Source organism: Macaca nemestrina, chromosome 2 (genome assembly GCF_043159975.1).
Source record: "Macaca nemestrina isolate mMacNem1 chromosome 2, mMacNem.hap1, whole genome shotgun sequence".
In the NCBI taxonomy this organism is placed as follows: domain Eukaryota; kingdom Metazoa; phylum Chordata; class Mammalia; order Primates; family Cercopithecidae; genus Macaca; species Macaca nemestrina.
In genome coordinates, this window is record NC_092126.1 from 112,179,170 (window position 1) to 112,307,679 (window position 128,510).

The window sequence follows — 128,510 nt, forward strand, 5'->3', positions numbered from 1 at the left end:
AGGCTGAGGCGGGTGGATCACAAGGTCAGGAGATTGAGACCATCCTGGCTAACACAGTGAAATCCCGTCTCTACTAAAAATACAAAAAATTAGCTGGGTGTGGTGGCAGGTGCCTGTAGTCCCAGCTACTTGGGAGGCTGAGGCAGGATAATGGTGTGAACCCGGGAGGTGGAGCTTGCAGTGAGCTGAGATCACGCCACTGCACTCCAGCCTGGGCAACACAGCAAGACTCTGTCTCAGAAAAAAAAGGGATTGAGATATGAGCAATATAGTCAGGGATATTTATTGCTATATCAAATGTAGTGGAGGGAAAAGCCTGCAAAGTGATGGCCCATCCACAAGGGCATGGTTGGAGACATTTTGGGATCTCTATATTGTTATGGTTACTACATTGTGTAACAAATTACCTCAAATTTAGTGGCTTATAACAACTTATTTTGCTCACAAATCTGCCATTTGAGCAAGATTCTATGGAGACAACTTTTCTCTGATGCATTAGCTGGGGAAGCTTGCAGGCTGGGGTTGGAATCATCTGAAGGCTCCTTACTTGAAGTCTGCCATTTGAGGCTGGCTGTAATCTGAGAATTTAGCCAGGGCTGAAAACCTGCATGTGGCCTCTCCTGGACTTCCTCACAACATGGTGGACAGATTCCAAAGATGATTATGATAAGTGAGAGCAAGTAAAGTGGAACTTCTGATACAGGGCAGGCGAGCCCCAAAGTGGAGCTTAGCTCATGAGGGTTCTTGGCTTTGCCCAGGAAAGAATTCAAGGGCAAGCCAGAGGTAGAAGAAAACAGCTTTGTTGAAGAGGTGGTGTTATGGCTCCATGACTGCTCCTGCAGAGTAGGGCTATCCCTTGGGCAGAGAGTAGCAGCTCCAGGCAGTTTTGCAGTCCTATTTATATCCACTTTTAATTGCATGCAGATTAAGGGGCTAAGCAGAAATCTCTAGGGAAGAGGTAGTAACTTTTGGGTCATTGGATCATTGCCACCGAAAGAAGCAGTAACTCCTGGGTGTTGCCATGGCAATGGTAAATTGACAGCACGTTGGTGGGCATGTCTGAGTGAAAGCCTCTTCCTCCCCAGACCCTGTTTTAGCTAGTCCTCAATCTAGTGCAGTGTCCGAGCCCCACCTCTGGAGTCAAGTCCCACCTCCTACCTAAGTTATTTTTTTTAAAAATAGAGACCTGGTCTATATGTTGCCCAGGTTGGTCTTGAACTCCCGGGCTCAAGTGATCCTCCCACCTCAGCCTCCCAAAGTACTGGGATTACAGGCATGAGTCACTGTGTCTGGCTCCTGTTTTAGTTCTATCAACTTTTCTAACCTAGACTCAGATATCACACGGTATCATTTCTGCCCCATTCTATTCAATAGAAGCAGTCACTGAAGCTGGCCCATATTAAAGGAGAGGGAACTTAGACTCCACTTTTTGTGGGAAGAGTATAAAAATATTTGTGGACAGGATTTTTTTGTTTGTTTGTTTTTGAGATGGAGTTTTGTGCTCTTGTTGCCTAGGCTGGAGTGCAATGGCGCGATTTCGGCTCACCGCAACCTCTGCCTCCCAGGTTCAAGCAATTCTCCTGCCTCAGCCTCCCGAGTAGCTGGGATTACAGGCATGTATCACCATGCCCAGCTAATTTTGTATTTTTAGTAGAGACGGTGTTTCTCAATGTTAAGGCTGGTCTCGAACTCCTGACCTCAGGTGATCCGCCCACCTCAGCCTCCTAAAGTGTTCGGATTACAGGCTTGAGCCACCGTGCCTGGCTATGTGGACAGGTTTTATATTATCATCAAAAAGAAGGAACTGGGATAATGCCACTTGATTTGGAGGGCCTGCCACAAAGTTGGAATGAGTAAGAAAAGTGAGATGCAGAAAACTATGTACAAAGTGACCTAAATGTGTACAACAAAGACAAACCACTTTGTGTGAATGTGTATATGCTTTTTTTGTTTTGAAACAGAGTCTCATGATGTCTCCCTGGCTGGAGTGCAATGGTGCGATCTCTCTTCAGTCACTGCAACCTCCGCCTCCCGGTTTCAAGCAATTCTGGTGCCTCAGCCTCCCGAGTAACTGCAACTACAGGCATGCACCACCACATCCAGCTAATTTTTTGTATTTTAAAAAAATTATTTATTTTTAGATGGAGTTTTGCTCTTGTCGCCCAGGCTGGAGTGCAGTGGTGCAATCTCGGCTCACTGCAACCTCCGCCTCCTGGGTTCAAGCGATTCTCCTGCTTCAGCCTCCCGAATAGCTGCGATTACAGGCACCTGCCACCACACCCAGATAATTTTTTGTATTTTTAGTACAGATGGGGTTTCGCCATGTTTGGCAGGCTGGTCTCGAACTCCTGAACTCAGGTGATCCGCCTGCCTCAGCTTCCCGAAGTGCTGGGATTACAGGTGTGAGCCACCATACCTGGCCATGTGTATGCTTTTATAATTATATAAGCCAGCGGAAAAATAGGGAACATACAGTTTGTAAACATGGGTTGCAGAAAATGGTGATAGAAGGGAGGGAAGGGAAAAAAGTAAAAGATAAAAGATTTAAACAACAGCCGTTATGATGGGTTCTCTCTTATGCAATTAATTACAGGTATATATTTAGCTGGATGAAGGAAGAAATTCTTTTTTTTTTTTTTTGAGACGGAGTCTCCCTCTGTCGCCCAGGCTGGAGTGCAGTGGCCGGATCTCAGCTCACTGAAAGCTCCGCCTCCCGGGTTTAGGCCATTCTCCTGCCTCAGCCTCCCGAGTAGCTGGGACTACAGGAGCCCGCCACCTCGCCCGGCTAGTTTTTTGTATTTTTTTAGTAGAGACGGGGTTTCACCGTGTTAGCCAGGATGGTGTCGATCTCCTGACCTCGTGATCCGCCCGTCTCGGCCTCCCAAAGTGTTGGGATTACAGGCTTGAGCCACCGCGCCTGGCCAGGAAGAAATTCTTTAGAGAGGCATCCTTAGGTGACAAAAAGATTAAGAAAATCAAGGAAGTGATGATCTCCTTATCTTAAAACTCAGGATGGGGCAGGGAGGGGTGACCGGTGGGTCACAATGGGGAGCTGCAGGGCACTGGGAATGTTTTTCGTGTGTGTTAGGTTTCTGAGTGTTTGGTCTGTGAAAAATAATGGAGCAGAACATCTTTGTTTTATATACTTTTATGTATTTGTTATATCCTACACTTTAAAAATTAAATTAAAAAAACAAAACCTGCCAGGCACAGTGGCTCACGCCTGTAGTCCCAGCACTTTGGGAGGCTGAGGCAGGCGGTTCACTAGGTCAGGAGTTCAAGAACAGCCTGGCCAAAATGGTGAAACCCCGTCTCTACTAAAAATACAAAATACAAAAAATTAGCTGGGTGTGGTGGCACACACCTGTAGTCCCAGCTACTCGAGAGGCTGAGGCAGGAGAATCGCTTAAATCCGGGAGATGGAGGTTGCAATGAGCTGAGACTGTACCATTGCCTTTGTGACAAAGCAAGACTCCATCTCAAAAAACAAACAAATAAAACCAAAAGCAAAGCAAAATTTGCATAAGGTTCCCAGTGGTTGCAGTGAAGGGACAGTAAGAGGCCTTGGCCTGGACCACTTACGCCTGTGCAAGGCTGGTAGGAAGTTACATGAGGACTCAGCCAAGGGCTGATGTGGCAAAAGTTGCTTTTCAAAAATAAGACACTGGCTGTGGATCCTAGAGGGTAATTAAGACTGCAACTAGGGCCAAGTATTAAGTCCAAGGAGAGGAAAGCAGTGGAGGGATTTTAAAGAAGAGTTGGGATCTGAGAGTGGACAGATTGGAGGTGCTGGCAGTTGGAGACTTCTTCAGGACAGAAGGGTGGTACAACTGGAGAGGCAGTACTGATGAAAAATAAGAGGATGGGCCAGGTGCGGTGGCTCATGCCTGCAATCCCAGCATTTTGGGAGGCCAAGGCGGGCGGATCACATGAGGTCAGGAGTTTGAGACCAGACTGGCCAACGTGGTGAAATCTTGTCTCTACTAAAAATACAAAATTAACAGGATGTGGTGGCATGCACCTGTAATCCCAGCTACTCAGAAGGCTGAGGCGGGAGAATCCATTGAACTCGGGAGGTGGAGGTTGCAGTGAGCTAAGCTCGTGCCACTGCACTCCAGTCTGAGCAACAGAGCGAGATTCTACTTCAAGAAAGAAAAAAAAAAAAAAAAAGACAATATTTGGGACAGCTGTTTCATAGCCTAGTGGAGATGTCAAGCAGACAGTGGGACAATTAGTTCAGTGTGAAGTGTCCCAGCTGGAAGTATAAATTCAGAGGGAGCAGCATGGTGATAACACTCAAAGCCACACTGTTCTGACAAAATTCCCCAAGGAGGGAGGGAGGGAGAAGAGCCCAGAGGGCAGTCTTGGGTCACTCCAACATTTAACTATGTGTAGTTAAAGCTGGCAACAGAGATGAGGATGATCATAAGAGACGGAAGGAAAACCAGGAGGGCTGAATGATTCCTGAGAATGTGGTCCTTGAAGCAGGAGGGAGAAGTCAATCCCGGTGAATTTTGTGGGGATTCCAGAGAGCTAGTATGTGCACTGGTTTTGTCAGCGGAAGTCACTGGGGACTGCGCCATGGGCTGTGGCAAGAATGGGAGGTGAGGAAGGGTGATAGCAACCACAGGCAAGTTTCAAAATGGGGCAGGAGCTAGAGGAGGATGGTGGGGAGCAAAGAGGGAGCCTGGAGTTTCTGACCCATGGCAAGTCATTGCTGAGGGAGGCAGAGGTGCGAGAGGTCGGAGGACAGGGCTCTAGGGCAAGGTGGCAAGCACTGCAATGGTTTTGGAGATGAAGGGTACAGGTGAGATGCTGAGAAGAGACTTCACCTCCAGGATCTAGGTCTTCAGGCCCCTGGCAGAGATGGGCCTCTGATCCCCAAAGAGGACCTCCAAAGTGGAGGGGGCAAGAGTCTGATGAGGAGGTAGAGGGGTGCTTCTGCACTCCAGGTTCCTTTTCCTGCCCATTCCTTAAACCCGCTGGCTGTTCTTGCTCATCCCCACTCCCTCCTGCCTGGAGTTAGCCCAGGGCCTCCAGCGCTGAAGAACTGGATAGGCAGCTCAGCTCGGAGCTGGGAACACAATGTTCCCACTCGGGCAGGGGTGGAACTAAGGTCTCTGACGACCCTCAGTTGCACCCACAGTCCTGGGACGTGGGCCATGTAGGGAGGAGTTGGTGGCAAACAATTCCCAGATTTTTTTTTTTCCAGAACAAAGGACACAAAAATTACCAAGAAAAGGATCCCACAAGGCCAGGGTTGGGACGGTTCCTAGCACATCCTGGACACACACACCCTGTCCCCAGCACATCCAGGCAGGGCAAAGCTGGAGGGGCCAGCTGAGGTATTCCCATTGTGCTAGAAGCCCACCCAGTCTCAGTGGGCCCCACCCCCACACTCTTAATATGCCCTTGCGTGCACCTGGCCCTTGAACTAGTTCCCCAGTGCCAAGTGAGGGCCTTCCTGGTTTTTGGTTGTGAGGCCAGCTCTGTGTTGGGGGTGGGGGCTGCTTTTGCTGTAAGCCAGATACAAACCTTGAGGTGAGCACAAAGGCAGAGACCACAGCAGCGAGTGGACCCCAGCTACTTGACTGTAGTTGGGTCTTGGCCCAGCCCAGGTAGGCAAGGGACTCAGGAAATGCCAGGGTCAGTGGGAGTAGACATCCTCCCATAAGCCTGCCATCTTCGTACACAGCTGCAAGCGGAGGCCCAGGATGAGGGTCCCAACCTGTTTTTGTCTGGCCAGACTGAGACAGGAGCTGTCAGCCAGGTCCATCTTGAGTGCCGAGGGAGGTGCAGCGCTCCAAGCACAGGGTCTGAGGGTCACATGCTCTTCCACCCAGCTATGCTGTGCTTGGAAAAGAGCTCAGGAACCCAGCGCCACCAAGGCTGGAGCTTCCTGGAGAACAACCCCTCGTGCGGGGTCTAGGCCGAGACTTGGAAGGTCACCGGGGGCCCTGAGCCAGCGCGCAGCCTCATTTGTCACCCTGGGCTTGGGGCCGGCTGCGCAGTTCTTGGGTAGGATGCTGGGAGCTCCAGGACAGCCCGGCCCCTGCTGGCCAAAGCAGCAAAATGCAGCACCACCATTGACGCATGCATCCAGCATGTCCCGCGTCTGAGGCTTACCTGTTTCAAAGGTATTCTCCCTACCTGGCCACAGGCCAAGACTCAGCTCATAGTAGACATGGGAGTGTGTACTGCAGCTGTCCACTCATGCCCACGCCAGCAGTTTCAGAAGGAAAGTGAACAGTTTGACCATCACTGGATGTTATACTCTAAAGTGCTGGTTTGCTTATCTGGTGGGTCTAGACTTTAGCTCCTTTTTATCTGTTTACTAGACAAAAAACAATTGCACACACCTCCCCTCCTTCTGGGGGTTGGAGGACCTAGCCAGAATGGGGATTGCTGGATCCTGGCTTACAGCACAGTACACAGTGACCTTTGTCCCCTGGCTCAGTGCAGTTCTGCAGAGGGAGGAAGGGGTAGGCCCACAGCCAAGAATGCTACAGTATTCTTGTATTCTTGGCTGGTATCTTCTGTTTCAATGGCCTTCCCCAAGAACTGCATGTCAAATGTGCATTCGTCTGCCTATCAGCATAGACTGATTGGTGAAGAGTCCTGCTGGTTTTCCTAGTGGCATGGGTACTGCCAATCCTCTGGTCTCACACTCTAGCCTGGCTAGCCTCCTGACCTGTGGTGTACAAATGGGCTGGGCATGCCTAACTTTGCGTACTGAAAGACATGCCAGATAAATGGTTTTACAGAACAGAAAGAAATGCCCACAAGAGCAAGGATTCTGGTTGGGAAGAAGTGAGAGGGAGGGTTAGAAATATCATACATGGCTGGGCACAGTGGCTCACACCTATAATCCCAGCACTTTGGGAGGCCAAGGTGGGTGGATCACTTGACGTCAGGGATTCGAGACCATTCTGGCCAACATGGTGAAACTCTCTCTCTACTAAAAATACAAAAATTAGCCAGGGGTGGTGGCGCATGCCTGTAATCCCAGCTACTTGGGAGGTGGAGGCAGGAGAATTGCTTGAACCCGGGAGGTGGAGGAGGTTGCAGTGAGCCAAGATCACGCCATTGCACAGTCCAGCCTAGGCAATAGAGTGAGACTGTCTTAAAAAAAAAAAAAGTCAGGCCGGGCGCGGTGGCTCAAGCCTGTAATCCCAGCACTTTGGGAGGCCGAGACGGGCGGATCACGAGGTCAGGAGATCGAGACCATCCTGGCTAATATGGTGAAACCCCGTCTCTACTAAAAATACAAAAAACTAGCTGGGCGAGGTGGCGGGCGCCTGTAGTCCCAGCTACTCGGGAGGCTGAGGCAGGAGAATGGCGTGAACCTGGGAGGCGGAGCTTGCAGTGAGCTGAGATCCGGCCACTGCACTCCAGCCTGGGCGACAAAGTGAGACTCCGTCTCAAAAAAAAAAAAAAAAAAAAAAAAGTCACACATAAGAGACATCTTCAGCCGGGCGCGGTGGCTCACGCCTGTAATCCCACCATTTTGGGAGGCTGAAGCGGAAGGATCACCTCAGGTTGGGAGTTTGAGACTAGCCTGACCAACATGGAGAAACCCTGTCTTTACCAAAAATATAAAATTAGCTGGGCGTGGTGGCGCATGCCTGTAATTCCAGCTATACTAGGAGGCTGAGGCAGAAGAATCGCTTGAACCTGGGAGGCAGAGGTTGCAGTGAGCCAAGATTGTGCCATTGCACTCCAGCCTGGGCAATAAGAGCGAGATTATCGCAAAAAAAAAAAAAAAAAAAAAAAAAAAGAGACACCTTCAGAAACATTTGATTCCTAGCACCTGACCTCACAGAAAGCAATTGAGGCCAGAAATGCATTGCTGGCCAAACTTCCTCATGATATTTAGAATAACTAGCATAAAGATCACAATTTCTGGCTGGGCGTGTTGGCTCACACCTGTAATCCTAGCACTTTGGGAGGCTGAGGCAGGCGAATCATTTGAGGTCAGGAGTTCCAGACCAGTCTGGCCTACATGGTGAAACCTGGTCTCTGCTAAAAATACAAAAATAAGCTGGGCATGGTGGTGGGTGCCTGTAATCCCAGCTTCTTGGGAGGCTGAAGCAGGACAATCACTTGAACTCAGGAGGCAGAGAGGTTGCAGTGAGCCGAGATTGTGCCACTGCACTCTGGCCTGGGCAACAAGAGTGAAACTCTGTCTCAAAAAAAAAAAAAAAAAAGTTTCTGAGGAGTCCCTACCTGGGGGGAGTCCTTCAAATCTTAACTCTAGTTGTTCTTGGCCAGGCGTGGTGGCTCACGCCTATAATTCCAGTACTTTGGGAGGACAAGGCGGGCGGATCATGAGGTCAGGAGTTTGAGACCAGCCTGGCCAACATAGGGAAACCCCGTCTCTACTAAAAATACAAAACTTAGCTAGACATGGTGGCACATGCCTGTAGTCCCAGCTACTCAGGAGGCTGAGGCAGGAGAATCACTTGAACATGGAAGGTGGAAGTTGCAGTGAGCTGAGATCACGCCACTGCACTCCAGCCTAGGTAACAGAGTGAGACTCTGTCTCAAAAAACAAAACAAAACAAAAAACTAGCTGTTCTCCTTTCACTGCTCCCCCAGAATGCTTCTATAAACAGAATTGTATGATGCAAGGTAGAGCAGCAAGGGACATCATATGCTTGCGTGTCTAGGTCACTCATTTTATGAAGACACAACAGCAGCCCAGAGAGAAAAGAGTAGCATAAGGACAACAGACACTAGGAGCATAATCATCCTTGAGATGGGAGAGGGGCTGCTATCTGCATGAGTCCAGAAATGTGGAGGAACAGGCCTGGAGCGGCAGCTCATGCCTGTAATCCCAGCACTTTGGGAGGCTGAGGCCAGCGGATCACCTGAAGTCAGGGGTTTGAGACAAGCCTGGCCAACATGGTGAAACCCTGTTTTGATAAAAATACAAAAATTAGCCAGGTATAGTAGCACACGCCTGTAATCCCAGCTACTCAGGAGGTTGCAGCGAGCCGAGATTGCGCCACTGCACTCCAGCCTGGGCGACAGAGTGAAACTCCTTCTCAAAAAAAAAAAAAAGAAAAAGAAAAAAAAAGAAACATGAAGGATAAACTCCATGGGCACTGGATGAAAGCTCCAGGAATCACCTGATGGATCTCAGTACCATTATTGTTGCTAATTCTTGGGGTTTAAACACAGAGTTAGAAACATCCACAGCTGGTCATCAGGATTTATTCAGTGAACAAATGAGCTTAGGAAGACCTAACTTCTGACATTCCAAGTTAGAACTTGGTAATACCTGTCTGAATTCCCAACTGATTAGTTAGGTTCCTGGTCAACACTCGGCATTTTTTTTTTTGAGACAGAGTCTTGCTCTGTCGCCAAGCTGGAGTGCCGTGGCAGGATCTCAGCTCACTGAAAACTCCGCCTCCCGGGTTCAAGCGATTCTTCTTCTTTTTTTTTTTTTTTTTTTTGAGACGGAGTCTCGCTCTGTTGCCCAGGTTGGAGTGCAGTGGCCGGATCTCAGCTCACTGCAAGCTCCACCTCCCAGGTTTACGCCATTCTCCTGCCTCAGCCTCCTGAGTAGCTGGGACTACAAGCGCCCGCCACCTCGCCCGGCTAGTTTTTTGTATTTTTAGTAGAGACGGGATTTCACCGTGTTAGCCAGGATGGTCTCGATCTCCTGACCTCGTGATCCGCCTGTCTCGGCCTCCCAAAGTGCTGGGATTACAGGCTTGAGCCACCGCACCCGGCCTCAAGCGATTCTTCTGCCTCAACCTCCCAAGTAGCTGGGACTACAGGTGCATGCCACCACGCCCAGTTAATTTTTGTATCTTTATTTTTTTTTTTCTTTGAGATGGGAGTCTCACTCTGTTGCCCAGGCTGGAGTGCAGTAGTGCGATCTTGGCTCACTGCAACCTCCACCTCCCAGTTTCAAATGACTCTCCTGTCTCAGCCTCCTGAGTAGCTGGGATTACAGGTGCACACCACCACGCCTGGCTAATTTGTATATTTTCAGTAGAGACAGGTTTTCACCATGTTGGTCAGGCTGGTCTTGAACTCCTGGCCTCGTGATCTGCCCACCTCGGCTTTCCAATATGTTGGGATTACAGGTGTGAGCCACCGTGCCCTGCCTAATTTTTGTATATTTAGTACTATGTTGGCCAGGATGGTCTTGATCTCTTACCTCATGATCCATCTGCCTTGGCCCCCAAGGTGCTGGGACTACAGGCGTGAGCCACAGCACCTGGCCAACACTCCGCATTTTATTTACATATCAGAAAACAATCAGGTAACAGTATGTATCACTTGCCATGATTTGTCTCTAGAGAGAATGGGTAAAGGAAGCAAAATTTATACTTAATATGATGCTTTGTTAAGTGACCCCAATTTTCTCCCACTTTACAATACCATTTTAATTGTTGTTATAAAATTAAGTGATTCCCTATCACTATATACTCAGGTAATATATTCAGGTAACTTTGATGGGACAAATTTCTAGCTTCCTGTTAAGACACACTAACATAGTCCTCATGTAATGTTCCCTCTTCAAGGCTGAGACTGTGGATGATATGATCTTGACATTGTCCTAGAACGTCTTACGTCATAGCAGTATTACCACGAAAACCAAACTACAATTTTTTTTTTCCTTTTGGTGAAGAACGGGTTCTCGTTATGTTGCCCAGGCAGGTCGAACTCCTGGACTCAAGCTATCCTCCCGCCTCTGCCTCCTTAAGAGCTGGGATTACAGGCGTTGAGCCACTATGCCCGTCCACATTTTTTTTTTTTTTTTTTTTTTTTTTTGAGACGGAGTCTCGCTCTGTCGCCCAGGCTGGAGTGCAGTGGCGCGATCTCGGCTCACTGCAAGCTCCGCCTCCCGGGTTCACGCCATTCTCCTGCCTCAGCCTCCCGAGTAGCTGGGACTACAGGCGCCCACAACCGCGCCCGGCTAATTTTTTGTATTTTTAGTAGAGACGGGGTTTCACCGTGGTCTCGATCTCCTGACCTTGTGATCCGCCCACCTCGGCCTCCCAAAGTGCTGGGATTACAGGCGTGAGCCACCGCGCCCGGCCCACATTTTTTTTTTTTTTTTTGAGACGGAGTCTCGCTCTGTCGCCCGGGCTGGAGTGCAGTGGCCGGATCTCAGCTCACTGCAAGCTCCGCCTCCCGGGTTTACGCCATTCTCCTGCCTCAGCCTCCCGAGTAGCTGGGACTACAGGCGCCCGCCACCTCGCCCGGCTAGTTTTTTTGTAGTTTTTAGTAGAGACGGGGTTTCACTGTGTTAGCCAGGATGGTCTCGATCTCCTGACCTCGTGATCCGCCCGTCTCGGCCTCCCAAAGTGCTGGGATTACAGGCTTGAGCCACCGCGCCTGGCCCCACATTTTTTTTTAATTAAAAACATTTTTTTAGAGATGCGGTTTCACAATCGAGACCATCCTGGCTAATGCCGTGAAACCCTGTCTCTACTAAAAATACGAAACAAAAAAAAAAAAATTAGACAGGCATGGTGGGCGCCTGTAGTTCCAGCTACTCGGGAGGCTGAGGCAAGAAGAATGGCATGAACCCAGGAGGCGGAGCTTGCAGTGAGCCGATATCACGCCACTGCAATCCAGCCTGCGCTACAGGGCGAGACTCTTAAAAAAAAAAAAAAAAAAAGACAGATGTGGTTTCACTATGGTGCCCAGGCTGGTCTCAAACTCCTGGGCTCAAGCGATCCTCCCACTTCAGCCTCCCAAACGGCTGAGATTACAGGTGTGAGCCACCACACCTGGCTGACATTTAATTTTTAAAGCTTTGAAACAGACATTTTGGTTTTTAGAGGGTTCAGCTACCAGTTTATTGGGCCCTAGTGGGTCCCAAGATTTCCATCTACCAGTTTCTTGGGTCCTAGATTTCATATGTTCCCACGGCTTGGCCCTTTGATACAGGCAGGTGTCTCTGTCCAAATGTGGGCAAGATCAAACTGGAACAAGGCTTTACAATAGCATGAGCTTCCTTTGGTCACCTGAAAAGAAACTGTAGGTACAGTGGGCTGTCACAGCATCCTTGCTAGTTCTGGTTATAGCCATGTTACAGAGAAGGAAATTATGTAAATAATACTGAGTGACAGATGTTTTCTACCTTTTTTTTTTTTTTTTTTTTGAGATGGAGTCTCGCTCTGTCGCCCAGGCTGGAGCGCAGTGGCTGGATCTCAGCTCACTGCAAGTTCCACCTCTGGGGTTTACGCCATTCTCCTGCCTCAGCCTCCCGAGTATCTGGGACTACAGGCGCCCGCCACCTTGCCCGGCTAGTTTTTTGTATTTTTTTTTTAAGTAGAGACGGGGTTTCACCGTGTTAGCCAGGATGGTCTCGATCTCCTGACCTCGTGATCCGCCCGTCTCGGCCTCCCAAAGTGCTGGGATTACAGGCTTGAGCCACTGCACCCGGCCTCTACTTTTTTTTAGATGGAATCTCACTCTGTTTCCCAGGCTGCAGTGCAGTGGCACAATCTTGGTTCACTGCAACCTCTACCTCCTGGGTTCAAGCAGTTCTCCTGCCTCAGCCTCCCGAGTAGTTGGGATTACAGGCGTCTGCCACCACACCTGGATAATATTTGTAGTTTTAGTAGAGATGGGGTTTCACCATGTTGGCCAGGCTTGTCTTAAACTCCTGACCTCAAACGATCCACCTGCCTCAGCCTCCCAAAGTACTGGGATTACAGGCATGAGCAACCATGCCCGGCCTTTTTCTTTTTTTTTTTTCAGACACTGTACCTGGCTATTTTTTATTTTTTGTAGAGACAAGGTCTTACTATGTTGCCCAGGCTGGTTTCAAACTTCAATGATCCTCCTGCCTTAGCCTCCCAAAGCACTTGGATTACAGATGTGAGCCACCATACCCAGCTCTCCTGGGTTTCATTGGTGAGTTTGTCTTCCTGGCAAGGGATACACAGGATACCCTTGCACATCATCCACAACAACTGAAATACCATGCTGTGATCACTAATTTTATGTGTTAACTTGACTGGGCCATAGTGTGCCCGGATATTTGATCTAACATTATTCCAGATGTTTCTGTGAGGGTGTTTTTGGATAAGGTTTTTTTTTTTTTTTTTTTGAGACCGAGTTTCACTCTTGTCGCCCATGCTGGAGTGAGTACAATGATGCAATCTCAGCTCACTGCAACCTCCACCTCATGGGTTCTAGTGACTCTCCTACTTCAGCCTCCCAAGTAGCTGGGATTATAGGCATGTGCCACCATGCCCGGCTAATATTTGTGCTTTTAGTAGAGACTGGGTTTCACCATGTTGGCCAGGCTGGTCTCAAACTCCTGACCTCAGGTGATCTGCCTGCCTCCACCTCCCAAAGTGCTGAGATTACAGGCCTGAACCATCGTGCCCAGCCTGGATAAGACTAACATTTAATTTGGTATAGAAGTAAAGCAGATGACCTTCCCTCATGTGTGTGGGCCTCATCCAATCAGCCGAAGGCGTGAATAGAACAAAAAGGCCAACTCTTCCCCAAGTAAGAAAGAATTCTTTTTCCTGCCCACTTTTGAACTGGGACATTGTCTTTTTTCCTGCCTTTGGACTCTTAACTGAAGCACTGGTTCTTCCTGGGTCTTGAGCCTGCTGGGTTTTGGACAAGAGCAACAACATTGGCTCTGCTGAATCTCAGGCCTTCAGAGGGGAACTGGAACCAAACCATTGGCTCTCGCTAGCCAATTCACCTTGCACATCTTGGGACGTGCCCACCTCCATAACTGTGTGAGCAAATTCCTTATAATAAATCTTTAGGCTGGGTGCAGTGGCTCACACCTGTAATTCCAGCACTTTGGGAAGCTGAGACTGGAGGACTGCTTGAGCCCAGGAGTTCGAAACCAGCCTGGACAACATAGTGAGATCCTGTCACCGGAAAAAAAAAAAAAAATCTTTATACACACACACATACACACCCCCTACTCACTGCTTCTCTGGAGAACCCTGACTAGTACAAGGGGTCCCTATTTCAAGGGCTCATACCCCAATCCCAGATCTGCCAGAAGAGTGAATCTGCCAAAGGAGTGCTATGATGGCCTGGAGCCCTGAAACAAAATGGCAAACACATAACATAAGACTGCACCAGAAAGTCAGACATGATTTGTCAGCCTTTATTAATCAAGAGTAAAGCCAAGCCCTAGGGTTTCCTTAACAACAACAAAAAGAACATCAACCTTGTTTATGGCAAACAGTGACTTAATTCTTAATGACTGTTCATTATATGTTTAACACCACAGAGCAAGAATTGATCACGTTTCAATCACTTATTCTTCTGAGATTAAAATACAAGTTTAAAACAGATTAAAATAAAATTCACTCCAATGATTTAAAAAATAATTCCAATTGAAAGACATTTCAAACACTGTATGCAGAACTCAGGACCAAAAGAAGACCTTAAAACATTTTTTACCTTTGAGGTAGCACAATAATGCTGAATTAGATTTATTTTATTACAATGAGCTTAAAAAAACAACACAGAATCTACCCTTTGCTCAAGGTGGGCTAAATGGTTTTACGAAAACCCCCCATGAGGTTAGTGACAGTTCTTGTCCTTTTTTTTTTTTAAAGTATAAAGATAGCCCTGCAGTGTGTAAAAGGAAACCTATAGGAAGGCTGCTTCCCATAAAATAGACAATAGAATCATTGAGGAAACGTCAGCAGTCAAGACAGGAGGAACAAGAGGTCATCGTAGTGAAAAACCAAAACAACTTGTATCTTGGCAAGATTGGTTTACAAGTTCATGACAAGAACAAAAATTCCAACATCAGCCAACTGAAAATAAAAGATAAAAAATGACATTCATGGATCTTTTTACTTTTTCTCTGTGCAAAATGCTCTTCTTTCTAAATGAGAGAGGGTAGCTTGTACACTGTGACATGACATGAAATGCTGTGTGCCCAGGGCGCTGCTGGGTGCCAACAGCACCTCTCACTGAATACGATATTATTGTGTGCAGAGAAAATGGGCAATCGGAGGATAAACATAACCTCTCCTGGCTGGAGAACCATTTCTTGCCACTTTGCTGCTGAATTCACTCATTAAACTGCTCAAAGGAAAAGCTCTACCCCGATTTCTGAGAGTCTATAGCAATATATGTAACACAATTATATGTGAAGACTATTGACTAACAGGACAATAGCACATGAACTTTTCCTTCAGAGAATTCAACCAAGAGAAGAGAGTGGGTGGGATAAGCTAGGGGTCAAAAGGAAGGCTCCCAGGAATATTCTCTACCATCCAAAATCAACAGCAAAGCCATAAAAGGGGCATGAGCTCTAACTCATTGAAGAGAACAACACAAAACAGTAACAAAGGGATCTCTTCCCAACACATGCTCCTCTCCATGAGGCTCAACCATCAGTGCAGGGCTTGCCTGATGTGGACAATGTGGATACCTCAGCCCTGAGTTGAAACTGGTCTGCCACCTTTGATTCCCCATGCTGCAAAAAGAATTGGAACGCTCTCAGGTCCTGGCACTGTGGTAACAGCTATACCCTATTTCACTCACAGACGTCCTTTTAGTCTCCCTTTCTCAAGCTATTAAATAGAACCCCCTAGGGATCCTGTATGCAGTGAGGGTCTGAACTGATGATCCACATGTCAATCAGTAGTTACAGAAGGATGACTTTTTTTTTTTTTTTTTTTTTTTTGAGACGGAGTCTCGCTCTGCCGCCCAGGCTGGAGTGCAGTGGCCGGATCTCAGCTCACTGCAAGCTCCGCCTCCCGGGTTTACGCCATTCTCCTGCCTCAGCCTCCCCAGTAGCTGGGACTACAGGCGCCCGCCACCTCGCCCGGCTAGTTTTTTGTATGTTTTAGTAGAGACGGGGTTTCACCATGTTAGCCAGGATGGTCTCGATCTCCCGACCTCGTGATCCGCCCGTCTCGGCCTCCGAAAGTGCTGGGATTACAGGCTTGAGCCACCGCGCCCGGCCTTTTTTTTTTTTTTGAGATAGGGTCCCACTTTGTCCCCCAGGCTGGAGTGCAGCGGCACGATCATGGCTCACTGCAGCTTCAATCTCCCGGGTTAAAGGAATCCTTTCACCTCAGCCTTCTGAGTGTGCACCACCAGGTCCAGCTAACTGTTTTTTTTAACTTTTTTTTTTTTTTTCTTGGTACAGGCAGGGTCTCCTTCTGTTGCCCAGGATGATTTGGAACTCCTGGGCTCAAGCAGTCTTCCTACTTTGGCTTCCCAAAGTGCTAGGATTGCAGGCATGAGCCACCATGCCCAACCTGAGCAGGATGACTTAAACCTGATCAATTCTACTCCAAAACAGCAACCATCATTAAGTCAGGGGTGTCAAGGAGGACTCTGACGGGAAAGACTAGACTGGGATGTGTGCCAGAGCGGGATGAGAAGGCCCATCCCTAGCAGACTGCAGGAGAAACTCTGGCATAGAATTCACCACCAGCCCTATCTAGTGTGATGGATGACAGGGAGGAGGCATCTGCTCAGTATTCAAACAAAATCCTCACAAGTTCTGGGGCTGGACCTCTATGTCACTCCTGAATCCCAATGTATCCATTACCTTTGCAAGAAACTGGTGTGATTCTTGTCTGTTAAGGGCAAGACCTGCTTTCTCAATTTACTTGATAATAAAGTAACACCATGGAAAAGAAGAACCTCAGAAAAATGTGGGGTCACCACATGGGCTTTCCCAGTGCTAGCTGCCTGTTTTGGAGTATTAATTACAACCCTTCACAATTCTGAAGGCTGCAACGTAGGCTACAGAGGGCAGTCTGAAAAGAGTCCTTCTGCTTTTGCTTCATGGAGCTTAAGAAGAAAAGAGGAGGCCGGGCGCGGTGGCTCAAGCCTGTAATCCCAGCACTTTGGGAGGCTGAGACGGGCGGATCATGAGGTCAGCAGATCAAGACCATCCTGGCTAACACGGTGAAACCCCGTCTCTACTAAAAAATACAAAAAACTAGCCGGGAGAGGTGGCGGGCACCTGTAGTCCCAGCTACTCGGGAGGCTGAGGCAGGAGAATGGCATAAACCCGGGAGGCGGAGCTTGTAGTGAGCTGAGATCTGGCCACTGCACTCCAGCCTGGGCGACACAGCAAGACTCCGTCTCAAAAAAAAAATAAAAATAAAAATAAAAAAAGAAGAAAAGAGGAATTACCAAGGTTGTGGTGGGTTATTTACTCTGGAAATATCTTGGTTACATTGTCCGTGGCAAAAGCGGAAAGCCTAGCTTATGTGGACAGTCGAAAGTGAATGTGTGGGCCATCATTATCTATGACAGATATGACTCAAGCCCTAGCATGTAATCTCTTAGGGACTTAAGAAGTTAAAAAGAAACAAAAAATCATATTGGAAATGGCCTCTTGATTTAATATAAACTTGGTTACAACATTCAAATTTATCTTTACTGAAATTTCACACTGCTCCTAGGAGCCCTAGGAGCATCTGATTCTAAGTTATTCTGAAGGAAAAAAAATTTATTCTGAAATATACCTTATTAGGATGATCACTGGACTTCTACCTGATATAATTAAAAGGCTAAATGGGTTTTAAATAAATACAAGCTAAATTACCTTCTTCTGGGGTTAACAATTAGAATCCCAAATACCTCAACATCTCATCTAGAAAGGCCTTCCCGGCCGGGCGCGGTGGCTCAAGCCTGTAATCCCAGCACTTTGGGAGGCCGAGACGGGTGGATCACGAGGTCAGAAAATCGAGACCATCCTGGCTAACCCGGTGAAACCCGTCTCTACTAAAAAATACAAAAAAATAGCCGGGCGAGATGGCGGGCGCCTGTAGTCCCAGCTACTCGGGAGGCTGAGGCAGGAGAATGGCGTGGACCCGGGAGGCGGAGCTTGCAGTGAGCTGAGATCCGGCCACTGCACTCCAGCCTGGGAGACAGCGAGACTCCGTCTCAAAAAAAAAAAAAAAACAACAAAGAAAGGCCTTCCCAGTAATTCTATGAAATTGTAAATGATACCAATTTTTTTTTTTTTGTTTTTGTTTTGTGAGATGGAGTCTTGCACTGTCACCCGGGATGGAGTGCAATGGTGCGATCTCGGCTCACTGCAACCTCCGCTTCCTGCGTTCAAGCAATTCTCCTGCCTCAGCCTCTCAAGTAGCTGGGATTACGGGCACCCACCACAACGCCCGGCTAATTTTTTGTATTTTTAGTAGAGACGGGGTTTCACTGTGTTGGCCAGGCTGGTCTTGAACTCCTGACCTTGTGATCCGCCCGCCTTGGCCTCCCAAAGTGCTGGGATTACAGGAGTGGGTCACCGTGCCCGGCCGATGCCAATTTTTGAAAACAGATTTGATCCTTAGGATAAATGCCTGAGTTAGCTGACAAACTTCCATATATATGAATATGTTCAAGTGAAATTACCTAAAGAGTAATTTTTTCTTTTCTTTTTAAGAGACAGGGTCTCACTGTGTTGCCTAGACTGGAGTGCAGTGGCATGATCACAGCTCACTATAGCCTCGACCTCCTGGGTTCAAGTGATCCTCCCACTTCAGCCTCCTAAGTAGCTGGGACTACATGCACAAACCACCACACCTGACAAATTAAAAAAAAATTTTTTTTTTTTTTTTTGCCAGGCGCAGTGGCTCACGCCTATAATCCCAACACTTTGAGAGGCTGAGGTGGGCAGATGACCTGATGTTGGGAGTTCGAGACCAACCTGACCAACATGGAGAAACTCCATCTCTATTAAAAATACAAAATTAGCCCAGCATGGTGGCACATGCCTGTAATTCCAGTTATTCAGGAGGCTGAGGCAGGAGAATTGCTTGAACCTGGGAGGCTGAGGTTGCGATAAGCCAAGACTGCGCCATTGCACTCCGGCCTGGGCAACAAGAGCGAAACTCCATCTCAACCAAAAAAAAAAAAAAAAAAAAATTTTTTTTTTTCCTAGAGACAGGGTCTCACTTTGTTGCCTAGGCTGGTCTTGAGCGATCCTCCCAGCTCAGCCTCCCAAAGCACTATGATTATAGGCTTGAGCCATTGAGCCTGGCCTGAGAATTTTCTTTAATTTCAAAAAAATAGCTGCTGCTTCTTTAAAGAGTTTAAAAATTGATGGGTTCAATGGCAAAGCTACACAACAACTCTGGAGTAGAAGGAAAGAGCTCTCTTTAGAGTACAACCTCTTTCCAGCATACTGCCATTGGCCAGTAGGGGCAACTGCAAACAAATGGTAGGAGTTGCCCAGGAAGGTATTTGGTTTGGACAAAGTGATAGCAACCCTCCAGACCCTGACTCCTTATAAATGGGTAACAATTCATTCATGCAGACTGCACAGAGGTTAAACAAAAAGATATAAAAAACCCACAAAATCCCCAACCCAGAAAACCTTTCCTGGCCCTCTACTAACAGTAAAATGTGCTAAGCCCAAATTTTCTGCTTTAACATGGGTCCCACTGACCTATCAGTCTGCTCTGGGGTGCTGACCTGCTGGGTCCTGAGCAGGGTCTTTCCCTAAGCATCACTGTGGGTTTGGAGACAGCTGTAATGTGTGCAGCTGTCAGCAGAAAGTACAATGCCACTGGGCTACATATGTCCACACCATCCACCACCATTTCCCACTGTAAAACCGCAGGCTGTGACTGTGAACAAATGTGGACTTTCTCAAGGGACAAATAAGGAGACTGAAGGCTACATTTCCTCCTTTGAGAACGATTAGAGAGTGTCTACAGTTACACAACAGGTTTTTGCAGACCCTGTGGTAACTTCCATAAGTAAGAGTAGCAGCAAGAGAGGAAAGGAGCATGTTTATACTTTGGACTTTGTATCAGGCACTTAAATTGTTGGAGAGACATGCTGTTTTGAACCAAAGATGTAAAAACTGGGTTGGAGTAATCTTTACAAGTGGTCTAATAATGGGCTTTCAGAAGCAAAGTGGAGGTGTGGGTTGAACCTCTGCCCATCCTTTAGTGCTGACTTTCAAGTTTTCTAAATGCCCATAACCACAGCAGTGGCAGCAGTGGTGGCAACAGCAGGAACAGTTCTGTCATGTTTGTTTTCTGTATGTGTTCTGTGGCTGACCGGAAGGTTTTGGTGTCACACTAAGAAGGCTCTGGGGTATGGCACACCTACTGCCCGAGGTTGCCCAGATCCATGCTGGAGCCAAACATCTTCACCAGCTGTTCCTCATAGTGTGAGATGTTCCTCTTCATGATGTCCATGCAGGGCCCCAGAAGCCTCTCGAATGCTTGTACATCCATAACTGCATTGTTAAAAAGAGGTGAGGGAGAGAATGAATTCAAGCCATTTCCCTCATGCAAACCTTTTCCTAAACATACCCATTCATGTTATAGGAGATTACACCTTGGGACACTGGCTACTTGCAAAAAGGGATGTTTCTACATGAATTCAGAAAGACTGTGTCATCCAAGTTAGAGACTTTACAGAGTCCAGCAGCACCTGTTCTCCCCATTCTCCCACAGCCCTGGACATCAGTTCTTTTCATACGGCTAAAGGGCCTGCATGCCTGTCTTGCTCACAGGCTGTCATCAACGCTCAGAAATGTTTGCTGAAAGTATCCATTCATCCATCTCTGGTGGTCATATAAACTGCCTAGGCCTAGACAGTAGTAAAAGATGGCAGAATATGTCAAGGCTTGCTGATGGGAAAAAAATATTACACGTTAGAAAGAGTATTAATGCATAAAGAACTTTTCTTACCTAAGCATTTGACATCTCCAACTGCATAAGCTGAGGCAGCTCTGGGTTTGTTGGTGACCAGGGCAAGCTCTCCAAAGTACTGCCCCTTATGGCAGCGGGCAATCTCGACCTCCTGGTTCCCACCATCCTTGTTTGATTTAGTCTACAGCAGGCAAAGAACATGACCTAGGCTGACTCCAGGATCACAGCTGGGCATGTCCAGTTGCACACACATGCACTGTTCTCAGCACACTCCACACAATTATTGAGGCACTCACTTTGCAGAAAATTCACTAACTGTACCATGTAAACTCCACAGATTAATTTCAGTGGTCTGGTTTGATCAGAGGAGTTTGTTTTTCACCTAGGGCTCCATCTGAGTCCTAACATTTTTAAGGTAATCTACAGCCATACCACTCTGAACATGCCCAATCTTGTCTAAATAAGGACAATGCTTCTCTTAATGAGCCACAAACTTGGGCTATTTCTCTGAGTTGAGACTACGCCTTGAACAACATTTTATAGTGACAAAATTCCCCAAGCTCTCCACCTTCTTTTTTTTTTTTTTTTCTTTTTTTTTTTTAAGAGACAGGGTCTCACTCTGTCACCAAGGCTGGAGTTCAGAGGAATGATCACAGCTCATGCAGCCTTGAACTGCTGGCCTCAAGCAATCCTCCTGTCTTGGCCTCCCAAAGTGCTCGGATTATAGGAGTGATTCACTGCTTCTGGCCAACAAATTTCTTTTTAAGTACTATCTGTATCTTAAGTTAGTGGTCTCTCCTCCCTTTTTTTTTTGAGACGGAGTCTTACTCTGTTGCCCAGGCTAGAGTGCAGTGGCATGATCTCTGCTCGCTGCAAGCTCCGCCTCCCGGGTTCATGCCATTCTCCTGCCTCAGCCTCCCGAGTAGCTGAGACTACAGGCACCCGCTACCACGCCCGGCTAATTTTTTTTGTATTTTTAATAGAGACAGGGTTTCACCATGTTCGCCAGGATGGTCTTGAGCTCCTGACCTCGTGATCCACCCACCTCGGCCTCCCAAAGTGCTGGGATTACAGGCGTGAGCCACTGCACCTGGCCTCCCTCCTCCCATTTTTTAAAGTAAGAGTTAAGTAACTAAATTTAAGATAATACACTACAGTGTATTAATATCTAGAGTTTTTTTTTTTAACAAATCCAACTGCTAACCAAAGTGATAATTTAAGTAAAAAATTGTTTAGAATTTTTTTTTTTTTTTTTTTTTGAGACGGAGTCTCGCTCTGTCGCCCAGGCTGGAGTGCAGTGGCGCAATCTCGGCTCACTGCAAGCTCCGCCTCCCGGGTTCACGCCATTCTCCTGCCTCAGCCTCCCGAGTAGCTGGGACTACAGGCGTCCACAACCGCGCCCGGCTAATTTTTTGTATTATTAATAGAGACGGGGTTTCACCGTGGTCTCGATCTCCTGACCTTGTGATCCGCCCGCCTCGGCCTCCCAAAGTGCTGGGATTACAGGCGTGAGCCACCGCACCCGGCTAGAATTTTTTAGTAAGAATTAGTCTCAATCTCTAAGAACAACTTTATGTTGTAGGCAGAAAGATAATTTCCTTTTTGGTTAATTTTTAAAGCAAACAAAACTGCTACGCTGGCTTACATGGTTTGACCCTTCTTCCTTCTACACTTCCGCCCTGTTGCTCTGAAGTTGGTCTGTTCCATTTGAGCCAACTTTCTCTTTCCAATTTCAGTAGCATTCTCTGGAGTTGCAGCCATAATTTGTGCCCACTTAGTCCCTTCTCTAGAACAGGAGGGACTTATCACACCATCACATACGCACCAGCTCCAGTATTATGCAGGTTTTCTCGCAATGCACATTCTGAATCAGTAGATCTGGGGAAAAGCCCAGGACTCTACACTTCTGACAAACCTCCCACCCTGCAATATCCCAGTGCCATGCTGCTGCTGATCTTATGCACCTAACACTATGCTGTGATCATAGCAGGTGTCAATGAATATCTGAGAAATCTACAAACATCACTAATCCAAAAACTGTAAATAAAATGACACAGACATTTCAAACTATTGTTTTTTTTTTTTTCTTTTTAAGAGGTCTCACTCTGTCGCCCAGGCTGGAGTGCAGTGGCGCGATCTCGGCTCACTGCAAGCTCCGCCTCCCGGGTTCACGCCATTCTCCTGCCTCAGCTCCCCAAGTAGCTGGGACTACAGGCGCTCGCCACCGCGCCCAGCTAATTTTTTGTATTTTTAGTAGAGACGGGGTTTCACTGTGTTAGATAGGATGGTCTTGATCTCCTGACCTTGTGATCCACCTGCCTCAGCCTCCCAAAGTGCTGGGATTACAGGCGTGTGCAACTGTGCCCAGCTACTTATTAACTGTTACTCAATATATTTTGCAAAAGTTTTCATATTAGTTCGACTTAGTGTTATATATAACTGTTTTAACAAACTCTATATTCTCAAAAAAAAAAAAAAAACTGAAAAATCTGGTGATGATAGATTTACCGGTAACAGTCATTCCTTCTACTCATAGCTCCTCAGTTTTCTAGGTCACATCATCCATTAAATGACCACAGTTATCCTAGAGACCTCTTCTAGTAGTGCTCTAAAAAGGAAGCTTTCTTCATATTCATCCCTTCCAATCTCTTTTTATTATATAATTTCCCTATTTTCTTTCCTTTTTCTTTTTTTTTTTCAAAGACAGGGTTTTGCTCTGTCACCCAGGCTGGAGTGCAGTGGCACAATCATGGTTCACTGCAGCCTCAATCTCTTGGCTCAAGAGATCCTCTTGCCTAGGCCTCAAAAGTGCTAGGATTACAGGTGTGAGACACTGCACCCAGCCCCATTTTCTTTTTTCTTTTTTTTGACGGAGTCTTGCTTTGTCACCCAGGCTGCAGTGCAGTGGTGCAATCTTGGCTCACTGCAAGCTCTGCCTCCCGGATTCATGCCATTCTCCTGCCTCAGCCTCCTGAGTAGCTGGGACTACAGGCGCCTGCCACTATGCTGGCTAATTTTTTTTTTTTTTTTTTTTTTTTTTTTTTGATACGGAGTCTTGCTCTGTCACCCAGGCTGGAGTGCAGTGGCTGGATCTCAGCTCACTGCAAGCTCCGCCTCCCTGGTTCACGCCATTCTCCTGCCTCAGCCTCCCGAGTAGCTGGGACTACAGGCGCCTGCCACCTCGCCCGGCTAAGTTTTTGTATTTTTTTTAGTAGAGACGGGGTTTCACTGTGTTAGCCAGGATGGTCTCGATCTCCTGACCTCGTGATCCGCCCGTCTCGGCCTCCCAAAGTGCTGGGATTACAGGCTTGAGCCACCGTGCCCGGCCACTAATTTTTTTTGTATTTTTAGTAGAGATGGGGTTTCACTGTGTTAGCCAGGATGGTGTCAATCTCCTGACCTCATGATCCGCCGCCTCAGCCTCCCAAAGTGCTGGGATACAGGCGTGAGCCACCGTGCCCGGCCCCAGCCCCCATTTTCTATTAGGGTTTTTATCTTTTTCTTATTGATTTGTAGGCCGATATTCCCTAAATCATTAATTACATGGCAGATGCAAAGGCAGTAAAAATAAGAATATACTAAATCTATATTTAATCTAATCTAAATATACTAAATCTATACTAAATGGGCTTAAACATGGGTCTCTGCCAGTCATACATCTCACATAACAATGATGGTTTGCTGCATTCAACACACTTCACATTATTTAAAGCAAACCGTTACTTTTTGTGTGTACACCATCACCTATAAACTGATAAACTCACCTTGCTTCTAATCAAGATGCTCACTTCACCAGACTCTATGATGTAAAAGCTATCAGCCTTTTCACCCTGAAAGAAAAAGGAGGTCAGGTCAGAGCCACACCTAGTATTGAAGGGGAATAAAGAAATAGTTTGCTTTTTCACTGCTTAAGCTCTGATTTGTATTTATTTTTTTAACTCTACAAATGAATCAATAGTAAACAAATTCAGAGTAGGCCGGGCACGGTGGCTCACACCTATAATCCCAGCACTTTGGGAGGCTGAGGCAGGCAGATCACAAGGTCAGGAGATTGAGGCCATCCTGGCCAACATGGTGAAACCCGTCTCTACTAAAAATACAAAAATTAGCCAGACGTGGTGGCGCGTGCCTATAATCCCAGCTACTGGGGAGGCTGAGGCAGGAGAATCGCTTGAACCAGAGAGTCGGAGGTTGCAGTGAGCTGAGGTCGCGCCACTGTACTCCAGCCTGGCGACACAGCGAGACTCCACCTCAAAAAAACAAAAAACAAAACAAAACAAAAAACAAATTCAGAACAAAATGAAGAAGATTCTGATCACTGGGATATCAACCTAACTACAACTGACACATCTCCCACTTCTTAGCATGAACCACTCACATTGATCTCAATGAATGTGCCCAGGTTGCCAAGTGCATAAAGCATCACTGCTCTCATTGCTCATGTTGGTCTGCTATTGAAATCTATGACAGGGACCAGTAGTCAAGGCTGCTGCAGACAATTTTAAGGTGATTCCTGGCTACATCTGAAGTATGGGGTCCAGGGATAATCTTGAACCATTAAATATAACTCTCAACAGGACAGCATGGATCTGGAAGGTTCTGTCTTGGTGAGAGAGGTACTTTGATGTTACCCTTATGAACCTTAGGCTTTTCGTTTGCTTGTTTTATTTTGTATTTTTAATTATTTATTTTTCTGGAAACAGGGCCTTGCTCTGTTGCCCAGGTTGGAGTGCAGTAGTGTGATCATGGCTCACTGCAGCCTCAACCTCCCAGGCTCAAGTGATATGCCTGCCTCAGCCTCCCAAGTAGCTGAGACTACATGTGCACATCACCATGGTCAGCTAATTTTTGTATATTTTGCAGAGACAGAGTTTTGCCATATTGCCCAGGCTGATCTCAAACTCCTGGGCTCAACTGATCCACCCACCTCTGCCTCCCAAAGTGCTGGGATTACAGGCATAAGCCTACTTGTTTTGATTTTAAACCACATGGTTGAACCAGTCATTTACTTAATTCAACAAGTAATTTATTTACCAAGTTATTTACTATGTGCAAGGCACTGTTTTAGGCATGTGAAATACACCCAGTGGACAAAATGAATACCCCTTGGCCTTGTAGAACTTACAGTCTGACAGGGTAAACAAACTTTAAACAGTCAACATAATAAATCAGTAAATTATATTGTTCTGTTGCAAGGCGATAAGTGCTACACAAAAAGAGTAAAACAGGGAATGTGAGATCTGGAGTGCTGGGGAAGGAGTGGGTATCCTATATATGAGAGCTTTACTGAGGCTGGGTGTCATTCCTGTAATCCCAGCACTTAGGGAGACCAAGGCTGGAGGATTGCTTGAGGCCGGGAGTTCAATACTAACCTGGACAATACAGTGAGACTCTGTCTCAACAAATAAAAAATTTAGAAAATTAGCTGGGCACAGTGACATATGCCTGCAGCCCCAGCTACTAGGGAGGCTAAGGCGGGAGGATCATGTGAGCCCAGGAGGTGAAAACTGCAGTGAGCCATGATCCTGCCACTGCACTCCAGCCTGAGCAACAATGAGATCCTGCCTCTTAGGAAAAGGAAAAAAAAAAAAAAAGGAGCTTGAGAAGGTGAGATTTGAGCAAAGACCGGGAGGACGTCTGAGTTAGGCATGCAGATATACGTGAAGCAGCTTTCAGGCACACTTCATTCAGTTTCTGACCCCTCACTATTAACTTCTGGAACAAATACCATCTACATCAGATAATGCAATATTACTCATGCACTCTCACTCTGTGTGGGTCTTAGGTCTTCAGTGAGAATCTACTTCTTAGGCTTTCACAAACTTTATGTCCTTTGACCATCACATAGAGCCCCACGTGGGCACCATACACAGCTAGGATGACGTTTTTGAGTCAATCTAATCCCAGGACATATCACTGCCCCATGTAAGTAAATGCCACAGCTTTACAAAGGGGTGCCTGTGGGTTTCTGCCCTGCTATGTTGGGTAGGTATCCTACAACCAGCAGAGCCAAATAACCATGAAGTTCTAGCATTACACAAACAGCTGCATGATAGGAGCTGACAAAGGATGAAGAGCCATGAAAGAAACTTAGTAGGAGCCAGAAGCAGAGTCACAAAGAGGGAGAGGTTATTTCACCAAGAAGAGGGTGATGAAAAGGAAAGATCTGTGTGGTAGGAAAGATCTGCAAGTGATAGGTGGTGAAGGATAGTGCTTGAGCCCTTTTTGTTTAGATAGGTGTATAACATCCACCATTTAAAGTGCTCACATTTCAAGGCTATATAGATTGATGACTTTTTGCAAATGTATAAACCTGTATAACCACCTCCTTGATCAAAATAGAAAATATATCCATACTCCAAAAGGCTCCCTCTGGAGTTCAGTCAAAAATACCACATTCCCACCCATGAAGTAACCATATCTAATTTCTGTCCTTGTAGGTTTTGGCCATTCCTTAATATAAATGGAGTCATACATTTTTCGTATCTGGCTTCTTTTAGTCCATATTGTCAGATCATACTTTGAAAGTCTCTGGCTATGCAAGAAATTAGGCTGGTGGCCAGAATAGAAACAAAGTGAGGGAAGGAGTGTACGAGTGTTTTGAAGACAGCAAAGGCCAGGCACGGTGGCTCACACCTGTAATCCCAGCACCTTGGGAGGCTGAGGGGGCGGACTGCTTCAGGCCAGGAGTTCGACACCAGCCTGGGCAACATGGTGAAACCCCGTCTCTACTAAATACAAAAAAGGCCACGTGTGGTGGCTCACGCCTGTAATCCCAGCACTTTGGGAGGCTGAGGTGGGCAGATCACCTGAGGTCAGGAGTTTGGGACCAGCCTGACCAAGATGGTGAAACCTCATCTCTACTAAAAGTACAAAAATTAGCCAGGCGTGATGGCGTCATTGTTATCCTGTACACATACCCTAGTCTCTGCTGTCTTCATTTTTTTTTCCTTTTCTTTTTTTTTTTCTTGAGACAGTCTCACTGTGTCACCCAGGCTGGAGCACAGGGGCACGATCTCGGCTTAGTGCAACCTCCACCTCCTGGGTTCAAGCAATTCTGTTGCCTTAGCCTCCTGAGTAGCTGGGATTACGGGCGCACACCACCATGCCTGGCTAATTTTTTGTATTTTAGGTAGAGATGGGGTTTCACCTCCATGTTGCCCAAGCTGGTTTCAACTCCTGAGCTCAGGCAGTCCACCCGCCTCGGCCTCCCAAAGTGCTAGGATTACAGGCATGAGCCACCGCACCAGGCCTTTTTTTTTTTTTTTAGACGGAGTCTCTTTTGCCCAGGCTGGAGTACAGTGGTGCAACCTCCACTTCCCAGGTTCAAGTGATTCTTGTGCCTCAGCCTCCCAAGTAGCTGGGATTATAGGTGTGCACCAGCACTCCTGGCTAATTTTTGTGTATGTATGTATGTATGTATTTTATTTATTTTTGAGACAGAGTTTCGTTCTTGTCGCCCAGGCTGGAGTTCAATGGTGTGATCTCGGCTCACCACAACCTCGGCCTCCCGGGGTTCAAGTGATTCTCTTGCCTCAGCCTCCTGAGTAGCTGGGATTAGCTGGTCTCGAACTCCCAACCTCAGGTGATACACCTGCCCCGGACTCCCAAAGTGCTGGGATTACAGGCGTGAGTCACCATGCCCCGCCAAGTATCCTGCTTTTCAAGTTCACTACTAGGCTCTGTGTACCCATCTCACAGAAAGAACATTCCATTCTACATTCAAGAGTAAAGAAGCCAGACTGTACTGCATTTTAGGTCTTTGTGAACATGTCATCAGGTTTTTATATGTCTCTTTTTCACAACAGATAATATAAGATCCACATTCCACTATAAGAATGACTGAAGCCCTAATTTTCAGGATATGGGAATCTTTTGGGTTTAATGCAATGGTACTTTAATAGTGAAAACATAAAACATGATTTTGTAAAATTAAAGCTACCTTCTGTCTACATTATTCTGAGAATAAGCTAAATATTCTATCGATTATGAAAATTACTTGTGAAAATTATGCAAGTCATTAAAAAACAAAAATGTAGGCCAGGCGCTGTGGCTTACAACATCCCAGCACTTTGGGAGGCCAAGGTGGGCGGATCACCTGAGGTCAGAAGTTTGAGACCAGCCTGGCCAACAGGGCGAAACCCTGTTCTCTACTAAAAATAAAAAAATTAGCCGGGCATGGTGATGCATGCCTGTAGTTCCAACTACTCAGGAGTCTGAGGCAGAAGAATCACCTGAACTGGGGAGGTGAAGGTTGTAGTCAGCCGAGATTGTGCCATTGCACTCCAGCCTGGACAACAAGAGCGAAACTCCATCTCAAAAAACAAAAAACAAACAAAATAAAACAAAACAAAACACAAAAATGTAGTCAGGTGTGGTGGCACAAGCCTGTAATCTCAGCTACTTGGGAGGTGAGGTGGGAGGATCACTTGAGGCCAGGAGTTCAAGACTAGCATGGGCAACATAAAGAGACCCTGTCTACAAAAAATTTAAAAATTAGCTGGGTGTAGCCTGGGCACGGTGGCTCACACCTGTAATCCCAGCACTTTGGGAGGCTGAGGTGGGTGGATCACCTGAGGTCGGGAGTTCACAGACCAGCCTGACCAACATGGAGAAACCCTGTCTCTACTAAAAATAAAATAAAATAAAATAAAATAAAGTAGTTGGGCGTGGTGGTGCATGCCTGTAATCCCAGCTACTTGGGAGGCTGAGGCAGGAGAATCTCTTGATCCTCTGCCAGCAGGCGGAGGTTGTGGTGAGCTGAGATAGTGGCATTGCACTCTGGCCTGGGCAACAAGAGCAAAACTCCTTCTCCAAAAAAAAAAAAAAAAAAGAATTAGCTGGGTGTGGTGGCACTGCTTGGAAGGCTAAGGGAAGAGTATTGCTTAAGCCCAGAAGCTCAAGGCTGCAGTGAGCTACGATCGCACACTGTACTGAAGCCTGAAAGACAGAGCGAGACCTTGCTTCCGCAGTGGCTCATGCCTGTAATCCCAGCACTTTGGGAGGCAAACGTAGGAGGATCACGAAGTCAGGAGATCAAGACCATGCTGGCTAACACCGTGAAACCCCATCTCTACTAAAAATACAAAAAATTAGCCGGGCATGGTGGCAGGCGCCTGTAGTCCCAGATACTTGGGAGGCTGAGGTAGGAGAATGGTGTGAACGTGGGAGGCAGAGCTTGCAGTGAGCCGAAATCGCGCCACTGCACTCCAGCCTGGGCGACAGAGCGAGACTCCATCTCAAAAAAACAAAACAAAAACAATAAAAATAATTCAAAATGGATCACAGACCTAAGGTAAGAGCTAAAATTGTGAATGTCTACAGCTGTACTGCTTAATACATTAGCCACTAGTCAAATGTGGCTCAGCACTTAAAATGTTGCTAGTATAAACTTAGATGTACTAAAGATGTAAAACATACATTAGATTTTGAAGACTTAGTATTAAAAATGTAAAATATCTCATTAATAAAGTTTTATATCACTTAGATGTAACAATATTTTAGATATACTGGTTAAATAAAATATATTAAAATTAAGTTGACTATTTCAAGTATCTACTGAAAGTTTTTATTTCTTCAATTTTTTTGAGACCAAGTCTTGCTCTGTCCTCCAGGCTAGAATGCAGTGGCATGACCTTGGCTCACTGCAACCTCTGCCTCCCAAGTTCAAACGATTCTCATTCTTAGACCTCCCAAGTAGCTGAGATTACAGTTGTGCACCAGCAAACCTAGCTAATTTTTGTATTACTTTTTAGTAGAGATGAAGTTTCGTCATGTTGGCCAGGCTGGTCTCAAACTCCTGGCCTCAAGTTATCTGCCTCAAGCTATTCAGCCTCCCCAAGTGCTGGGATTACAGGCATGAGCCACCCTGCCTGACCAAAGATTTTAAAAATTACATATGTGGCTCACATGTTATTTCTATTGAACAGTGCTGGTCTTGGAAGTAAACTTGGGAGAAAGTATTATTGATTTTGCAAAGATTTCCTAAAATACAGCAGCAAAAGTACAAACTACAAAGAAGAAAAGATGATAAACTAGACTTAGCAAAATTAAAACTGTTTTCTCTTCAAAAGATACCATTAAGAAAATGAAGGCTAGGCATGGAGGGGCATACCTATAATCCCAGCACTTGGGAGGCCAAGGCAGGCAGATGGCTTGAGTTCAGAAGTTCAAGACCAGGCTGGGCAATATAGCAAGACCCTGACTGTATTTTTTTTTTTTTAAGGCTGTAAATACTATTTACTGTTGAGAATGCAGAGCAACTGAATTTTCATGCATGGCTGGTAGGAATACAAAACAGTATAGCCATTTTAAGACAGTTTGGCTGTTTGTTATGAAGTTAACATATAATTTAGCAATTGCACTCTTAAGTATTTACTAAAAAGGCCAGCCTGGCCAACATGGTGAAATCCCATTTCTACTAAAAACAAAAACAAACAAACAAAATTAGCCAGGCATAGTGGCACATGCCTTTGGTTCCAGCTACTCGGGAGGCTGAGGCACAAGACTTGCTTGAACTCGGGAGGCAGAGGTTACAGTGAGCTGAGATCATGCCACTGCACTCCATCCTGGGTGACAGAGCGAGACTCTGTCTCAAAAAAAAAAAAACAGTCTTTACTGAAGAGTAGTAAAACATATGTCTACACAAAGGATGGGCATGGTGGCTCACGCCTGTAATCCTAGCACTTTGGGAGGCTGAGCTGGGCGGATCATTTGAGGTCAGATATTCAAAACCAGCCTGGCAAACACGGTGAAACCCTGTCTCTACTAAAAATACAAAAATTAGCCAGGCAGGCCGGGCGCGGTGGCTCAAGCCTGTAATCCCAGCACTTTGGGAGGCCGAGACAGGCGGATCACGAGGTCAGGAGATCGAGACCATCCTGGCTAACACGGTGAAACCCCGTCTCTACTAAAAAATACAAAAAAAAACTAGCCGGGCGATGTGGCGGACGCCTGTAGTCCCAGCTACCCGGGAGGCTGAGGCAGGAGAATGGCATGAACCTGGGAGGCGGAGCTTGCAGTGAGCTGAGATCCAGCCACTGCACTCCAGCCTGGGCGACACAGCGAGACTCCGTCTCAAAAAAAAAAAAAAAAAAAAAAAAAATTAGCCAGGCATGGTGGCGTGAACCTTTAGTCCCAACTATTCAGCAGGCTGAGGCACGAGAATCGCTTGAACCCGGGAGGCAGAGGTTGCAGTGAGCTGAGATTATGTCACTGTACTCCAGCCTGGGTGACAGAGCAAGACTGTGTCTCATTAAAAAGAAAAAATAATGGGAGGCTGAGGCAGGAGAATTGCTTGAACGTGGGAGGTGGAGGTTATGGTGAGCTGAGATCGCACCATTGCACTCCAGCCTGGGCAACAAGAGCAAAACTCCGTTTCAAAAAGAAAACAGAAAAATGAAAAAAAAAAAATTACATTTGTACAATGAAATATTATTCAGCAAAAGGAATGATCTACTGATACATACAACACGGATAAATCTCAAAAATATTATGCTAAGAGAAAGAAACCAGACACAAAAACTATACATTGCATGATTTCATTTATATTAAATTGTAGAACGGAATTTCTACAGTGATAGAAAACATCAATGGTTTCCAGGAATGTGAGTGTGGGGGAGGGTAGTGACTGCAAATGCAAATACAAAACAAGGAACTGTATGGGTGATGGAAATACCACACTGGGGATGGTTACAAAACTCTTCCAATTTGTACACTTAAACTTAGTAATTTTATTGTATGTAAAACACACTGTAACAAAGCTGACCAAAAAAAATGAAACAACATAAAATGTAGTTTCTGATTCAGCAGGTCTAGTGGGGAGCCCAAGAACTTGCATTCCTAACAATTCTAACATTCTCAGATGATGCTGATTGCTGGTGGTCCTGGGATCTCACTTGGAGAAGCCTTGGTCCAATGAGAGACATTGACAAAAGGGGCCTATAATAAGTCCCTTTTAATATCATCTTAATTAATGTCCATTCTGTACCACTACCTGTCTACCTTGAAGATAGATAGTACTCTATCTTCAAGAGCACAGACAATCAAGAAAACACTATGACTTTTCACATCTCCTGACATACTTCGTGAAAACCCAGCATGAGACAGGCCTAGAACCTTCAGGATGAATTGGAGGTCCTTTGAATGTTACTTAAAGCACCTTAAATTCAGAAGCAAATGTGGCCAGTTAACATCTCCCATTTCTGAAACTCAGTCCTACATTCTTACCATACCAGGATACCTGCTCTGAAACACAGCTCACACCACTGGCCTTTGCTAATATTGTTTTTTTGCTCTGAAGGACCTTTCCCTGATTTCAAACATTGTAATTGCACTTGTTTTTTAAGCCCATCTCAAATGGCATTTCCTTGATGAAACCGTATGTATTACTTCCATTTCTATGTTCTCACTGTCGTTCACACACTCCTTCATTATAGTGCTTATCATATCTGGTCCTACCTATCTTAATAAATGTTTATAGAATATATCAATTTCTAATTAAAAGAATTATTAATAGTAAGGGCTCCTAGAAAACAAATACATTCAGAGATGTGACTCAGAGTAGACATCATATTTTTGTTAGTCCTTTATCTCTTCCAGGGGAGCTTTCTTTTCCCCTTTTACGGTAAGTCTGATTAGTCCTTGTGGTTCTAGTGGGGCCAACTCCACCCACAGGACCCACGCCTGACCAATCTGAGCCTTTCCTCCTCGTGGTCTCAGTACTGGGTTCAAGGATAAGCATATCACCCAAACTAGGCCAACCATGTATCTTCTCAGTGCTCTTGAGCCAGAACCATAGGCAGAGAAGCTGATACCTGGAAAAGTCCAATACTATTTATGTTTTATTAAAAATACAAACACAGTGGATAAAGAAAATTATTAGACAGTACTCATTACAATGATCTAGCCCACTGTTTAGTAATCCTTACTGTATCCCAAAATAACATGAGAAAAATGCACAAAGGAAATACCAGACATCTTACAAATTTGGTTAATCACTGAAGACTGTGGACTCTGATTTGTGTTAGATTAGCCAAAAGGATGCCTTTGTGTCAAATATAGAAAGTTAGAGGGCAGAACTCTTTAACCTTCCCCAGGTTCTAATAGCAATGGATGAAACTTACTCAAGGTCAAAAGAAAATGACATCCAAAGAACAAACACTAGAAGCCAAGGAAAGGTGAGCGGAAGCAAGTGATCTGCATGTGTCAGTAAGACGGACATCAATAAGCTTCAGGGGACTATATAATTGTCCTCTGAAGTGTGATCTATTACCTGGTAATAAGAGCTCCCAACAGTGGGAGAACATAGAAGTTTTTTTTTTTTTTTTTAATTTGAAATGGAGTCTCACTCTGTTGCCCAGGCTGGGGGCAGTGGCGCAATCTCGACTCACTGCAACCTCCGCCTCCTGGGTTCAAGCAATTCTCCTGCCTCAGCCTCCCGAGTGGCTGGGATTATAGGCGTGGGCCACCACACCCAGCTAATTTTAGTATTTTTAGTAGAGACGGAGTTTCACCATGTTGGCCAGGCTGGTCTCGAACTCCTGGTCTCAAGCGATCCACCTCCCTCAGCCTCCCGAAGTGTTGGGATTACAGGCGTCAGCCACTATGTCTGGCAAGATTTTTGAGATAAATGATGTACTAGTTATTCAGGGGTGACTTCCAGGAAAGGAGCTGTGTAAAGCCCTCACTCACCTGAGTGATTATGCGTTCTCCATCCTTATAGATCTTCTCTCCTATTACATCCACTATCTTCATTCGTTCTGACACCTGAAACAACAGACAAATTCAGAAATAAAAGGAAAAGACCTTAACTGAAAGTCACAATAGCTATACAACACAGAAATGGGATTAGAATAGTATGATTTGAACACCTAACAACAGAATAGTTTTAAAAGCTTTTCCTGATCCCCATGAACAGATTCTCATTCAAGCCACTTTACCTCTAGCGATTTAAGGAGGGGCACAGACTCAATAAATGATTCAAACATCTTCCTCTTTTTTGCATTATTTTTCACTATGATTCTTCTAAAAGTCACCCGGTCCTACAAGAAAGAATATGAAAATTCTAATAAATGCCTATATACAGGAACATCTATGGTTTAAGAAACTGGCCAAAGCAAATATTAGAGGAATATGTAAGTTACTGTGTTAATTAAGTGTTAATTGATACTTTAATCTTGAGTCATCAATGGAAGAAAAGAACCTGTAGCCTGAGCCAGCCAGTTGCCCACATGCTGTTGTTTGCTATCTAACACTCAATAGGTGCCACCTATGGGTCATAAATAGAACACAAAACAGAAAACGCCTAAACATTTGTGAGCTCACTGTCACTGTTCAATGTCATAAAAGATACCTCTAGTGAGCTGAGATTATGTCACTGCATTCCAGTCTGGGTCACAGAGTGAGACCCTCATTTCAAAAAAAAAAAAAAAGACATCTCACCAAAAGAGAGAATAAAACAATCATTTAATCCTTAGAATCCAGAATTTTAAAAAATTTTTTAAATCCAAAACAATTAGATTGTTCTTGCCCTAAAAAAGTTTATAATCTTAATGGGAAGATAATACAAAATATCAAAATATGAAGCTTGGCTGAATGCAGTAGCTCACTGCCTGTACTCCTAGCATTTTGGGAGGCTAAGGTGGGCAAATGGCTTGAGCCTAGGAGTTCGAGACAAGCCTAGGCAACATGGTGAAACACCCGCTCTTCGAAAAAATACACGAAAAAAGTTAGCTGGGCATGGTGGCACATGTCTGTGCTTGGGTGGTTGAGGTGAAAGGCTCACCAGAGCCTGAGAGGTCAAAGCTACAGTGAGTTATTATTGTACCACTGCACTCCAGCCTGGGCAGCAGAGCAAGACTATGTCCCAAAAACAACAATATTAACAACAACAACAACAAAATACATAGGAATAAAAAGTCTACATTTCAAGAATGGGTGCAGTGGCTCACACCTGTAATCCCAGCATTCTGGGAGGCCATAAATGGATCACTTGAGCTCAGGAGTTCAAGACCAGGCTGGGCAACATGGTGAAACCCCATTTCTACAAAAAATACAAAAATCAGCTGGGCACGGTGGTGTGTGCCTATAGTCCCAGCTAGTTGGGAGGCTGAGGCTTGGAGAATCACTTGAGCCCAGGGGGCTAAGGTTGCGGTGAGCCGAGATTGCACCACTGCACTACAGCCTGGGTGACACAAGTTGAAACCCTGTCTCAAAAAAAAAAAAAAAAAAAAGTCTATAGTTCAAGACAGGCATATGAGCACATGAAATGTGCTTGGTGAAACTACAGAAGACAAGTGCTACATAAATTTCAAGGTAAGAAGGGGAGATCACGGTAGGCAGGAGTGATCAAAGATTATTTTGCCGCAAAAATGTCTGGGACCTGAAAGAGAGGTAGGATTAAAGTTAATGAAGAGACATGGGAGGAATATGCAAGATGGAAGGCAGGCATATGAAAGATACCTTGACTCTTAACAAGTCATGGATTCCTTTTGTTTTATTTTTCAGATGGGGTCCCCCATTGTTGTCCAGGCTGGCTTTGAACTCCTGGGCTCAAGTGATCTCCCTACCTCAGCCTCCCAAGTAGCTGGGACTACAGGTGCACAACACTGTGCCTGGCTTAGTAAGTAATGGATTCTGATCAGGAGACAATTAACCAAAGCCAGGCACTTCTCAGATATTTGTACACATGTGCAGGGAGACACCCATGAGAATGTTAATTGCTTAGTCTTAGATTCCTAAATGGGCAAGCAGTTATTTGTATCTAAGTTAACTACCTTTCTTCTACCTCAGGCTGTCAGGAATAAATATATATATACACACACACACACACACACACACATATATATATATATATTTTTTTTTTGCTAGAAAGTATAACAATGGGCTGGGCACAGCGGCTCATGCCTGTAATCTCAGAACTTTGGGAGGCCAAAGCGGATGGATCACTTGAGGTCAGGAGTTCAAGACCAGCCTGGCCAATATGGTGAAACCCCATGTCTACTAAAAATACAAAAATTAGCCAGGCGTGGTGATGGGCGCCTGTAATCCCAGCTACTCGGGACACTGAGACAGGAGAATCATTTGAACCCGGGAGGCAGAGGCTGCAGTGAGCCAAGATCATGCCACTGCACTCCAGCCTGGGTAACAGGGCGAGACTCTGCCTCGAAAAAAAAATAAAAACAAAACAATATTTTAGGCTGTGTGTGGTGGCTCATGCCTGTAATTTCTGCACTTTGGGAGGCCAAGGCAGGAGGATCGCTTGAGGCTAGGAATTCAAGACCAGCCTGGGCAACACAGGGAAACCTAGTTAAAACACAAAAACAGGCCGGGCACGGTGGCTCATACCTGTAATTCCAGCTCTTTGGGAGGCTGAGGCGGGTGGATCACGAGGTCAGGAGATTGAGACCATCCTGGCTAACATGATGAAACCCTGCTTCTGCTTAAAATACGAAAAATTAGCTGGGCATGGCGGCAGGCACCTGTAGTCCCAGCTACTAGGGAGGCTGAGGCAGGAGAATCGCTTGAACCTGCGAGGCGGAGCTTGTAGTGAGCCAAGATCACAGCACTGCACTCTAGTCTGGGAGACAGAGCGAGACTCGGACTAAAAAAACAAACAAACAAAACCCCACAAAAACAGAAAACCCCAATATTTTATTTATTTATTAAAACAAACAAACAAAAACATACAGGCTGGGAACAGTGGCTCACGACTATATTCCCAGCACTTTGGGAGGCCGAGGTGGCTGGATTGTTTGAGCCCAGAAGTTTGAGAACAGCCTGGGCAACATGGCGAAACCTGTCTGCACAAAAAATACAAAAATTAGACAGGCATGGTGGCGTGCACTTGTGGTCCCAGTTACTGGGAGGCAGAGGTGGGAGGATCACTTGAGCCCTGGGAGGCGAAGTTGTAGTGAGGTGTGAGGGCACCACTGCACTCCAGCCTGACCAACAGAGTGAGACTGTCTCAAAAGATAGACAGACAGATAGATAGATAGACACACACACACACCCACACCCACACACACAGATAAAACAAAAGGCCTGGCGCAGTGGCTCACACCTATAATCCCAGCATTTTGGGAGGCCAAAGTGGGTGGATCACTTGAGGTCAGGAGTTCGAGACCAGCCTGGCCAACATGGTGAAACCTCGTGTCTATTAAAAATACAAATATTAGCCGGGCATGGTGGTGCACACCTATAGTCCCAGCTACTCGGGAGGCTGAGGCACGAGAATTACTTGAACCCTGGAGGCAGAGGATACAGTGAGCTGAGATCACACCACTGTATTCCAGCCTGGGTGACAGAGACTCTGTCTCAAAATAAATAAATAAATAAAAATTAAAAAATAAACACACAGAGGGCAGCAAAGTTAACTCCCCATATTTTATAAATCTACCTATATGTGTTACAAAGATTAGTATAACTGCAATAGCAAACAATATTTCGGCCAGGCACGGTGGCTCACGCCTGTAATCCCAGCACTTTGGGAGGCTGAGGTGGGTGGATCACTTGAAGTCAGGAGTTCGAAACCACCCTGGCCAACACAGTGAATTCCCATCTCTACCAAAAATATAAAAAATTAGCCAGTATTGTTGGCACATGCCTATAATCCCAGCTATGCGGGAGGCTGAGGCAGGAGAATCGCTTGAACCCGGGAGGCGGAGGTTGCAGTGAGCCGAGATCATGCCACTGTAGACTCCAGCCTGGGCGACAGAGCAAGAGTCCATCTCAAAAACAACAACAACAACAACAACAACAAAGTTCTAACTAAAGAGAAAACAACAAATATCTCTTAAAGCGACTTTTTTTTTTTTTTTTTGAGATAGAGTTTCGTTCTTGTTGCCCAGGTTGGAGTGCAATGGTGCAATCTTGGCTCACGGCAACCTCCGCCTCCCAGGTTCAAGAGATTCTCCTGCCTCGGCCTCTGGAGTAGCTGGGATTACAGGCATCGCCACCATGCCCAGCTACTTTTGTATTTTTTAATAGAGACAGGGTTTCTCCATGTTTGTCAGGCTGGTCTCGAACTCCCGACCTCAGGTGATCCACCCGCCTTGGCCTTCAAAGTGCTGGGATTACAGGCATGAGCCATTACACCCGGCAAGTGACTTTTTTTTTTGAGACAGAGTCTCACACTGTCACTCCGCAGGCTGGAGTGCAGTGGCATGATCACAGCTCACTGTAGCCTTGACCTCTTGGGCTCAGGTGATCCTCCCACCTCAACGTCCCAAATAGCTGGGACTACAGGCATGTGCCGCCACATCAGCTAATTTCCTATTTTTCGTAGAGACAGGGTTTCACCATGTTGCCCACGCTGGTCTTGAATTCCTAGGCTCATGTGATTTGCCCACCGTGGCCTCCCAAATTACTGAGATTACAGGCATGAGTCACCACACTCAGCTGGTTCTAACTCTTTTTATGCATGCTTTAACACTTCCCAAAACTCTCTTTTCATGTGGTGCAAATTCAGTTCCTATGGCTGTGGAGAATATAAAAAAGCACCAGACATCAACATAGCCTTTGAGAAGCATCCAATCGAGCACTGAAGAGGAAATTCCCACAGGCAGCAAGTGCTCAGAGGCAAGCAAACAGCCCTGAAGTTCAAAAGAGAAAAGGAGTGCTACTCTCTCCAGTGACTGCAGGAATTTCCCAGGAAACCTTCTACTGACTTTCAATAAAGCAAGAGAAAGCAGAAGAGACTAAGTACAGGGGCCATGATGGCAGCTGCCCACTATAAAAGCAGGAATGTAGGATCCAACTTGGAAAACTCAGTGACGACACCAGATCCTCCCTACTTCCACCTCAGAAGGCATTTCCAAGGCCTTGTGAGGTTGAAAGAAGTCAGGCTGGAGAGGACCTTCTGTGAGTTACTTTCCTAGAGGTGGTATTGAAGCTTTGAAAAAGTCTAGGCTTGCAAAGCAAGTGAATGAACAGGAGAAAAGTAGAGTCCAAAAGAACATCTTGATAGGTCACTGACCTATCAAGAAAGCAAGGAGAGGAGGAATGACTGCCAAAGGCAAGGAAATAGAAAGAACAGGAGTCTTAGGAAAGGAAGTCTCAGGAAAAGAGGGGTGGTGAGTGGCACCATGGCCATAGGGAGCTTGTGCCATCATTCTGTGAATACCCACCTTGTACCAGGCACTAAGGGAGTCGCTTCTCTTATGCCCATGTATTTAATCCTCATACCCCAGTCACAATGCAGGTGGTTTTACAGCTCAATATACAGTTTTCAATTTTCACTGAGACTTTCTCTTAGAGATTATCCAAGAATGGGTTATTTGGCTGGGGGCTGTGGCTCTTGCCTGTAATCCCAGCATTTTGGGAGGCCGAGGTGAGCAAATCACCTGAGGTCAGGAGTTCGAGACCAGTCTGGCCAACAAGGTGAAACTCCATTCCTACTAAAAATACAAAATTTGGTTTTTGGCCCAGAGCAAGATGGCCGAATAGGAGCAGCTCCAGCCTCCAGCTCCCAGCACGAGAGACACAGAGGACGGGTGATTTCTGCATTTTTTTTTTTTTTTTTTTTTTTTTTGAGACGGAGTCTCACTCTGTCGCCCAGGCTGGAGTGCAGTGGCCGGATCTCAGCTCACTGCAAGCTCCGCCTCCCGGGTTCACGCCATTCTCCTGCCTCAGCCTCCCGAGTAGCTGGGACTACAGGTGCCTGCCACCTCGCCTGGCTAGTTTTTTGTACTTTTTAGTAGAGACGGGGTTTCACCGTGTTAGCCAGGATGGTCTCGATCTCCCGACCTCGTGATCCGCCCGTCTCGGCCTCCCAAAGTGCTGGGATTACAGGCTTGAGCCACCGCGCCCGGCCGATTTCTGCATTTTCAACTGTGGTACCGGGTTCATCTCACTGGGGAGTGCTGGACAATCGGTGCTAGTCAGCTGGTGTAGCCCGACCATCGAGAGGTGAAGCAGGGTGAGCCATCGCCTCACCTGGGAAGCACAAGGGGGAAGGGAATCCCTTTTCCTAGCCAAGGGAAACTGAGACACACAACACCTGGAAAATCGGGTAACTCCCACCCTAATACTGTGCTTTACCAAGGGTCTTAGCAAACGGCACACCAGGAGATTATATCCCACACCTAGATGGGAGGGTCCCACGCCCACAGAACCTCCCCCGTTGCTAGCACAGCAGTCTGAGATCTAACCGCAAGGCAGCAGCGAGGCTGGGGGAGGGGCGCCCACCACTGCTGAGGCTAAAGTAGGTAAATAAAGCCTCCAGGAAGCTCGAACTGGGTGGAGCCCACCACAGCTCAAGGGGGCCTGCCTGCCTCTGTAGACTCCACCTCTGGGGACAGGGCATAGCTAAACAAAAAGCAGCAGAAACCTCGGCAGAGGTAAATGCCCCTGTCTGACAGCTTTGAAGAGAGCAGTGGATCTCCCAGCATGGAGGTTGAGATCTGAGAACGGACAGTCTGCCTGCTCAAGTGGGTCCCTGACCCCTGAGTAGCCTAACTGGGAGACATTCCCCACTAGGTGCAGACTGACACCTCACACCTCACATGGCAGGGTACACCCCTGAGACGAAGCTTCCAGAGCAAGAATCAGACAGCAACACTCGTTGTTCAGCAATATTCTATCTTCTGCAGCCTCTGCTGCTGATACCCAGGCAAACAGGGTCTGGAGTCGACCTCAAGCAATCTCCAACAGACCTACAGCTGAGGGTCCTGACTGTTATAAGGAAAACTAACAAACAGAAAGGACACCCACACCAAAACCCCATCAGTTCATCACAGTCATCAAAGACCAAAGGCAGATAAAACCACAAAGATGGGAAAAAAGCAGGGCAGAAAGGCTGGAAATTCAAAAAATCAGAGCGCATCTCCCCTTCCAAAGGAACGCAGCTCATCGCCAGCAACGGATCAAACTGGACGGAGAATGACTTTGATGAGTTGAGAGAAGAAGGCTTCAGTCAATCAAACTTCTCAGAGCTAAAGGAGGAACTGCGTAACCAGCGCAAAGAAACTAAAAATCTTGAAAAAAGAATGGAAGAATGGATAACTAGAATAATCAATGCAGAGAAGGCCATAAACGAACTGACAGAGATAAAAACCATGACACGAGAAATACGTGACAAATGCACAAGCTTCAGTAACCGACTCGATCAACTGGAAGAAAGAGTATCAATGATTGAAGATCAAATGAATGAAACGAAGAGAGAAGAGAAGTCTAGAGAAAAAAGAGGAAAAAGAAATGAACAAAGCCTCCAAGAAATATGGGATTATGTGAAAAAACCAAATCTACATCTGATTGGTGTGCCTGAAAGTGAGGGGGAAAATGGAACCAAGTTGGAAAATACTCTTTAGGATATCATCCAGGAGAACTTCCCCAACCTAGTAAGGCAGGCCAACATTCAAATTCAGGAAATACAGAGAACGCCACAAAGATACTCCTCGAGAAGAGCAACTACAAGACACATAATTGTCAGATACACCAAAGTTGAAATGAAGGAAAAAATGTTAAGGGCAGCCAGAGAGAAAGGTCAGGTTACCCACAAAGGGAAGCCCATCAGACTAACAGCAGATCTCTCAGCAGAAACTCTCCAAGCCAGAAGAGAGTGGGGGCCAATATTCAACATTCTTAAAGAATTTTCAGGCCGGGCGCGGTGGCTCAAGCCTATAATCCCAGCACTTTGGGAGGCCGAGACGGGTGGATCACGAGGTCAGGAGATCGAGACCATCCTGGCTAACACGGTGAAACCCCGTCTCTACTAAAAAATACAAAAAACTAGCCATTTTTCAACCATTGTGGAAAATAGTATGGTGATTCCTCAAGGATCTAGAACTAGAAATACCATATGACCCAGCCATCGCATTACTGGGTATATACCCAAAGGAGTATAAATCATGCTGCTATAAAGACACATGCACACATATGTTTACTGCGGCACTATTCACAATAGCAAAGACTTGGAATCAACCCAAATGTCCATCAGTGACAGACTGGATTAAGAAAATGTGGCACATATACACCATGGAATACTATGCAGCCATAAAAAAAGGATGAGTTCGTGTCCTTTGTAGGGACATGGGTGCAGCTGGAAACCATCATTCTCAGCAAACTTTCGCAAGAACAGAAAACCAAACACCGCATGTTCTCACTCATAGGTGGGAATTGAACAATGAGATCACTTGGACAAAGTGCTGGGGTTACAGGAGTGAGCCACCACGCCCGGCCAATCTTTTACATTTTTTTTTTTTTTTTTTTTTTTTGAGACGGAGTGTCGCTCTGTCGCCCAGGCTGGAGTGCAGTGGCCGCATCTCAGCTCACTGCAAGCTCCGCCTCCCGGGTCTACGCCATTCTCCTGCCTCAGCCTCCCAAGTAGCTGGGACTACAGGCGCCCGCCACCTCACCCGGCTAGTTTTTTTTGTATTTTTTTTAGTAGAGACGGGGTTTCACCGTATTAGCCAGGCTGGTCTCGATCTCCTGACCTTGTGATCCGCCCGTCTCGGCCTCCCAAAGTGCTGGGATTACAGGCTTGAGCCACCGCGCCCGGCCAATCTTTTACATTTTTAAAGTTTTATTTTATATTCCAAGATATGCCCTATTTGGGTGAATAGACTTGAAAAAAAATGTTCATTCTGTTGTTGCTGTGTGCAGTGTTCTATAAATTTCACATAGCTTTTGTTAATTAATGGTGTTAAGTTCTTCTATATCCTAGCTGACACCAGCTGATTCTCTGTTTGTTCTTTTTTTTTTTCATTTTGTTTTTGCTTTTGAGATGGAGTTTTGCTCGTTGAATGTACCTGTTGGCAGATCTGGATTTCAGGCTTTTCCAGCACCCCATCTGGGATATATGGGAACCCAGGAACTCACTGTCATGTCTTTCCTCAAGCCCCAATATCCCTAGATAGTCTGCCTTCTTTCCACCTTTCAGGGTCTTCCTGTGTTTGCTATATTATGTCCAGAGTGGGGGGGGGGGGGGGGGGGGGGGGGTGTGTGTGTGTGTGTGTGTGTGTGTGTGTGTGTGTGTGTGTGTGTGTGTGTGTGTGTGTGTGTGTGTGTGTGTGTGTGTGTGTGTGTTGTTTTTTGTTTTTTTTTTTTTTTTTTTTTTGAGACAGAGTCTGGCTCTGTCGCCCAGGCTGGAGTGCAGTGGCCGGATCTCAGCTCACTGCAAGCTCCGCCTCCCGGGTTCATGCCATTCTTCTGCCTCAGCCTCCCGAGTAGCTGGGACTACAGGTGCCACCACCACGCCCGGCTAATTTTTTGTATTTTTTTTTTTTAGTAGAGACGGGGTTTCACCGTGTTAGCCAGGATGGTCTTGATCTGCTGACCTCGTGATCCGCCCATCTCGGCCTCCCAAAGTGCTGGGATTACAGGCGTGAGCCACCGTACCCGGCCCGTGTGTGTTTTTAAGTGAGAACACTAGCATGCTATAGGGCTATTCCATCTTGGTCTGAACCAGTAGTTGGCACCAAGGCTTATTATTTTGTTTTATATTTTTTGAGATGGAGTCTTGCTCAGTCGCCCAGGCTAGAGTGCAGTGGCGTGATCTTGCCTCACTGCAACCTCCGCCTCCTGGGACTACAGGCACCCATCACCATGACTGCCTAATTTTCATATTTTTAGTAGAGACAGGGTTTCACCATGTTGCTCAGGCTGGTCTCGAACTCCTGACCTCAAGTGATCTTCCTGCCTTGGCTTCCCCAAGTGCTGGGATTACAGGTGTGAGTCACCACACCTGGCCCCCCATTACTTATTATTCCCCTATACAAATCTATTCTCAAGTTTTTCAATCATTGAATCCCAAGTGCGTGACCTATCCTTAAGTCACTATCTCTTTCAGGAGCACTCTTAATTTAACATCAGGATGTCACAATCAAGTGTTTTTTTTTTTTTTTTTTTTTTTTTTTTTTTGAGATGGAGTCTTGCTCTGTTGCCAGGCTGGAGTGCAGTGGTGTGATCTCGGCTCACTGCAAGCTTGGCCTCCCGGGTTCACGCCATTCTCCTGACTCAGCCTCCCGACTAGCTGGGACTACAGGCACCTGCCACCACGCCCGGCTAATTTTTTTGTATTTTTAGTAGAGATGGGGGTTTCACCATGTTAGCCAGGATATCTCCTGACCTCATGATCTGCCTACCTCAGCCTCCCAAAGTGCTGGGATTACAGGAGTGAGCCACTGCCCAGCCCTAAAGTGCTCTTTCACGTCTTTAAAATGTGATTTCATTTGAGAAAATATGTTCATAATTTTATAATAACCATGTCTTTCAGATAACTGGCTGTAAGATATAGTGTAAATCAACAGCCCGAGGACAGAGACACAGAAAGGGAATTAATACTGTGCCTTGCAAGGGGAACAATTTCTCTCACTCACCAGTCCCCAGAGGGAGCCTTCTGAGGTAGCAACAATGGTAGCAGCTCTCGGGGTGTTGTACATCAGAGCTAGTTCTCCAAAACTGCCACGGTTGTCATATTGACCAACAGAGCGGGTTTGATTATCTTTTGTTACTAAAATGTCATAAGTTCCCCTAGAAGAATGACAAAAAATAATTTCATTAGTTACTTCTGATAATAAATGCTAAGAACTGGCAGGCACATATAAAAGAAAATGTTGTTTTAAGATATTACCAAAGGAACTTTGCTAATATATAAAAAACAACATATTTTCATATTTTGACTTTGTACTGTGTCCTATAACCTTGCTAAACTCATTTATTAATTCTAGTAGCCTTTCTGTGGCATTCTTGGAATTTTCTTTTTTTTTTTTTTTTGAGACAGAGTCTTGCTCTGTCACCCAGGCTGGAGTGCAGCGGAGGGATCTTGGCTCACTGCAAGCTCCAACTCCCGGGTTCACGCCATTTTCTTTTTTTTTTTTTTTTTTTTTTTTTTTTGAGACGGAGTCTCGCTCTGTCGCCCAGGCTGGAGTGCAGTGGCGCGATCTCGGCTTACTGCAAGCTCTGCCTCCCGGGTTCACGCCCTTCTCCTGCCTCAGCCTCCCGAGTAGCTGGGACTACAGGCGCCCACAACCGCGCCCGGCTAATTTTTTGTATTTTTAGTAGAGACGGGGTTTCACCGTGGTCTCGATCTCCTGACCTTGTGATCCGCCCGCCTCGGCCTCCCAAAGTGCTGGGATTACAGGCGTGAGCCACCGCGCCCGGCCATTTTTTTTTTTTTTTTGAGACGGAGTCTCGCTCTGCCGCCCAGGCTGGAGTGCAGTGGCCGGATCTCAGCTCACTGCAAGCTCCATCTCCCGGGTTCCCGCCATTCTCCTGCCTCAGTCTCCCCAGTAGCTGGGACTACAGGCGCCCGCCACCTCGCCCGGCTAGTTTTTTGTATTTTTTTTTTTAGTAGAGACGGGGTTTCACCATGTTAGCCAGGATGGTCTCGATCTCCCGACCTCGTGATCCGCCCGTCTCGGCCTCCCAAAGTGCTGGGATTACAGGCTTGAGCCACCGCGCCCGGCCAGTGGTTCACACCATTTTCATTCTCCTGCCTCAGCCTCCCGAGTAGCTGGGACTACAGGCACCCGCCCCCACGCCTGGCTAATTTTTTTGGTATTTTTAGTAGAGACAGGATTTCACCGTGTTAGCCAGGATGGTCTCGATCTCCTGACCTCGTGATCCATCTGCCTCGGCCTCCCGCAGTGCTGGGATTAAAGGCATGAACCACTATGCCCAGCCTAATCTTTTTTGTTTTAATAATATATAATATTGCCGGGCGCGGTGGCTCAAGCCTGTAATCCCAGCACTTTGGGAGGCCGAGACGGGTGGATCATGAGGTCAGGAGATTGAGACCATCCTGGTGAACACAGTGAAACCCCGTCTCTACTAAAACTACAAAAAACTAGCTGGGCGAGGTGGCGGGCGCCAGTAGTCCCAGCTACTCGGGAGGCTGAGGCAGGAGAATGGCGTGAACCCAGGAGGCGGAGCTTGCAGTGAGCTGAGATCCGGCCACTGCACTCCAGCCTGGGCGAAAGAGCGAGACTCCGTCTCAAATAAATAAATAAATAATAATATATAATATTTTACATAATTTATGGGGTACATGTGAGTGTTTTATCCATGCATAGAATGGGTGATGATTAAGTCAGGGTAACTGGGGTATCTATCACCTTGGGATATATGTCATTTCTATGTGTTGGTATCATTTCACGTCCTCTCTTCTACTAATAGTTCCTTTGAAATATGCAAAATATTGTCACCCAAGTATAGTCACCCTATCATGCTATAAAACATTAGAACTTGCCGGGTGCAATGGCTCACACCTGTAATTTCTGCACTTTAGGAAGCTAAACTGGGAGGGCTGTTTGAGCCCAGGAGTTTGAGACAATCCTGGGCAACGTATGGAGACTTGTCTCCACAAAAAGGAAAAAAAAAAAAAAGACACATTAAAATGTATCTCTTCTATCTAACTGTGTTTGTACCCATTAGCCAACTTCTCTTCATCCACCCACCACCCTTCTCAGTTTCTGGTATATATCATTGTATTCTCTATGTCTATGGTATCAGTGTTCTTTAGCACTCTCATGTGAGCGAGAACATGTGGTATTTGTCTTCCTGTGCCTATCTAACTTAATATAGCAACCTCCATGTTGCTACAAATGACATGATTTCCTTCTTTTTTATGGTCAAATAGTATTTCATTGTGTATCTATGTCACATTTTTTCTTCCTTCCTTTTTTCCTTGCCTCCCTCCCTCCCTCTCTTCCTTTTCTTTGCCTTATTGCATTGACTATAACCTCCAATACAATATTAAGTGGAAATGGTGAAAGCAAACATTGTTGCCTTATTCTGAGTTGTAAGAAAAAAACAACTTTTCGGCCGTGGTGACTCACACCTGTAATCCCAGCACTTTGGGAGGCCAAGACGGGCAGATCACGAGGTCAGATCAAGACCATCCTGGCTAACACGGTGAAACCCCGTCTCTACTAAAAATACAAAAATTAGCCGGGTGTGGTGGCGGGCGCCTGTAGTTCCAGCTACTCAGGAGGCTGAGGCAGGAGAATGGCGTGAACCTGGGAGGCGGAGCTTGCAGTGAGCCAAGATCGCGCCACTGCACTCCAGCTTGGGCGACAGAGCAAGACTCTGTCTCAAAAAACAAAAAAACAAAAGAAAAAAAAAGAGAAACACAATTTTTCACCATTAAATATGATGTTAGCTGTAAGTTTTTAATAAATGCCTTTAGTCTAGTTAGGGAAAGTTATTTTTGTTGCTAGTTTACTGAGCATTTTCATCACAAAAAGATGTTGAGTTTTGTCAAATGCTTTGCTGTAGATATTGAAATGAGTGCATGGGTTTTCTTTCATAGTCTCTTGAAAATCAGGATACAACCAATTAAAATAAAGAAAGCAGGTTGGGCGCAGTGGCTCAAGCCTGTAATCCCAGCACTTTGGGAGGCCGAGGTGGGTGGATCACCTGAGGTCAGGAGTTCGAGACCAGCCTGGCCAACCTGGTGAAACCCCGTCTCTACTAAAAATACAAAAATTAGCTGGGTGGGTGACAGGTGCCTGTAATCCCAGCTACGCGGGAGGCTGAGGCAGGAGAATCACTTGAAACCAGGAGGTAGAGGGTTGCAGTCAGCCGAGATTACGTCATTGCACCCTAGCCTGGGCGACAGAGAGAGGCTCTGCCTCAAAAAAAAAAAAAAAAAAATGCAAACGATACAATTATTTATCTATTGATTGGCAATAATTGCTAAAAAAACAAAAAATTCAGAACTGACAAGCATTTGCAGAAATAGGCACTTTCAACATACCACTGAGGGAAACATAAACTTTTCAGTTTCTGCAAGATAATTAAAACATATAGCAAACGCCTTAAAAAGACCCTTTGATACAGCAATTCCATTTCCAGTCATTCCAAAAGAGACAATCAAAGATACTGCAAAAGGTTTAATTGCAGGGATTTCACCAGGTAATATTTATAATAGTAAAAACTATAAGTAATTTCATCTGCTAATAATAGGAGATGGGTCAAATACATGTTTCTATCTATATTACAGAGTCATTAAAAATAATGACAGAGGCCAGGTGTGGTGGCTCATGCCTGTATATAAAATAATAATGACAGAGTATGGCTGCACAGTGGCTCACCTGTAGTCCCAGCACCTTGGGAGGCTGAGGCAGACACATCACCTGAGGTCAGGAGTTTGAGACCAGCCGGGCCAACATGGTAAAACTCTGTCTCTACTAAAAATACAAAAATTAGCTGGGCATGGTGGCATGTGCCTGTAATCCCAGCTACTCAGGAGGCTGAGGCAGAAGAATCACTTGAACTTGGGAGGCAGAGGTTATAGTGAGCCGAGATCACACCATTGCACTCCAGCCTGGGCGGCAGAGTGAGACTCTATCTCAAAATAATAATAATAGTAACAGAATAATACTATAATCCCTGACATGTTTAAAACAGATTTAAAAAAATTAAATCACACAACAATGTATGATTTAATATTAAAAAAAAGTATGTAAAGATAACTCCATTAGTCGACTCCATTTTTGATGTTTGATTGTTGACAGCTTTCAAACCCTTCCTCTTCTGCCCCACATCTGGGCAAGCTGATAAGAAAGCCTGGGTGCCCCCTCCTTTGGTGCTGATGGGGAGTTCAATCAACACAAATGCCAGCCCCTGTGTAAGAGTACCCTCACCTAATCTCACCTTCTAACCACCATAAATCCCAAGACAGTCACCTCGCCTGCTATCTAAAGTCATTTTTGGATCCGTCTGGGAGCCTGCCCTGCTCTAAAATGGCTCAACATGTGAGTAATAAACCTTTTCATACCATTTTAGTGTATCATCAGTCTTGACATCTTAACCAAATTTTGGGTGAGGTATCTGATCTCAACAGTAAAGCATGGAAAAAATAATGGAATCATATACTGGTAATCAGATTATGCCTAAATTAATTTCTATCCGGTTTGTATTTTATTTATTTATTTATTTTTTTTGAGTCAGAGTCTTGCCCTGTTGCCCAGGCTGGAGTGCAGTGGCGCAATCTCAGCTCACTACAAGCTCCGCCTCCCGGGTTCACGCCATTCTACTGCCTCAGCCTCCCAAGTAGCTGGGATTACAGGCACCTGCCACCATGCCCGGCTAATTTTTTGTATTTTTAGTAGAGATAGGGTTTCACCGTGTTAGCCAGGATGGTCTCGATCTCCTGATCTTCTGATCCACCTGCCTCGGCCTTCCGAAGTGCTGGGATTACAAGTGTGAGCCACCGCACCTGGCCTTTTTATTTTTTTATATTCTAAATTTCCTACAAAGAACTTCCATCTGTCTGATAAAATCACTAAATATCACGTATTAAAAGAAAAGCAGAGGCCGGGTGCGGTGGCTCACGCCTGTAATCCCAGCACTTTGGGAGGCCGAGACGGGCGGATCACGAGGTCAGGAGATCGAGACCATCCTGGCTAGCACGGTGAAACCCCATCTCTACTAAAAAATACAAAAAACTAGCCGGGCGAGGTGGCGGGCGCCTGTAGTCCCAGCTACTCGGGAGGCTGAGGCAGGAGAATGGCATAAACCTGGGAGGCGGAGCTTGCAGTGAGCTGAGATCCGGCCACTGCACTCCAGCCTGGGCGACAGAGCGAGACTCCGTCTCAAAAAAAAAAAGAAAAGCAGAGAATGTGCCACCAACCCTGCTTTCAGGGGAGCTTACCACTCAGTAGGGAAGCTGACCTGTCCTAGGCCTTTATAGACAACGTAAAATAAGGTTATAAATACGAAACATGGAATTCAGTGTTTTTAGTGTCTCCTCCAGACACTAGCATTTAACTTTGGGAGTGACACGAACTCATTTCAGGCAGCAGCACTGCAGAGAGCCTCTCTTGACCTTTCCCATTCAGGTCCTCCTCTAAATAACGGGGCCTATGTTTTTATCATTGTTGTTACCACCACATTATGTAATAATTATCTATTGAAAGGTCTGTCTCTCCAACTTGACCATGAACTTTTTGAGGCCAGGAACTGTACCTTTTCACTTGAACGATAGTCTTTCTTTATTGTTTCGTAGAGACAGGGGTCTCACTATGTTGCCCAGGTTAGTCTTGGACTCCTGGCCTCAAGTAATCCATATCAGCCTCCAAAAGTGCTGGGATTACAGGTGTGAGCCACTGTGCTCAGCCCTTTCCTATTTGTTCATCACCACATTCTTTTTTCTTTTCTTTTTATTCTGAGACAGGGTCTCATTTTGTTCCCCAGGCTAGAGTGCAGTGTTATGATCACTGCCCACTGGAGACTCAACCTCTTGGGATCTAGTGATCCTCCCACCTCAGCCTTCCAATTAGCTGGGGACTACAGGCATGCACCACCATGCCTGGGTAATTTCTTAAAAAATGGTTTTTTATGCGATTTTGTTTTGTTTTTTTGAGACAGAGTCCCGCTCTGTCACCCAGCCTGGAGTACAGTGGCATGATCTCCGCTCACTGCAACCTCTGCCTCCCGGGTTCAAGTTATTCTCCTGCCTCAGCCTCCCGAGTAGCTGGGACTACAGGTGCATGTCACCATGCTCAGCTAATTTTTTTATTTTTAGTAGAGATGGGGTTTCACCATGTCAGCCAGGATATTCTCGACATCTTGACCTTGTGATCTGCCCACCTCAGCCTCCCAAAGTGCTGGGATTACAGGCGCCCGGCCTGCATTTTTTTTTTTTGAGATGTAATTTCACTATTGTTGCCCAGGCTGGAATGCAATGGCATGATCTCGGCTCACTGAAACCTCCATCTCCCAGGTTGAAGCAATTCTCCTGCCTCAACCTCCCAAGTAGCTGGGATTACAGGTGCCCGCCACCACATCCAGCTAATTTTTTGTATTTTTAGTAGAGACGAGGTTTCGCCATGTTGGCCAAGCTGGTCTCAAACTCCTGACCTCAAGTGCTCTGCCCACCTGGGTCTTCTAAAGTGCTGGAATTACAGGCGTGAGCCACTGTGCCCAGCCTAAAAAAATGTTTTGTAGAGATAAGGTTTCACTATCTTGCTCTGGCAATCCTGGGCTCAGGCAATCCTCCCACCTTGGCCTCCCAAAGTGCTGGGATTGCAGGTGTGAATCACTGTGCCAGGCCCTTATTCACCACTTTCACTGTACAAAGAATAATCCCTTTTGTTTACATATGAAATAAATCATTCCCTCTGTACAAAGGCATTTCAGTCTTTTTTTTTTTTTTTTTTTTTTCTGAGACGGAGTCTCGCTGTGTCTCCCAGGCTGGAGTGCAGTGGCGTGATCTTGGCTCACTGCAAGCTCTGCCTCCCGGGTTCACGCCATTCTCCTGCCTCAGCCTCCCAAGTAGCTGAGACTACAGGCGCCCGCCACCACGCCCGGCTAGTTTTTTGTATTTTTAGTAGAGACGGGGTTTCACCATGTTAGCCAGGATAGTCTCGATCTCCTGACCTCGTGATCCGCCCGCCTCGGCCTCCCAAAGTGCTGGGATTACAGGCTTGAGCCACCGCGCTCGGCGGCATTTCAGTCTTTAAGTTGTGGACATGTACAGGTGGATGCTTATTTCTCAGACCATAAGTGCCCAATGGGACCTCTGTCATGGTGGTAGAGGACATGGCAAGGCAAAGGGGAAAGGTGGCTGCTTGAGGTGGTAATACAATTTTATTATATTATAAAAATAGACCTGGCATGGGGTGGCTCACACCTGTAATCCCAGCACTTTGGGAGGCTGAGGCAGGTGGATCTCTTGAGGTCAGGAGTTCAAGACCAGCCTGGCCAACCCCGTCTCTACTAAAATACAAAAATTAGCTGGGAGTGGTGGTAGGTGCCTGTAATCCCAGCTACTCAGGAGGCTATGGCAGGAGAATCATTTGAATGTGGGAGGTGGAGGTTGTAGTTAGCCAGGACTGCACCACTACACTCCAGCCTGGGCAACAGAGCAAGACTCTATCTCAAAATAAATAAATAAATAAAATAAAATAAATACAGTTTTATATTATATTTATAATTTTATTTTAAAACTATTCTGGGCTGGGTGCAGTGGCTCATGCCCGTAATCTCAGCACTTTGGGAGGCTGAGGTGGGCAGATCACAAGGTCAGGAGATCAAGATCATCGTGGCCAACATGGTGAAACCCTGTCTCTACTAAAAATACAAAAATTAGCTGGGCGTGGTGGCGCACACCTGTAGTACCAGCTACTCAGGATGCTGAGGCAGGAGAATCACTTGAGCCTGGGAGGCGGGGGTTGCAGTGAGCCGAGACCATGCCACTGCACTCCAGCCTTGCGACAGAGTAAGACTCTGTTCCCCTAAAAAACAAAACAAAACAAGGAAACTTATTCTGTCATTACTTGTAGAATTTCTGTGTAAGAAGTATTAGTATGAAACATGAAGACAAAAGTCTGTTCTCTGAGAAGATATTATTTATGTCATCTTTACTCTAAATCAGCATTTAGAGTAAAGAAAACATTTCCTTTAAGTGTAATAATTTGTCACAGGTAGCAAGAACCCAAAGGTTACTCAAGGAGGGACAGCATTTTCTGTTCAAGAATCTAAATAAGGCCGGGCGCGGTGACTCACGCCTGTAATCCCAGCACTTTGGGAGGCCGAGGCGGGCGGATCACAAGGTCAGGAGATCGAGACCACGGTGAAACCCCGTCTCTACTAAAAATACAAAAAATTAGCTGGGCGCGGTTGTGGGCGCCTGTAGTCCCAGCTACTCGGGAGGCTGAGGCAGGAGAATGGCGTGAACCCGGGAGGCGGAGCTTGCAGTGAGCCGAGATCGCGCCACTGCACTCCAGCCTGGGCGACAGAGCGAGACTCCGTCTCAAAAAAAAAAAAAAAAAAAAAAAAAAAGAATCTAAATAAGAAAAGTCTCAAGAAGAAAGGCAACCAATGAATCTACCACAGCTATTTGATGGAGATTAAAAGAATTTTAAAAATGAGGAGAATTAGAAAAATTTGAATAAGGTGCATATACTATATGTAGTATTGTATAAATGTTAATTTGTGTTTTTTATAATTGTTCTGTACTAAAGTAAGAGAATATCCTTTTTAGGAAATGCACACTGGGGTATTCAGAGATAACAGGGCATTATATCTGCAATTTACTCTCCAACAATTTTTTTTTTGGTGGTGGTAGGGACGAAGTCTCACTCTGTCACCCAGGCTGGAGTGCAATGGCACAATCTCAGCTCAAGGCAACCTCTGCCTTGCGGGTTCAAGTGATTCTCCTGCCTCAGCCTCCCAAGTAGCTGGGATCACAGGCGTGCTCATTTTTTTTTTTTTTTTTTTTTGAGACGGAGTTTCGCTCTGTCTCCCAGGCTGGAGTGCAGTGGTGCGATCTCAGCTCACTGCAAGCTCCGCCTCCCGGGTTTACGTCATTCTCCTGCCTCAGCCTCCCGAGTAGCTGGGACTACAGGCGCCACCACCACGCCCGGCTAATTTTTTGTATTTTTAGTAGAGATGGGGTTTCACCGTGTTAGCCAGGATGGTCTCGATCTCCTGACCTCGTGATCCGCCCGTCTCGGCCTCCCAAAGTGCTGGGATTACAGGCCTGAGCCACTGTGCCCGGCCTTTTTTTTTTTTTTTTTTTTGTATTTTTAGTAGAGCTGGGGTTTCACCACGTTGGCCAGGCTGGTTTCGAACTCCTGACCTCAAGTGATCCACCCACCTCAGCCTCCCAAAATGCTGGGATTACAGGCGTGAGCCACCGCGCCCTTCCTTGTCAACAATTTAATGAAGCAAAGGGAGAACACTAACCTGGGGAACCTGTATTTATAATTTTTTTTTCTTTTTTTTTTTGAGACCGGTCTCACTCTCACCCAGGCTAGAGTGCAGTGGCACTATCTCGGCTCACTGTAACCTCCCCTTCCCAGGTTCAAGCGATTCTCCTGCCTAAGCCTCCCAAGTAGCTGTGATTACAGGCACACACCACCATGTCCAACTAATTTTTGTTTTTGTTTTTGAGACAAAGTTTCACACTGTTGCCCAGGCTGGTGTGCAGTGGGGCGATCTCAGCTTGCTGCAGCCTCTGCCTCCCAGGTTCACACGATTCTCCTGCCTCAGCTTCCTGAGTAGCTGGGACTACAGGCGTGCGCCACCATGCCCAGCTAATTTTTGTATTTTTAGTAGAGACAGGGTTTCACTATGTTGGCCAGGCTGATCTTGAACTCCTGACCTCGTGATCCACCCGCGTCGGCCTCCCAAAGTGCTGGGATTACAGGCATGAGCCACTGTGTCTGGGCAATTTTTTGTATTTTTTTTTTTAGTAGAGATGGACTTTCACCACATTGGCCAGGCTGGTCTCGAACTCCAGACCTCAAGTGATCCACCTGCCTCAGCCTCTCAAAGTGCTGGGATTACAGGCATGAGTCACTGCACCAGGCCTGTGATACATTTTTTGTACTATTTGTTTAACTTTTCTGTAACTCTGAAATTACTTCAAGATAAAAAAATTATTTTTGTTTCCTTTTTATTATCTAGCTCCAAAAACCATTTTATTTTTAAATTAATGGAAGATATCAGGTGAAGCAATATCTTATTGATGTTAAACTCTTAATGAGAGTGCTTCTTTCAGGACTAAGGGGATCAGGATACCTACCTCACTGCCACCAGCCAAAGAGGATACTAAGCTCAAGAGGTTAGGACACAGTAAGGTGAGCAGGACAAGCCCAAATATTTCATTTTTTCCTAATACTTACATCTGAGCCAGAGGGGTTAAGGTCAGGGCAGCATATTAATGAGTAAAATCAGGCTCGAATATGAAGATTCAAACAACTATAGCACCATGGCTAATTCTTCAGGGAATCAATTCACTTGACACTGGCAAATAACATGTTTATAAAGCACACCCTGCACTCTTTAACTAACTGTAAAGAAGACTTTCTTTTTTCTTTTTTTTTTTTGAGACGGAGTCTTGCTCTGTTGCCCAGCTGGAGTGCAGTGGTGGGGTCTCAGCTCACTGCAACAACCTTCGCCTCCTGGGTTCAAGCGATTCTCCAGCCTCAGCCTCCCAAGCAGCTGGGATTACAGGCATGCACCGCCACATCCGGCTAATTTTTGTATTTTTAGTAGATACGGGGTTTCACCATATTGGCCAGGCTGGTCTCGAACCCCTCACCTCAAGTAATCCACTGGCCTTGGCCTCCCAAAGTACTGGGATTACAGGCGTGAGCCACCGCACCTGGCCTAAAGGAGACTTTCCACTCTAGATGATTGCTCTTCAAATATGAGTTGTGCTGAGGACTCAGGACAGCACTGGTAGAGAGGGACAAGCTGTGGACTCTCACAAGGCTTTGGGAAGCTTTTTCACTTGGCCCTAAGCCTCTCGGGGCTGAATACAGAATAGGATAAAGCATCTGCACTGATTCATGAATCCGATTAAGTGTGGCCACACAATTCCAAAGCTCCATCTCCTACCGTTCTATGACATAAAAGTTGTCTCCATCATCTCCTTGGTCAATGACATGCTCATCAGCTTTGACTATCCTTTCAAACATGGCATCAAGAACTTGAGAAAGTTGTTCCTGCAGGGTATGCACAAGAAGGAAAAATAGCCTTACATATGCTGCAAAAAAGCAGTGACCATAATTATCTCAATTTGTGACTATATAACAGAAGTCCCCACATTCAAACAGAAACCTAAAGGTTGTCTGAAACAAATGCTTTCCTGGGACCATTCAGCTTTGCACCTCCATGTACCTCAGCAGACAGCAAATTGGCAAGTCTTCTGAGGCAGTATTGTTTTGAAAAAGCTTCCCACAATTTACGCAAAAATATTGACTATCACCTGCCTGATGGTTCCACTATGTTACGCGTAAAGCCATATGCTGCCACCTTCCTACAGGTGTTGATCTTAACAGGATCATCAGATCTAAAGGACTGCTGTGGCTTAGAGGTTATCTTTTGGAATAGCACAACTGCTTTTGACTAGCAAAACAGGTCACTTAACCTCGCTGAGCTTCAGTATCTTTTTTTTTCTTTTTTTCTAGAGACAGAGTCTCACTCTGTCGCCCAGGCTGGAGTTCAGTGGTGTGATCTCAGCTCACCGCAACCTCTACCTCCTGAGTTCAAGCAATTCTCCTGCCTCAGCTGCCTGAGTAGCTGGGACTACAGGCCTGCACCATCACGCCTAGCTAATGTTTATATTTTTAGTAGAGATGGGGTTCTGCCATGTCGGCCAGGCAGGTCTCAAACTCCTGACCTCATGTGATCCGCCCACCTTGGCTTCCCAAAGTGCTAGAATTACAGGCGTGAGCCACCACGCCCAGTGAACTTCAGTTTCAAAAAGGGTATAACAAAGATTCCAGGTCATCAATTTTTATGACCAAAGGAGAAAAACCTAGGAAGTATTTACGAAACAACAGATACTCAATAAATGAGATCTATTATAAGACAGCTAATACTGCTTCATTTGCATACAGCACATACAATTACTTACTACTATTGCCTGCCATAACCAGACATCAACTATGTCAATAAGTATAATGAAAAGAAAATAATACTATTAAATTCTATGAAACAATGGTCTCAGTCTAGGGCCAGCATCCCTGTCAGACAGGGAGATCAGTGATTATTAGGGAGTCACTAAAGAATACCAGGTTCAATTAAAAAAAGAGACTTTCTCTTTGGAGGAATGTAGACTGAAGACCTGGAAAAAGAATAATTTTATGACTGCATAATTCCAGGTGAGTTTATGTTCTATCAGAGTGACTGTACTACTACGATAATTGAGTATCACCAAAAAGTATATTTAGTTCCATGTGAGTTGAATACTGTATAAGCTGACAAATACTAAAAAGGATGGCTTGCAATTGACGTGTTACCCACATTCACTGGAATGTGAGCCCAGCGTTGCCAGAAATCTCCTATTTAAATGCTGGCAATAAATTTAAATTTTCATGTACAATACAGAACAAACACAGACATCTGTACCTAGCCTGTGGATTGCCTGCTGGAAGCCTCTTGTTCTATGTCACTTTTCTTCTTCTAGTCTGTACTCTTCAAACACATGTGTCATGAGATATAGAATAAAAGGGGTGGAAGGGGAGCATTTCTAGGTTAGAGGAGACTAAAATAACAACATGACAACCAAACAAAACACAGTAAGTCCTCACTTAAAGTGGTTGATAGGTTCTTGAAAACTGTGACTATAAGCAAAACAATGTATAGAAGGTCCTCAAATAACACAGTTATAACACTGATGAGGGAAAAAAAAAGGTTCCATTATAGGTTGTTTTGCTTAAAGTTACAGTTTCCAAGACTACCAACAATGTTGAAGTACTTACTGCATGTGATTCCGAGATGGTCATCTATGAACCAGGAAGTGGGTTCCTGGTCAGACACCAAATCTGCTGGCACCTTGAGCTTGGATTTCCCAGACTCCAGAACTGTGAGAAATTTCCACTGTTTATAAACTACCCAGGTTATGATATTTTGTTATAGCAGCCCAAATGTACTAGGACACCCATCAGGAGATAGCCCTTGTTCTTTATTTCTACCACCAAGAGAGGGAGGACAGGCCCAGGTCACGGATCCTATGCTAGGCCCTGCAGAAACACACCATTCTCAAGAAGCACTTATCACATACTGTGGTAAGCCAGTGGGTTAACTATTATCAATGAAGGGAACTACATACCAGCATCTTCAGAAAAATCAATCTCTTTGTAGGATAAATTCAGACCTCCAAACTAAACCAGGGTCATGCAAATCTGAGCATTTCCTTGAAACATGACAAAATTGCATGCTCTTCAAATTATCAGTTTTGTCTTGGAGAAAGTGCCAAAGCAGCTCAGAAAAATACAGCAGTCCTCCTCTTATCCATGGGGAATATGTTCCAAGGGGATATGTGGATGTCTGAAACCACAGATAGTGTTGAACCCCATTGCTGTCAATTGGAAAACATTTCTGTTCGTATCTTCCACTCACAAATGTAATGCCTTTTCCATCTTAACCAAATATTTAACACGCACTGTGGCTGTAACTTGGGCAGTTTGAGGTGCGACAGCAAAACTAGCAGAAATTTCTTTTTCCTTCTTCACAGTTTTACAGATAGAAGATTCATTCTTTTATATATATATATTTTTTTTGATTTTGAGATGGAGTCTTGCTCTGTCACCCAGACTGGAGTGCAATGGTGTGATCTCAGCTCACTGCAACCTCCGCCTCCTGGATTCAAGCAGTTCTCCTGCCTCAGCCTCCTGAGTAGCTGGGATTACAGGTGCACACTACCACACCTGGCTAATTTTTGTATTTTTAGTAGAGACGGAATTTCACTATGTTGGCCAGGCTGGTCTTGAACTCCACCCACCTCAGCCTCCCAGAGTGCTAGGATTACAGGCATGAGCCACCGCAATCAGCCAGAAGATTCATTCTTACCATAGATCTCTGCAACCTCGGTATACAATTTCTTTCTCCCACCCTCCCTCTCTCCCTTCCTTTCTTCCTTCCTTCCTTTTCTTTCTTTCTCTCTTCCCTTCTCTCTCTCCCTCTTTCTATCTCACCCTTTCTTTTCTTTCTTTTCTCTCTCTCTCTTTCTTCCTTTCTTTCCTTAAATTTCTCTCATCTTTTCACTTAAAGGAAGCATTTTATGGCTTCTTTTTGGCATATCCGAATTGCCAGCATTGCTTCTCTTGTGCTTTGGGGCCATTATTAAGTAAAATAAGGGTTACGTGAATATGAGTACTGCTAGATGGTGACTAAGTGACTAATGGGCAGGTGGCATATATGGCATGAATACACTGGGATAAAGTGATGATTTGTGTTCTAGGTGGTAGCAGAGCAGGACAGCATGAGATTCATCACACTACTCGGAACGGCATGCCTTTTAAAACTTAGGAATTATTTCTGGAATTCTCCATTTAGTATTTTTGGGCTGTTGTTGACTATGGGTAACTGAAACCCTGGAAAGCAAAAACCAAGGATAAGGGGGACTACTGCACTAAAAGGCATCTAAAAGATCATGTCTGGGTTAAAGTGGTCAATACAATGAAACATTTGTATGTAAGATGAATCTAAGGTTTATGCTTAATACGGCTATGGTTAGGATGCTAAAAATTAAAGTTTAAGTGACAAATAAGAGCAAAGCTAAAAGATCATTATAATAAAAATACTTTAGAAATCAATGTTACCTGATCGAGATTTTTGAAAAGGAGAATATCTTTGCAAGCTTCCTGAAGTCTGCATCTCTGTTCATCAGTTTTAGGATGAATCACCTGCCAATCCAAATAAAACCATGGAAATTGTTTTATTCCATTTTAACATAACCACTTAAAGACTGGTATATTTCTTTCTCCAAAAAGTGGGAAAAATAAAGAGCATGGTTTCTGTAATTTTAATTTTATATAATATCAAGCTGCATGCTGAAGGTGGAGGGGCAATGTAATATAGAGGTGAAAAGCACCAGCCCTGAAGCCACCTGCTGACTACGTGGCTGGCAGCAAGTGAGCTGTCCCCTGGGAGCCTCAGGATCTTCATCCATAAAGCAGAGGCTTATAAATTTGTTCATTAAACAAATATTGAGCATCTACTCAAAAAAAAAAAAAAAAGTACATCATTTAATCTGACCAGAAATAATAGATGTTAAAAGTGTTGGCCAGGCGAGGTGGCTCATGCCTGTAATCCCAACACTTTGGGAGACCGAGGCAGGCGGATCACGATGTCAGGAGATCGAGACCATCCTGGCCAACACAGTGAAACTCCGTCTCTACTAAAAATAGAAAAATTAGCTGGGCATGGTGGCGCATGCCTGTAATCCCAGCTACTCGGGAGGCTGAGGTGGGAGAATCGCTTGAACCGGGGAATCAGAGGAGGTTGCAGTGAGCCAAGACCGCACCACTGCACTCTAGCCTGGTGACAGAGCAAGATTCCATCTCAAAAAAAAAAAAAAAAAAAAAAAAAAAGGCTGGGCACGGTGGCTCGCTCCTATAATCCCAGGTAATCCCAGCACTTTGGGAGGCCGAGGCGGGCAGATCACGAGGTCAGGAGTTCGAAACCAGCCTGACCAACATGGAGAAACCCATCTCTACTAAAAATACAAAATTAGCCAGGCGTGGTGGCGCATGCCTGTAATTCCAGCTACCTGGGAGGCTAAGGCAGGAGAACTGCTTGAACCCAGGAGGCGGAGGTTGCAGTGAGCCAAGATCACACCATTGTACTCCAGCCTGGGCAACAAGAACAAAACTCTGTCTCAAAAAAAAAAAAAAAAAAAAAAAAAAAAAAAAGGCAGGGCGCGGTGGCTCAAGCCTGTAATCCCAGCACTTTGGGAGGCCGAGACGGGCGGATCACGAGGTCAGGGGATTGAGACCATCCTGGCTAACACAGTGAAACCCCGCCTCTAATAAAAAAAATACAAAAAACTAGCCGGGCGAGGTGGCGGGCGCCTGTAGTCCCAGCTACTTGGGAGGCTGAGGCAGGAGAATGGCCTAAACCCGGGAGGCGGAGCTTGCAGTGAACTGAGATCCGGCCACTGCACTCCAGCCCCGGACTGGCGCGAGACTCCGTCTCAACAACAACAACAACAAAAAAAAGTGTTAGGTATTTTAAATTTGTGATATTAAATTAGAAAAAACTGTTTTAGTCATCAGGCCGGGCGCGGTGGCTCAAGCCTGTAATCCCAGCACTTTGGGAGGCCGAGACGGGCGGATCACGAGGTCAGGAGATCGAGACCATCCTGGCGGACACGGTGAAACCCCGTCTCTACTAAAAAATACAAAAAAAACTAGCCGGGCGAGGCGGCGGGCGCCTGTAGTCCTAGCTACTCGGGAGGCTGAGGCAGGAGAATGGCGTAAACCCGGGGGGCGGAGCTTGCAGTGAGCTGAGATCCGGCCACTGCACTCTAGCCCAGGCGACAGAGCCAGACTCCGTCTCAAAAAAAAAAAAAAAAAAAAAAAGAAAAAACTGTTTTAGTCATCAATAATTTTACAATAGCTAGAACAAAAAATTTAATCTACAGGATTTTTACATTCACAAAAATGGTAGCATTTATTAGAATATTTCAGATATTTTTCATAAGTTACTCATTTTAAGGGTAACTTGATTTAAGGGTAACATAATAGATCACTAAAGCTTTTTTTTTTTTTTGAGACAGAGTCTCACTCTGTCGCCCAGGTTGTAGTGCAGTGGTGTGATTTTGGGTCACTACAACCTCCGCCTCCCAGGTTCAAGTGATTCTCCTGCCTCAGCCTCCTGAGTAGCTGGGATTACAGGTGGGCGCCACCACGCCTGGCTAATTTTTGTATTTTCAGTAGAGATGGGGTTTCACCATATTGGTCAGGCTGGTCTCAAACTCCTGACCTTGTGATCCACCTGCCTCAGCCTCCCAAAGTGCTGGGATTACAGGTATGAGCCACCGTGCCTGGCCCACTAAAGGTTTTTATAACAGCAATCTTTTTTTTTTTTTTTGAGATGGAATCTCACTCTGTCACCCAGGCTGGAGTACAGTGGTGTGATCTGATCACCACAACCTTGGCCTCCCGGGTTCAAGCAATTCTCCTGCCTCAGCCTCCTGAGTAGCTGGGATTATAGGCGCCCACCACCACACCCAACTAATTTTTGTATTTTAGTAGAGATGAGGTTTCACCAGGTTGGCCAGGATGATCTCAAACTCCTGACAGGTGATCCACCCACCTTGGCCTCCCAAAGTGCTGGGATTACAGGCCTGAGTTACCACACCCAGTCTATAATATCAATCTTTTAAAAATTATAGTTCATACATGCTCTCATAAAAGTAATTTATGTCGGGAGACTGAGGCAGGAGAATCACTTGAACCCAGGAGGTGGAAGTTGCAATGAGCCGAATTCGCGTCACTGCACTCCAGCCTAGGTGACAGTGCGAGAGTCCGTCTCAAAAAAACAAAAACAAAAAACAAAAACAAACAAAAAATAATTTACCTCAATTGTACAGAAGTTTAAAAAACTATTTTTTTTTTAAAAGCACCCAAAAATCAAACATGGTTTTGCCACAACCACTATTAACATCTGGGGTATATCCTTCCAGATAGAATTTTCTATACATACATATATACAAATAAATATATATATTTCAAATTTTTTAATTTACAAAATCTCTATATATATATTTCAAATTTTTAAATTTACAAAATGCTCTATAAAATGCACCTCATACAAACATACATCCCATGCCATTACATACAGTCCTATACCATCACTTTCAATGGCTACAGATTCTCTCCATTTGAATGTACTATAATTTAGCCCCTGGTAATCCCATATTTTGGGTCGTTTAGGTTGTTTCCACTTTTCATTGTTATAACACTACGATAAACTCCATTTGTACATCCTCAGGAAGGATCCAACTTTCATTAGGGATGAATTCTCCTTTAGGTAAATGCTAAATCAATTGGCCTGGCTCTAAGTATTTAAGGCTTGTTGTTAATTTTTTTTTTTTTTTTTTTAATGAGATGAGGTCTAACTACATTGCCCAGGCTAGTCTCAAACTCCTGGGATTCAAGTGATCTTCCCACCTCAACCTCCCAAAGCACTGGGATTACAGGTGTGAGCCACATGCCCAGCAGTTGTTTTTTTTTTTTCTTTTCAGCCTCGACCTCCTAGACTCAAGCAGCAATCCTCCTGCCTCAGGCTCCTAAGTAGCTATGAATACAGGCACATGCCACCAAACCAGCTAATTTTTTTTTTCCCCAGAGATGGGGTCTTGCTATATTGTGCAGGCTGGTCTTGAACTCCTGGCCTCAAGCAATCCTCCTGCCTCAGCCTCTTAAAGTGTTTGCATTATAGGTGTGAGCCACCACGCACAGCCTGTTTAAGGCTTCTGACAGCAACAGCTAGGCACTTCTCACCATACCCTCAACCAATGCAGCTTTCAATTTGTTAGATTGAAAATGTCACTTCATTGATATTTTAATTTGTATTTAATGATTAGTATGATGAGTTTTTGGTATGTAGAGAAGGGGAGTTAATGAGAAATACAATTCTACCTAACATCTTTGCTTGGGTCTTACCCTTGGATCTGTATCTTCCTCTTCCTCATCAGGGTTATAGGTCTCAGCACAGACTAAAATTGGAGAGAAAAAAACAAAGAATGAATTTAACAGACGTGTAGCTTTAGGAAAAATAGGAAGTAAACTCAATTATCTTTTATTCACTGTTTTCTTTCTTTTTTTTAGAGACAGAGTTTTGCTCTTGTTGCCCAGGCTAGAATACAGTGGCACAATCTCGGCTCTCTGCAACCTCCATCTCCCAGGTTCAAGCGATTCTCTTGCCTCAGCTTCCCAGGTAGCTGGGATTACAGGCGCTGTACCACCATGCCTAGTTAATTTTGTATTTTCAGTAGGGATGGAGTTTCACCATGTTGGTCAGGCTGCTCTCGAGCTCCTGACATCAGGTGATCCACCTGATGTATAACATAAATGCTCACGCTTGTAATCTCAGCATTACAAGGCGTGGAGGCTATAATGCTGGGAGGCTGAGGCGGACGGATCACAAGGTCAAGAGATCGAGACCATCCTAGCCAACATGGTGAAACCCCACCTCTACTAAAAATAAAAAAATTAGCTGGGCATGGTGGCGTGTGCCTGTAGTCCCAGCTACTCAGGAGGCTGAGACAGGAGAAGCACTTGAACTTGGGAGACAGAGGTTGCAGTGAGCCGAGATCATGCCACTGCACTCCAGCCTGGTTGACAGAATGAGACTCCGTCTCAAAAAAAATAGAGAGTAAGTTGTGTGAGACATAAAGGGAAAAAAGGCAAGGTGAAGAAGAGTATATATGGCATGCTATCTCTTGCAGAAGAAAGGACTTCCATGAGAAAGGAGAGCTAAGAATGGAGGGAAAATAAATATACTTTTACCAGTTAATTTTTCCAAAATGAAACAATTTGGGAAGAATAAACCGGAAAGTAATGAAATTACTGTCCTAGTGTATAGATAGAAACAGGAAAGAAGGGATAGGGAAAGGAATGAAACTTCTCAGAGGAAACTTTTGTTTGTTTTTGAGACGGAGTCTTGCTCTGTCACCTAGGCTGGAGTACAGTGATGTGATCTCCGCCCACTGCAAGCTCTGCCTCCCAGGTTCACGCCATTCTCCTGCCTCAGCCTCCCAAGTAGCTGGGACTACAGGTGCCTGCCACCACACCCAGCTAATTTTTTGTATTTTTAGTAGAGAAGGGGTTTCACCGTGTTAGCCTGGATGATCTCGATCTCCTAACCTCAACTGCCCGCCTCGGCCTCCCAAAGTGCTGGGATTACAGGCGTGAGGCACCGTGACTGGCCTGAGGAAACATTTGTATACAAAAAGTTTTGACATTTAAGCCATGTTAATTTTTCACATATTTTAAAAATTAAATAGATAACAAGGACCCTAAAACTAAGTACAAAGAAAAAAAACCTACCCATGTATCGGGGTGATAACACAATTAGAGAAGGAAAGAATCAGATTCTAAGTAGCTTCTGAACATAGTATTCTGACCATCCACCCTCAGTGGGATATACTGCATTCCAACAAAAAACAATTGATGTTGGTGATGGTATAGCAATTCCAAAACTCTTCTTCAGAGAGTCTTGCTCTTTCACCCAGGTTGGAGTACAGTGGCGCAATCTTGGCCCACTGCAATCTCCACCTCCCTGTTTCGAGTGATTCTCCTGCCTTAGCCTCCTTAGTAGCTAAGTCTAGAGGCACGTGCCACCACACCCAGCTAACTTTTGTAGTTTTAGTAGAGATGGGGTTTCACCATGTTGGCCAGGATGATCTCAATCTCTTGACTTTGTGATCTGCCTGCCTTGGCCTCCCAAAGTGCTGGGATTACAGGTGTGAGCCACCGCGCCCAGCCTTTAATTCCAAAACTCTTCTATGTGTATTACTGTAGTGAGTAAATAAACAAACACACAGATATTTCTTACTGGTGAGAAGGGGGATACAAATATGGACTGGAGGAAGAATTAGAAATGGAGATATCAATACAAAGCATTTTAAAATCTCACCCCTATGTGTTATTTGCAAAGAGACAATAAATTATCTACTGAATAAAGAGTTTTGTACTTACTAACAAAACTGTTGTTACCAAGAATGAACTAGTTGTGATTACTGATGTTTCTCAGAATGCAGCAAACCTACTCCCTCTTCACAATACAGGCCATTACAGCTGGGAAAAGTTTTATTCTAATAAATCATCAACGATCTGTAACAGCTGTGTGACTAGAGGTAATTTACTGCCTATCTCCACCCTTCCTCTGCATAATGGCACAAACAGCAGTGACTTCTCTCTAAAGACTGTCATAAGGATTCAAGAAGACAGGTGTCAGGCATGGTAAGGAGGCAACTTGAACTATTACCATTACTATCTTGGTTCCATTTGTTCTGGGTTTCTGGAGAATTATTGTTATGTTGGTTCTGTTCTCTATTTCAGCTCCTTTAACAACTGTCCTTTCTTCCAGGCTAACCTCCATCACATATTTCTTTCTACCCTTACAACTTTGCTCTTTTTGCTTTCTCTATGGTTTCCCCCCGACCCCTCCTAAGACAGAGCTTTATACTGTCATCCAGGCTGTAGCACAGTGGTGTGATCTTGGCTCACTGCAACCTCCACCTCCCAGGTTCAAGCGATTCTCCGGTTTCAGCCTCCCAGGTAGCTGGGATTACAAGTGCTAATTTTTGTATTTTTAGTAGAGACCTTTTTTTTTTTTTTTTTTTTTTTTGCCATGTTGGCCAGGCTGGTCTCGAACTCGTGACCTCAAGTGATCTACCCATCTCGGCCTCCCAAAGTGTTGAGATTACAGGTATGAGCCACCGCGCCAGGCCAACTCTTTTTATGTATTTAATTTTTGCTCATTCTTTTAGTTTCCTTATAATCTTATCACACCCATTTTCTGTTTCATCTCAGCCAATTTTATCTTTGGCTTTTTGCTCAGAATTCGTAAGTGCAATGATTTCTTGTACTTTACTGAGCATTTTGTAGTGGACCTTTCTAGTCTTCACTCCTCTTATATCCTTAACCAGCTGAGTTTACTCATAGGCCCTGTATTGTTTATTAGGATTTATTTATCATCTGTTTAACAGGCAACAAACAGTTCTTGACCCTACTCTCAATCTGTGTGACAGCTAAAAGACTCCATGTATCTACAACAATGGGACAGGCCGATACATACCACTCCCAATTATTTATTTTTATTTATTATTATTATTATTACTGAGACAGAGTCTCCCTGTCTTGCCTAGGCTGTAGCGCAGTTGACATGATCTCAGCTCACTGCAAACTCTGCCTCTCAGGTTCAAGTGATTCTTCTGCCTCAGCCTCCCGAGTAACTGGGGCTACAGGTGCACGCCACCACACCCAGCTAATTTTTATATTTTTCGTGGAGATGGGGTTTCACCATGTTGGCCAGGCTGGTCTTGAACTCCTGACCTCAAGTGATCCACCGCGCCCAGCCCCACTCCCAGTTATTTCCCAGTTTCTTAGAGACACTTACTCACTGCAGTCCTGGTCTAGCTACACCCCAACTTCCTTTTCCTCACTGATTCTCTAAACCAATAAAAGATCTGAGAAATGATGGTTTCCATTGTGTCCTATACCCAGGACTCTCCCATCCCTGTCTTAGCAGATAATACTCGACTTGTGTGGCCCATGCCACTCGTGCAGTAATGCCATCAATACCAAGTGCCCAACAGGGACCTTGTATCCTAAAACAGATAAGGAAAAATTAGGGCGGATAGAGTAAGAAAAGATACACCACTCTAGTCCCTGAAATAGCATTAAGCGATGCTCTGCAGAGGGCTGCCCAGTTTCTGGCTAGTGTGGGCCTTGGTTTACTGAGCCAGGAAAGTAACAGTGGGATACAGGTAATGACTCACTACCTTTCTCCAAGCATTTTTGTTTCCAGATGAGGCCAGGGTGCATTATCTCAGTTCTTCCCTAAGGATTAAGACAGACACCTATCTTAGTTCCTAGACGTTTCTTTTTTTTCTTTTTCTTTTTTTTTTTTTTGAGACACAGTTTTGCTCTTATTGCCCAGTCTGGAGTGCAACGGCATGATCTCGGCTCACTGCAACCTCCTCCTCCCAGGTTCAAGCAGTTCTCCTGCCTCAGCCTCCTGAGTAGCTGGGATTACAGGCACTGGCCACCGTGCCCAGCTAATTTTTGTATTTTTAGTAGAGATGGAGTTTCACCATATTGGCCAGGCTGGTCTCGAACTCCTGACTTCAGGTGATCCACCGGCCTCAGTCTCCCAAAGTGCTGGGATTACAGGTGTGAGCCACCATGCCCAGCCTCCTAGATATTTCTGTTGTTACTTTTTGCATCATCATAAGTATTCTGGTAGGAAACTGGGGAAACTGCATCAAGGGCATCTAACCAGACACTTTGTCAAACTTCAAGTTTCTTGGTTCTCTGTGCTCTTGATTAATGCCATTACAGACTAGTTTTCTAAACTAGAAATTTGGAATTCATCAGACTTTCTTCTCTCACCTCTTATCCAATGAATACATCAAATTCTGCTTCAGAAATATTCTCATATTTGGCCTTATTTAATTCAGTGTATTCCAATTGCTACTCCTTGGTCTAAGAGTTCAAAACAACTACTTAGAATAATACATAAAAAAAAAAAAACTTCATTTCAGGAAATAAATGGGTACATGGGTATTATACTAACTTTCTCTACTTTTGTGCATGACATCTTCCTTTTATAAATTAATTAATTTTTTTTTTTGAGACAGAGTCTCACACTCTGTTACCTATGGTGGTGTGCAGTGGCACAATCTCGGCTCACTGTAACCTCAGTCTCCTGGATTCAGGTGATTCTTGTGCCTCAGCCTCCTGAGTAGCTGGAATTACAGGCGCACACCACCACGCCCAGCTAATTTTTGCATTTTTAGTAGAGATGGGGTTTCATTATGTTGGCCAGGCTGGTCTCAAACTCCTGGCCTCAAGTGATCCGCCCACCTCGGCCTCCCAAAGTGCTGGAATTACAGGCCTGAGCCACTGCACCCAGCCCTTTTGTGTATGAAATCTTTCATACACATATTTCATTGAAAAGTTGGAAAAAAATAAGCTTTCAGTGATGAGACTGATAGAATTTTGCTGATAATGACACAGTCTTGGGCTACTTCTAGGCCTGCTTTTCCTCCAATTGTGGAAGAAAGTACTTTGGCAACTTAGCTCATTTTAATATTTTTAGGCATTTATATAACTGAGGCAGCAAATGTTAATTACAGTCGTCACATCTTCAGATGCAACACTATTATTTAAACAAAACTAGTTTCCATTAAAATTGTTAATATGTTTCTATTTGTGGAAAAACGTGCTTCAATTTTTCAAACCTGGTTTTAAGTTTTCTTCCCTTTCCTATTGTTTATTTATTTATTACGGTAAGAACACTTAACATGAGAGCTACCCTGGTAACAAGTTTTTAAGTTCACAACAGTAGAACTTCCAGATAGTTGAGTACATGAAGGTTCCTGGAGGGTGGCGTACCCAGGAAGTGCATGGAAACTCCACGTACTTCTCAAATACCTCCCAAAGTGCTGGGATTACAGGCATCAGCCACAGCACCCGGCCTGAATTTGACTATTTAATTTAACTTATTTTGTAAAGACAAGGTCCCATTACGTTGCCCAAACTGGTCTCAAACTCCTGGCCTCAAGTAATTTTCCTGCCTTAGCCTTCCAAAGTGTTGGGATTACAGGTATGAGCCACTGCACCTGACCTGAGTCTATTTTAGATACCACGATACCACATATAAGTAGAATAATGCAGTATTCGTCCTTCTATACCTGGCTTATTTCACTTAGCATAATGTCCTTTTTTCCCTTTTTTTGAGACGGAGTCTCACTCTGTCGCCCAGGCTGGAGTGCAGTGGTGCAGTGGTACAATCTTGGATCTTGGCTCACTGCAACCTCCACCTCCTGGGTTCAAGCAATTCTCCTGTCTCAGCCTCCCAAGTAGCTAGGATTACAGGCGCACACCACCACACCTGGCTAATTTTTGTATTTTCAGTAGAGACGGGCTTTTACCATATTGGCCAGGCTGGTCTCAAACTCCTGACCTTAGGTGATCCATCCACCTCAGTCTCCCAAAATGCTGGGATTACAGGCGTGAGCCCACACATCTAGGCTCCCTTTTCTTTTGAACACTGGATTTACCTCCCTTTGCCCTCTTCCTCTGTTCCCCTCAATCTCTTTACTTCTTCTTGGTCCTGGTCCTAAATTACTTGCCTTATTTTCTATGAAAAAAATCCATTTTACAGTACCTACGTGATTGTTGCTGCCCCAAGGGTTCTGCACATCTGGCTGCTTGCCTCAGTACACAAGTTACCTGGAGAAGGTCCAGAATCTGTATGATCCCCTACACAACCTCAAACATTATATCATGTGTCATGAAATACTCAAGACCTACAGGAAATGATTATTAAAATAGCAACACAGGCCAGGCGCGGTGGCTCACGCCTGTAATCCCAGCACTTTGGGAGGCCGAGATGGGCAGATCACGAGGTCAGGAGATCGAGACCATCCTGGCTAACACGGTGAAACCCCGTCTCTACTAAAAAATACAAAAAAAAAAAAAAACAACACACACACACACACACACACAAAAACTAGCCGGGCGAGGTGGCGCCTGTAGTCCCAGCTACTCGGGAGGCTGAGGCAGGAGAATGACGTAAACCTGGGAGGCGGAGCTTGCAGTGAGCTGAGATCCGGCCACTGCACTCCAGCCTGGGCGACAGAGCGAGACTCCGTCTCAAAAAAAAAAAAATAGCAACACAGTGGCCAGGCATGGCGGCTCACACCTGTAATCCCAATACTTTGGGAGGCCTGGGTGGGAGGATGACTTACAAGGACATCAGTCCTATTAGATTAGGGTACCCTATGACCTCGTTTCACCTTCATTACCTCTTTGAAGGCCCTATCTAAAGGCCGGGCGCGGTGGCTCAAGCCTGTAATCCCAGTACTTTGGGAGGCCGAGGCGGGTGGATCACGAAGTCAGGAGATCGAGACCATCCTGGCTAACATGGTGAAACCCCGTCTCTACTAAAAATACAAAAAACTAGCCGGGCGTGGTGGCGGGCGCCTGTAGTCCCAGCTACTCGGAGGCTGAGGCAGGAGAATGGCGTAAACCTGGGAGGCGGAGCTTGCAGTGAGCCGAGATCGCGCCACTGCACTCCAGCCTGGGTGACACAGCGAGACTCCGTCTCAAAAAAAAAAAAATAAAAAAAAAAATAAAGGCCCTATCTAAAAAATATAATCACATCGGGGTTAGGACTTCAATATATGAATTTGGGGAAAACCAATTAGTCCACAACACTGGATTTCTAAATTATTTTAAGCAATACGTAGTAATTTCAGCTGCAGGTAGCTATAGATGGAAAAAATACTGCATACTATGAAAGAATATAATGACAAAAATCAGTATTTTAGTATATATAGTAAGCACATAAGCCTTAAAAGGGCAGGGGTGTCTGCTGAAGAGCACCTGCAATGCAGAAATGGGTGACTGACATGGCACCAGTTTCTCAGTGGATGGTTCTGTTGCCTGTCACAGTTATCACTAGAGTCAAAATATTCCATTCCTAAATGTGGCAAGATGCCAATACACACATTTCTGATTAATATGCCTTGATGTTTCAACAGGTATTTAATAAATAAAAGTTGGGCTTAGCCAGGCGCGGTGGCTCACGCCTGTAATCCCAGCACTTCGGGAGGCCAAGGTGGGCGGATCACGAGGTCAGGAGATCGAGACCATCCTGGCTAACATGGTGAAACCCCGTCTCTACTAAAAATACAAAAAATTAGCTGCGCGTGGTGGTGCGCACCTGTAGTCCCAGCTACTCGGAGGCTGAGGCAGGAGAATGGCGTGAACCCGGGAGGCGGAGCTTGCCGTGAGCCGAGATTGCACCACTGCACTCCAGCCTGGGTGACAGAGCAAGACTCCGTCTCAAAAAAAAAAAAAAAAAAAAAAAAAAGTTGGGCTGTTTTTTGACAAAGGAGGGTTTTGTTTTGTTTTGTTTTTTGAGATGGAGTCTTACTCTGTTGCCCAGGCTGGAGTGCAATGGCACGGTCTTGGCTCACTGCAACCTCCACCTCCCAGGTTCAAGCAATTCTCCTGCCTCAGCCTCCCGAGTAGGTGGGATTACAGGCATATGCCACCATACTCAGTGAATTTTTGTATTTTTTTAGTAGAGACAGAGTTTCACTATGTTAGTGAGACTGGTCTTGAACTCCTGACCTTGTGATCTGCCCACCTCAGCCTCCCAAAGTGCTGGGATTACAGGCATGAGCCACCACATCGGCCAACAAGGCAAAACCTTGTCTCCACTAAAAACACAAAAATTAGCCAGGCATAGTGGCATACGCCTGTAATCCCAGCTACTCAGAGGCTGAGGTACAGGAATCGCTTGTACCTGGGAGGTAGAGGTAGCAGTGAGCCAAGATCACACCACTGCACTCCAGCCTGGGTGACACAGCCAGACTCTATCTCAAAATAGAAGTAAAGTAACTAGAAATAGCAAATACAAACAGCTCCTTCAGGCGGTTTTGCTTTAAAGGTATGGAGACAAAAAGGTTGGAGAGAAAACAACAGTCAAAAAAAGTTTATTTTTTAAGAAATAGAGTCAATGATATGTTTCTTTGCTGAAAGAATAACTGAGTTAAAAGATAAAAGATTATGCAGGAGAGGAGCTAACAGCTAAAAGGATGAAGGGATGGGATCTAGCACAGGTGGATACTGTAAACTCATGGGCAAGTGAAGAATAGATAGTGATGGGATTCTGGAAATTCTCTTGTTTTCCTACTTCTTTGGTTAAATAGGGAACAAGATCATCTGCTAAGGATGAGGAAGGAAGCATAGGAGGTTTTGAGAAGGGGAAGGTATGAAAGCCTTATCTAGGAGAACACAAGTGAACAAAGCATGGAGCTTGTGGCTCACACCTGTAATCCCAACACTGGGAGGCCAAGACAGGAGGATAGTTTGAAACCAGGAGTTTGAGACCAGCCTGGGCAACAAAGGGAGACCTTATCTCTACAAAAAATAAATTAGCTGGGCATGGTGGTGCACACTTGTCGTCCCAGCTACTCGGGAGGCTGAGGCAGGAGGATCCCCTAAGCCCACGATTTCAAGGCTGCAGTAAGCTATGATTGTACCAATGCACTCTAGCCCAGCCTGGGCAATAGAAGGAGACCTTGTCTCTCAAATTAATTAATTAATGAGACAGAGTCTTGCTCTTGTCACCCAGGCTGGAGTGCAATGGCGCAATCTCAGCTCACTGCAACCTCCACTTCCCAGGTTCAAGCAATTCTCCTGCCTCAGCCTCCTGAATAGCTGGGATTACAGTCACCCACTACCATGCCCAGCCAATTTTTAGTATTTTTAGTAAAGACAGAGTTTCACCATCTTGGCCAGGCTGCTCTCGAACTCCTGGGCTCAGGTGATCCATTCGCCTCGGCCTTCCAAAGTGCTTGGGATTACAGGTATGAACCACCGTGCCGGGCCTAAAATTTATTTTAAAAGGCTGGCCGCTGGCCGGGCGCGGTGGCTCAAGCCTGTAAACCCAGCACTTTGGGAGGCCGAGACGGGTGGATCACGAGGTCAGGAGATCAAGACCATCCTGGCTAACACGGTGAAACCCCGTCTCTACTAAAAAATACAAAAAACTAGCCGGGTGAGGTGGCGGGCGCCTGTAGTCCCAGCTAATGTAGTCCCAGCTACTCGGGAGGCTGAGTCAGGAGAATGGCGTAAACCCGGGAGGTGGAGCTTGCAGTGAGCTGAGATCCAGCCACTGCACTCCAGCCTGGGTGACAGAGCGAGACTCCGTCTCAAAAAAAAAAAAAAAAAAAAAAAAAGGCTGGGAGCAGTGGCTCATGCTGGGAGGCTGAGGCAGGCAGATTACCTGAGGCCAGGAGTTCAAGACCCGCCTGGCCAACATGGTGAAACCTCATTTCTACTAAAATACAAAAATTAGGCTAAAGCATGAGAATCGTTTGAACTCAAGACGTGGAGGTTGAAGTGAGCCAAGATTGTGCCACTGCACTCTAGCCTGTGCGACAAGGAAAGACTGTCTCAAAAAAATTTATTAAAAAAAAAAAGCATGGGAACATAGCATGATTGCTGGTATCAAGAGCCTACTAGAAGTTAATAATCATGAACTGAAAGTAAGATCAGTCAATAAGGCTATCTATTTTCCTCCAACCAGGTTCAGCTATTATTGGTATAGGCACAAAGTGGAGAAATGAACTTAACCAAAGTCAGTTTAGCAAAGCAAATAAAAAGGGAAAAGTAAGGCTAGGTATGGTGGCTCATACCTGTAAAACAAGCACATTGGAAGGCCAAGCTAAGCGGATTGCTTGAGCTCAGGAATTCAAGACCAACCTACGCAACATGGCCAAACCCTGTCTCTACTAAAAATACAAAAATTAGCCAGGCATGGTAGTGTGCACCTGTGGTCCCAGCTACTCAGGAGGCTGAGGCAGGAGGATCACTGGAGCCTGGGAAGTTGAGGCTGCAATGAGCCGTGATCATGCCACTGCACTCTAGCATGGGTACAGAGTGAGATCCTGTTTCAAAATAAATAAACAAACAAATAAATAAATAATAAAAACTTAAAGGGAAAAGCAAATTGAGGGTATGTGCCAGGGAGTGATTATAATCACTGACGCAGGAATTTAAAGTTAGTAAGGAAGAAGTGAGGAATAGTAAAAAGACTACAGAATCAACAAGTTATCCAGGTTTGAGTAGGACAGCAAAGGAGCTGAGAAGACAGCAGGCAGTGGTTGCAGAATGGGACCACTCACTGAAAAGATAAAGAGTTGCAATGCTTGTCATAGCAGAGTATGACCATTGGGAGTGAGTGGCTGAAGTAGGGTGGACAACTGGAGGACAAGATTCTTGGAGGAGAGGAGGTCAAAGAATGGAAGGCCAGACATTGGAAGAATCATCTATATGTGGAAATAAGTAGGAACAACCTGGGGATTGTTAGATGACTAAAACAAGGAGGAGCAGTGGCTGGTAAAATATAATAATGTTAAGTTTTAATTTTTTTTTTTTTTTTTTTTTTTTTTGAGACGGAGTCTCACACTGTTGCCCAGGCTGGAGTGCAGTGGCGCGATCTCGGCTCACTGCAAGCTCCGCCTCCCGGGTTCCCGCCATTCTCCTGCCTCAGCCTCCCGAGTAGCTGGGACTACAGGCGCCTGCCACCGCGCCCGGCTAATTTTTTGTATTTTTAGTAGAGACGGGGTTTCACTGTGGTCTCGATCTCCTGACCTTGTGATCCGCCCACCTCGGCCTCCCAAAGTGCTGGGATTACAGGCTTGAGCCACCGCGCCTGGCCAATTTTTTTTTTTTTTTTTAAGATAGAATTTCACTCTGTCATCCAGGCTGGAGTATAGTGGAACGATCATAGCTCACTGCAGCATTGACCTTCCAGGCTCAAGCAATCTTCTTAACTCAGCCTCCTGAATAGCTAGGACTACATGTGTGCACCATCGTGCCCAGCTAATTTTTTCAATTTTTTGAGAGATGGGGTCTTACTGTGTTGCCCGGCTGGTCTCAAACTTCTAGGCTCAAGCAATCCTCACACCTCAGCCTCCCAAAGTGCTGGGATTACAGGTGTGAGCCACTATGGCCAGCCATAATGCGAAGTTTTAAACTGAAGGTTTCAGGGAGAAGGGATAGAGAATGATCTGGAAGCAGCCAAGAGAATCAATAGACATTCACCCATTTCCCGTCAGTGTTACAAGAAAGGTAGAAGAGGAAAGAGCCATTGTTTGAGAAGCCTACAGGGCAAGCCAAGCTTCAGCTACAGCTGGAAAGTGAAAGCTGCACTGAGAGAACAGGGTGAGAATTTGGGGGATTTAGCTGAAGACTAACCAAGAGTTCCAGAGGGTAAAAGAAAGAATCCTTAGAGATAGCAAGGCTAAGTACTTAGGATCCATGCTACCTATGGGCATATGCTCACCTCAACTACTGCAAGTTACTAAACCTCTGCTTTGTTTCCAGTTTCCTCATCTGTAAATTGGGGATAATCATGGTATGGACCTCACTGAAAGTGTTTTTTTGAAGATTATATTCAACAATATAAGGCAGGTATTTAGAAAGTCCTTAAAACTGCACCTAGCACACAGTCTGCACTTAAAAAAAAAAAAATGTAATGTATTATGAGAGGATACTTTACGTATGATTACATGATTCCTGTATCATCCTACTGAATTATTTGAAAAATCTTTTATTTTCATTTAACATTTCAATCTTAAATCCTAAGATTACAAAATCTGAGGAGGAGGGATAATACCATGTACTTGTCTGAGTCTTCCACAAGGTTCAAGATTTGAACAATACTGGCAGAGGGCCAAGCAGCAATTCACAAACTAACACCAACTGTGACCTAGGGAGGAGGTATCACTATACTCTCCATCTCCCAGACCTATCCTACAGATGTCAAGGGATTTAACTAATCTTTCAGAGGAAAAAAAGGTGCAGGGCAGAGATGAACAAAAATGGAAGATAATAGTTTACGGGTATCAAACTAACCTTAATACCTACTCTCAGGATATTGATTCTCTTACCATAACATATTCTTCAACCTCCTTTCAACAGATTTTTGTGTAGAATGATAACAAAAGCTTTCTGAAAACATAAATGAGCCGATTTTCTCAAAGACAAAGATTAAGGGATAGAAAAGCAATTCCTAGCACAATAATAGGTCAGATGACAATTTTAAATCAAGAAACCTTCCTAAAACAAGGAAATATGAAAGAACAATGTGATACATACCACTTGCCTAGCAGTTTTGAAACACATTAACATTCCACTGTACTACCAAATAAATTCCATATTTATCAAAAAGTCAAACACTTTAAGAAAAACTTTCATAAAATATATTTACCAGTTTTATGAAAAAAAGGGGAGCCTTCTCAGAAACAATCATTTAAAAAAAAAAAAGATGTGCATATGCAATAAATATTTACTGAGTGCCTATGTGTCCAGCAGTGTTTGAGGTAACAGTCATATATTAACATCTCTAACTCAATTAAAAAAATAGCATAACCACCTGAGGAAATTTTGCATTAAAAATTTCAAAAGGTCAAAAACCTGGATAGAAAGTTTACCCAAACTTATTTTTAAATTAATATGGACTATACCAGAAAAAAGGGCAAAATATTACCAACCTAGTACCACATAAGAAAATACAAGCCGGGCACGGTGGCTCAAGCCTGTAATCCCAGCACTTTGGGAGGCTGAGACGGGCGGATCACAAGGTCAGGAGATCGAGACCATCCTGGCTAACACGGTGAAACCCCGTCTCTACTAAAAAATACAAAAAACTAGCCGGGCGAGGTGGCGGGCGCCTGTGGTCCCAGCTACTCCGGAGGCTGAGGCAGGAGAATGGCGTAAACCCGGGAGGCGGAGCTTGCAGTGAGCTGAAATCCGGCCACTGCACTCCAGCCTGGGCGACAGAGCCAGACTCAGTCTCAAAAAAAAAAAAAAAAAAAAAAAAAAAGAAAAAGAAAAAAAAAAAGAAAATACAAACAGATTTCCCATATTTGGAAAGCGTTCCTTTTTTTTTTTTTTTTTTTTTTGAGACGGAGTCTCGCTCTGTTGCCCAGGCTGGAGTGCAGTGGCACGATCCTGGCTCACTGAAACCTCCGCCTCCCGGGTTCAAGTGATTCTCCTGCCTCAGCCTCCCAAGTAGCTGGGACTACAGGGACGCACTACTGCACCTGGCTAATTCTTTTGTATTTTTAGTAGACACAGGTTTCACCATATTAGCCAGACTGGTCTCGATCTCCTGACCTCGTGATCCGCCCGCCAAGACCTCCCAAAGTGCTGGGATAACAGGTGTGAGCCACTGCGCCTGGCCAGCATTCATTTTTTTTTTAACAACCAAAAGAAATGCCATATAAAATGATGTGAAGTACTATTTTACATCTAAATTCCATGTTATTGAGATATTAGTGGAAAAGAGGCATGTACAGGGTGCCTTTCTCCCAGCAGCCTAATCTGTGAACTGTCTCTGGAAAATAAGACAGAAAAAGCCAAGGCAATGCTCAGTCTCTGACCAGAGAATGCCACTTCCAGCACCCAAACTGAGGAAATAATTCCAGTGGCTCAAAAAGGTATATGTAAGAGTTAATGGCGGCATAAGCCAGAATACCAGAAACAGGAATATGAAAAATCATTTTCTGAAGCTGTAATTATAAACATGAAAAAATAGTAATGACATAAATGCAAAGAGACAAACTGTACCAATTATAGCAATATAAAATATGTACATACATACTCAGAACTTAAAAACAGAATAAAGAAACTATAGATGATTTTACTTTTAGATAATATTCTGTGATGGGAGCTTATCTTTTTATTCAACATATCTGTTTTTTCAATATATTCCTATCTTAAAACGGCATTTTAGTAGTATGTTATGAAATAGAACACATACCTGATACTCGTCTATTAAATCTGCTAGGAATTGGAACTGCAAAATAAAGAAGCAACATTTAGTCATTATTATGTCACCAGGCCCCATTTTTATCCTCCCTTTTTGCAAGTCTTTTACAATAGACCTAAGTCCCTCAAAACCAAGCAGTGGGCGATTTCATAGTCTTCCAAACTCAATCACAAATAGTTGTTCAATGTGATCATATTAAGACAATATAGGAAATACAATATTTCTTTGAAAACAAACTCTTTATACCTTCAATATACTCAATCTGGCAATTTTATTTCTGCTCACATCTACGTTCCATCTAATTTGTATCATTCCAATTGAATAAGAAGTCTACCAAATTTATTGATAATGTTATGATATAAAATAGTGAAATTTTCTTTTTTTTTTTTTTTTTTTGAGATGGAGTCTCACTCTGTCACCTGGGCTGGAGTGCGGTGGCAAAATCTTGGCTCACTGCAAGCTCCACCTCCCAGATTGATGCCATTCTATGGCCTCAGCCTTCCGCATAGCTGGGACTACAGGTACCCGCCACCAGGCCCAGCTATTTTTTTTGTATTTTTTTAGTAGAGATGGGGTTTCACTGTGTTAGCCAGGATGGTCTCCATCTCCTGACCTCATGATCCACCCATCACGGCCTCCCAAAGTGCTGGGATTACAGGCGTGAGCCACTGCACCCGGCTCGAAATTTTCTTCTTTAATATCCTTTAGGCCAAGTGAGATGGTTCACACCTGTCATCCCAGTGCTTTGGGAGGCCAAGGTGAGCAGATCACTTAAGGTCAGGAGTTCAAGATCAGCCTGGCCAACATGGTGAAACCCCATCTCTATTAAAAATACAAAAAAACCCAGCCAGGCATGGTGGCACATGCCTGTAATCCCAGCTACTCAGAAGGCTGAGGCATGAGAATCACTTGAATCCAGGAGGTAGAGATTGCAGTGAGCTGAGATCCTGCCACCGCACTCCAGCCTTGGCGACGGAGGAAGACTCTGTCTCAATAAAAAAATAAAGTAATAAAGTAATAAATAAATAAATAAAGTAATAAAGTTCTTTAAAGAGAATCCTCAGAACTGCTAGATAATAGCATTTATACTGCATTTTAAAATAACTTAGGCCAGGCGTGGTGGCTCATGTCTATAATTCCAGCACTTTGGGAGGCCAAGGCAGGTGGAACACCCAAGGTCAGGAGTTCAAGACCAGCCTGGCCAACATGGTGAAACCCAGTCTCTACTAAAAATACAAAAATTAGCTGGTGTAATGGTGCATGCCTGTAATCCCAGCTACTTGGGAGGCTGAGTCAGGAGAATCGCTTGAACCCAGGTGACGGAGGTTGCAGTGAGCCAAGATTGCGCCACTGCACTCCAACCTGGGTGACAGAATGAGACTCCATCTAAAAAAAAATAAATAAATAAAAATAAATATAGGCCAGGCATGGTGGTTCACGCCTGTAATCCCAGCACTTTGGGAGGCTGAGGCAGAGAGATCACGAGGTCAGGAGATCGAGACCATCCTGGCTAACATGGTGAAACCTCATCTCTACTAAAAATACAAAAAATTAGATGGGCGTGGTGGCGGATGCCTGTAGTCCAGCCACTCAGGAGGCTGAGGCAGAATGGCGTGAACCCAGGAGGTGGAGATTGCAGTGAGCCAAGATCGCATCACTGCACTCCAGCCTGGGCAATAGAGCAAGACTCTATCTCAAAATAAAATAAAGTAAAATAAAATAAAAATAAAAATAAAAGTAAATTAACTACTAAGTTATACTTCCCCCTGCCAATATGGGTGAGTTTTCACCTACCCATGGACAGTACATTAATCAGGAAAACGTACCACATGTCTTTATGTCAAAAAAAAAACTCAAAAACTTTTTTTTTTTTTTACCTTTCACTTATCATTTTATTTGTTACCTAAATTCTCACTAGTAAACCATATTATCTGCATAAGGTTTTTTCCTAACCTTCAAAGCTTAATCTGATTATTATTATTATTTTTTTTTTTGAGACAGAATCTCGCTGTGTCACCCAGGCTGAGGTGCAGTGGCACAATCTTGGCTCACTGCAACCTCCATCTCCAGGTTCAAGCAATTCTCCTGTTTCAGCCTCCTGAGTAGCTGGGATTACAGGCGCCCACAACCATGCCCGGCTAATTTTAGTATTTTTAGTAAAGATGGGGTTTCTCTATTTTGGCCAGGCTGGTCTCGAACTCCTGACCTCAAGTGATTCACCCGCCTTGGGCTCCGAAAGTGCTGGGATCATGGGCATGAGCCATCACATCCGGCCAAGATTATTTTTATTTTTTAAAAAACATGTTAAGACTTCCTGCCCTTTAAGAAAGAGAAATACGAGTATTAGGTAAAAACAAACTGAAAATGGCTCAGGGAGACAAATAAAATTAATGTAAGGCCTCTGTAACAAAAATAATCCCAGGAAGGAGGCAAATGCTCATTTATCATATGACTAGAATTATCTAGAACCAGTAGCCAATAATTTCCTTTGATCATTTGAAACACATGTGCCTGGACGGGCCTTGTGCCTCACGCGTGTAATGCCAGCACTTTGGGAGGCTGAGGCAGGAGGATCGCTTGAGCCCAGGAGTTTGAGACCAGCCCGGGCAATACAACGAAATCCCATCTCTACCAAAAACAAACAAACAAACAAACAAAAAATTAGCTGGGAATTGTGCCATGGGCCTGTAGTTCCAGTTATTCAGGGGGCTAAGGTGAGAGGATCTTCTAAGCCCAGGGAGGCAGAGGCTGCAGTAAGCCATGATCACACAACCACACTCCAGCCTGTCACTCAGGTAGACAGATCATATACCACTTTAGGTCCTCAACCCAGATATTGTGAGATTTCTATAATTAAAGCCCCAGTGAACATGACTACACTACCTAAAATTATAAAACACACAATGAAACAATTTAGCATGGGTGCTCTAAGGGAATATCTCAAAGGGTTAGAGATCATGATTACAGAACTATTATAAAATAAGAACAGTATATTTAAAACAAAGACATAAAAAAGAAGCAAAAAAATTTTAAAAAATGAAAAAGGAAGCAAAAGCATAAAGAAAAATTAAGATATGATTAAAAATGACCAGGGATAGGAGGACTGCTTGAGGCCTGAAGCTCGAGGCTAACCTGGGCAGCATGAAGAAACCTTGTCTCTACAAAAAATACAAAAATAAGCCAGACACGGTGGCATAAGCCTACTGTCCCAGCTACTCGGGAGAGAGAATCACATGAGCCCAGAGAGGTCAAGGTTGCAATAAGCCGTCATCACGCCACTGCACTCCACTCCAGCTTGGGTCACACAGTGAGACTTTGTCTCAAAAAACAAACAAAAATTTAAAATAAAATTTAAAAAAACAGGGGCCGGGCACGGTGGCTCAAGCCTGTAATCCCAGCACTTTGGGAGGCCGAGACGGGTGGATCACAAGGTCAGGAGATCGAGACCATCCTGGCTAACACGGTGAAACCCCGTCTCTACTAAAAAATACGAAAAACTAGCCGAGCGAGGTGGCGGGCGCCTGTAGTCCCAGCTACTCGGGAGGCTGAGGCAGGAGAATGGCGTGAACCCGGGAGGCGGAGCTTGCAGTGAGCTGAGATCCGGCCACTGCACTCCAGCCTGGGTGACAGAGCGAGACCCCGTCTCAAAAAAAAAAAAAAAAAAAAGGCCGGGCGCGGGGGCTCAAGCCTGTAATCCCAGCACTTTGGGAGGCCGAGACGGGCGGATCACGAGGTCAGGAGATCGAAACCATCCTGGCTAACACGGTGAAACCCTGTCTCTATTAAGAAATACAAAAAACTAGCCGGGCGAGGTGGCGGGCGCCTGTAGTCCCAGCTACTCGGGAGGCTGAGGCCGGAGAATGGCGTGAACCCGGGAGGCGGAGCTTGCAGTGAGCTGAGATCCGGCCACTGCACTCCAGCCTGGGCGACAGAGCGAGACTCCGTCTCAAAAAAAAAACAAAAACAAACAAACAAAAAAAAACAGGGAGACTTGGAAAAAATTGAACTTCTATGGAAAAAAGCAGTCATTGAAATTAAAAACTCTAGTGCCGGGCACTCTCTCTCAGAACATAACATCTTTTTTTTTTTTTTTTTTTTTTTTTGAGACGGAGTCTCACGCTGTTGCCCAGGCTGGAGTGCAGTGGCGCGATCTCGGCTCACTGCAAGCTCCGCCTCCCGGGTTCCCGCCATTCTCCTGCCTCAGCCTCCTGAGTAACTGGGACTACAGGCGCCCGCCACCGTGCCCGGCTAATTTTTTGTATTTTTAGTAGAGACGGGGTTTCACTGTGGTCTCGATTTCCTGACCTTGTGATCCGCCCGCCTCGGCCTCCCAAAGTGCTGGGATTACAGGCTTGAGCCACCGCGCCCGGCCAGAACATAACATCTTAAAATGCTGGAAAAAAAATTGTAAAATATCATGACCAATAACCTATCACAACAATATTAATTTACATATACATATAAATTAAAAGAGAAATTAGAAAATACCTTGAAACAAAAACAAAAACAACATAACAAAATTTAGGGGATGCACCAAAAGCAGTGCTAAGAGTGAAATATATGGTTACAAATACCTACAATTAAAAAAAGAAGTATTTCTTCTTTTTTTGAGACAGAGTCTTGTTCTGTTGCCCAGTCTGGAGTGCAGTGGTGTGATCTCGGCTCACTGCAACCTTTGCCTCCCGGGTTTAAGCAATTCTCTTGCCTCAGCCTCCTATGTAGCTGGGATTACAGGCATGTGCCACCACGCTCGACTAATTTTTGTATTTTTAGTAGAGACGAGAGTTCACCATGTTGGCCAGGCTGGTCTCGAACTCCTGACCTGAAGTGATCTGCCCACCTCGGCCTCCCAAAGTGCAGAAATTACAGCGTGAGCCATGGTGCCCGTCCTGCAACTATTACTACTATTATTATTATTATTATTATTGTTTGAGACAGAGTTCTGTTCTTGTTTCCCAGGCTGGAGTGCAATGGCACAATCTTGGCTCACTGCAGCCTCTACTGGGTTCAAGCAATTCTGCCTCAGCCTCCCGAGTAGCTAGGATTACAGGCACCTGCCAGTAGGCCTGGCTAATTTTTTTTTGTATTTTTAGTAGAAATGGGGTTTCGACATGTTGGCTATGTCGAACTCCTGGCCTCAGATGATCCACTCACCTTGGCCTCACAAAGTGCTAGGATTACAGGCGTGAGCCACCATGCCCGGCCTGATTTTTGTATTTTTAGTAGAGACGGGACTTCACCATGTTAGCCAGACTGGTCTCAAATTACTGACCTCAAGTGATCCACCCACCTAGGCATCCTAAAGTGCTGGGATTACAGGCGTGAGCCACCGCACCTGGCCTTATATTGTTCTTCTGTATTAATTCTTTAATCTCTGAATTAAAAAAAATAAAAAATAGCTCAATATTGGTTGGTGCCTAATACACATTCATTCATTCAAAAAATAGTTACTGAGCCTTCCCATAACTGGCACTGTGCTATCCAACAAGGAAATAAAGATGATTTAATATGGTCCCTTGTCTACAAAGACCTTTTAGGATCTAGTGGAAAAATCAACAACAAAAAAATCATAATAGTGTGAAATATACTACAACAATGGCAAGTACAGAGTGCTCTGTGAGAGAGAGAGGAGATAGGTCCTGGGTCCAGAAACCATAAGGTCTAACTACAGTTGGGCTAGAAGGTAAATGAGCTTGTGATTTCAAGAAATGAAAGGAGTGTGTTATGGCATGAGTATAAGCAATGTGGGAAAAGAGTACAGATATCACGGTAAACCAATCTGGAAGCCATGCTGTGGCACAGCAATATTCAGAAGACTTAAACTGGTTGTTCCTCTGTATCCCCTGTCTCCTTCACCTGAGAGAAGGAGGCAAGAACAAATATATAAAGTACTTGATAAAGATTCTCTTGGAGGGGATTGAAAAGCCAGTAGTAGTAATCTGGAGAGTAGTGATCAAAACTTAATGGGAGAGGAAGCCATAATTGAGAAAAGGGGAAAGAAAGATCCCTCTATCCAGAACCAGGCAATGACAAGGAAGTCCTCCAGTACAGAATAGCTTTCCTCTTAATCCATTGATTCTGGTCGGGTGCGGTGGCTCACACCTGTAATTCCAGCACTTTGGGAGGCTGAGGCGGGTGGATCACCTGAGGTCAGGAGTTTGAGACCAGCCTGGCCAACATGGCAAAACGCCGTCTCTAATAAAAATACAAAAATTAGTCAGGCGTGGTGGCTGGCGCCTATAATCCCAGCTACTCCAGAGGCTGAGGCAGGAAAATCGCTTGAACCTCGGCGGGGCGGAGGGTGCAGTGAGCCGAGATCGCGCCACTTCACTCCAGCCTGGGCATAAGAGCAAAACTCCGTCTTGGGGGAAAAAAAAAAATCCATTGATTCTGCACCTGCAGGCTCCCTGCTTGCACCCATTCCCTGACACCTCCAGTCCTGAACAGCTATAAGAACGCCGGAAAGAGGGTGAGACTTGGGCACCTCAAACAAGGTGGAATTGAGCAGAATCATTTTGGTTTTGTTTTTGTGTGTGGTTTTCGTTTTATTTTTGAGACAGTCTCGGTCTGTTGCCCAGGTTGCAGTACACTGGCGTGATCTTGGCTCACTGCAACCCCCGCCTCCTGGGTTCAAGCAATTCTCGTGCCTCAGCCACCTGAGTAGCTGGGACTACAGGTGCGCACCACCACGCCTGGCTAATTTATGTATTTTTTTTATCGAAATGAGTTTCACTCTTATTGCCCAGGCTTGAGTGTAATGGCACAGTCTCAGCTCACTGCAACCTCCACCTCCCAGGTTCAAGCGAATCTCCTGCCTCAGCCTCCCAAGTAGCTGGGATTACAGGCACCTGCCACCATGCCCAGTTAAATGTTTTTTGTATTTTTTTTAGAGACGGGGTTTTTTGTTTTTTGTTTTTTTGAGATGGAGACTTGCTCTGTTGCCCAGGCTGGAGTACAGTGGTGAGATCTTGGCTCGCTGCAAGCTCCACCTCCCGGGTTCACACCATTCTCCCAGCCTCCCGAGTAGCTGGGACTATAGATGCCTGCCACCACACCCAGCTAATGTTTTGTATTTTTAGTAGAGACGGGGTTTCAGTGTGTTAGCCAGGATGGTCTCAATCTCCTGACCTCATGATCCGCCCACCTTGGCCTCCCAAAGTGCTGGGATTACAGGCGTGAGCCACCGCGCCCAGCCTGTGTTTTTTTAGAGACAGAGTTTCACCACGTTGGCCAGGCTGGTCTGGAACTCCTGACAGGTGATCCATCTGCCTCAGCCTCCCAAAGTGCTAGGATTACAGGCGTGAGCCACCGCGCCTGGCCTGTTAATTTTTGTGTTTTTTTTGTAGAGACAGGGTTTTGCCACATTGGCCAGGCTGGTCATGAACTCCTGGCCTCAAGTGATCCGCCCACCTTGGCCTCCCAAAGTGCTGGGATTACAGGTGTTAGCCACCGCGCCTAGCCAAGCAGAACCATTTTGAAATGTTCACTGTGAGTGGATCGGCAGCGGACATAGCACTTCTGTTACAATATGAAGTACCTGGAGCAAAAGGAGTCATTGCAGACTAGATTATATAAAGATCACTTTGGTTATAGTTGATAGACAAAAGTAGTGGCTTAGGTTAGATGTGTGGCTTATGAACAGAAGGAAAACAGATTCCAGAGATGAGAAAAAATCTATACAGTTTAGGCCAAGTGCAGTAGCTTACACCTGTAATCCCAGCACTCTGGGAGGCTGAGGCAGGTGGATCACTTGAGGTCAGAAGTTCAAGACTAACCTGGCAAATATGGTGAAACCCTGTCTCTACTAAAAATACAAAAAAAAAAATTAGCTGGGGGTGGTGGCGCACTCCTGTAATCCTAGCTACTCTGGAGTCTGAGGTAGAAGAATCACTTAACTTGGGAGGCAGAGGTTGCGGTGAGCCAAGATTGCGCCACTGCACTCCAGCCTCGGTGACAGAGCAAGACTCCATCTCAAAAAAAAAAAAAAAAAAAAAAAAAAAAAAAAAAAAATTCTGTATAGTTTAGTGACAGACTCAATGTGTCAGTGCTTGCTCTACAAATGCCAATCAAATGAAATTATATCTCTACAACTATAAAAGACAAAGTATTCAATATGGATCTCATTCAATCTATAAATAAGGATGTTGTCATAAATTCTAAAATCATAAAATGTCAGAGTTACAAAGTATCTATGAAGTCATCTGGTCTGGCCATGACAAGTAGGCTTTCATCTCACATAGCAACTCTAGTTGAAGTCGCAGATCCACCCGAATCATTCTAGACTCTTTCCTCTCTTTCACTACTCACATCTACTTCATTAACAATTCCATCTGTTCTCCCTCCCACTTCGTCTCTCAAATCAGTCTACTTTCCTTGATCTCCACTATCATCCTAGTCTGAGGCACATCATTTCTTGCTTGGATGACTTGCAGTAGCCTCAAAACCTTTCTTCTCATTGCCAATCAATTCTCTTCACACTTATCAGAGTGATCTTAACATTGAGAAGGACAATTTGACAGTCTCTGTTAAAATTTTAAATGTAAACTGCCTTTAACCCAGGAACAATTCCAGTTCTAGGAATATGTTCTCAACAAAACTCACATATGGAGAGAAATATATATATGTGTGTGTGTATACACATACACACACACATAGATGAATATATACATATATTTGTGTATATAATCATCCCTCAGTATCCGTGGGGAATTGGTTCCAGACCCCCATGGATACCATAATCTGAAGATACTCAGATCTGAAGATACTCAAAAATGTAGAACAGCCATAGTATTTGCATATAACCCATGCATATCTTACTGTGTACTTTATTTTATTTTATTTTTTTGAGACAGAGTCTTGCTATGTCACCCAGGCTGGAGTATAGTGGCATGATCTCGGCTCAACGCAAGCTCCCCCTACCAGGTTCACGCCATTCTGCTGCCTCAACTTCCCCAGCAGCTGGGACTACAGGCGGCCACCGCCATGCCCGGCTAATTTTTTTGTATTTTTAGTACAGACGGGGTTTCACCGTGTTAGCCAGGATGGTCTCGATCTCCTGACCTCGTGATCCGCCCGCCTTGGCCTCCCAAAGTGCTGGGATTATAGGCATGAGTACAAACCTCTACGTAGCCATTTAAATGAATGCAATGGGCCTATAAGAATTGACATGGGCCCGGGAGCAGTGGCTCATGCTTATAATCTCAGCATTTTGGGACGCCAAGGCAGGAGGATCATTTGAGCTCAGGAGTTTGAGACCAGCCCATGCAACACAGAAAGACCCCATGTCTTTACAAAAATTTTAAAAATTAGCCAGGCAAGGTGGCATGCACTTGATTCCCAGCTACTCAGGGGGCTGGGGTAGGGGATCCATTGAGCCCAGGAAGTCGAGGCTGCAGTGAGCCATGATTGTACCACTGCACTTCAACCTGGGCAAAAGAGGGAGACTATCTCTTAATTTTAATCTTAAAAATTAAAAAAAAAAATGGGGCAGGTGTAGTGGCTCAAGTCTGTAATCCCAGTCCTTTGGGAGGCCAAGATGGAATGATCACCAGCCTGGGCAATGTAATAAGACCTCATCTTTCCAAAAACAAGCAAACAAACAAAATTAATTAGTCAGGTACAGTGGCTAATGATTGTAGTCACAGCTACCTCAGACGCTGAGGTGGGAGGATGGCTTGAGCCTGGGAGGTCAAGGTTGCAGTGAACTGCGATCATGCCACTGTACTCTAGCCTGGGTGACAGAGCAAAAGACCCTGTCAGCCATAAAAGGGAATCATTACTGACATATGTGACTTGGATGAACCCCAAAAATATTTAAATAAAAGCAGCCAGACACAAAAAAAATCACATATTGTATGATTCCTTTTATATGAAATATCCAGAATAGTTAACCCATAGAGGCAAGCCAACTGATGGTTGCCAGGAGATGAAAGGAGGGGAGAATGAAAAATGATTATTTATTGGGTACAGGTTGTTCTTCTGAGGGAATGAAAAGATGTTGCAACTAGAAAGCTGCAGTGGGTGCATAACATTGTGAATGTGCTAAATGCCACAAAATTATACACTTTAAAAAGATTAATTATATGTTGTTCGAATTTCACCTCAATTTAAAAAAAAGGCATTATGCAAAGTAAAAAGTATTTCACCTCAATTTTTAAAAAAGGCATTATGCAAAGTAAAAAGTAAGCCAGGCTCAAAAAAGACCACATATTGAATGATTCCATTTATGTAAAATGCCCAGAAAAGTTAAAACTAGAAAAACACAAAGTAGATTAGCGGTAGGCTGGGGCTGCAGAGGGAATGGGGAGTGACTGCAAATAGACACAGAAGAGGGAACTTTTGGGGTAAAAAATGTTCTCAAAGTGTGGTGATAGCTGTACAAGTCTGTAAGTTTACTAAAAATAAATTGTACGCTTAAAATGGGTGAATTTTATGATATATAAATTACATCTCAATAAAGCACTTAAAAAAAAAAAAAACTATTGAAAGTCCTTCACCGTGAGTCATGTAAATCTTAAGTACTAGGAAAACAGGAAGGAAAAGAAACAAAGAGATGCGGGAATAAGCAGGAAAAAACTAGGACATTTTTCATCCATTTAGTAAATATTTACTATATGCTAGACATTGAGATTAGGGAGGGAACAAAACAAACCATCTGTCCTCATGGAGCTTATAGTCTAATTGTGACTAACAATAAACAAGCACATCCTACAACACAATGCAGCAATGACTCAGTAGGTTCCGAGGTGTAGTAACAAGAAAACAATTTACCACATCCTTTATTCATTTGGTGTTACAGGCAATTTTGAGCAGAAAAAGCTTTTTTTTTTTTTTTTTGAGACAGAGTCTCACTCTGTCGCCCAGGCTGGAGTGCAGTGGCGTGATCTCGGCTCACTGCAAGCTCCGCCTCCTGGGTTCACGCCATTCTCCTGCCTCAGTCTCCTGAGTAGCTGGGACTACAGGCGCCCGCCAAAATGCCTGGCTAATTTTTTGTATTTTTAGTAGAGATGGAGTTTCACCATGTGAGCCAGGATGGTCTCGATCTCCTGACCTCGTGATTCGCCCGCTTCGGCCTCCCAAAGTGCTGGGATTACAGGCGTGAGCCACCGCGCCCGGCCGTTTTGTTTTATTTTTAAGACAGAATTGCCCAGGTTGGAATGCAATGGTGCAATCTCTGCTCAACGCAGCCTCCACCTCCCAGGTTCAAGTGATTTTCCCGCCTCAGCCTCCCAAGTAGCTGGGAAACTACAGGCGCCCACCATCATGCCTGGCTAATTTTTGTATTTTCAGTAGAGACAGGGTTTTGCCATGTCAGCCAGGTTGGTCTTGAACTCCTGACCTGAAGTGATCTGCCCACCTCAGCCTCCCAAAGTGCTGGAATTATACACATGAGCCACTGCGCCCAGCCTTCAATTTACCAGTTCTAAAGCCCCTTGATATTCAGACGGTGCTGGCATGGTTTTGTGATGTGAGATATAAATATATACACACACTCAAACATACATACACACACACGCATATATACATACATACAAAGTATATGACATACATACATACATATTTTATATATTATATATATATGACTTAGCTCATACCTGACAAAGAGTAAGTTAGCTTTATTATGCTTTAAAAAAGAAGCTGGACGGGCAAGGTGGCTCACACTTGTAATCCCAGCACTTTGGGAGGCTGAGGCTGGCAGATCATGAGGTCAGGAGATCGAGACCATCCTAGCTAACACAGTGAAACCCCATCTCTACTAAAAATACAAAAAATTAGCCAGGCATGGTGGCAGGCGCCTATAGTTCCAGCTACTCGGGAGGCTGACGCAGAAGAATTGCTTGAACCTGGGAGGTGGAGGTTGCAGTCAGCCGAGATCGTGCCACTGCACTCCAGCCTGGGCAAACAGAGCAAGACTCTGTCTCAGAAAAAAAAAAAAAAAAAAAAGAAGAAGAAGAAGAAGAATGAAAAGAGGGTCAGGCGTGGTGGCTCACGCCTGTAATCCCAGCACTTTGGGAGGCCAAGGCAGGCGGATCACGAGGTCAGGAGTTTGAGACCAGCCTGACCAACATGGTGAAACCCCATCTCTACTAAAAATACAAAAATTGGCCGGGCGTGGTGGCTCAAGCCTGTAATCCCAGCACTTTGGGAGGCCGAGATGGGCGGATCACGAGGTCAGGAGATTGAGACCATCCTGGCTAACACGGTGAAACCCTGTCTCTACTAAAAAAAATACAAAAAACTAGCCAGGCGACGTGGCGGGCGCCTGTAGTCCCAGCTACTCGGGAGGCTGAGGCAGGAGAATGGCGTGAACCCGGGAGGCGGAGCTTGCAGTGAGCTGAGATCCGGCCACTGCACTCCAGCCTGGGTGACAGAGCCAGACTCCGTCTCAAAAAAAAAAAATACAAAAATTAGCTGGGCGTTGTGGCGCGCACATGTAATCCCAGCTACTCAGGAGGCTGAGGCAGGAGAATCGCTTGAACCCGGAAGGTGGAAGTTGCAGTGAGCCAAGATCACGTCACTGCACTCCAGAATGGGCGTCAGAGCAAGACTCCATCTCAAAAAAAAAAAAAAAAAAAAAGCTAGCTTTATTACTAATAGTTCTCCAACCTTACCTCCTGTACCTCTCCCCTGTTCCCATCTAACCATCTGAAACCCTCCTTCTACCTAGAAAAGGAACATTTTCACAGCCTGTGTGGGTATATCCACTGATATTCACCTTCTCATTCTACCAGGCAGTTCCCATAACCCTCCCCTAGAATCCTGTATATTTATAAGTGAAAACACCCTAGGCACATTGTAAGTGGTTCACTGTCTGTCTGGAGAATAGATCATGAACTCTTAGAAGACAGGCATTTTGTCAGACTCATTTCTAAATCTCCAGCACAGTGCTCAGCACATGGCCGATAAAAATTTACTAACTGGGGCCAAGGCAGGCAGATCACAAGGTCAAGAGATAGAGACCATCCCAGCCAACATGGTGAAACCCCGTCTCTACTAAACATACAAAAATTAGCTGGGCGTGGTGGCGCGCACCTGTAGTCCCAACTACTCAGGAGGCTAAGGCAGAACTGCTTGAACCTGGGAGGTGGGGGAATGCAGTGAGCCAAGATTGCGTCACTGCACTCCAGTCTTACGACAGAGCGAGACTCCGTCTCAAAAAAAAAAAATTATGGCCGGGCGCGGTGGCTCAAGCCTGTAATCCCAGCACTTTGGGAGGCCGAGACGGGCGGATCACAAGGTCAGGAGATCGAGACCAGCCTGGCTAATACGGTGAAACCCCGTCTCTACTAAAAAATACAAAAAACTAGCCGGGTGAGGTGGCGGGCGCCTGTAGTCCCAGCTACTCGGGAGGCTGAGGCAGGAGAATGGCGTAGACCCGGGAGGCGGAGCTTGCAGTGAGCTGAGATGCGGCCACTGCACTCCAGCCTGGGCGACAGAGCGAGACTCCGTCTCAAAAAAAAAAAAAAAAAAAAAAATTATTAACTGGGTGTACAAATTGTCTTATCCAAACTTCAGCCTGCAGATAGTCTCTCAACAGCAGTACAGTATGGAATCAAAGCAATGTTCACCTCACCTAAGCCCCTCTTTTTCCAGGGCAAGCACAGAGCAAATTTACCCACCCAATCAATGCAAGTTTAAAAGGAGAGCTCCAAAGTATTATGAGGTTCCTTCTTAAGTTTATAAGCTTAAACATTTAGCAATAAACCAATTAAGGAGGCTGGGTATGGTGGCTCATGCCTGTAACCCCAGCACTTTAGGAGGCCGAGGCAGGAGGATCACTTGAGCCCAGGAGTTCAAAACCAGCCTGGGCAACATAGCAAGACCCTATCACTTTAAAATAATAATAATAATAATAATAATAATAATAATAATGATAATAGGCCAGGTGCAGTGGCTCACACCTGTAATCTCAGCACTTTGGGAGGCTGAGGCAGGTGGATCACGAGGTCAAGAGATTGAGACCATCCTGGCCAAGATGGTGAAACCCCATCTCTACTAAAAATACAAAAATTAGCTGGGCATGGTGGCACGTGCCTGTAGTCCCACTGACTTGGGAGGCTGAAGCAGGAGAATTGGAGGTTGCAGTGAGCTGAGACTGTGCCACTGTACTCCAGACTGGTGACAGAGCAAGACTATGTCTCAAAAAAAAAAAAAAAAAAAAGGCTGGACATGGTGGCTCACGCCTGTAATCCCAACACTTTGGGAGGCTAAGGCAGGCGGATTACCTAAGGTCTGGAGTTCGAGACCAGCCTTGCTAACATGGTGAAACCCTGTCTCTACTAAAAATACAAAAAATTAGCCAGGCATTTTGGCTGGCGCCTGTAATTCCAGCTACTCAGGAGGCTGAGGCAGGAGAATCACTTGAATCCGGGGGGTGGAGGTTGCAGTGAGCCAAGATCGCACCGTTGCACTCCAGGCTGGGCAACAAGAACAAAACTCCATCTCAAAATAAATAAACAAAATAAATAAATAAATAAAATTAAAAATAAGATAATAATAAACCAAGTAAGGACTGAGGAAGAAAAGAGAGAGAAAAAATACTCCATATTTTAAAAACAAAAACAATGGAGACATCTTAACCAAGCAAAAAAAAGATTTGGTATGCTCTTTACAGCACAAGAGCTGTGAGCCCCAAATAAGACATGACATATCACTTAAAAAAAAAAAAATTCCTTCATTTTAAGATTTTTGTTTCTTTTGAAAGCATTAGCATGTAGAGTTGCCATGCCACTGAGAAAGTGGAAGATTCTTATTCCTCCAAATTCATAAACCTTGCAATCTAGAAGAGGGGAGAAATCTAGCAGAGGAGAGAAATTGTTTTCCATTCCCAAATGTGCTAATTAACTATCCATAAACATTAACACTCTCTACAGCCAAAAGGTACCGCCTAACAAACTCTGCTATCTCAGCTGCCCTCTGTTCTGATGCAAAGCTGCAAAGAGGCAGATCAGGTTTCTCCATCATTTACATGCCAGCCAGGAAGTAGGCACTTCCAACCATACCCAAGGCATCCTGTTAAAAGCAAAAATCAGCCTATTAAGAAACCAAAAGCCAAAGAGCTACCCTGCCAAATTATTTGCACAAGAATTATCTGCTATATTTTCAAATAACCAAAACTATACCACTAATCTTTAGTCTAACTGTCATTTTACAATATAAGCCATTCATTTTTAATATCTGACAACACTCTGGAGAACAAAGCAAGCGTAACAATAATAAGATTTCAACACAAAAGACAGGTTTGCATTATAGCTTCAGAACTTAAACTGGCCAGGTGCAGTGCCTCACATCCATAATCTTTGGGAGGCCAAGGTAGGGAGGACTGCTTGAGCCCAGGAGTTCAAGACAACTTTGGGCAACATAGTGAGACCCTGTCTCTACAAAAAAATTTTTTTTTAATTAGCCAGGCACAGTGGTGTGCACCTGTAGTGCCAGCTACTTGGGAGGCTGAGGTGGGAGGATGGCTTGAGCCAGGGAGCTTGAGCTGTAATCACACCACTGCACTCCAACCTGGGTGACACAGCAAGACCCTGTCTCAAAAAAAGAAAAGAGAACTTAAACTTCTCTGAGCCTCAGTATTCTCACAAATTCAGTGAGGGTAGTACCACTTACCACAAATGACCCAAGAGCAGACTTAATGACCCTATGTATGGAAGTGCTGAGACAGTAAAATGTTAGGGATATTATAGTTTTGTGGAGGGTTTGTTTGCTGGTTTTTCAAAATTATTTATCTTTAAAATACTGCAGTTTCACAATTTTTTTCACAGCTGCTATTTTGCCATGTATACCTCATTCACTTTTTTTCTTTTTTTTTTTTTTTGAGACAGAGTTTCTCTCTTGTTGCCCAGGCTGCTGGAGTGCAGTGCTGCTATCTCGGCTCACGGCAACCTCTGCTTCCCGGGTTCAAGCGATTCTCCTGCCTCAGCCTCCCAAATAGCTGGGATTACAGGTGCCCACCACCACAACTGGCTAATTTTTGTATTGTTGGTACAGACAGGGTTTCACCATGTTGGCCAGGCTGGTTTCGAACTCCTGACTTCAGGTGATCCGCCCGCCTTGACCTCCCAAAGTGCTGGGATTACAGGCGTGAACCACAACGCCCAGCCTCAAACATTTTTTGTTAGTTATGACTTTTGAGTCCCACTATGTGCAAGTATTATGCCAACCATTTTAAATGCATCATCACATATATCCTTCACAACAACCCTATTACCATCCCATTTTGTAGCTGAGGAGACTGAGACTCAGAGAATTGTACCCAAGGTCACACAGCTAGAAAGTGGTCAAGCCAGAATCTGAGTCATCTAAATTTGACAACTGAGGAAAAGTAAAAGTGTGAATCAATAAAATGTTTGTTTTACATATTTTGAAATAAATTCCACCATTTCATTATTTAATTATGAATCCTTAGCAATACAATGTTTATTAGAATCCCCCCAGCTTTTTCCTGCAGAAGGATCATGTTGCCTGCTTGCTTACTGCTGCCCCTACCAGACAGATGATAAGCTCCTATACTCAAGAGCACTCTTATCCTCCCCTGTCCCAGTGCTGACCAGAGTGGACATCTGCTGAAATAACACAGGAAGGCAGTGGGGAAGCTGAAGGCCACAACAGTGTTTAGCCATACCACTGTGTCAACCTACCTCCTGTGACACTACTCCAAACCCCACCTCCTTCTAGCTAGATAACCAGAGTTATCCTTTAGGAGTGGCTTTCTCACAGACTTCTCACTCTGCCTGCCACTTCCAACTTGGTCATAGGAGAGGGTGCAGGGCAAATCAGTGTTCTCATGCAAGGTAACTTGCTTGGAACAAGCATAGAACATACATGGTAACTTATTCCCAAAAGGGAATATGACCCAACCCAAGCCATTCCTTCTCTGGAATATTCCAAACTGGGGATACAGAATAGCTTACTCTTTTGTTTGGATCAGGAACAGATTTAGGCACTGTGGAGCCAATGGAGTAGATCTACCACAAGGGAATAAGAGGGTCATACATGCATTTTGGAAAGACTATTCTAATAGTAATATCACCAATGGAATAAGACATGCAGTGGGAAGACCAGTAATGGGCCTACTATAATAGTCCTAACAAAAAATGAAGAAAGCTTGAATGGTAACAGGAACAGAGAAAAGGAAACACATTAGGAAACATTTGGGGATTGCTTTTTGTCTCACTGGAAATACTGTCCTAAAACAGAGAACCTGCCTCCTTAACTCTCTCGCACACAGATGACTACTATGAACACTTGATTCATATGGTAAGTCCTTACCAAGTACCTAGAAACCAGTATGAATGAAGCACTTATAAGCATAGATTCTGAGCCAGGCTGCTTGGGTTCAAATCCAGTCACCTCACTTACTAGCAGTGTGACCTTGAATAAGTTACTTAACTTCTGCGCCTCACTTTCCTCATCTACAAAACCAGGATAATAACAGCACCTACCTCATAGGGTTGTTGCTGTGCAGAAAAGGAAACCCTTGAACTGGTTGATAAAAGACAAGTAGCAGTTCAGCAGAGAAACAAGAAGGGGAGGACAGCATTCCAGGAAGAAGGGAAGGCATATGCAAAGGAAAAGAAATGTGAAAAAGTGAGCTTGACTCATGACCATTGCGCTCTCCAGACCCACATTCCCAATGTTGGCTAAATGCCAGCTGGAACTCCAACTCCATGGGTTGGACTTGAAATTCAATAGGTCCAGAATAGAACCAATAAACTTCACAGTTCCTGTTCCTCCAGGCTCCTTATGTCAGGGGCAATGCCATGACCATCTCCAATCACACAATTTTAATTACTCCCCCATTTACTCCTAAACACACAGGCTGTAACAGCAGGTCAAGGGTGGAATGATTAGTCCAGCATAAGCCATGCCTCAGAGAAAGAGAAAGAACGTCTCCCTAAGTATAGGATCTGACTGTAGCAAGATCAGAGCAAGGAGTGGTAGGGATTGTGGGTCAAGTCAGAGATGACACAGAGCACTACTTACACAGGGGCAGAAACTTCAACTCTAGGAACACCAGCTATCTAGACCTAAAAGGATCATTCTCTGCTGTAAAGACCAGCTTTGCTTCAGGCTTTCCCAGAACTAGGGAAATACCTCCTCCTACCCATTCCCACTCCCTTCCAGCCATTGCTATTTTTCCTGTCACAATTCTGTATTTTACAATCAAAATTCTTACTGATAATCTAACTTCCCAAGAATTTTTTTTTTTTTTTTTTTTTTTGGAGACGGAGTCTCGCTCTGTTGCCCAGGCTGGAGTGCAGTGGCCGGATCTCAGCTCACTGCAAGCTCCGCCTCCCAGGTCTACGCCATTCTCCTGTCTCAGCCTCCCGAGTAGCTGGGACTACAGGCGCCCGCCACCTCGCCCGGCTAGTTTTTTGTATTTTTTAGTAGAGACAGGGTTTCACTGTGTTAGCCAGGATGGTCTCGATCTCCTGACCTCGTGATCCGCCCGTCTCGGCCTCCCAAAGTGCTGGGATTACAGGCTTGAGCCACCGCGCCCGGCCCTTCCCAAGAATTTTTAAATATGCAAGTTCCCTGGTTTTGAGAGATATGAGTTCTACGATCAATAGAAACGATTACACAACCAATTACAGTTATCACACCAGACACTGGGTATTTAGCACACATTATCTTTAATTTTTACCATACCCTTGAAAGACAGTCAAGAACTCCCTTTTAAGAATGGAAACAAGGAGGCCGGGCGCGGTGGCTCAAGCCTGTAATCCCAGCACTTTGGGAGGCCGAGACGGGCAGATCACGAGGTCAGGAGATCGAGACCATCCTGGCTAACACGGTGAAACCCCGTCTCTACTAAAAAATACAAAAAACTAGCCGGGCGCGGTGGCGGGCGCCTGTAGTCCCAACTACTCGGGAGGCTGAGGCAGGAGAATGGCGTGAACCCGGGAGGCGGAGCTTGCAGTGAGCTGAGATCTGGCCACTGCACTCCAGCCTGGGCGGCAGAGCGAGACTCCGTCTCAAAAAAAAAAAAAAAGAATGGAAACAAGGGACGGGCGCGGTGGCTCATGCCTGTAATCCCAGCACTTGGGGAGGCCTAGGCAGGCAGATCACGAGGTCAGGAGATCAAGACCATGGTGAAACCCCGTCTGTACTAAAAATACAAAAAATTAGCCGGGTGCGGCAGCAGGCGCCTGTAGTCCCAGCTACTCAGGAGGCTGAGGCAGGAGAATGGCGTGAACCCAGGAGGCAGTTTGCAGTGAGCCGAGATCGTGCCACTGCACTTCAGCCTAGGCAACAGAGTGAGACTCTGTCTCAAAAAAAAAAAAAAAAAAGGAATGGAAACAGGGCCAGGCGCAGTGGCTCATGACTGTAATCCCAGCACTTTGGGAGGCCAAGGCGGGCAGATCACTTGATGTCAGTTCGAGACCAGCCTGGTCAACATGGCGAAACCCCATCTCTACTATAGCTGGGCATGGTGGTGCATGCCTGTAATCCCAGCTACTCAGGCGGCTGGGGCAGGAGAACTGCTTGAACCCAGGAGGCAGAGGTTGCAGTGAGACAAGATTGCACCACTGTACTCCAGCCTGGGCGACAGGGCGAGATTCTGTCTCAAAAAAAAACAACATGGAGTTTCCCAGCATCCAGCCTGGCCCTGCCTCAGACCAGTTCTTCACACAGCTTGCATGGGGTATAAATATGATGATGTTCCTCCCCTTTATAAAGCTGTTTAATGTGTCCCCAGCCTGTAGAAGCATCCCCCAAACTTCCATGGCCACAGAACCATTTCAAATTGATAGAACACCAGCTAGCACTCACAGTATCTACTGAATTGAATCTATATGCTTAGATTAGAGCAAAGAGAAGGAAAAAATGGCGGCAGTAACTGATGCCAAAAGAAAAAAAATATACTCTAATAAAAGAAAAAGCAAATTGGCAAAATTAAGTCATTCTCATTTTCCTAAGAACAAAATTTCACATATTCTGTAATGAAAACACAAGACACATGTTACAGACTAGTAATCAAATGAAAATAACAAATCAGGCCAGTTAGTACATCTGAATCATAGAATAATACGCAGATCCCAAGTCAAACATGTTCCTGATGCCCCAGGATGTTGGGTTTTTTTTTTTTCCCTTTGAGACAAGGTCTCATTCTGTTGCCCAGGCTGGAGTGCAGTGGTGCAATCATGGCCTTGACTGGATGTGGGGCCACTGCATCAATATTGTTTAAAAGCTCCCAAGGCTGAAAACCACTGCTATAGAGGAAGGAAAGAATTGCGTGGAGGCTACAAGGGTAGAAAGCCAGTTTTCTCTGAATATACCTTGTTTTACAGATTTGGCTTTGGAATCACAAATATTTTAAACAATTATAAAATTAAATTAGAGGCCGGGCACGGTGGCTCAAGCCTGTAATCCCAGCACTTTGGGAGGCCGAGACGGGCGGATCACGAGGTCAGGAGATCAAGACCATCCTGGCTAACACGGTGAAACCCCGTCTCTACTAAAAAATACAAAAAAAAAAACTAGCCGGGCGAGGTGGCGGGCGCCTGTAGTCCCAGCTACTCGGGAGGCTGAGGCAGGAGAATGGTCTAAACCCGGGAGGCGGAGCTTGCAGTGAGCTGAGATCCGGCCACTGCACCCCAGCCTGGGCGACAGAGCAAGACTCTGTCTCAAAAAAAAAAAAATAAATTAAAAAATAATAATAATAAAATAAAATAAAATTAAATTAAATTAGAAAAAGCAATCCCTAAAGCATAAAGCAAACTTACTATATACTGAATTGGAAAGAGAATCACACAAAGGACTATTTTAAGTGACTTTTTTTTTTTTTTTTTTTTAACCATAGAGACAAGGTCTCACCATGTTGTCCAGGCTGGTCTTGAACTCCTGGGCTCAAAGCAATCCGACCACCTCAGCTTCCTGAAGTGCTGGGATTACAGGTGTAAGCCACCGTGCCTGACCCTTCAAGCGACTTTAACTGGAAATCCTAATAAGGTATATTCTAAAGATAAGAACTCAAGAAAATCTGCAGTTTTTTCAGAAATCATACTTGGGACTGGTGTCTGAAGGGGGTCGGGAGGGGGTGCTGTCTTATGGGCTGAGCCCTCAACCTGTGAGATCTGTTGCTGTCTCCAGGAAGACAGTCAGAAATAAACGTGAGAATACCCAGCTGGTGTCTGCTGAGTGGTGTGTGGAGGAAAAACACACTTATTTGGTCACAGAAGTCTTCTATGTTGATGACTGTTGTGGTACTGTGAGAGGAGAAGAAAAACATGGTTGGAGAGTTTTTTCTAACCGCAAGTCTAAAACCAAAAATGTAACAAGACTTGAACATCTTCCACCCTGGGCAAATAGGGAGACTCCATCTCTACCAAAAAAAACTTTTTTAATTAGCTGGGTATGGTGGTGCACGTCTGTGGTCCCAGCTACTGGGGAGGCCGAGGTGGGGGGATTGCTTGAACCTGCGAGGTCAGGGCTGCTGCGAGCCGTGATCACACCACTGCAGTCCAGCTTGGGCAACAGAGAAATACCCTGTCTCTAAAAAAAAAAAAAAAAAAAGATAGGAAAAAAACCTTCTACCAGAAATCAAGGACACTATGAAAGTCTACTAAGACCATAGCAAAAGGAAATCAGGAGGAAATTTGAAGAGGTTACCACTACAAAATGACAGGATAATATGAACATCAAGTAAGAACAAGGACCGGGGCTGGGTATGGTGGCTCACGCCTGTAATCCCAGCACTTTGGGAAGCTAAGGCAGGTGGATCACTCGAGCGCAGGAGTTCAAGACCAGCCTGGCCAACATGGAGTAACCATGTCTCTATTAAAAATACAAAAATTAGCCAGGCGTGGTGGCAGGCGCCTGTAATCCCAGCTACTCGGAGGTTGAGGCAGGAGAATTACTTGAACCTGGGAGGAGGAGATTGCAGTGAGCTGAGATCATGCCATTGCACTCCAGCCTGGATGACAAGAGCAGAACTCCATCTAAAAATATATATACAAAAATTAGCTGGGCATGGTGGCATATGCCTATAATCCCAGCTACTCAGGGGAATTGCTTGAGCCCAGGAGGCAGAGGTTGCAGTGAGGTGAGTTCATGTCACTGCACTCCAGCCTGGGTAATAGAGCGAGACTGTCTCAAAAAAAAAAAAAAAAAGAAAAAAGAGCAGGGTAAGGGTTGAAAAAATTACCTATCCAGGTACCATGTTCACTACTTGGGTGATAAGATCATTCATATCCCAAACCTCAGGTGATATGAACTTTACACCTGTAACAAACCTGTACATTCCAAAATCATAAGAAAGAAAGAAAAAAAAAAAAAACCTGCACATGTACCTCCTGAACCTAAAATAAAAGTTGAATAAGAATGGCTATGAGGACAAGCATAATGGCTTATGCCCATGTAATCCCAACACTCTGGGAGGGCGAGGCGGGAGGATCACTTGAGGTCAGGAGTTTGAAACCAGCCTGGCCAACATGGGAAACCCTGTCTCTACTAAAAATACAAAAATTAGCCAGGCGTCATGGCGCATACCTGTAATCCCAGCTACCTGGGAGGATGAGGTAGGAGAATCACTTGAACCCAGGAGGCGGAGGTTGCAGTGAGCTGAGATCGCACCACTGCACTCCAGCTTGGGTGACAGAGTGAGATTCCATCTCAAAAAAGAAAAAGGAAAAAAAAGCAATGAACTCAAACATATAAAATATGGTTAAATTATTGAATTTACACTGATTTTTTTTTTTTTTTTTTTTTTTTTTTTTTGAGACGGAGTCTCGCTCTGTCGCCCAGGCTGGAGTGCAGTGGCCGGATCTCAGCTCACTGCAAGCTCCGCCTCCCGGGTTCGGGCCATTCTCCTGTCTCAGCCTCCTGAGTAGCTGGGACTACAGGCGCCCGCCACCTCTCCCGGCTAGTTTTTTGTATTTTTTAGTAGAGACGGGGTTTCACCGTGTTAGCCAGGATGGTCTCGATCTCCTGACATAGTGATCCGCCCGTCTCGGCCACCCAAAGTGCTGGGATTACAGGCTTGAGCCACCGCGCCCGGCCTTTTTTTTTTTTTTGAGACGGAGTTTCAACTCGTTGCCCAGGCTGGAGTGCAATGGCGCACACAACCTCTGCCTCCCAGGTTCAAGCAATTCTCCTGCCTTAGCCTACCGAGTAGCTGGGATTACAGGCATACACTGCCACGTCCGACTAATTTTTGTACTTTTAGTAGAGATGGGGTTTCTCCATGTTGGTCAGGCTGGTCTCAAACTCCCAACCTTAGGAATCTGCCCACCTTCGCCTCCCAAAGTGGTGGGATTAGAGGCATGAGGCCACCGCGCCAGACCTGATTTTCTTTTTCTAAGAAACAGTCTTGCTATGTTGCTCAGGCTGAAGAGCCGTGGCGATTCACAGGCACGATCCACATGTCTACTGCATCACACTAAAAACTCTTAAGGAGTAAGGATGGAGACTTTCCTGCTACCTTCTGTCGCGTACAGACCGTGGCACGCATGGACATTAAACATAAATTATTGGCCGGGCGCGGTGGCTCAAGCCTGTAATCCCAGCACTTTGGGAGGCCGAGACGGGCGGATCACGAGGTCAGGAGATCGAGATCATCCTGGCTAACACGGTGAAACCCCGTCTCTACTAAAAAATACAAAAAACTAGGCGGGCGAGGTGGCAGGCGCCTATAGTCCCAGCTACTCAGGAGTCTGAGGCAGGAGAATGGTGTGAACCTGGGAGGTGGAGCTTGCAGTGAGCTGAGATCCGGCCACTGCACTCCAGCCTGGGCGACAGAGCGAGGCTCCGCCTCAAAAAAAAAAAAAAAAAAACATAAATTATTAGCTGGGCATGGTGGCATGTGCCTATAATCCCAGCTACCTGGGAGGCTGAGGCACAAGAATTGCTTAAACCTGGGAGGCAAAGGTTTCAGTGAGCCAAGATTGCGCCACTGCACTCCAGACTGGACAAGAGAGAAATTCTGTCTCAAAAGAAAAAAATTAAATTCAATTAAAAAATAGACTGAAAGAATGATTTCCTATTACCCAAGCTGGAAAGGACCAAAGGCCACATCCCCCTTCTGGTATATGTCTTGTCATCAATTCACATCTGGCGCCTAATTTCAGTAGAATTATATATAATAGGAATATAAAACTATTCTGTCACTAACTGGTATATTTGCATACAATTCTGATGCTAACTCTAGGTGGTTAGCATCAGATTTTAGAAGTTAAAAGGCAAGATGCCCAACAAGACTGCCCTTACTTCAGATGGTAGTTATACTTTGGGGATCCCAGGACATCTGTACTTCTAATCAACTCATTACAAATTCAGGGATTCCGGCAGGGCACAGTGACTCCCAGCACTGAGAGGCTAAGGCAGCACGATCACTGGAGCCCAGGAGATTGAGACCAGCCTGGGCAACATAGAGAGGCCCCCATCTCTATGAATAATTTTAAAAATTAGCCAGATGTGGTGCCAGGCACCTCTGGTTCTAGCTACTAGGGAGGCTGAGGTAGGAGGATTGCCTGAGCCCAGGAGGTCAAGGCTGCAGTGAGCTATGATCGCACCACCGCACTCCAGCCTGGGTGACAGAGCAAGACCCTTGTCTCAAAAAACTTCAGGGGTTCCCATGACCCCTCTGGTTCAACATTCACTAGAACTCACAGAACTCAGAAAAGCACTGTATTTACAATTACAGTTTTATTATAAAGGATACAAATTTGGGCAAGTGAAATGAAGAGATACACAGCAAGGTCTGTAAGGGTCCTGAACACAAATTTCTGTCCCCTTTCCCCATGGAATCACCCTCCCAGCCCATCAATGAATTTACCTACCAGGATGATCCACCAATTTTGTGTTCAGAGTTTTTACTGGGGTTTCATATAGACATGATTGAATCATTGGCCACATAACTCAACTCAACCTCCAGCCCCCTTTTTCTCCCCAGAGATTAGACTGCCTCAAAACATCAGCCCTCTAATCACATGGTTGGTCTTTCTGGTGACAAGTCCCCATCCTGAATCATCTCATTAACATAAACTCAGGTATGATCCAAAAGGCTCACGAATAACAAAGAAAGATATTTCTATCACTTGGAAAATTCCAAAGGTTTTAGACATACAATGCCAGGAACCCCAGGAAAAAGGCTGGTCACATTCTTTATTATACATCAAAAAACAAACTTAAAACTCTCTACTCTAGGTGAATAGGGTTGTCAATTAAAAAAAAAAAAAAAGTAATTAAAAAAAACCTCTCTAGTCAACTTACAAAAATAAAGATTAACATAGAAAAAGATATGCAAGGCCACTGATGCCCACTCATTTAAGGGGCATTAAACTCCACTCTGAAGTAAGAGCAGTCTTGTTGAAAATTGTTAGGATTTCAGATACCACTCATCTACTAAGCATTTTTTAAATTTGGTGTGCATTAAAGTTAACCATATCCAGAATTATCTGATGATGGCTACAAAAAAGCCCTGGAGTACCACCACCAACATAGGGCTTCTTTTTGTTTGGGCTGAGAAACCAACCCACTAGTTCAGCGTTGGATGCTTGGTCTAGAAATGCCAAGACACATCACCTGCCCTATCAAAAATCATGGAGTCACCAAACACAAAGTTCCAATAATCTTCCCCAAAAAACAACATGACAATTCTTACCACTGAGTTTGATGGAAAAAAAAAAAAAAGAACAGAATAAGAAAGAACATAAGTATGTTTGCTGATAGCATGAAGTATACTCTTTGAATTAAAATTTTACTTTTAAAATACTGGATGCCTCGAAAAAACAAAAGCACATGTATCCATTCTGAGAAATTCGTTAGGCAATTACATCATTCTGCAAACATCACAGAGTGTACTTACACAAACCTAGATGGTATAGCCTACAACACACCTAGAATATATGGTAAAGCCCATTACTCCTAGGCTATTTGTATATCTAAACATAGAAAATGTATGGTAAAAATATGATATAAAAGTAATTTCACACTTGTGTACGGCACTTGCAGAACTGGAAGCTATTTTGGGTGAAGTCAGTGAGTGGTAAGTGAGTGTGAAGGTCTAGGACATTACTGTACACTAACTTAGACTTTATAAACACTGTATCCTTAGACTATACAATCTATAAAAAATGTTTTTTCTTCAATTATAACCTTAACTTAATATAACTTTTACTTTATAAACCTTCAATTTTTTTTTTTTTTTTAGATGGAGTCTCGCTCTATCGCCCAGGCTGGAGTGCAGTGGCGCGATCTCCGCTCACTGCAAGCTCCGCCTCCCGGGTTCACGCCATTCTCCTGCCTCAGCCTCCCGAGCAGCTGGGACTACAGGCGCCCGCCACCTCGCCCGGCTCGTTTTTTTTTTTTTTTAGTGGAGACGGGGTTTCACCGTGTGAGCCAGGATGGTCTCGATCTCCTGACCTCGTGATCCGCCCGTCTCGGCCTCCCAAAGTGCTGGGATTACAGGCTTGATCCACCGCGCCCGGCCTTTTTTTTTTTTTTTTTTTTTTGAGATGGAGTCTTGCTCTGTCGCCCAGGCTGGAGTGCAATCATGGTGCGATCTTGGCTCACTGCAACCTCCACCTCCCAGGTTCAAGTGATTCTCCTGCCTCAGCCTCCCGAGTAGCTGGGATTACAGATCCCCACCACCACGCCTGGTTAATTTTTGTATCTTTAATAGAGACAGGGTTTCAACACGTTGGTCAGGCTGGTCTCAAACTCCTGACCTCAGGCGATCCACCCGCCTCTGCCTCCTAAAGTGCTGGGATTACAGGTGTGAGCCACTGCACCTGGCCTAACTTTAAATTTTTTTCTAACTTTTTTCTTTTTTTCTTTTTTTAAAGAAATTAAGTCTCCTTATGTTGCACAGGCTAGACTGCAGCAGCTACCAACAGGTGAGATCATGGTCCACAACAGCCTCAAACTCCTGGCTCAAGCAGTTCTCTTGCTTCAGCCTCAGAGTAGCTGGGACTACAGACACTCAGCTCTTCTTTTTGACTCTTTTGTAATAACATTTACCTTAATACACAAAGGCACTGTACAGGTAGACAAAAATATTTTGTTGGATGGGAACAGTGGCCCACACTTGTAATCCAAGAACTTTAGGAGGCCGAGGCAGAAGAATTGCTTGAGCCCGAAAGTTCAAGACCAGCCAAGGCAACGTGGTGACACTTCATCTCTATAAAAAAATAGAAAAAAACTAGCCAAGTGTGGTGGCCAGTGCTTGTGGTCCTAGCTACTCCAGGCTGAGGTGAGAGGATCTTGCTTAAACCCAAAAAGCTGAGGTTGCAGTGAGCTCTGATGGCACCTGGGCAACAGAGCGAGATCCTGTCTCCAAAAAAAAAAGAAAGAAAAATTTATTTACATTCTTATCCTTTAAGCCTTTTTTTCTTTTTTTAAAACCAGATACAGTGGTTCATGCCTATAATCCCAGTACTTTGTTTTCTTCTTGTTTTTTTTTTGTTTGTTTTGAGACAGAGCCTCACTCTATCGCCCAGGCCAGAGTACAGCAGTGCAATCTCAGCTCACTGAAACCTCCGCTTCCCAGGTTCAAGCAATTCTCCTGCTTCAGCCTCCCAAGTAGCTGGGACTACACGCACATATCACCATACCCGGCTAATTTTTTAAATTTTTGGTAGAGACGGGGTTTCACCATGTTGGCCAAGCTGGTCTCAAACTCCTGACCACAAATGATCTACCCACCTTGGCCTTCCAAAGTGCTGGGATTACAGGTGTGAGCCATTGCACCCAGTTCAAGTGAGGCAGGCAGATCACTTGAGCCCAAGAGTTTGAGACCAGCCTGGGCAACATAGCAAAATCTCCTCTCTATTAAAACAGAAACAAATAAAAATGAAGGCTGGGTGCAGTGGTTCACGCCTGTAATCCCAGCACTTTGGGAGGCCCAGGTGGGCAGACCGCCTAAGGTCAGGAGTTCAAGGCCAGCCTGGTCAACATGGCAAAACCCCGTCTCTACTAAAAATACAAAAATTAGTTGTGCATGGTGGCACGAACCTATAGTCCCAGCTACTTAGGAGGCTGGGGCAGGAGAATAGCTTGAACCTGGGAGGCAGATGTTGCAGTGAGCCGAGATCGCGCCACTGTACTCCAGCCTGGGCAACAGAGCAAGACTCCATCTCAAAAATAAATTAAAAAAAAAAAAATATATATATATATACACACACACACACACACACACACTAAACATTTTTGTTAAAAACTAAGACACAAACTGGGCACGGTGGCTCACATCTGTAATCCCAACATTTTGGAAAGTTGAGGCAGGTGGATCACCTGAGGTCAGGAGTTCGAAACCAGCCTAGCTCACATGGAGAAACCCCGTCTCTACTAAAAATACAAAGAACAAATTAGTCGGGCATGATGGCACACACCTGTAATCCCAACTACTCGAGAGGCTGAAGCAAGGGAATCACTCGAACCTGCGAGGTAGAGGTTGCAGTGAGCCAAGATTGCGCTATTGCACTCCAGCCTGGGCGACAAGAGTGAAGCTCCGTCTCAAAAAATAAATAAATAAGCTAAGACACAAACGCATACATTAGACTAGTCCTACATAGAATCAGGACCGCCTAGACCTACGTAGGGTCTGGATTATCAATATCACTGTCTTCCACCTCCACATCTTGTACCACTGGAAGGTCTTTAGGGCAAAAACACACATGGAGCTGTGAGCTGTCGTCTCCTTTAATTACAATGCATTCTTTTGGAATACCATTTGAAGGACCTGCCTGAGGCTGTTTTACAATTAACTTTTTTTAATAAGTAGAAGGTATACACTCTTAAACAACTATTAAAAGTACAGTATAACTAAATACATAAACCAATAACATAGTTATTATCATTATCAAGATCACGTCCTACAGCACTCTCCAACCTTTTTGGCACCAGGGACTGGTTTCATGGAAGACAATTTTTCCATGAAAATTGGAGAAGGGTTGGGGGATGGTTTCAGGATGATTCAAGTACATTACATTTATTGTGCATTTCTATTATTATTACATTGTAATATATAATGAAATGATTATACAACTCACCATAATGTAGAATCAGTGGGAGCCGTGAGCTTGTTTTCTTTCAACTAGACAGTTCCATCTGGGAGTGATGGAACACAGTGACAGATCAGGCATTTGGTTCTCATAAGGAGCGCACCACCAATCCCTGGCATGTGCAGTTCACAACAGGGTTCGCGTTCCTATGAGAATCTAATGCACCACTGATCTGACAGGAGATGGAGCTCAGGCAGTAATGCAAGCAAGGGAAGTAGCTATAAATACAGATGAAGCTTCACTTGCTTGCCCGCTGCTCACCTCCTGCTGTGCGGTCCAGTTCCTAGCAGGCCACAGACCAATACCGGTCCATGGCCCAGGGGGTGGGGACCCGGGATGTACTATACATAATTATATGCACTATACTTTTATACAACTGACAGCAGGGTAGGTTTGTTTACACCAGCATCACCACAAACATGTAATGTGTTGTAACACAACATCATAATGTCACTAAGAGATAGGAATTTTTTAGCTCTATTATACTCTTAGGGGATTACCATTTTATAATGTAATCCCTCATTAATCAAAACATCATTATGCAGTGCAAGACTGTATAACATTTCTTTTTTTTTTTTTTTTTTTTTGAGACGGAGTCTCGCTCTGTCGCCCAGGCTGGAGTGCAGTGGCGCGATCTCGGCTCACTGCAAACTCCGCCTCCCGGGTTCACGCCATTCTCCTGCCTCAGCCTCCCGAGTAGCTGGGACTACAGGCGCCCACAACCGCGCCCGGCTAATTTTTTGTATTTTTAGTAGAGACGGGGTTTCACCGTGGTCTCGATCTCCTGACCTTGTGATCCGCCCGCCTCGGCATCCCAAAGTGCTGGGATTACAGGCGTGAGCCACCGCGCCCGGCCTGACTGTATAACATTTCAAACTGAACAATAACTCTCTAGCCACTGGTTTATCCAAAAAAAATTTTTTTTTTTTTTTTTAGAGGCAGAGTCTTGCTCTTATCCAGGCTAGAATGCAATGGCATGATCATGGCTCACTGTAGCATTGACTTCCTGGGCTCAAGTTATCTTCCCACCTCAGCCTCTCTAGTAGCTACAACAACAGGCGTGCATCACCACATCTGGCTATTATATTTTTTGTAGAGATGGGGTCTTGCTATGTTGCCCAGGCTGGTCCTGGGCTCCTGGCCTCAAGCGATCCTCCCACCTCAGCCTCCAAAAAATATTTTTTCTTTTTTTTTTGAGACAGAGTCTCACTGTGTTGCCCAGGCTGGAGTGCAGTGGCTCAATCTTGGCTCACTGCAACCTCTGCCTCCCGGGTTCAAGAAATTCTCATGCCTCAGCCTCCCAAGTACCTGGGATTACAGGTGTGCACCACCACACCTGGCTAATTTTTGCATTTTTAGTAGAGATGGGGTTTCACCATACTGGCCAGGCTGGTCTCAAACTCCTGACCTCATGTGATCCACCTGTCTTGGTCTCCCAAAGTGCTGGAATTACAGGTGTGAGCCTTACCACACCCAGCCTCCAAAAAATCTTTATCCAAATTTCTACATCGTTAGTAACTGTCTTCGCACACAGTATCTTCTGATCATCACTCTTAAAACTGCTGACAAATTAGGCCAGGTACAGTGGCTCACGCCTGTAATTCCAACACTTTGGGAGGCCAAGGCAGGTGGGTCACCTAAGGTCAGGAGTTCGAGACCAGCCTAGCCAATATGGTGAAATTCTCTAGTAAAAAATACAAAAACTAGCCGGGTGTGGTGGCAAGCGCCTATAATCCCAGTTACTCAGGAGGCTGAGGCAGAAGAATTGCTTGAACCCGGGAGGCGGAGGTTGCAGTGAGCTGAGATCGTGCCATTGCACTCCAGCCTGGGCAACAAGAGTGAAACTCCATCTCAAAAAACACAACAAAAACGGCTGGGCGCGGTGGATCAAGCCTGTAATCCCAGCACTTTGGGAGGCCGAGACGGGCGGATCATGAGGTCAGGAGATCGAGACCATCCTGGCTAACCCGGTGAAACCCCGTCTCTACTAAAAAATACAAAAAACTATCCAGGTGAGGTGGCGGGCGCCTGTAGTCCCAGCTACTCGGGAGGCTGAGGCAGGAGAATGGCGTAAACCCGGGAGGCGGAGCTTGCGGTGAGCTGAGATCCGGCCACTGCACTCCAGCCTGGGCGACAGAGCGAGACTCCGTCTCAACAAAAAAAAAAAAAAAAAAAAAAAAAACTGCTGACAAATTTTCAGGCAGCTATCTGGGCTTGGACCGAGAAAAAAGCCATTTGTTTTCAGATCTAAAATTCATTAAATGGCACCTCAAGTGCAAAATAAATAAGCTAAAAGTTTTAGTTACCAGCCTCTGAACATGCATATTTTTTCTTTTAATTCCAAAGAAACACGTACTAAATTTTACTCCAAATAGGAAAAATTACACAAGAAAAACTTAGTGAGTATACAATATACAAGAACAGTCCTAGCAAGACACACGCTTTAAGAGACACGAAACAGCTGTCCCAACACCTATAATGATTCCTAAAAGTACATCATCTAAAATTTTTACAAAACGATTTTTTTATTTTTTAAGCAGCTCCTTGAGGATCAGGGCTAATTCATAGGCAGTGCACCAAGAACCACTATAAAAAGATCCTTAATGAGCAAAACATATCCCCTATTCGAGACCAACTCAGCCAACATGGCAAAACCCCATCTCTACTAAAAAAAAAATGGCCAAGTGTGGCCGGTTGTGGTGGCTCATGCCTTTAATCTCAGCACTTTGGGAGGCCGAGGCGGGCAGATCATGAGGTCGGCATATGAGTGTGGTAGTTCATATGCCTAGAGGCTGAGGCAGGAAAATTACTGAACCCCGGAGGCGGAGGCTGCAGTGAGCCAATCGTGTCACCTCACCGCAGCCTGAGTGACAGAGCAAGACTCAGTCTCAGAAAAAAAAAAAAAAAAAAAAAATTCCAGGGACCCAAAATAGCCAAAACAATTCTAATAAAGAACGAACTTGGAAAATTCATACTTCCTGATTCCAAACCTACTACAGAGTTATCTATAGTAATCAAGACAATGTGATATTAGCATGTGGTCAGACATATACATCAATAGAATAGAACTGAGTCTAGAAACAGACACATTTACAGTCAATCCATTTTCTTTTTTTCCCCCATGTTACTGAGTCCATGCATAACAATCAATTTTCAACAAGAGTACCAAGACAATTAAGTGAGAAAAGAACAGTCTTTTCAACAAACAGTGCTGGAAAAACAACTGGATATTTACATGAAAAAGAATAAAGTACTCAGCCAGGCACAGTGGCTCACACTTGTAAACCCAGCACTCTGAGAGGCCAAGGTGGGTGGATCACGAGGTCAGGAGTTCAAGACCAGACTGATGAACATAGTGAAACTCCATCTCTACCAAAAATAAAAAAAATTAGCCGGGCGTGGTGGCAGGTGCCTATAATCCCAGCTACTCGGGAGACTGAGGCAGAAGAATCACCTGAACCCAGGAGGCAGAGGTTGCAGTGAGCCAAGATTGTGCTATTGCGCACTCCAGCCTGGGCGACAGTGTGAGACTCCATCTCAAAAAAAAAAAAAAAAAAAGAATAAAGTTTTTTAAATATATATATATATATAAAAAACTCAAAATGTACCAAAGACTTAAGTGTAAAAGATAAAACTATAAACTTCTAGAAGAAAATACAGGGGTAAATTTTCATGACCTTGGATTTGGCAATGGTTTCTTAAATACGACACCTCAAGCACAAACAAGAAAAGAAAAACAACACATCGAATTTCATCAGAATTAAAAACATTTGTGCTTCAAAGGACATCAAAAAAGTGAAAAGGCTGGACACAATGGCTCATGCCTATAATCCCAGCACTTTGGGAGGCCAAGGCAGAAGGATCACTTGAAGCCAGGAGTTTATGACCAGCCCTGGCAACATAATGAGACCCAATCTCTACCAAAAACAAACAAACAAACAAACAAACAAATATATATATATATGTTTAGTTAGCCAGAGGCCAGGCACAGTGGCTCACATCTGTAATCCCAGCACTTTCAGAGACAAGGCAGGCAGATCACCTGAGGTCAAGAGTTCAAGACCAGTCTGGGCAACATAGTGAAACCCCATCTCTACAAAATATACAAAAATTAGCCAGGGTATTACAGGTTTCTGCCTGTAGTCCCAGCTACTTGGGAGGCTAAGGTGAGAGGATTGCTTGAGCCTGCAAGGGTGAGGCTGCAGTGAGCTGTGATTGTACCACTATACTCCAGCCAGGGTGACAGAGACCCTATCTCAAAAAAAAAAAAATAATAATAATAATAATAATTAGCCAGCTATGAAAAAAAAAATTAGCCAGGTAAGGTGGCGCATGAGTCCAGGAGCCCAGGTATGGTGGCGTGAGCCCAGGAGTTCAAGACTGTAGTGACCTATGATTGTGCTAATACACTCTGACCTGGGCAACAGAGTGACACCCTATCTTAAAAAATAAAAAGAAGAAATGCAAATGACAAATACATGGAAAGATGCCCACTCAACATCATTAGTCATTAGAGAAATGCAAATCAAAACCACAATGAGGTACCACTTCACACCCACTAGTTTGGCTATAATAATTTTAGAAGACAGATACGTTCAGACAAGGATGTAGAGGAATTAGAACCCTCAAAACACTGCTGGTTGGAGTGTAAAATGGTTCAGCCACTTTGGAAAACAGGCTAGCAATTCCTCAAAAGGTTAAATACAGCAATCATATGGCCCAGCAATTCTACTCCTATGAGAAATGAAAAGAGGTCCACACAGAACGTGTACACACAAATATTCGTAGCAGCATTATTCACAGTAGTCAAAGAGTGGGAACAATCTATATGTCCATCAACACATGAATGGATAAATGGTATATCCAGAAATGAATGGTATTTCCAGACAACAGAATAGTATTTAGCAATAAAAAGAAATGAAGTTTATTTAGAACAAGTGGAAAAAGGGAAAAAAAAAAAAAAACACAGAAGTACTGGTACATGCTTACAACATGGATGAACCTTGAGAACATTATGCTAAGTGTCAATGGCAAAAGACCACATATTGGCCGGGCACGGTGGCTCATGCCTGTAATCCCAGCACTTTGGGAGGCCAAGGTGGGCGGATCACGAGGTCAGGAGATTGAGACCATCCCGGCTAACACAGGGAAACCCCATCTCTACTAAAAATACAAAAAATTAGCTGGGCATGGTGGCGGGCGCCTGTAGTCCCAACTACTCAGGAGGCTGAGGCAGGAGAATGGCATGAACCCAGGAGGTGGAGCCTACAGTGAGCCGAGATCCTGCCACTGCACTCCAGCCCGGGCGACAGAGCAAGACTCCGCTCAAACAACAACAACAACAACAAAAACACGTATTATATGATTCCTTTTATATGAAATACCCAGGATAGGCAAATGGTAGAGACAAAAGTAGATTAGAGGTTGCCGAGGGATGAGGAGAATGAGGGTGTTGGTAAGGTGATGACTAAAGTGTATGGGGGCCAGGAGGTGGTTCACACCTGTAATCCCAGCACTTTGGGAGGCCATAGAGGACAGAGCACCTGAGGTTGGGAGTTCGAGACCAGCCTGGCCAACATGGTGAAACTCCGTCTACTAAAAATACAAAAATTAGCTGGGCACAGTGGCACATGCCTGTAATCCCAGTTACTCAGGAGACTGAGGCACAAGAATTGCTTGAACCCAGAAGGCAGAGGTTGTAGTGAGCTGAGATCTCACCATTGCACTCCAGCCTCGGCAATGGAGAGAGACTCCATCTTAAAAAAAAAAAAAGAGGCCGGGCGCGGTGGCTCACGCCTGTAATCCCAGCACTTTGGGAGGCCGAGGCGGGCAGATCACAAGGTCAGGAGATCGAGACCACGGTGAAACCCCGTCTCTACTAAAAATACAAAAAATTAGCCGGGTGCGGTTGTGGGCGCCTGTAGTCCCAGCTACTCGGGAGGCTGAGGCAGGAGAATGGCGTGAACCCGGGAGGCGGAGCTTGCAGTGAGCTGAGATCCGGCCACTGCACTCTAGCCTGGGCAACAAAGCGAGACTCCGTCTCAAAAAAAAAAAAAAAAAAAAAAAAAAAGAAAGAAAACAAAACAAAACAAAAAACAAAAAACAGTGTATGGGACTTTTTTTGGAGTGACAAAAAATGTTCTAAAAATTGTTATGGGGCTGGACGTGACAGCTCACGTCTGTAATCCCAGCACTTTGGGAGGCTGAGGCAGGCGGATTACAAGGTCAGGAGATCAAGACCATCCTGCCTAACACGGTGAAACCCCGTCTCTACTAAAAAAAATACAAAAAATTAGCCGGGCATGGTGGCGAGTGCCTGTAGTCCCAGCTACTCGGGAGGCTGAGGCAGGAGGATGGTGTGAACCCGGGAGGCGGAGCTTGCAGTGAGCGGAGATCGCGCCACTGCACTCCAGCCTGGGTAACAAAGCAAGACTCCATCTCGAAAAAAAAAAAAAATGGTTATGGTTGGCTAAGTGCAGTGGCTCATGCCTGTAATCCCAACACTTTGGGAGGCCAAGGCAGACTGATCACCTGAGATCAGGAGTTTAAGACCAGCCTGGCCAACATGGTGAAACTCCATCTCTACTAAAAATACAAAAATTAGCCGGGCGTGGTGGCACGTGCCTCTAATCCTGGTTACTCAGGAGGGTGAGGCAGGAGAATGGCTTCGACCCGGGAGGCAGAGGTTGCAGTGAGCTGAGATCGCATCCTTGTATTCCAGCCTGGACAACAAGAGAAAAATCCCGTCTCAAAAAAAAAAAAAAAAAGGGCCGGGCGCGGTGGCTCACGCCTGTAATCCCAGGACTTTGGGAGGCCGAGGCGGGTGGATCACGAGGTCGGGAGATCGAGACCATCCTGGCTAACACGGTGAAACCCCGTCTCTACTAAAAAAAAATACAAAAAATTAGCCGGGCGAGGTGGCGGGCGCCTGTAGTCCCAGCTACTCGGAGGCTGAGGCAGGAGAATGGCGTAAACCCGGGAGGCGGAGCTTGCAGTGAGCCGAGATCGCGCCACTGCACTCCAGCCTGGGCGACAAAAGCGAGACTCCGTCTCAAAAAAAAAAAAAAAAAAAAAAATGATGATGATGGCTGTGCACAGATATGAAAAACCAATTACACACTCTAAATAGTTGATTTGTATGTGAAGTATATCTCCATAAAGCTGTTACCAAAAAAAAAAAAAAAAAAAATGCTAAGAGACCCGCAAGTATAAATGCTTTATGGTAATTACAGAAATGAAACAATTCTGAATGTCAATTTATTGTTTATATGCAGCTAGAGTAACTTATTAATAAGTTTATACTCTTCAAGTATTTCTCAACATTAAATACTCATTATAACACTTTATACTTTGAAGTTATGTCCTGTTTGATATATATCCTGTTATTTTAATAACAGCTAGTAAGTTTTTTGACTCCAATAGGATACAATTTTATAAAATGATTTGGTGGTTAGTCACAAGGACCTCACTAAGCAAAGCTTCCTTGCTATATACAGTTATAACATTACATATGATACTTCTTGTTCTTTCCTTTTTTTATTGGCTCTGGTGTTGAAACATATCCTATTTCTAATTTCAGTAGTGTAGAGTTATTCTAATGCCATTGGGTATACAATTCATTTTTCCTTCCTTTTTAAATTGTGGTAAGATATACATAACATAAAATGTGCCATTTCACCATTTTAAGTGTACAATTCAGTGTCATTAAGTACATACATTGTGCAACCATCACCATTATCCAACTTCAGAACTTTTTCATCATCCCAAACTGAAACTCTGCACCTGTTAAACAATAACACCCTATTACACCTTCCCCCAAGTCCCTGGTTAGCTCTCTTCTACTTTCCATCCCTGTGAATTTAGCTATTACGGTTACCTTCTGTAAGTGGAATCATACAATATTTGTCCTTTTATATCTGGCTCATTTCATTTAGGATAATATTTTCAATGTTGTAGCATGAATAAGAATTTCATTCCTTCTTAAGGATGGTCAGGTACAGTGGCTCACGCTTGTAATCCCAGCACTTTGGAAAGCTGAGGCGGGACAGACGGATCACCTGAGGTCGGGAGTTTGAGATCAGCCTGGCTAACATGGTGAAACCCCGTCTCTACTAAAAATACAAAAACTACCCGGGCATGGTGGCACACGCTACTCCAGAGGCTGAGGCAAGGGAACTGCTTGAACCCAGGAGGTGGAGGTTGTAGCGAGCAGGATCGCACCACTGCACTCCAGCCTGGAAGACAAAGCAACACTCCATCTTACGTATGTATATACCATATTTTGTTTATCCATTCATTTATTGATGGATACCTAGTTTGTTTTCACCTTTTTTTTTTTTTAAGACAGAGTTTCACTCTTGTTGCCCAGGCTGGAGTGCAATGGTGCGATCTTGGCTCACTGAAACCTCCACCTCCTGGGTTCAAACGATTCTCCTGCCTCAGCCTCCTGAGTAGCTGGGATTACAGGCACCTGCCACCACACCCAGCTTTTTTTTTTTTTTTTTTTTTTTAGTAGAGATGGGGTTTTACCAGGTAGGACAGGCTGGTCTCAAACTCCTGACCTCAGGTGATCCGCCCGCCTCAGCCCCGCAAAGTGCTGGGATTACTGGCGTGTGCCATGTTTTCACCTTTTGACTACTGTAAATAATGCTGCAATAAGCACTGGAGTATAACTATCTGTTTAACTCCCTGCTTAAAATTATTTTAGGTAGGCCGGACGTGGTGGCTCACACCTGTAATCCCAGCACTTTGGGAGGCCAAGGCGGGCATATCACAAGGTCAGGAGTTTGAGACCAGCCTGGCCAATATGGTGAAACACCGTCTCTACTAAAAATACAAAAAATTACCCAAGTGTGGTGGCGCATGCCTGTAATCCGAGATACTCGGAAGGCTGAGGTGGGAGAACTGCTTGAACCAGGAGGCAGAGGTTGCAGTGAACCGAGATCCCACCATTGCACTCCAGCCTGGACGACAGAACAAGACTCTGTCTCAAAAAAAAAAAAAAAAAAAAGATATTTTGGTTATATACCTAGGAGTGAAATTACTCTACCTACAATAATTTTATCTTTAACTACTTTTTGAGGAACCACCAAATTGTTTTCCACAGCAGCTGGACCATTTTACATTCCCATGAGAAATGCACAAGGGTTCCAACTTCTCCACATCTTGGCTATTTTCTGTTTTTAGTATCAGCCATCCTAACAGGTATGAAGTATCTCATTGTATGCAATGTGTTTTTCATCTATTATTTGTAAATAGAAATCCACCTTGTAGTAATTTCTTTTTTTTATTTTTATTTTTTTGAGACAGATTCTCGCTCTGTCGCCCAGCTGGAGTGCAGTGGCCGGATCTCAGCTCACTGCAAGCTCCGCCTCCCGGGTTCACGCCATTCTCCGGCCTCAGCCTCCCGAGTAGCTGGGACTACAGGCGCCCACCACCTCGCCCGGCTAGTTTTTTGCATTTTTTTTTAGTAGAGACGGGGTTTCACAGTGTTAGCCAGGATGATCTCGGTCTCCTGACCTCCTGATCCTCCCGTCTCGGCCTCCCAAAGTGCTGGGATTACAGGCTTGAGCCACCGCGCCTGGCCCACCTTGTAGTAATTTCTATAATTATGTAGCGCAGCCACTTGAGACACCAAAAATACTTAAATACCAATAAAAGAGTAGATTTTAGGTCAACTCAATTTTGAAAAAGATATCAAAGATAACAAAGAATGAAGATATAATACAAAAACTTGTAAACTTTTACTTATCTGAGGCTAATTTCTAAAATCCTAAAGTATTATATAAATAAAAATTATCTCAAAGCAGATTACTGCTTTGTGATTTACAGAGATGACAGTGAAACAAACTTGAAATAAAGCTTTTAAAAACACATTTGTCCCTGGTAGATTGTTGTCACTGTCCTCATTTTAAAGATAAGAAAATCTGAGACCAGCACTTTGGGAGGCCGAGACGGGCGGATCACAAGGTCAGGAGATCGAGACCATCCTGGCTAACATGGTGAAACCCCGTCTCTACTAAAAATACAAAAAACTAGCTGGGCGAGGTGGCGGGCGCCTGTAGTCCCAGCTACTCGAGAGGCTGAGGCAGGAGAATGGCGTAAACCCGGGAGGCGGAGCTTGCAGTGAGCTGAGATCCGGCCACTGCACTCCGGCCTGGGCGACAGAGCAAGACTCCGTCTCAAAAACAAAAAAAAAAAAAAAAAAATCTGAGACCAAACATGTTTGACAACTTGTCCAAGACCACAAAGCAAACCTGTGGCAGAGTTTAGAAAATAATTTCTAATTTCCCTAAAACCCATGATGTAATGTGCAATAAATCAACGGAAACCCAGAAGAGCCCTTGTTACTCTTTTAGCATGAATACAGTTAGGGAGATTGTCCAGTGCACTGAAGCTTGTAACCTCCCACAGCAATGACTGTTAATTAACTCCTTGCCAGCCGTGACTTGAATATTGGGCCAGACCAGATACAACTCAGTCTAGTTGTGTGTGTGTCTGATCTAATAACACTAAGATCCTAACTTGGCCTCTCAAATGGTTTTGTTCAATTTTAGTTGTTCAAAAGTAGGCTAATTCTACTGTTAAATTGACAAAGCGTATGTTGAAGCAACCAAGGAAATTGTAATTGCTTCTTAACACTCTTGCTTAGATCAGATGTAGAAAGTGTTATTTTGTCCAGGAGCAGTAGCTCATGCCTGTAATCCCAGCACTTTGGGAGGCCAAGGCAGGAGGATTACTTGAGGGCAAGAGTTCAAGACCAGCCTGGGCAACACAGGGAGACCCGTCTCTATAAAAACTCAAAATTAGTCAGGCATGGTGGCACACCAGGTAATCCCAGCTACTTGAGAGGCCCAGGTGGGAGGATACATTGAGCTTGGGAGGTCGGGGTTGCAGTGAGCCCTGATTGTGCCACTATACCCCAGCCTGGGTGACAGAGCGAGATCCTGACTTTAAAAAAAAAAAAAAAGGTGTGATGATCTTGGATCACCAAATCAGTGAGGGAGGGACAGTCTCTAACTTGTTTTCTGCTCGGTCCTTATTGCATACTCTTGGAGAAGGTTTACTGACTATTACTAAATGATAAATCTCGATACAGCAAGCAGAGCCAGTGAAGCTGCTCTCCTGATCTCAGTCTCTGCTGGGATCCTTTCCTTTAAAGCTACAACCCACCCACTAAACAAGAAGATAACTATTGGGTTTTTCCTTTTTCTTTTTTTTTTGAGACGGAGTTGGCTCTGCGGCCCAGGATGGAGTACAGTGGCATGATCTTGGCTCACTGCAACCTCCGCCTCCCAGGTGCAAGCGATTCTCCCCACCTCAGCCTCCCAAGTAGGTGGGACTACAGGCGCCCACGACAACGCCCGGCTAATTTTTGTATTTTTAGTAGAGACGGGGTTTCGCCATGTTGGCCAGGCTGGTCTCGAACTCCTGACCTCAGGTGATCCACCCGCTTCGGCCTCCCAAAGTGCTGGGATTACAGGCGTGACCCACCACGCCCGGCCGGGTTTTTCCTTTTTAAAAATGACATAGGGTGTCTATTTTGCCCAGGCTGGTCTCGAACTCTTGGACTCACGCGATATTTCCTCCTCAGCCTCCAGAGTAGCTGGGACTATAGGGACCCACTGCCACAGCCGGCAAGATAATTACTTACTCTCACCAAATTTGATTCAATCGTTTTGGCCAAATTTTTAAAAATAGGAATATTCCGAGGGACCACGTTTGAAGAAATACAAACTCAAGCAAGCAGAGGTGAAATGACCTGAGAGATTTGCTTTAATACACTTCGGCGAAGAAAAAAGGGTATGGATGAAACTTTGTGACAAATACAACTGTTAAATGTAGGTGATGGCATATAGGGATTCATCTCACCTTTCCTCTTCTGTCTATGCTTAAAAGTTTTCACAGTAACTTTTCAAAAAAAATTATTATTTCCAAACAAACTTACTGTCCTTTCAATTAAACACGAGTCACTGGATGTGAACGCTCTTGTCTTCGGAGTCAAACCTGGTGAAGGATCTCAAGCAAAGGTGAGGGATCCTCTCTCTGGCAGGGCCGACAGCGCGCAAGTTTCCTTCAAGGCTGAATCTGACAAATCACTGGGTGCGCTCTAGGGCTCGCAGGACCGCGGAGCTCAATTTGGAAGTGGCGCACGCGGGCTCACGGCGGTGTCTCAGGAAAACGCTAGAAACGCGGCTACAGAGCTCCCAATCCCAGCCTGCGGTCGGCTTGGCCCCGGCGCGACACCCGGCTCCCTGCCACCCCTCGAGACCTCCTGCACCACTCCCCAGGGCCCCGCCCACAGCCTACCTTCCAAGTCCTCGTCCTCCTCCGACTCGCTGTCCCCTTTGGCGTCGGCGACACGGTCCGGGCCAGGTTCTGGCGGGGGGTGGCCCGGGCTCTGGCGTGGGGTGGCGGCGGGCAGGACTGAAGCTGGGGCGCGGGCCTCGCGCAGGCGGGTAAAGTAGTCCACAGCGAATTCGACGAGGTCAGGCGGCTGCTGTCGCAGCACCTCCACCGTGTAGCCCTGCAGCAGCTCCGTGAGCCCCGGCGGGATCTGGATGTGGCTCATGCCGGCGGCGGCCGAGGGGATAGACGGGTTGGGCCGCCGGCGGCCACTGTCTCCGCGCTCACTCACGCCGGCCTTTCGCTCCGCGCCCGCGAGGTCTCTTCCCGCGCGGCCCCGGCTCGGCCTTCCTCACGTCGCGCCGCTCTTTGGCCGGCTCTGAGATTCCAGGCCGCGCAACCCTACGCTACCACGGCCGGCCTGGCACCGCCGCCGCTGTCACTGGGCAGCCGCCGCCGCCGCGGGGACCGACGGGGAGGCGAGCTGGACCGGCGGGGCAGGCGTCCTGGTTGTGACGCACGCGACCGCGGGCGTGCGCGTCCCCGCGTAGCATCGGCCCTCAGTGCGCTTGCGCCACTAGGTGACACGCCCCTCAGGCTGTCGGGGGGTCGAGACAGTGGCCGGTTCCTAATGCCGGCTCATGGCGGGAATCCGGGGAATTAGGTAATGAATGGTCTACCCATGAAGGGGACCGATTAGTGCCTCTCGCCTGGTACTGAAGACCTTTACATTATTCTTTCAGCTGATGCCAAGAGCCTCCTTTTGGCCCGCACTTAGCACCAGAGACACAGCGAGAAGCAGAAACATACGAGCCCCTCAGTGTGGTTCTTCTCTGATGAAGGGCAAGAGAGGGCTCACTTTCGGGAGTGACATTCAAGCTGGACGCGAGGTCTGAGCAGAACCCGCCCAGGGGAAGATCTGGAGGAAAGCCATCTGAACATACAACAAGAGCAAAGGCCTGGTGGAGTCAGGACCACCTTGGCTGCCAGGTGGAATGGTGGAATAACTCAGGAGTCTGGCAGGTCTCTGAGATGTCACACGGGGAAGGCCTTGTAGGAAGTAGGCGTTTGAAAGAGATCATAATTTGAGAGCCACAGGCAGAAAAATAAATTTGAAAGAGTTCAGTCTGCCAAATGTGTACAGTGAGAAAGGGAAATAAGGCCAAAAGCAGCAAAGACCTCTGTGCCTGTTCTTCCTGGAGCACTTTGACCAGGGTCCCCAGATCTAGGTCTGCCCACTCCTCTCCCCACATTCTACACTGGGCCCTAGGCCAACACTGCTTGATGAAGTTGAGCAGACCACAGGCATTGTTATCCTTTGCCCCTAGGAAGATGGTATAGGTGAACTGTAGAAGCCAGACTATTTCCCAAATTGCCCTCCTCCTCCTACCAAACTGGAAGGGTTTTGAAAAAGGTGGAGACCTTCCTAGGATGTCCAGGCCACAGCCTACATGCTAACCAAAGGCCCACTGGGCATAGGGCAGAGTCCCCCCTCTCCTTTTCAGGCCCAGCCAGGAAGAGAGTAGCTGTAGGTTTGGGAACCTGAAGGGCATTTGGGATGCTTAAACACCACATGGTAATTACCCAGTATTAATTAAAATCCTCCCTAGCACCTCCCATACAGGCTTGGCACACACCCAGGAGCTCAATGCTACTGGGAGCTGAGCAGCTGGGAGCAAGGAGCACCTCATCCCCACTGATGAAGAGGCCAGCCCAGGCTCTAGGCTAAGCAGGCCTGTGATTATAAACAGCAGTGTCTCCCTGGACAAGTTTCTTTTTTTTTTTTTTTTTTTTTTTGAGACGGAGTCTCGCTCTGTCACCCGGGCTGGAGTGCAGTGGCCGGATCTCAGCTCACTGCAAGCTCCGCCTCCCGGGTTCACGCCATTCTCCTGCCTCAGCCTCCCGAGTAGCTGGGACTACAGGCGCCCGCCACCTCGCCCGGCTAGCTTTTTGTATTTTTTAGTAGAGACAGGGTTTCACCGTGTTAGCCAGGATGGTCTCGATCTCCTGACCTTGTGATCCGCCTGTCTCAGCCTCCCAAAGTGCTGGGATTACAGGCTTGAGCCACCGCGCCCGGCTGGACAAGTTTCTTAACCCCTGGGAAAAACCCTGGATCATCAACTTTGTGAGGGGAGAAGCAGTCTCCAACTTTTTTCCTGCTCAGTCCTTATTGCATACTCTTGGAGAAGGTCTACTGACTAAATGGTAAATCTTGACACAGCAAGCAGAGTCAATGAAACTGCTCTCCTGACCTCATAGTCTCAGCTGGGACCCCTTGCTTTAAAGCTATGCTTCTGCTCTCAGAATATGAAGACCTCACTAAGGACAGGCAAAGTGGAGCTGGAGGGGTAGTTTCCCTCACCTCTTCTCTGCTTTTGGGTAGACTGACCCAAGTCTTCCAGGGATCAGCCTTGACAGCAATATCCAGAAAACCTAGGTGTGACTTCCATGGTACCACCACACCTGGGGATCTGCCCCTCTTCAAGCAATCCAATAGCCAACCCTTTGGAAAGGCAAATTCACAACTCTGTTCCCTAGTTTACCCATATTGTCAGGTGATATATATATAATTTTTTTTATTTTTTATTTTTTTAAGACAAGAGTCTTGCTCTGTCGCCCAGGCTGGAGTGCAATGGCATAATCTCGGCTCACTGCAACCTGTGCCTCTCGAGTTCAAGCAACTCTCGTGCCTCAGCCTCCTGAGTAGCTGGGATTACAAGTTCATGCCACCACGCCTGGCTAATTTTTGTATTTTTAGTAGAGATGGGGTTTCACCATGTTGGCCAGGCTGGTCTTGAACTCCTGACCTCGTGATCCACCTGCCTCAGCCTCCCAAAGTCCTGGGATTACAGGCGTGAGCCACCAGGCCTGGCTGGTTTTATATGTTTTAAAGGCAGACTGGCACCTGTACAGTTAAGACTTAGACCTCGATTACAAAATAGAGGAGAGAGGCCAGGCGCGGTGGCTCACGCTTGTAATCCCAGCACTTTGGGAGGCCGAGGTGGGCAGAACATGAGGTCGGGAGTTCAAGACCAGCCTGGCCAACATGGTGAAACCCCATCTCTACTAAAAATACAAAAATTAACTGGTCATGGTGGCAGGCGCCTGTAATCCCAGTTACTCAGGAGGCTAAAGCAGGAGAATTGCTGGAACCTGGGAGGCAGAGGCTGCAGTGAGCCAAGATCTCGCCACTGGACACCAGCCTGGGTGACAGAGTGAGACTCCATTTCAAAAAAAACAAAACATAACTCTCTCCAGGAGTGGCCTGGACAGAAAGACCACTCCAGGGCTGACAACAGTTGAGTATGGGTGGGTTTTCCAAGTGGTTCCAGGGAATCCCTACTGGCCTCTGCCTGAAGCAGGCCAGTCAGGCTGACTTGTTCTCAGATACCCCATGGCTCAGCAAACACCCATCCAGCAGAGCATTCAAAGGCATCCTGGAGGAATGAGGGCTACTGTTGTGCCAGACTTTTTTTTTTTTTTTTTGAGAGGAGTCTCGCTCTGTCGCCCAGGCTGAAGTGCAATGGCGCAATCTCTGCTCACTGCAACCTCTGCCTCCGGGTTCAAGCAATTCTCCTGTCTCAGCCTCCCGAGTAGCTGGGACTACAGACATGCACCACCACACCCAGCAAGTTTTTTTTGTATTTTTAGTAGAGATGGGGTTTCTCCATGTTGGCCAGGATGGTCTCAATCTCTTGACATCATGATCCACCCACCTCAGCCTCCCAAAGTGCTGGGATTACAGGCGTGAGCCACCGTGCCTGGCCTTTATTTATTTATTTATTTTTGAGATGGAGTCTTCCTCTTGTCACCCAGGATGGAGTGCAATGGCACAATCTCAGCTCACTGCAACCTCCACCTCCTGGGTTCAAGCAATTCTCCTGCCTCAGCCTCCCGAGTAGCCGGGATTATAGGCACCCGCCACCATGCTCAGTTAATTTTTGTATTTTCAGTAGAGATGGGGTTTTCCATGTTGGCCAGGATGGCCTCGAACTCCTAACCTTGGGATCTGCCTGCCTTAGCCTACCAAAGTGCTGGGATTACAGGCATGAGCCACTGCGCCTGGCCATTTTTTTTTGTTTGGTTTTTTTGTTTGCTTGTTTGCTTTTTTTTTGAGACACAGTCTTACTCTGTTGCCCAGGCTGGAGTGCAGTGATGCGATCTTGGCTCACTGCAACCTCCGTCTCCCGGGTTCAAGTGATTCTCGTGTCTCAATCTCCCAAGTAGCTGGGATTATAGGTGTGCGCCACCACGCCTGGCTTATTTTTGTATTTTTAGTACAGACAGGGTTTCACCATATTGGCCAGGCTGGTCTTGAACTCCTGATCTCAGGTGATCCACCCGCCTCAGCTTCACCAAAGTGCTGGGATTACCGGCGTGAGCCACCACGCCCGGCCAAGAAAGACCCATTTTTTTGTTTGTTTGTTTTCTTTTTTGAGATGGAGTCTCACTCTGTTGCTCAGGCTGGAGTGCAGTGGCACTATCTCTGCTCACTGCAACCTCCACTTCCCGGGTTCAAGTGATTCTTCTGCCTCAGCCTCCCAAGTAGCTAGGACTACAGGTGCACACCACCACGCCTGGCTAATTTTTGTATTTTTAGTACAGATGGGGTTTCACCATGTTGGCCAGGCTGGTCTCGAACTCCTGACCTCAGGCGATCCGCCCGCCTCAGCCTCCCAAAATGCTAGGATTATAGGCGTGAACCACCACTCCTGGCCACCAGACCCCTATTAACTTCAGTAGGGATGGCACCAGGTTCGAGAGGCCAAAAGAGATCCAGAGCCAGCAAACAAGACTTAGGGCTGATTGAGGGGAATTTACCTACAGAGCAGTCCAGTGGTGGTGGGCTAGATAGGAGAACTGCCCCACCTGCAGAAATTATGGAGTATATATAGCATTTTCACTTAACACCCTCCCGCTAACAACTTTGATTTAACCCAAAACAAAGGGGCTCAATCCCCTGTACATCCACAGGACAGAATGGGGGCTCAGATATTCCTCATGGGTAAGTAATGAATCTCCGGCTTGTCCTCACTTGGAACGCCCAACACATTCAGGTGCATCTGCCATACAGGGTCATTCTCAGAGTATGCTTAAGTTATTGCTGTCAGGTGCAGCTACCATACACAGGTGTGTCTGCCATATAGCCATCTATAGCTGCTCCTCATGGGTCTCCATAGACTAGTCTCAGAGCAAGGATGGACAGCCAGCCTTTCTTTTCTTTTTTTTTTTTTTTTTTTTTTTTGAGACGGAGTCTCGCTCTGTCGCCCAGGCTGGAGTGCAGTGGCGCGATCTCGGCTCACTGCAAGCTCCGCCTCCCGGGTTCACGCCATTCTCCTGCCTCAGCCTCCCGAGTAGCTGGGACTACAGGCGCCCACAACCGCGCCCGGCTAATTTTTTGTATTTTTAGTAGAGACGGGGTTTCACCGTGGTCTCGATCTCCTGACCTTGTGATCCGCCCGCCTCGGCCTCCCAAAGTGCTGGGATTACAGGCGTGAGCCACCGCGCCCGGCCTAGCCTCCAGTTTCAACCTGGCACTCTCCCCCAGTACTTGGTCCCAGAGCAGGGGTCCATCTCTCTCACCTCTGGCCAACCCTTCAGTAACAAGTAGAGCCCCCAGGGCCTTCATGAATGCCCAGCTAAGCTAGGTAAAGAAAAGGGTGCTGTAACAGGAGGGAACACCAGGAGCCTGAACCCCGCATCTTCTACCCTTATCCTGCATTTATCCTGCCTGCATTCAAGCCTGTCCAGCTGCACCACTGGAGGCTACCATGGCAACTAAACCCAGAGGCAGCCAGTAACTGAGATACAGCTGCCAAGAGCAAGTGACGGTGGAAAAGGCCAACAGCAGAGACCCTTAGAAGCAAGAGAAGTACACAGGAGGGGGCCCCAGAACCCTGAGGGTGCTACACTCAAATCTAATCCTACTCACAATTCAGCAGGCAGTCAATATCTTGCACAAACTGCCGTATCACCAACCACAGGCACAGATATGGACACAATGGGGCCAATTCGCAGAGTTGTTTACAACTATGGATGCAGAGCAGCACAGGTGGGACACATGTTGTTTAGCCCAAAAACAACGGGTCTTGGTGAAAACGAAAATGGGTCGGGTACCATTGCTGTTTCCAATGAAACAATGAATGTTGTGTGCTCTTAACAGGTTTATTATTCAAACATTTCTCTCTGTCTCTCCAAGATGAAGGGAGGGGCCTAAACTTCCCTGAACTCCTCCGAAGGCCTGCTCTTGGCTCAGATCCTCCAGCTTAAATACCTTATGCCCTCTGCATACTTGTGGGACTCAGGTCCAGCAGGAAAACCTCCCTCTTACTTGATCAAGGGACTACTTTTCTAAGCCATTCCAGTCCCCCACCCATTTCCTGGGATCTGCTGGTCACCTGACCACCTCTACATGCCAGGCCCTCCCGGATTTGGTACTCCCAGCTCAGTTCCTACCAGCAACAGTTTCTATGTTGCCTTAGAAGTGTTCATGAGCCGCTAGTTGGCAAAAGAGATTGAGGAAGTGAGCTATGTTTTCTCTGCCCTCACCCAAGCTGTCTTTCAGCCTCTACTGTGGCTCCTCCAGTGAGGCCACTGCCTTTTGTACAGGAAATCTGATCTGTCTTAAGTGCCCATGCTCCAGGGAGCAGTTAGTTCCCAGGCCACATTTGTGTACCTGTGAGCCATCCCCATGCCTGAGACACTATGTCCTGAGAAAGCGTCAGTTTCTGCAGTAGAGCCAGGGTCTGCATCTGAGACACCTCAGGGCAAGGACAGAACCTAGAAAGCACAGCGAAACTGGCTAGAAAATCACAGGTCTGCATGCTTACCAGAGCAGAGAAAGCAGAAAAGGGACCCCTCAGGGACACCTGGCCCTGGGGCTTTCCCAGTGCCTGTCAGGACTCTGTGCCACCCCTGATCTGACTCACAGGCCAGGTACCTAAGCTTGGACTAGGTGGTACAGACAGGTCTGCTGGAGCCTGGATCAAGCAGCCTCAGGATAGCCTCTGATAGCATCACAAGTCTTTCTTCTTGAGACCCAGACAATCCCCACTTTATTATCAGTTTGCCAATGACCTTTGCAGATCAGTTTACCCTGTCTGAGCCTTGGCTTCCACATCTGAAAGTGGGAGTCAAAATCCCTACCCAGAGGCTGAGTGCAGTGGCTCATGCCTGTAATCACAGCACTTCGGGAGGACAAGGCAGGCAAATCACCTGAGGTCAGGAGACCAGCTTGGCCAACATGGTAAAACCCCATCTCTACCAAAAAATACAAAAATTAAGGCCAGGTATAGTGGCTCACACCTGTAATCCCAACACTTTGAGAGGCTGAAGTGGGTGGGTCACTTGAGGTCAGTTCAGGACCAGCCTGGCCAAAATGGCGAAACCCTGTCTCTACTAAAAATACAAAAATTAGCTAGGCGTGGTGGTGTGCACCTGTAATCCCAGCTACTCAGGAGGCTGAGGCAGGAGAATCACTTGAACTCGGGAGGCAGAGTTTGCAGTGAGCCAAGATCGTGCCACTGCACTCCGGCCTGGGCAAAAGAGGGAGACTCCATCTAAAAAAAAAAAAAAAAAAAAAAAATCCCTACCCATTAAACATTGAGTTACAAGGGAATAGAGAAATAAGAGAATAAATTTATAAGGAGGTTAGAAAAGATGTAGGGGGTTCCAGCCTCAAAAGACCGTAAGGTGGCCAGACACAGTGGCTCATGCCTGTAATCCCAGCACTTTGGGAGGCTGAGGTGGGCAGATCACGAGGTCAGGAAATCAAAACCATCCTGGCTAACACGGTGAAACCCCGTTTCTACTAAAAATACAAAAATTAGCCAGACGTGGTCGCGGGCACCTGTAGTCCCAGCTACTCGGGAGGCTGAGGCAGGAGAATCGCTTGAACCTGAGAGGCAGAGGTTGCAGTGAGCTGAGATCGTGCCACTGCCTCCAGCCTGGGTGACACAGCGACACTCTGTCCCAAAAAAAAAAAAAAAAAAAAAAGGCTGTAGGGAAACAACTGTGGGGTACAGATAGTATGACTTTATAGCTGAAATGGTGCTACCGTGCTTTTAACAATTACTGTTGCAACAACCTGTGCTCCCTCCCTCACCTTTGGCCCAGTTATATGCCTCTTGGTGCCTGGGTGAGGCTTTTATCACCAGTTGGTTGTTTAAAAAAATCACTGTCTGGCTCCCAGTTGTGACTGTCTGTGAAAGACAAATTGCTAGGGAGGGCCCCAATTTTCCCCCGCTCCTTACCCTGTCAGGAAGAGAAGAGATATATCAGGAACAGGTGGCATTTCAAAGTGCATCATAAAAAGGAAGCACCAGCCAGGAGGGAGTTACTCAACATCTGCTCTGCTCCCTTCACAAATACGCCTCCAGGGGCTTCCCTATTTGACTTAACATCTATTGAACACCCAAAGGAGTAAAATAATCTACCATCACTAACATCAAAGAACCAAAATACTCCATTTTAAAATGGAAAATGTTTCCAAGGGCAAATTATCCAGAGGCACAGACTGTAAAAGTGATCCTAAGCCATGGGAATGGCTGGCATTTGGCTGAAATGCAAATACATTTACTGGGGTTTCTAGGCAAAAGCTGAGGTTTTTGAATATTCTCAGTCGGCGCAGTGGCTCACACCTGTAATGCTAGCACTTTGGGAGGCTGAGGCGGATCACTTGAAGTCAGGAGTTCGAGACCAGCCTGGCCAACATGAGGAAACCCCATCTCTACTAAAAATACAAAAAATTAGCTGGGTGTGGTGGCAGGTTCCTGTAGACCCAGCTACTTGGCAGGGTGAAGTAGGAGAATCTTTTGAACCAGGGAGATGGAGGTTGCAATGAGCCGAGATCATGCCACTGCACTCCAGCCTGGGTGACAGAGTGAGACCCTATCTCAAAAAAAAAAAAAAAAAAAAAAAAATTCAAATTTAGAACAGCCTCAGGACTGGGTGATATCAAGAAGAGCTTCAGGCTGAGCACAGTGGTGCATCCCTGTAATCCTAGCACTTTGGGAGGCTGAGACGGGAGCCCAGGAGTTCAAGACCAGCCTGGGCAACATAGGGAGACTCCATCTCTACAAAAAATAAATTTAAAAAATTAGCTGGGCATAGTAACACATGCCTGTGGTCCCAGCTACTCAGGAGGCTGAGGTGGGAAAATTACTTGGGCCCAGGAGGTCAAGGCTGCAGTGAGCCATGATCATGCCACTGCACTCCAGCCTAGGTAACAGAGTGAACCCTGTCTCAAAAATTTTTTTTCTAATAAAATAAGATTTAAAAA

The 128,510-nt window shown here is 45.5% G+C and overlaps 1 protein-coding gene across 1 annotated transcript; it reads right to left on the reverse strand.

Annotated features, from left to right (window-relative positions):
* Window positions 1-14,092: 14,092 nt before the first annotated feature.
* On the reverse strand, window positions 14,093-119,745 carry LOC105480625 (protein kinase cAMP-dependent type II regulatory subunit alpha). Its single transcript, XM_071091656.1, has 11 exons — window positions 119,195-119,745; window positions 77,868-77,903; window positions 63,455-63,507; window positions 59,606-59,689; window positions 55,896-56,002; window positions 44,921-45,074; window positions 34,544-34,645; window positions 34,296-34,370; window positions 24,368-24,433; window positions 20,643-20,784; window positions 14,093-20,185 (listed from the first exon to the last, which is right to left on the reverse strand). Exons 1-11 carry the CDS (start codon window positions 119,454-119,456, stop codon window positions 20,052-20,054), a joined length of 1,215 nt encoding a protein of 404 aa, XP_070947757.1. The 5' UTR covers window positions 119,457-119,745; the 3' UTR covers window positions 14,093-20,051.
* Between the last annotated feature and the right edge of the window lie 8,765 nt (window positions 119,746-128,510).

What these genes read in the sequence shown, in the direction of transcription:
- LOC105480625 (XM_071091656.1), bottom strand. Translation starts at nt 119,456, where the DNA reads ATGAGCCACATCCAGATCCCGCCGGGGCTCACGGAGCTGCTGCAGGGC. An exon ending in AACTTTTATGTCATAGAACG is followed by an intron (nt 45,075 to 55,895) that starts GTAGGAGATGGA and finishes TCATTCTTCTAG; the next exon opens with GGGAACTTATGACATTTTAG. An exon ending in TGGAGATGTCAAATGCTTAG is followed by an intron (nt 20,186 to 20,642) that starts GTAAGAAAAGTT and finishes TTAACAATGCAG; the next exon opens with TTATGGATGTACAAGCATTC.